Source organism: Oncorhynchus nerka, linkage group LG6 (assembly GCF_034236695.1).
Source record: "Oncorhynchus nerka isolate Pitt River linkage group LG6, Oner_Uvic_2.0, whole genome shotgun sequence".
In the NCBI taxonomy this organism is placed as follows: Eukaryota; Metazoa; Chordata; class Actinopteri; order Salmoniformes; family Salmonidae; genus Oncorhynchus; species Oncorhynchus nerka.
The window spans coordinates 18122295-18266473 of record NC_088401.1 but is presented as its reverse complement, the minus strand read 5'-3'; the positions used below and the strand labels follow the sequence as shown (position 1 = coordinate 18266473).

At 44.6% G+C, this 144179-nt stretch overlaps 8 protein-coding genes and 1 pseudogene across 13 annotated transcripts; 3 read left to right on the top strand and 6 right to left on the bottom strand.

The window, feature by feature from the left end:
• Positions 1-14421: 14421 nt before the first annotated feature.
• Positions 14422-22299, bottom strand: LOC115121011 (uncharacterized). 4 transcript variants are annotated; one of them, XM_029650005.2, is made up of 8 exons: positions 21177-22299; positions 20570-20656; positions 19324-19368; positions 19099-19244; positions 17650-17876; positions 17402-17573; positions 15965-16213; positions 14422-15884 (listed from the first exon to the last, which is right to left on the bottom strand). In XM_029650005.2, exons 2-8 carry the CDS (start codon positions 20640-20642, stop codon positions 14910-14912), a joined length of 1887 nt encoding a protein of 628 aa, XP_029505865.2. In that variant the 5' UTR covers positions 20643-20656; positions 21177-22299; the 3' UTR covers positions 14422-14909. The 4 variants fall into 4 exon arrangements, with proteins under 4 accessions (XP_029505865.2, XP_064875414.1, XP_029505868.2 ...); XM_065019342.1 differs by having other exon boundaries at positions 20570-22299; XM_029650008.2 differs by having other exon boundaries at positions 15965-16207; positions 20570-22299.
• Positions 22300-27472: 5173 nt separating this feature from the next.
• LOC115121012 (COP9 signalosome complex subunit 9-like) lies at positions 27473-30921 on the bottom strand. Its single transcript, XM_029650009.2, has 3 exons — positions 30738-30921; positions 29905-29977; positions 27473-27692 (listed from the first exon to the last, which is right to left on the bottom strand). The coding sequence occupies exons 1-3, from the start codon at positions 30798-30800 to the stop codon at positions 27655-27657; spliced, it is 174 nt and encodes a 57-aa protein (XP_029505869.1). The 5' UTR covers positions 30801-30921; the 3' UTR covers positions 27473-27654.
• A 399-nt stretch (positions 30922-31320) lies between these two features.
• LOC135572052 (otospiralin-like) lies at positions 31321-35106 on the bottom strand (annotated as a pseudogene).
• Positions 35107-35824: 718 nt separating this feature from the next.
• Positions 35825-38883, bottom strand: LOC115121013 (apolipoprotein D-like). Its single transcript, XM_029650010.2, has 5 exons — positions 38700-38883; positions 37754-37868; positions 37539-37660; positions 37275-37360; positions 35825-36435 (listed from the first exon to the last, which is right to left on the bottom strand). The coding sequence occupies exons 2-5, from the start codon at positions 37862-37864 to the stop codon at positions 36209-36211; spliced, it is 546 nt and encodes a 181-aa protein (XP_029505870.2). The 5' UTR covers positions 37865-37868; positions 38700-38883; the 3' UTR covers positions 35825-36208.
• Positions 38884-39602: 719 nt separating this feature from the next.
• On the bottom strand, positions 39603-42312 carry LOC135572098 (apolipoprotein D-like). The gene is made up of 4 exons (XM_065019121.1): positions 42161-42312; positions 41936-42057; positions 41672-41757; positions 39603-40650 (listed from the first exon to the last, which is right to left on the bottom strand). The coding sequence occupies exons 1-4, from the start codon at positions 42269-42271 to the stop codon at positions 40424-40426; spliced, it is 546 nt and encodes a 181-aa protein (XP_064875193.1). The 5' UTR covers positions 42272-42312; the 3' UTR covers positions 39603-40423.
• Positions 42313-46499: 4187 nt separating this feature from the next.
• Positions 46500-57852, top strand: LOC115121017 (uncharacterized). 2 transcript variants are annotated; one of them, XM_029650020.2, is made up of 14 exons: positions 46500-46631; positions 46865-47168; positions 48286-48340; positions 48433-48470; positions 48587-48659; positions 49851-50009; positions 50306-50423; positions 52719-52769; positions 52932-53009; positions 53140-53196; positions 53381-53440; positions 53568-53620; positions 53742-53847; positions 54191-55082. In XM_029650020.2, exons 1-14 carry the CDS (start codon positions 46599-46601, stop codon positions 54536-54538), a joined length of 1533 nt encoding a protein of 510 aa, XP_029505880.2. In that variant the 5' UTR covers positions 46500-46598; the 3' UTR covers positions 54539-55082. The 2 variants fall into 2 exon arrangements, with proteins under 2 accessions (XP_029505880.2, XP_064875413.1); XM_065019341.1 differs by lacking the exon at positions 54191-55082 and adding an exon at positions 57765-57852 and having other exon boundaries at positions 46501-46631.
• LOC115121018 (myoneurin-like) lies at positions 57792-66427 on the top strand. Its single transcript, XM_029650021.2, has 7 exons — positions 57792-58054; positions 58273-59195; positions 59278-59437; positions 62910-63088; positions 63178-63261; positions 64135-64236; positions 65701-66427. The coding sequence occupies exons 1-7, from the start codon at positions 57792-57794 to the stop codon at positions 65988-65990; spliced, it is 2001 nt and encodes a 666-aa protein (XP_029505881.2). The 3' UTR covers positions 65991-66427.
• Positions 66428-78174: 11747 nt separating this feature from the next.
• LOC115121009 (eukaryotic translation initiation factor 2 subunit 3-like) lies at positions 78175-86634 on the bottom strand. Its single transcript, XM_029650003.2, has 11 exons — positions 86530-86634; positions 85715-85778; positions 81262-81389; positions 80870-81086; positions 80583-80741; positions 80215-80349; positions 80029-80123; positions 79691-79835; positions 79425-79594; positions 78986-79158; positions 78175-78894 (listed from the first exon to the last, which is right to left on the bottom strand). Exons 1-11 carry the CDS (start codon positions 86605-86607, stop codon positions 78831-78833), a joined length of 1428 nt encoding a protein of 475 aa, XP_029505863.1. The 5' UTR covers positions 86608-86634; the 3' UTR covers positions 78175-78830.
• Positions 86635-88832: 2198 nt separating this feature from the next.
• On the top strand, positions 88833-129711 carry LOC115121016 (kelch-like protein 15). 2 transcript variants are annotated; one of them, XM_029650017.2, is made up of 9 exons: positions 88833-89068; positions 92507-92609; positions 93371-93509; positions 93602-93790; positions 96028-96252; positions 96386-96547; positions 105671-105880; positions 125944-126134; positions 126247-129711. In XM_029650017.2, the coding sequence occupies exons 2-9, from the start codon at positions 92590-92592 to the stop codon at positions 127085-127087; spliced, it is 1977 nt and encodes a 658-aa protein (XP_029505877.1). In that variant the 5' UTR covers positions 88833-89068; positions 92507-92589; the 3' UTR covers positions 127088-129711. The 2 variants fall into 2 exon arrangements, with proteins under 2 accessions (XP_029505877.1, XP_029505879.1); XM_029650019.2 differs by lacking the exon at positions 92507-92609.
• Positions 129712-144179: the final 14468 nt, after the last annotated feature.

The following is a 144179-nucleotide window of genomic DNA, read 5'->3' as shown; positions in this document are numbered from 1 at the left end:
CTGACAGTGTACCCAGAAAAGCACCCTCACACCTCCTCCTCCATGCTTTACGGTGGGACCACACATGCGGAGATCATCCGTTCACCTCCTCTGCGTCTGTGGAACCAAAAATCTCAAATTTGAACTCATCAGACCAAAGGACAAATTTCCACCGGTCTAATGTCCATTACTCGTGTTTCTTGGCCCAAGCAAGTCTCTTATTATTGGTCCTTTAGTAGTGGGTTCTTTGCAGCAATTTGGCCATGATTCACGCAGTCTCCTCTGAACAGTTGATGTTGAGATGTGTCTGTTACTTAAACTCTGTGAAGCATTTATTTGGGCTGCAAAGTCTGAGGCTGGTAACTCTAATGAACTTATCCTCTGCAGCAGAGGTAACTCTGGGTCTTCCTGTGGCGGTTCTCATGAGAGACAGTTTCATCATAGGGCTTTATGTTTTTTGCAACTGCACTTGAAAACTTTCAAAGGTCTTGAAATGTCCTACATTGACTGATCTTTAAGTAATGATGGACTGTCATTTCTCTTTGCTTATTTGAACTGTTCTTGCCATAATATGGACTTTTACTAAATAGGGCTATGTTCTGTATACCACCCTTACCTGTTCTGTATACCAACGCATTAAGAAGGAAAGACTTAACTTTTAACTCACACTCTCTCCCTCCCCATCCTCACACTCTCTCCCTCCCCATCCTCACACTCTCTCCCTCCCCATCCTCACACTCCCTCCCTCCCCATCCTCACACTCTCTCCCTCCCCATCCTCACACTCCCTCCCTCCCCATCCTCACACTCCCTCCCTCCCCATCCTCACACTCTCTCCCTGACCATCCTCACACTCCTCCTCCCCATCCTCACACTCTCCCTCCCTCCCCATCCTCACACTCTCTCCCTGACCATCCTCACACTCTCTCCCTCCCTCCCCATCCTCACACTCCCCTCCCTCCCCATCCTCACACTCTCTCCCTGACCATCCTCACACTCACTCCCTCCCCATCCTCACACTCTCCCTCCCTCCCCATCCTCACACTCTCTCCCTCCCCATCTTCACACTCCCTCCCTCCCTCCCCATCCTCACACTCACTCCCTCCTCCCCATCCTCACACTCACTCCCCTCCCCATCCTCACACTCTCCCTCCCTCCCCATCCTCACACTCTCTCCCTTCCCATCTTCACACTCTCTCCCTCCCCCCCATCTTCACACTCTCCCTCCCTCCCCATCTTCACACTCTCTCCCTCCCCATTTTCACACTCTCCCTCCCCATCCTCACACTCTCCCTCCCTCCCCATCCTCACACTCTCTTCCTCCCTCCCCATCTTCACACTCTCCCTCCCTCCCCATCCTCACACTCTCTCCCCTCCCCATCCTCACACTCTCTCCCTCCCCATCTTCACACTCTCCCTCCCTCCCCATCCTCACACTCTCCCTCCCTCCCCATCCTCACACTCTCCATCTTCAGACTCTCTCTCCCTCCCCATCTTCACACTCTCCCTCCCTCCCCATCTTCACACTCTCTCCCTCCCCATCTTCACACTCTTCCTCCCTCCCCATCCTCACACTCTCCCTCCCTCCCCATCTTCACACTCTCCCTCCCCATTTTCACACTCTCCCTCCCTCCCCATCCTCACACTCTCCCTCCTCCCCATCTTCACACTCTCTCCCTCCCCATCCTCCACACTCTCTCCCTCCCCATCCTCACACTCTCTCCCTCCCCATCTTCACACTCTCCCTCCCTCCCCATCTTCACACTCTCCCTCCCTCCCCATCCTCACACTCTCCCTCCCTCCCCATCCTCACACTCTCTCCCTCCCCATCCTCATACTCTCTCCCTCCCTCCCCATCCTCACACTCTCTCCCTGACCATCCTCACACTCTCTCCCTCCCTCCCAATCCTCACACTCTCCCTCCCTCCCCATCCTCACACTCTCTCCCTCCCCATCTTCACACTCTCCCTCCCTCCCCATCTTCACACTCTCCCTCCCTCCCCATCCTCACACTCTCCCTCCCTCCCATCCTCACTCTCTCCTCCCTCCCCATCCTCACACTCTCCCTCCTCCCCATCCTCACACTCTCTCCCTCCCCATCCTCATCCTCTCTCCCTCCCTCCCCATCCTCACACTCTCTCCCTCCCCATCCTCACACTCTCCCTCCCTCCCAATCCCTCACTCTCTCCCTCCCTCCCATCCTCACACTCTCTCCCTCACCATCTTCACACTCTCTCTCTCTCCTCCCCATCTTCACACTCTCCCTCCCTCCCCATCTTCACACTCTCTCCCTCCCCATCCTTCACACTCCCTCCCTCCCCCATCCTCACACTCCTCCCTCCTCCCCATCCTCACACTCTCCCTCCCTCCCCATCCTCACACTCTCCCTCCCTCCCCATCCTCACCTCTCTCCTCCCTCCCCATCCTCACACTCTCCCTCCTCCCCATCCTCACACTCTCTCCCTCCCTCCCCATCCTCCCACTCTCTCCCCTCCCCATCCTCACACTCTCCCTCCCTCCCCATCCTCACACTCTCTCCTCCCTCCCCATCCTCACTCACTCCCTCCCTCCCCATCCTCACACTCTCCCTCCCTCCCCATCCTCACACTCTCTCCCTCCCTCCCCATCCTCACACTCACTCCCTCCCCATCCTCACACTCTCCCTCCCTCCCCATCCTCACACTCTCTCCCTCCCCTCCCCATCCTCACACTCTCCCTCCCTCCCCATCCTCACACTCTCCCTCCCTCCCCATCCTCACACTCTCTCCCTCCCTCCCCATCCTCACACTCTCCCTCCCTCCCCATCTTCACACTCTCCCTCCCTCCCCATCCTCACATCTCTCTCCCTCCCCTCCCCATCCTCACACTCTCCCTCCCTCCCTCCCCATCCTCACACTCTCCCTCCCTCCCCCCATCCTCACACTCACTCCTCCCCATCCTCACACTCTCCCTCCCTCCCCATCCTCACACTCTCTCCCTCCCCTCCCCATCTTCACACTCTCCCTCCCTCCCCATCCTCACACTCTCTCCCTCCCCATCCTCACACTCTCTCCCTCCCCCCATCTTCACACTCTCCCTCCCTCCCCATCCTCACACTCTCCCTCCCTCCCCATCCTCACACTCCCCATCTTCACACTCTCTCTCCCTCCCCATCTTCACTCTCCCTCCCTCCCCATCTTCACACTCTCTCCCTCCCCATTTTCACACTCTCCCTCCCCATCCTCACACTCTCCCTCCCTCCCCATCCTCACACTCTCTTCCTCCCTCCCCATCTTCACACTCTCCCTCCCTCCCCATCCTCACACTCTCTCCCTCCCCATCCTCACACTCTCTCCCTCCCCATCTTCACACTCTCCCTCCCTCCCCATCCTCACACTCTCCCTCCCTCCCCATCCTCACACTCTCCATCTTCAGACTCTCTCTCCCTCCCCATCTTCACACTCTCCCTCCCTCCCCATCTTCACACTCTCTCCCTCCCCATCTTCACACTCTTCCTCCCTCCCCATCCTCACACTCTCCCTCCCTCCCCATCTTCACACTCTCCCTCCCCATTTCACACTCTCCCTCCCCATCCTCACTCCTCCCCTCCCCCATCTTCACACTCTCCCTCCCTCCCCATCCTCACACTCTCTCCCTCCCCATCCTCACACTCTCTCCCTCCCCATCCTTCTCACTCTCCCTCCCTCCCCATCCTCACACTCTCTCCCTCCCTCCCCATCCACTCTCCCTCCCTCCCCATCCTCCCTCTCCTCCCCCCATCCTCACACTCTCTCCCTCCCCATCTTCACACTCTCCCTCCTCCCCATCCTCACACTCTCCCTCCCTCCCCATCCTCACACTCTCTCCCTCTCCCCATCCCATCCTCACACTCTCTCCCTCCCTCCCAATCCTCACACTCTCCCTCCCTCCCCATCCTCACACTCTCTCCCTCCCCATCCTCACACTCTCCCTCCCTCCCCATCCTCACACTCTCCCTCCCTCCCCATCCTCACACTCTCTCCCTCCCATCCTCCCACTCTCTCCCTCCCTCCTCCCCATCCTCACACTCTCCTCCCTCCCCATCCTCACACTCTCTCCCTCCCCATCCTCACACTCACTCCCCTCCCCATCCTCACACTCTCCCTCCCTCCCCATCCCCACACTCTCTCCCTCCCCATCTTCACACTCTCCCTCCCCCCTCCCCATCCTCCACACTCCCTCCCTCCCCATCCTCACACTCTCTCCCCTCCCCATCCTCACACTCTCCCTCCCTCCCCATCCTCACACTCTCTCCCTCCCCATCTTCACACTCTCCCTCCCTCCCCATCTTCACACTCTCCCTCCCTCCCCATCCTCACACTCTCCCTCCCTCCCCATTTCCACTCTCCCTCCCTCCCCATCCTCACACTCTCCCTCCCTCCCCATCCTCACACTCTCCCTCCTCCCCATCCTCACACTCTCCCTCCCCTCCTCCCTCCCCATCCTCACACTCTCCCTCCCTCCCCATCCTCACACTCTCTCCCTCCCCATCTTCACACTCTCTCTCCCTCCCTCCCCATCCTCACCTCCTCTCCCTCCCTCCCCATCCTCACACTCTCTCCATCTTCTCACTCTCTCTCCCTCCCCATCCTCACACTCTCCCTCCCTCCCCATCTTCACACTCTCTCCCTCCCCATCTTCACACTCTCCCTCCCTCCCCATCCTCACTCCCCATCCTCCTCCCCATCTTCACACTCTCCTCCCTCCCCATTTTCACACTCTCCCTCCCCATCCTCACACTCTCCCCTCCCTCCCCATCTTCACACTCTCTCCCTCCCCATCCTCCTCACTCTCCTCCCTCCCCATCCTCACACTCTCTCCCTCCCCATCCCCCCTCTCTCTCCCTCCCTCCCATCCTTCACACTCTCCCTCCCCTCCCCATCCTCACACTCTCCCTCCCTCCCCATCCTCACACTCTCCCTCCCTCCCCATCTCACACTCTCTCCCTCCCCATCTTCACACTCTCCCCCCTCCCTCCCCATCCTCACACTCTCCCTCCCTCCCCTCCCCATCCATCCTCACACTCTCTCCCTCCCCATCTTCACACTCTCCCTCCCCCCATCCCCTCCCTCCCCATCCTCACACTCTCCCTCCCTCCCCATCCTCACACTCTCCTCCCTCCCCATCTTCACACTCTCCCTCCCCTCCCCATCCTTCACACTCTCTCCCTCCCTCCCATCCTCACACTCACTCCCTCCCCATCCTCACACTCTCCCTCCCTCCCCATCCTCACACTCTCTCCCTCCCCATCCTCACACTCTCCCCATCCTCCCTCCCCCCATCCTCACACTCTCCCTCCCTCCCCATCCTCACACTCTCTCCCTCCCTCCCCATCCTTCACTCTCCCTCCCTCCCCATCCTCACACTCTCTCCCTCCCCATCCTCACACTCTCCCTCCCTCCCCATCCTCACACTCTCTCCCTCCCCATCCTCACACTCTCTCCCTCCCTCCCCCCATCCTCACACTCTCCCTCCCTCCCCATCCTCACACTCTCTCCCTCCCCCCCATCCTCACACTCTCTCCTCCCCTCTCCCTCCCCATCCTCACACTCTCCTCCCTCCCCATCCTCCATCTCTCCTCCCTCATCCTCCCTCCCCCATCCTCACACTCTCTCCCTCCCCATCCTCACTCTCCCTCCCTCCCCCATCCTCACACTCTCCCTCCCTCCCCATCCCCTCCTCCTCCCCATCTCACTCTCTCCCTCCCCTCCTCCTCCATCCTCACACTCTCTCCCTCCCCATCCTCACACTCTCTCCCTCCCCTTCCTCATCCTCACACTCTCCCTCCCTCCCCATCCTCACTCTCTCCTCCCTCCCTCCCCATCCTCACACTCTCTCCCTCCCTCCCCATCCTCACTCTCTCCCTCCTCCCCATCCTCACACTCTCTCCCTCCCCATCCTCACTCTCTCCCTCCCTCCCCATCCTCACACTCTCCCTCCCTCCCCATCCTCCTCTCTCCCTCCCCATCCTCACACTCTCCCTCCCTCCCCATCACTCTCCCTCCCTCCCTCCCTCCCCATCCTCACTCTCCCTCCTCCCCCTCCCACTCCTCCCCTCCCCATCCTCACACTCTCCCTCCCTCCCCTCCCCATCCTCCCTCCCCATCCTCACTCTCTCCCTCCCTCCCCATCCTCACACTCTCCCTCCCTCCCCATCCTCACTCTCCCTCCCTCCCCATCTCCTCTCCCTCCCCATCCTCACTCTCTCTCCTCCCTCCCCATCCTCACATCCTCTCTCTCCTCCCCATCCTCCTCATCCCTCCCTCCTCACACTCTCCCTCCCCATCCTCACTCTCTCCCTCCCCCTCCTCCCTCCCTCCTCCCCATCCCTCACTCTCTCCCTCCCCATCCTCACACTCTCTCCCTCCCCATCTTCACACTCTCCCTCCCTCCCCATCCTCACACTCTCCCCCTCCCTCCCCATCTCTCCCTCCCTCCCCATCTTCACACTCTCCCTCCCTCCCCATCTTCACACTCTCCCTCCCTCCCCATCTTCACACTCTCTCCCTCCCTCCCCATCTTCACACTCTCCCTCCCTCCCCATCCTCACTCTCTCCCTCCCTCCCTCCCCATCATCCTCACACTCTCTCCCTCCCCATCCTCACACTCTCTCCCTCCCCATCCTCACACTCTCCCTCCCTCCCCATCTCACACTCTCTCCCTCCCCATCCTCACACTCTCTCCCTCCCTCCCCATCCTCACACTCTCCCTCCCTCCCCATCCTCACACTCTCCCTCCCTCCCCATCCCTCCCCCTCTCCCTCCCTCCCCATCCTCACACTCTCCCTCCCTCCCCATCCTCACACTCCTCTCTCCCTCCTCCCATCCTCCACTCTCTCCCTCCCTCCCCATCCTCCACTCTCTCCCTCCCCATCCTCCTCTCTCTCCCCTCCCCATCCTCACTCTCTCTCCCTCCCCATCCTCACTCTCTCTCCCCTCCCCATCCTCACACTCCCTCCTCCCCATCCTCACACTCTCCCTCCCTCCCCATCCTCACACTCTCTCCCTCCCTCCCCCACTCCCTCCCTCCCCATCTCACACTCTCCCTCCCTCTCTCCCTCCCTCCCCATCCTCACTCTCCCTCCCTCCCCATCCTCACACTCTCCCTCCCTCTCCTCCCTCCCCATCCTCACACCTCTCCCTCCCTCCCCATCCTCACACTCTCTCCCCTCCCCATCCTCCACTCACACTCTCCCCTCCCTCCCCATCCTCACACTCTCCCTCCCTCCCCATCTTCCCCATCCTCCTCCCCATCTCACTCTCCTCCCTCCCCATCCTCACTCCTCCCTCCCCATCCTCACACTCTCTCCCTCCCCATCCTCACACTCTCTCCCTCCCCATCCTCACACTCTCCCTCCCTCCCCATCCTCACACTCTCCCTCCCTCCCCATCCTCCCCACACTCTCTCCCTCCCCTCCCCATCCTCCCCACACTCTCCCTCCCTCCCCATCCTCACACCTCCCTCCCATCCCCTCCTCACACTCTCTCTCCCTCCCCATCTCCCTCCCCCATCCCCATCCTCACACTCTCCCTCCCTCCCCATCCTCACACTCTCTCCCTCCCCATCCTCCATCTCTCCCTCCTCCCCATCCTCACACTCTCTCCCCTCCCCATCCTCACTCTCCCTCCCTCCCCATCCTCCCTCCATCTCCTCCCCATCCTCACCCTCCTCCCTCCTCCCATCCTCCCCATCCTCCCCACACTCTCCCTCCCTCCCCATCCTCACACTCTCCCTCCCTCCCCATCCTCACACTCTCTCCCTCCCCATCCTCACACTCTCTCCTCCTCCCCATCTTCACTCTCTCCCTCCCTCCCCATCCTCATCTCTCCCTCCCTCCCCATCCCCATCTCTCCCTCCCTCCCCTCTTCTCTCCCTCCTCCACTCTCTCCTCCCCATCCTCACACTCTCCCTCCCTCCCTCCCCATCCTCACACTCTCTCCCTCCCTCCCCATCCTCCCACTCTCTCTCCTCCCATCTCCTCCTCCCTCCCTCCCCATCCTCACACTCTCTCCCTCCCCATCCTCACACTCTCTCCCTCCCCCCATCCTCACTCTCCCTCCCTCCCCATCTCTCCCTCCTCCCCATCCTCACCTCTCCTCCTCCCCATCCTCCCCATCCCTCCCTCCCTCCCCATCCTCACACTCTCCTCCTCCCCACTCTCTCCCTCCCTCCCCATCTTCACACTCTCCCTCCCTCCCCCACACTCTCCCTCCCTCCCCCATCCTCCACACTCTCCCTCCCTCCCCATCCTCACACTCTCTCCCTCCCTCCCTCCCCATCCTCACTCCCTCCCCATCCTCACACTCTCCCTCCCTCCCCATCCTCACACTCTCCCTCCCTCCCCATCCTCACACTCTCTCTCTCTCCTCCCCATCCCCCCTCCCCATCTCCCTCCCTCCCCCATCCTCACACTCTCCCTCCCTCCCCATCCTCACTCTCTCCCTCCCTCCCCATCCTCACACTCTCCCTCCCTCCCCATCCTCACACTCTCCCTCCCTCCCTCCCATCCTCACACTCTCCCTCCCTCCCCCATCCTCACACTCTCCCTCCCTCCCCATCCTCACCTCTCTCCCCTCCCTCCCCATCCTCACACTCTCCCTCCCTCCCCATCCTCACACTCTCCCTCCCTCCCCATCCTCACACTCCCTCCCCATCCTCCATCCTCCCTCCCCATCCTCACACTCTCTCCCTCCCTCCCATCCTCACACCCCTCTCCTCCCTCCCCATCCCCATCCTCCCCATCCTCTCACTCTCTCCCTCCCCTCCCCATCCTCACACTCTCTCCCTCCCCATCCTCCCCATCCTCCCTCCCCATCCTCACTCTCCCTCCCTCCCCATCCTCACACTCTCCCTCCCTCCCCCTCCTCTCCCTCCCTCCCCATCCTCACTCTCTCCCTCCCTCCCCATCCTCACACTCTCTCTCCCTCCCTCCCCATCCTCACACTCTCCTCCTCCCTCCTCTCCCCATCCCTCCCATTCCCTCCCTCTCCTCCCTCCCCATCCTCACACTCTCCCTCCCTCCCCATCCTCACTCTCCCTCCCTCCCCATCCTCACACTCTCCCTCCCTCCCCATCTTCACACTCTCTCTCTCCTCCCCATCTTCACACTCTCCCTCCCTCCCCATCTTCACACTCTCTCCCTCCCCATCCTCACTCTTCCTCCTCCCCATCCTCACACTCTCCCTCCCTCCCCATCTTCACACTCTCTCCCTCCCCATCTTCCACTCTCTCCTCCCCATCCTCACACTCTCCCTCCCTCCCCATCTTCACACTCTCTCCCTCCCCATCCTCACTCTCTCTCCCTCCCCATCTTCACTCTCTTCCTCCCTCCCCATCCTCACACTCTCCCTCCCTCCCCATCCTCACACTCTCTCCTCCCTCCCCATCTCACACTCTCCCTCCCTCCCAATCCTCACTCTCCCCTCCCCATCCTCACTCTCTCCCTCCCTCCCCATCCTCACTCTCCTCCCTCCCCATCCTCACACTCTCTCTCCCTCCCCTCCCACTCTCTCTCCCTCCCTCCCCATCCTCACACTCTCCCTCCCTCCCCCATCCTCACACCCTCTCCCTCCCTCCCCATCCTCACACTCTCTCCCTCCCCATCCTCATACTCTCTCCCTCCCTCCCCATCCTCATACTCTCTCCCTCCCTCCCCATCCTCACACTCTCTCCCTGCCCATCCTCACACTCTCTCCCTCCCTCCCAATCCTCACACTCTCCCTCCCTCCCCATCCTCACACTCTCTCCCTCCCCACACTCTCCCTCCCTCCCCATCTTCACACTCTCCCTCCCTCCCCATCCTCACACTCACTCCCTCCCCATCCTCACACTCTCCCTCCCTCCCCATCCTCACACTCTCTCCCTGCCCATTCTCACACTCTCTCCCTCCCTCCCAATCCTCACACTCTCTCCCTCCCCATCCTCACTCTCTCCCTCCCTCCCCATCCTCACACTCTCCCTCCCTCCCCATCCTCACACTCTCTCTCTCCCTCCCCATCCTCACACTCTCTCCCTCCCCATCCTCCACTCTCTCCCTCCCCTCCCCATCCTCACACTCTCTCCCTGCCCATTCTCACACTCTCTCCCTCCCTCCCCATCCTCACACTCTCTCCCTCCCTCCCAATCCTCACACTCTCTCCCTCCCTCCCCATCCTCACTCTCTCCCTCCCTCTCCCCATCCTCACACTCTCCCTCCCTCCCCATCCTCACTCCCCTCTCTCTCCCTCCCCATCCTCACTCTCTCCCTCCCTCCCTCCCCATCCTCACACTCTCCCTCCCTCCCCATCCTCACACCCTCTCCCTCCCTCCCCATCCTCACACTCTCTCCCTCCCTCCCCATCCTCACACTCTCCCTCCCTCCCCATCCTCACACTCTCCCTCCCCATCCTCACACTCTCTCCCTCCCTCCCCCATCCTCACACTCTCCCTCCCTCCCCATCCTCACACTCTCTCCCTCCCCATCCTCACACTCTCTCCCTCCCTCCCCATCCTCACACTCTCTCCCTCCCTCCCTCCCTCCCCATCCTCACACTCTCTCCCTCCCCATCCTCACTCTCTCCCTCCTCCCCATCCTCACACTCTCCCTCCCTCCCCATCCTCCCCACTCTCTCCCTCCCTCCCCATCCTCACACTCTCTCTCCCTCCCTCCCCATCCTCCACTCTCTCCCTCCCTCCCCATCCTCACACTCTCCCTCCCCATCCTCACACACTCCCTCCCTCCCCATCCTCACACTCTCCCTCCCTCCCCATCCTCACACTCTCCCTCCCTCCCCATCCTCACACTCTCCATCTTCACACTCTCTCTCCCTCCCCATCTTCACACTCTCCCTCCCTCCCCACCCTCACACTCTCTCCCTCCCCATCCTCACTCTCTCCCTCCCTCCCCATCCTCACACTCTCTCCCTCCCTCCCTCCCCATCCTCACACTCTCTCTCCCTCCCTCCCCATCCTCACACTCTCTCTCCCTCCCTCCCCATCCTCACACTCTCTCCCTCCCTCCCCATCCTCACACTCTCCCTCCCCATCCTCACACACTCCCTCCCTCCCCATCCTCACACTCTCCCTCCCTCCCCATCCTCACACTCTTCCTCCCTCCCCATCCTCACACTCTCCATCTTCACACTCTCTCTCCCTCCCCATCTTCACACTCTCCCTCCCTCCCCATCTTCACACTCTCTCCCTCCCCATCTTCACACTCTTCCTCCCTCCCCATCCTCACACTCTCCCTCCCTCCCCATCTTCACACTCTCTCCCTCCCCATTTTCACACTCTCCCTCCCCATCCTCACACTCTCCCTCCCTCCCCATCTTCACACTCTCTCCCTCCCCATCCTCACACTCTCTCCCTCCCCATCTTCACTCTCTTCCTCCCTCCCCATCCTCACACTCTCCCTCCCTCCCCATCCTCACACTCTCTCCCTCCCCATTCTCACACTCTCCCTCCCTCCCCATCCTCACACTCTCTCCCTCCCCATCCTCACTCTCTCCCTCCCTCCCCATCCTCACACTCTCTCCCTCCCATCCTCACACTCTCTCTCCCTCCCCATCCTCACACTCTCTCCCTCCCTCCCCATCCTCACACTCTCCCTCCCTCCCCATCCTCACACTCTCTCCCTCCCTCCCCATCCTCACCTCTCTCCCTCCCTCCCCATCCTCACATCCTCTCTCCTCCCTCCCTCCCCATCCTCACACTCTCTCCCTCCCCATCCTCACACTCTCTCCCTCCCCATCCTCACACTCTCTCCCCTCCCCCCTCCCCCCTCCCTCCCCATCCTCACACTCTCTCCCTCCCCATCCTCACTCTCTCCCTCCCTCCCCATCCTCACACTCTCCCTCCCTCCCCATCCTCACACTCTCTCCCTCCCTCCCCATCCTCACACTCTCTCCCTCCCTCCCCATCCTCACACTCTCCCTCCCTCCCCCATCCTCACACTCTCCCCTCCCCTCCCCTCTCCCTCCCTCCCCATCTCACACTCTCCCTCCCTCCCCATCCTCACACTCTCTCTCCCTCCCTCCCCATCCTCACACTCTCCCTCCCTCCCTCCCTCCCCATCCTCACACTCTCCCTCCCTCCCCATCCCATCTCTCTCCCTCCCCATCCTCACACCTCCCTCCCTCCCCATCCTCACACTCTCCCTCCCTCCCCATCCTCACACTCTCTCCCTCCCCTCCCCATCCTCACACTCTCCCTCTTCACTCTCTCTCCCTCCCCATCTTCACACTCTCCCTCCCTCCCCATCTTCACACTCTCCCTCCTCCCCATCTTCACACTCTTCCTCCCTCCCCATCCTCCTCCCTCCCCCCACTCTCTTCCCCACTCTCCTCCCTCCCCATTTTCACACTCCCTCCCCATCCTCACACTCCCTCCCCCCATCTCTCTCCTCCCTCCCCATCCTCACACTCTCTCCCTCCCTCCCCATCCTCACACTCTCCCTCCCTCCCCATCTTCACACTCTCCCTCCATCCCCATCCTCACACTCTCCCTCCCTCCCCATCCTCACACTCTCCCTCCCCATCCTCATCTCTCTCTCCCTCCCTCCCCATCCTCACACTCTCCCTCCTTCCCCATCTTCACACTCTCCCTCCCTCCCCATCCTCACACTCTCCCTCCCTCCCCATCTTCACCTCTCCCTCCCTCCCCATCCTCACACTCTCCCTCCCTCCCCATCCTCACACTCTCTCCCTCCCTCCCTCCCCATCCTCACACTCTCTCCCTCCCTCCCCATCCTCACTCTCTCCCTCTTATTTCTTTTGTCTGTCAGTGTTTCCAGCTGGACTCCAGCCCAAAGGGCCAGCGTGTGTTTATTATCATCTCAGTCTCGTTCTGTAATGATAAAGATCAATCTGCCGCACAAACACACACAGAGCTGTGTGAGTGTTTTCCCTCTGGTCTCACAGCTGTTGTTACTGTGTCTGAGTCCTCTTGGATTGAGAAAGTTGAGTTGATGTTTCAAACAGTGTTTTTTTTAAATCTCTCTGTGGGTTGAGGGAGAGTTGGGAGTGTTGGGGAGGAGAGATTTTCTCTCTGTTAATTTGCTCTGTACCCTTCTCCCCAACGTGTGCACTCGCTAACTCCAGTCAACATCAATTTAGGTATATGAAGTACCGTAATGTTTTATAAGTGTATAGGGGTCAGTAGATGATATTACCACTGTTGGCCTATTTAAAAAAATTAAAAAATGTTTTACCTTTATTTAACTAGGCAAGTGAGTTAAGAACAAATTCTTATTTTCAATGACGGCCTAGGAACAGTAGATAATATTACCACTGGTGACCTATAGGGGTCAGTAGATAATATTGCCACTGGTGACCTATAGGGGTCAGTAAATAATATTACCACTGGTGACCTATAGGGGTCAGTAAATAATATTACCACTGGTGACCTATAGGGGTCAGTAGATAATATTACCACTGGTGACCTATAGGGGTCAGTAGATAATATTACCACTGGTGACCTATAGGGGTCAGTAAATAATATTACCACTGGTGACCTATAGGGGTCAGTAAATAATAGTACCACTGGTGACCTATAGGTGTCAGTAAATAATAGTACCACTGGTGACCTATAGGTGTCAGTAAATAATAGTACCACTGGTGACCTATAGGTGTCAGTAAATAATAGTACCACTGGTGACCTATAGGTGTCAGTAAATAATATTACCACTGGTGACCTATAGGTGTCAGTAAATAATATTACCACTGGTGACCTATAGGTGTCAGTAAATAATATTACCACTGGTGACCTATAGGTGTCAGTAAATAATAGTACCACTGGTGACCTATAGGTGTCAGTAAATAATAGTACCACTGGTGACCTATAGGTGTCAGTAAATAATAGTACCACTGGTGACCTATAGGTGTCAGTAAATAATAGTACCACTGGTGACCTATAGGGGTCAGTAAATAATATTACCACTGGTGACCTATAGGTGTCAGTAAATAATAGTACCACTGGTGACCTATAGGGGTCAGTAGATAATATTACCACTGGTGACCTATAGGGGTCAGTAAATAATAGTACCACTGGTGACCTATAGGGGTCAGTAAATAATATTACCACTGGTGACCTATAGGGGTCAGTAAATAATATTACCACTGTTGGCCTATAGGGGTCAGTAGATAATATTACCACTGTTGGCCTATAGGGGTCAGTAGATAATATTACCACTGGTGACCTATAGGGGTCAGTAGATAATAGTACCACTGGTGACCTATAGGGGTCAGTATATAATATTACCACTGTTGGCCTATAGGGGTCAGTAGATAATATTACCACTGGTGACTTATAGGGGTCAGTAGATAATATTACCACTGGTGACCTATAGGGGTCAGTAGAGAATATTACCACTGGTGACCTATAGGGGTCAGTAGAGAATATTACCATCGATGGCCAATAGGTGTCAGGAACATGGACATAGAGTAAAATACACGTTTTTCAAAGCTTTTATTTAAAATATTCATAGGGGGGAAAAAAACTTTACATAATACATCATGAACAAAACAAACACAAAAAGCATGTGAGGTTTGTAGATACAGAAGCAAAGCGGAGCTGCGAGAATTTATTAAATAAGGAGAGGCTCAATCAATTGTCAATTATTGTCAATCAATTAATAAAAGCTAACAAACTGCCAGATAAAACATCTAGTGGAGAGAAACTCCTACTGCTAAGAGCACTGTACTGCGTGTGTGTGCGTGCCTGTTTGCGTCAGACTTCAATCAGTCTTTTATTATTATTTTGTATTAAATAGTGTAATCTGCTCCCATTTTAGATGGTGTTCGTTCTTATTGTTGTAGTGTTTATGGTATATGTAGTGTGTCTTTGTGTATGCAGTGTGTGTGTTTACTTATTTTTTGCTGTAGTCAGCAGCGTATGCTCTGTGGTCGTCCTGTTCAGGGTACTGGTCTCCGTATCCTCTCAGCATGTCTTGGAAGCTGGGCATTCCCCGCTGGGGTGAGGGGTAGGACCCGTACGACAGCCCCTGCGAGGGAGGGGGATAAGTCCCGTAGGTCTCCTCCTGGCCACTCTGGTATGGCTCTGGCTCTGACTCTGCCTCGCTGTCTCTCTCTGGCTCTCCCTGGCTGTAACTGTGGTCCTGGCTGGGCTCTGCCTCTGGCCCCCATGGTGTTCAGCCTGGGCGTTGGCGTATGGCAGCAGCTCCTCCTGGGTTTGGTAACGGCGCAGGCGGCAGTTGGTGTCATACTCTGGGTCACAGTCGGGGTCGGAAGGCTCCAGGACTCCGTTCCGTGATCCATCAGCGTTGAGATGTGGCTCGTAGGGCTCGGCGGGGTAGGCGGTGTTACGGTGGGCACCAGAACGCGGCTCTGTGCGGGTTATTGGGTAGCACTCCTGGTCATAGCCAATGTAGCATTCGTAGCCCTCCTTGGTCTTTCCTCGGGGGCCCAACGGGTGGCGATCGTCCTGGGGGGCTTCCTCATAGCGGGGAGGCGGGACGGGGGCCTGCCCCTGGGGGGAGGGGTGGGTACGTCTGTGCATGGAGGTTGCGGCTTCACGAAACATTGCAAAGGGATCGTTAGTATTAGCGTTAGCATTAGCTTGTTTGTACATGCTGTTTGGGTCGTTAGCTTGAGCGTTAGCAATAGCTTGGCGGTACATGGCATATGGGTCGCTAGCTGGAGCGCTGGGAGCATTGGCTTGGCGGTTAGCATTAGCATTAGCATAAGCATCCCTGTACATAGTGAATGGGTCACTGCTTTGCTCAGGGGCTGGGGCCGCGACGCGCATTGCGGCGGGATCGTCTTTGTGTTCCTCCTTGAACTTCTCCGGTGCCGTGGCAAACTTTGTGGCGGTGAGAGGGTTACAGCCGTCCTCAAACAGAGGGTTGCAGGAACCAGGACCCGCCGGGGCATAGGGGGCGGGGGCACGGGGTGCCTGGGGACGGAAGGACAGTCATGATCATGATAATAAAATGATAATAGCTCAAATAATAATAATAATGATGATGATCTTACCTGTAGTGATGCAGCGTAGGCGCAGCGAGGGTCTCTGGGGTCACAGTTGGGGTTACGGAGGAAGAGGCCGGAGGGGCCTTTCTGGACCAGCTGGGGTTTACAAGCGGGGTCTTTCGGGTCACAGCCCAGGTGGGCGTAGGAGGGCAGCGGCCCAGCGGAGGGCTTGTGGCCGAAAGCAGCTCTCAGGTGGAACTGGAGACACTCCACGTCCTCCGCTGAACAGATACGCAGCAGCTCCGACTTCTGCTCCTGGACGGGAATAAAAACAATCATGACTACGTTCATTTACAGCAGTACAGTAGTAGTAGTAGTAGTAATACTGTTTTAAAAATATATATATATTTAACCTTTATTTAACCAGGAAGGGCTCATTGAGATTTAAAATCTCTTTTTCAAGAGCGTCCTGGCCAAGATAGGCAGCACCATATCATTACAAAAATTACAGACAGACAACATGAAAAACTACAAGTAATCTAGTAAAAACCATTGAATTCACAAGAACATAACAAAATCAAAAACAGCAAATTAAAAACATTGACAGGTCAGGGAATCAGCCTCAAAATCCTTCATCAGTGATTTAAAAACACCAATCGGGACAAGTTCTTCCAGTTTAAAAGTATTTTGTAAGGCGTTCCAAGACGATGGCACAGAGTACATAAAAGCCCCTTTACCAAAATCAGTTCGGACATTTGGAACAGTTAGCAGGATAAAGTCCAGCGAACGAAGAGAGTACCCACCACATTTCTGAACAATAAAAATGCCCAAATAAAAAGGTAGTAAACCCCAAATGGCTTTGTAAATAAAAGTATACCAGTGACTGAGCCTACGAGTGACTAGAGAGGGCCAGCCAACTACTGTAGTAGCAGTACAGTAGTAGCAGTAATAGTGTAGTAATACTGTAGTAGCAGTACAAGTGTAGTAATACTGTAGTAGCAGTAGTAGTGTAGTAATACTGTAGTAGCAGTACAGTAGTAGCAGTACAGTAGTAGCAGTAGTAGTGTAGTAATACTGTATTAGCAGTACAGTAGTAGCAGTAATAGTGTAGTAATACTGTAGTAGCAGTACAGTAGTAGCAGTACAAGTGTAGTAATACTGTAGTAGCAGTACAGTAGTAGCAGTAATAGTGTAGTAATACTGTAGTAGCAGTAGTAGTGTAGTAATACTGTAGTAGCAGTAGTAGTGTAGTAATACTGTAGTAGCAGTACAGTAGTAGCAGTACAGTAGTAGCAGTACAGTAGTAGCAGTAGTAGTGTAGTAATACTGTAGTAGCAGTACAAGTGTAGTAATACTGTAGTAGCAGTACAGTAGTAGCAGTACAGTAGTAGCAGTAGTAGTGTAGTAATACTGTAGTAGCAGTACAGTAGTAGCAGTACAGTAGTAGCAGTAGTAGTGTAGTAATACTGTAGTAGCAGTACAGTAGTAGCAGTAATACTGTACCTTGGAGAGGAAGGACTGCATGGCAGGGGAGTAGTAGTAGTACCCAGAATGAGGGTCTTTAATGGCCACAGGGGAGCGTGCATACAGGGGGGCTGGGGCCTTGACCGGGGCGGGGGAAGGTGGGGGCTGGCTCTTGGCTCGTGCCAGAGCGGCATAGAGACAATACGGGTCCCTACACAGGAGATTAGATTAGAATCAATTCATGAGCATAAAATGATATAACACAGACATAAATGAACATGACTGACCTGTAGGGGTCACAGGCCTTGACAGGGGCGGGGACGGGCTTGGGAGGGGTCTTGGGTTCAGGTTTGGGCCGGTTGGTTGCAGAGGCCACACAGTTTGGGTCCTCTGAGTCGGCGCAGGCCTTGTAGATGTCCCCTAGGTGACCCAGGTAGGCCTTGTAGGAGCGACGGCCCTCAGCTCGGTTCTTATTCTGGAGGTAGGCCAGGTAGACCTTGTCCAGCTCCTGGACCTGGGGATAGAGAGAAATATGAGGTTAGAGGTATATGAGAATATAGGTATGAGGTTAGAGGTATACGAGGTTAGAGGTATATGAGAATAGAGGTATGAGGTTAGAGGTATATGAGGTTAGAGGTATATGAGGTTAGAGGTATATGAGGTTAGAGGTATATTTACATTTACATTTAAGTCATTTAGCAGACGCTCTTATCCAGAGCGACTTACAAATTGGTGCATTCACCTTATGACATCCAGTGGAACAGCCACTTTACAATATGAGGTTAGAGGTATATGAGGTTAGCGGTATGAGGTTAGAGGTATATGAGGTTAGAGGTATATGAGGTTAGAGGTATACGAGGTTAGAGGTATGAGGTCAGAGGTATATGAGAATAGAGGTATATGAGAATAAGGTTAGAGGTATACGAGGTTAGAGGTATGAGGTTAGAGGTATATGAGGTTAGAGGTATATGAGGTTAGAGGTATATGAGAATAGAGGTATATGAGAATAGAGGTATATGAGAATAGAGGTATATGAGGTTAGAGGTATATGAGGTTAGAGGTATATGAGGTTAGAGGTATTAAAGCAAAGGACTAGGTATATACGAGGTTCGTAAAGATGAAAGCAAAAGCTAGGAAATAAGCAAGAACATGGAGAGAGATACCTGCGGAGTTCCCCCAGGTTCCCATGTCATTCTCAAACACAATATCCCTTTTATTCTCTAAGCAGACGATAATCAACTCTGTTGGTGGGTGGTTAGTTAGTGTTGGTCTCTTGGGACCAGGTTCCCAAGAGGCCAACTCCTCAGAGTGTACTCACTGCCTCCGTGTTTCCATTGTCTTGGGACCAGGTTCCCAAGAGGCCAACATAGAGAACCCCCCCAACTCCTCAGAGTGTACTCACTGCCTCCGTGTTTCCATTGTCTTGGGACCAGGTTCCCAAGAGGCCAACATAGAGAACCCCCCCAACTCCTCAGAGTGTACTCACTGCCTCCGTGTTTCCATTGTCTTGGGACCAGGTTCCCAAGAGGCCAACATAGAGAACCCCCCATCTCCTCAGAGTGTACTCACTGCCTCCGTGTTTCCATTGTCTTGGGACCAGGTTCCCAAGAGGCCAACATAGAGAACCCCCCATCTCCTCAGAGTGTACTCACTGCCTCCGTGTTTCCATTGTCTTGGGACCAGGTTCCCAAGAGGCCAACATAGAGAACCCCCCCATCTCCTCAGAGTGTACTCACTGCCTCCGTGTTTCCATTGTCCGTGAAGTATTTGTACCAGCTCCAGAAGTCTGAGTGTTGCTTGTACCAGCTGATGTTTCTACGGTTACGGACAAGCCTCCTTGGTGACGCCATGGCAACCGCTGTCTCCTCAGTGGCATCCCCTACTGGAGACACATCAAGCATCAAACATGGTTGTGTATGTAAAGTGTGTTAAGTGTGTTTGTTAGGTAGTCCCATATTTACCATCTCCTTTGAGCATCTGAACCACCGGCCCTGCCGACAGGAATTCTGAGAAAACACACACACTGTCAGAGCCAGATGTTGCCAACGTCAGCTGCAGACGCCAAAAACGCTTGCGTACACTAATAGCACACTGTGTGGAGATGTGTGTGATTAAACACACACACAGGTTTACAGGGCAAGGGTAACTGGTAGTGCCTGGAGGGTCGGTGACTACGGCTCTTTGTAGATTTTATAGGTGAGCCTGTAACAGTGGACCCCTACTGGGCCAGCTACCTGTGTGTGTGTGTGTGTGTGTGTGTGTGTGTGTGTGTGTGTGTGTGTGTGTGTGTGTGTGTGTGTGTGTGATAGGAAACAGTACACAGCTCTGCATGCATGCTCTTTCATCTCCACAGGGAAGAGGTGTTAACAGTTTTCAGAGGGATGGAGGTAGAGAGAGAAGGGGGAAGAGAGAGGGAGAGAGATGATGGATGGATGGAGGGATGTGGGGGACGGAGAGAGATGAATGAATGGATGGATGGATGGATGGAGGTCTGTCTGGGTAAATGTTGCTGTGTATCCGCTGTATTATATTTAAGGAGCCAGTAAAAGACGGGAACATCTGGAAACAATCGTCTTTACAGGATGGGGAAGGGGAGGGGAGGGGAGGAGAGGGGAGGGGGGGGGGGGTGCAGGAGAGAGCGGGACTCTGATGCTGACAGGTAATAAGCTTTTACAAGAGTTGTAACGCTGAAAGAACGCACCCAACTTCCCTCCCTCCCTCTCCTCTTCCCCCTGTCTCCCTCCTTGTAAATACATGATGGTTAGTTAAGGTTAGAATTATGGGTCTATTTGAGAGACAGATTCTGTATAGAGCGCCCCTGAGGGGAACTGTCAGTCATGTCATCACATGACCAGAAACACCTGGGCTGGAGGCAGTTACATAAAGGACTTCATGTTATAATAACAGGTCATTATCAGACGCTGGTCTCTGAGTGGACAATGCACATTGTTGTTGTATCCCAGACCTGATTCAACTAGGGCTTGAGGATAGGTGAGGTCGACAATCAATTTGAACATTTAAGTTCCTACATTTTCCCCGTAGTGTTCCCCAGTGGGAACTGAACCCACAACCCTGGCATTGCAAACACCATTCTCTGACAACTGAGCCACACAGGACCCCATCCATCAGAAACCCCATCCATCACAAAGTCCTTCATCCATCCTGACCTTAACTATGTTTGATTGAGCGTACATGCATGTGACTCACCAGGCAGCAGTATGGTGGCTAGCAGAGCAACAGTGAGCACACCAGAGAACGATGCTCTCCTCCCACCAGCCATGGCCTCCACCTCTCCTATGGACAATTTCAGTTAAATACCTACCACTGTAAAAACAACTTACTGTCAAATAAAGTGCTGCCTTTTACCCAGTGTCCTGGTCGGACTAAATCAATCTTTAGATGTCTTGCTTGACACAAGAAAAAGAAACATTGTCTCCAGGCTATAGCCACCAGTGGGTCTAATTCCACCCGTCTAAACTGCAGCCTCAGAGGGTGTTCTGTCTGCAAGCCTGAGTGTCATCCGGGGGTTTAGGCTGCTCTGCTGGTTGACTCTCCTACACAGGCTAGAGGTGTTTCAGAGGCAGAGCACTTCAACTTTCTAACTTTGACCTTAAACTGGACTTAAACCTAACCTTGAACTGAACTTAATCCTGACCTAGAGTCTCTCTGGTCCCCATTTCTCTGTTGATCAGACCAATCTAATCTCATACTGAAGAGATTGACTCACCAACCTGACAGACATCAGGTCAGTTTTGATCAATATGTGAAATTTAAGGTGTTAACAAACAACGAAACCTTGAACCGGTTGTCTTACCTGTATTGTGTGTAGTTGATTTTCTGTTGGATCTTGAGGAGAGGCTGTATCAGACGAAGCCGCCTGGCCCGGTTCGGTTCAGAGGCTGGATGTTCAAGTGTGTGTGAGTCTCCTGGTGCACCCTGTCCCTCTGGCCCTACTGACAGACTGTGCCCCCACAAATGGTTCCATCTGGTTTTAAACGTACCCCTAATCATTAACACACACACACACCTTGCCGGGGGATCGGGGGGGGGGGGGGCACTGCTACCAGAGCTGCTATTGGTTGCTGTCAGCTCAGCCACCTGACCAATCAGACTACGTAATTACAGAGCGATAGACAGAGAGAGAGAGACAGAGAGACAGACAGAGAGAGACAGACAGACAGAGAGAGAGACAGAGAAAAAGAGAGAGCAACATGTAAAAACAGAGGAAATAATGAAGGGGGAAGGAGGACAAAGGTGCCACATAAGCACTTCCCAGAACCCAATTTTGTAGGAGGGAGGCCCAAAACCCTGCCTGTTAGCCACTGTTAGACAGCCCTGTTGGCACGCTGACAGCTGGTCTAACCATCAGGAATGATCATCATCTACAGTTTCCTCCTTAGTTCTACTGTTCAGACACATCTGCCCTGTGACAAAGGGTTTACACACGCACTTTGGGACTCACAAGTCACTCCAACTAAATCGCAGCCACGTAGTGATGGATGTCATTTATGCATTTGTCATTATTGTTTTGTATCCATGCGGTTCGTCCAAAAAAAAATCACATTTCAACATTTTATGTACATAAAACGATGGAAAAAGTTGCAGAAATATCACAGATAGCTCTACTCTCTGTTATCTGTCAATTTATCCGAACCCCATAGAAAAAAACATTTACATAAACAAAATCTCTGTGTGTTCAGCGCCTTTCTTAGTAGTGGTCAATATAGGTATAATAACATTTAACATTTACATTTAAGTCATTTAGCAGACGCTCTTATCCAGAGCGACTTACAAATTGGTGCATTCACCTTATGACATCCAGTGGAACAGTAGTGCATCTAAATCTTTTAAGGGGGAGGGGGGGTGAGAGGGATTACTTTATCCTATCCTAGGTATTCCTTAAAGAGGTGGGGTTTCAGGTGTCTCCGGAAGGTGGTGATTGACTCCGCTGTCCTGGCGTCGTGAGGGAGTTTGTTCCACCATTGGGGGGCCAGAGCAGCGAACAGTTTTGACTGGGCTGAGCGGGAACTGTACTTCCTCAGTGGTAGGGAGGCGAGCAGGCCAGAGGTGGATGAACGCAGTGCCCTTGTTTGGGTGTAGGGCCTGATCAGAGCCTGGAGGTACTGAGGTGCCGTTCCCCTCACAGCTCCGTAGGCAAGCACCATGGTCTTGTAGCGGATGCGAGCTTCAACTGGAAGCCAGTGGAGGGAGCGGAGGAGCGGGGTGACGTGAGAGAACTTGGGAAGGTTGAGCACCAGACGGGCTGCGGCGTTCTGGATGAGTTGTAGGGGTTTAGTGGCACAGGCAGGGAGCCCAGCCAACAGCGAGTTGCAGTAATCCAGACGGGAGATGACAAGTGCCTGGATTAGGACCTGCGCCGCTTCCTGTGTGAGGCAGGGTCGTACTCTGCGGATGTTGTAGAGCATGAACCTACAGGAACGGGCCACCGCCTTGATGTTAGTTGAGAACGACAGGGTGTTGTCCAGGATCACGCCAAGGTTCTTAGCGCTCTGGGAGGAGGACACAATGGAGTTGTCAACCGTGATGGCGAGATCATGGAACGGGCAGTCCTTCCCCGGGAGGAAGAGCAGCTCCGTCTTGCCGAGGTTCAGCTTGAGGTGGTGATCCGTCATCCACACTGATATGTCTGCCAGACATGCAGAGATGCGATTCGCCACCTGGTCATCAGAAGGGGGAAAGGAGAAGATTAATTGTGTGTCGTCTGCATAGCAATGATAGGAGAGACCATGTGAGGTTATGACAGAGCCAAGTGACTTGGTGTATAGCGAGAATAGGAGAGGGCCTAGAACAGAGCCCTGGGGGACACCAGTGGTGAGAGCACGTGGTGTGGAGACGGATTCTCGCCACGCCACCTGGTAGGAGCGACCTGTCAGGTAGGACGCAATCCAAGCGTGGGCCGCGCCGGAGATGCCCAACTCGGAGAGGGTGGAGAGGAGGATCTGATGGTTCACAGTATCGAAGGCAGCCGATAGGTCTAGAAGGATGAGAGCAGAGGAGAGAGAGTTAGCTCTCTCTAACGGTGTACCATATAAAAGGTCCTTACATCAGGGTCGTATTCATTAGGAACAAAACTGAAGCTAACAGGCTGAAATGGGGAGTGACGACCTGAACTTGTCCAATAAGAAATCATTTTCTGCTGCGAGACATTTTGTTACAGTGTGCAGTAATGAAAACAGCCCTGGTGCATTGCAAAATGTAAAAAATATTTTGCCACCTGTTGGACCTAAATTCCCATTTTCTTTATTTGTGATATATTCATTGTTTTGCGCCATTTATAATAATAGTATTATTGAATGTAAGTATAAATATTTCATAATGAATTATGGAGTATGGTTGATGAACTCCTGTTTTTGGTTTTTCTATCATGGTTATCATGGGTATTTAAAAGCATTGTGGAGCCTTTCCTAGGCACACCCCTTTTTTCCCATGTTCCCCTTCCCTTGAGCTATTTAGGCTTTCGTAGGTATGGGTCTACTAGGCCTCAGGTATGGCAGTAACTTACAGTTTCTTGACCACTACTCTACGTCAAGACTTAGAAAGCTGCTACTAGTCTACCTTTTGTCTACAGTTTAAATCTGATGGCTTTTGATCACCGATGGAATATAACCTATGAAATTACCTTTTGTTTGAAAAATCCCTGTTTGTTTTCCCATTATGGAAGCTTAGGATTCCCTGTTCTGTAGTTGCTTTGGAGGCGAGTCTCACTGCGGCATCACCCGTGGCCTCAAGGCAAATTTGGAATTGGATTACAAACTGGATTACTGGATTATACCACCCTCTACATCAGTGCTATTCAAACTTTTTCAGTGGGTATTTCTTCCCCAATAATTTCTCGTGACCCCATCCCACTACAAATCTAATGGCACAACCTTAAAATCAGTAAATATGTATTTTTACATCAACAAATAAATTCAGTGAATTTTCATCTATTATCAAAATGAAAATAAACAAATAAATACATTTACTCAATATTTTATTTTTCTAATTATCTTTCTCAAAAATGTTTGTTTATTGTCCCATACAATAATCTGTACTCTAAATGTTGTCCCCCCCCCCAAAAGAAAGTATATACAGTAGCAGTCAAAAGTTTCAGAACACCTACTCATTCAAGGGTTTCTCTTTATTTTTTCTTACATTGTAGAATAATAGTGAAGACAACAAAACTATATGGAACACACATGGAATCATGACGTAACTAAAAAAAGTGTGAAACAAATCAAAATATATTTAGATTTTAGATTCTTCAAATAGCCACCCTTTGCCTTCTGTGAATGTATTGTAATGTTTTTGAAATTGTATACACTGCGCTAATTTTGCTGGACCCCAGGAAGAGCAAAAGGGGATCCATAATAAATACAAATACAAACTAAAAACACATCATGTTTATGGTTAGTTTAGCGATCAGAGGCTGCGTTTAAAAAGGCAGCCCATTCTCATGTATTTTTTCCACTAAATGGTCTTTTGACCAATCACATCAGATCTCTTTCACATCAGAGCTTTTTCAGAGCTGATCTGATTGGTCAAAAATACCAATTAGTAAAAACAAAATAACAGAATTGTGCTGCCTGTCTAAATCTTTTATTTCTCTTTCTCTGTGTCCCTTTCTCTCTCACTTCGTCGGCCAACTAAGGTAACCACAAGTTGCTGCACAAGAGTGTCTGACTCTCACATCAAATTTAGACTGCAAGGATACCACATCCAAAACGCCATGCCACCCTGTGTTGATGCCATCGTGTAAGTCTCGAACACACACACACACACGTTGAACTCGGTGGTGTATGTTTTATGATTAACTACTCATGGTATGATTGTGGTAACGTACTGAAACTCAAGTCCTTTTGTTCACCTGACCTAGAATACCTCCCAAGATAATTATTTTCAGTTTTAGTCATAAAACACTGCTCAAAAAAATAAAGGGAACACTTAAACAACACAATGTAACTCCAAGTCAATCACACTTCTGTGAAATCAAACTGTCCACTTAGGAAGCAACACTGATTGACAATAAATTTCACATGCTGTTGTGCAAATGGAATAGACAACAGGTAGAAATTATAGGCAATTAGCAAGACACCCCCAATAGAGGAGTGGTTCTGCAGGTGTTGACCACAGACCACTTCTCAGTTCCTATGCTTCCTGGCTGGTGTTTTGGTCACTTTTGAATGCTGGCAGTGCTTTCACTCTAGTGGTAGCATAAGACGGAGTCTTCAACCCACACAAGTGGCTCAGGTAGTGCAGCTCATCCAGGATGGCACATCAATGCGAGCTGTGGCAAGGTTTGCTGTGTCTGTCAGCATAGTGTCTAGAGCATGGAGGCGCTACCAGGAGACAGGCCAGTACATCAGGAGACATGGAGGAGGCCGTAGGAGGGCAACAACCCAGCAGCAGGACCGCTACCTCCACCTTTGTGCAAGGAGGAGCACTGCCAGAGCCCTGCAAAATGACCTCCAGCAGGCCACAAATGTGCATGTGTCTGCTCAAACGGTCAGAAACAGACTCCATGAGGGTGGTATGAGGGCCCGACGTCCACAAGTGGGGGTTGTGCTTACAGCCCAACACCGTGCAGGACGTTTTTCATTTGCCAGAGAACACCAAGATTGGCAAATTCGCCACTGGCGCCCTGTGCTCTTCACAGATGAAAGCAGGTTCACACTGAGCACGTGACAGACGTGACAGTCTGGAGACGCTGTGGAGAACGTTCTGCTGCCTGCAACATCTTCCAGCATGACCGGTTTGGCAGTGGTTCAGTCATGGTGTGGGGTGGCATTTCTTTGGGGGGCCGCACAGCCCTCCATATGCTTGCCAGAGGTAGCCTGACTGCCATTAGGTACCGAGATGACATCCTCAGACCCCTTGTGAGATTATATGCTGGTGCGGTTGGCCCTGGGTTCCTCCTAATGCAAGACAATGCTAGACCTCATGTGGCTGGAGTGTGTCAGCAGTTCCTGCAAGAGGAAGGCATTGATGCTATGGACTGGCCCACCCGTTCCCCAGACCGGAAACCAATTGAGCACATCTGGGACATCATGTCTCGCTCCATCCACCAACGCCACGTTGCACCACAGACTGTCCAGGAGTTGGCGGATGCTTTAGTCCAGGTCTGGGAGATCCCTCAGGAGACCATCCGCCACCTCATCAGGAGCATGCCAAAGCGTTGTAGGGAGGTCATACAGGCACGTGGAGGCCACACACACTACTGAGCCTCATTGTGACTTGTTTTAAGGACATTACATCAAAGTTGGATCAGCCTGTAGTGTGGTTTTCCACTTTAATTTTGAGTGTGACTCCAAATACAGACCTCCATGGGTTGATACATTTGATTTCCATTGATAATTTTTGTGTGATTTTGTTGTCAGCACATTCAACTATGGTAAAGAAAAAAGTATTTAATAAGAATATTTCATTCATTCAGATCTAGGATGTGTTATTTTAGTGTTCCCTTTATTTTTTTGAGCAGTGTATAGTCCCTCTCAAGCCGATACCACGATGGCCATCAAGGAACTACACTGGACTTTGTACAAACCACATATCATGAGGCCGCATTTATTGTAGCTGGGCGACTCCCACAGTGCACGCTAACCAAGGTCGCCAGGTGCACGGTGTTTCCTCCAACACATTGGTGCGGCTGGCTTCCGGGTTGGATGCGCGCTGTGTTAAGAAGCAGTGCGGCTTGGTTGGGTTGTGTTTCAGAGGACGCATGGCTTTCGACCTTCGTCTCTCCTGAGCCCGTACGGGAGTTGTAGCGATGAGACAAGATAGTAATTACTAACAATTGGATACCACGAAATTGGGGAAAAGAAACGAGGCAACCCTACTGCAGTTCCCCCGCTACCCCGACTTTAAATACCACTGCTCCACATGATTTGTAGTGTTGCTGTACAATAGATATCTGTGTAGTGGTCATGTTAGCTGGGGATGTTGATATAAATATTATAGGTATGCGTGAGTATGTGATGTTATGGCGTATGTCATTATTTCTCCACTAACAGGTGTTTCTCAGCGCCTACAGACCTGCCGCAGCACATTGAAACACGACGGCAACACTGATCATTTCGCCAGTCTATGGAATGCATAGAATTCACCCACACCTGTTTTTTAGAAAAGGCTTTATTTAACAAACACAGTGGAAATGAGGGCGGATCTTCAAAAGCAATTCCAACATGGAAATGGTTCTGGTTTTACAGTTCTTACGATCTTAATGTCTCTCCCCCTCTCTCACACACACACACACACACACATAGGTAATCATGGGTATATAGGGTCTTCCTCATTCACTGCAGATCCTCATCATCAAACGGATCCTCAAAGTCTGAGACAGAGAGACAAGTAGACAGAGAGAAAGAACACAGTGAGTTTCTGATGTGAATGATTGACAGCTCTATCTGCTGAGTGACATGATACAGTATATGTATGCTGAAGTTTGAAAACATTCTAAAATAGTAGTCCAGTTTGTAGTCTGACTCATGACAGGTCATGCAGTAGTACTGTAGGTCAGTATTTAGTAGGTAATGCCTTAGGACTTTAGGTTCCCTAAGGATAGGAGAGGTTTGGTGTTAACAAATGTGCTGCTTTACAGGAGCTACAACCACTCAAAAGCCAAAAATCACTGACACCACAGAAACACATGGGAATGTGTTTTTCTGCTTGGTGAGCCTGAGTGCCTGTGTGATACGTGGTGTGTGTGAGTGCCTGTGTGATACGTGGTGTGTGTGAGTGCCTATGTGATACGTGGTGTGTGTGTGATACGTGGTGTGTGTGAGTGCCTGTGTGATACGTGGTGTGTGTGAGTGCCTGTGTGATACGTGGTGTGTGTGAGTGCCTGTGTGATACGTGGTGTGTGTGAGTGCCTATGTGATACGTGGTGTGTGTGCGATTCGTGGTGTGTGTGTGATACGTGGTGTGTTTGAGTGTGTTCAAAGCGGCAGGCTGGCTAGGTGTCCTGCTGGGTTTCAGTCTAACAGGAACCATAAAAACCTTTATCATCCTCCTCTCCTCCTTTTCCTTCTCCCCCTCTCTTCTCCTCCTTCCCCTGCTCCCCTTCTCTTCTCATCTCCTCCTGACATTACTCCTATCCGTTCCCTACTCTCCTCTTCTCTCTACTCCCCCTCTCGTCCTTTACATCTTCTTTAAAGGGATACTTTGTTTTTTGCAATGAGGCCCTTTATCTACGTCCCCAGAGTCAGATGAACTGGTGGATAGCATTGTCATATCTCTGTATCTAGTATGAAAGAAGTTATTGGTAGTTTCGCGAGCCAACGCTAACTAGCGTTAGGATGCTCATTGCCAAAAATCCTGAAGTATCCCTTTAACCATTCCTCCTGAAGTATCCCTTTAACCATTCCTCCTGCAGTATCCCTTTAACCATTCCTCCTGCAGTATCCCTTTAACCATTCCTCCTGCAGTATCCCTTTAACCATTCCTCCTGAAGTATCCCTTTAACCATTCCTCCTGCAGTATCCCTTTAACCATTCCTCCTGCAGTATCCCTTTAACCATTCCTCCTGACGTATCCCTTTAACCATTCCTCCTGCAGTATCCCTTTAACCATTCCTCCTGACGTATCCCTTTAACCATTCCTCCTGCAGTATCCCTTTAACCATTCCTCCTGCAGTATCCCTTTAACCATTCCTCCTGCAGTATCCCTTTAACCATTCCTCCTGCAGTATCCCTTTAACCATTCCTCCTGCAGTATCCCTTTAACCATTCCTCCTGCAGTATCCCTTTAACCATTCCTCCTGCAGTATCCCTTTAACCATTCCTCCTGCAGTATCCCTTTAACCATTCCTCCTGCAGTATCCCTTTAACCATTCCTCCTGACGTATCCCTTTAACCATTCCTCCTGCAGTATCCCTTTAACCATTCCTCCTGAAGTATCCCTTTAACCATTCCTCCTGCAGTATCCCTTTAACCATTCCTCCTGCAGTATCCCTTTAACCATTCCTCCTGCAGTATCCCTTTAACCATTCCTCCTGACGTATCCCTTTAACCATTCCTCCTGACGTATCCCTTTAACCATTCCTCCTGCAGTATCCCTTTAACCATTCCTTCTCTCTTATCCTCTCCTCTTTTTAATGATCACTTTCTAGGTCATGTGTTGCTGAGCCATAAACTGTTTGTCCCGTGGCTAACACTGCCAGATGGAAAACACATTAGCTACACTGTGTGGTGTGTTGTTAATTTAAGTTTACAGGGAAAAGACATGTTAGTTTCTGTGAGACGGCCCTGTTGGCAAAGCAAACACACACAGAGCACTTTCATAAGACCCCTCCCTAGCCCACAAGATGCTTCTCTACCCAGTCTAGCCCAGTGTTCCCCCCAACCTCTCCACCAGCACAGCTGATTCAACTGGTCAACTACTCATCAGCACTCGATTAGTTTAAATCACGTATTCTAGTATTGGAATAGAACAAATAAGTGAAATGGGATACTCAAGGATAGGTTTGAGAAACACTGCTCTAGTTTAGCCTCTAGCCCCACCTAGCCTCTACGGTGTGTGTGTGTGTGTGTGTCTGTCTGACTGACCGTTGAAGAAGTCTGAGTGCACTGCTTTCTCATTTGCTGCCAGGTCCATGAGCAGACCGCTGCTGCCCCCTGCCTGAAGAATCAGACACACCCACACACATGAACAATTTTAAAACAATGTATGCCATTTAAGCCAAGTAAGGAATACACATCAGCTAGAAATCAAAGACAGTTAAGTCTACAGACAAAAGACAGTTTAGTTTTTTTAAACGGTCTGTGCTATAGCCTAACACCCATGAACTATCGCCTAGGGTATATGTGCATTCCCGGTAATACACTCGTGTCCTCCGTGGACCGACTCGTACATAAAACATCCTTCATTCGTGGGAGAAGCTGAGGGCTAAAAAAAAACTAGTTAACGATAGAATTGATGCTTTTGAAGCCTGAATGTAGGATGTTTTATGTACGAGCCGGTCCACGGAGGACACGACTGTGTTACTGGGCATGCACATCTAGTTCTCTCGGCAGCACTCTGCCTTCTCCATACAGTTTTCATCCCCCAGCTTCGCCCACAACTGGCTCATGTGAACTACGATCCCAACGCTGTGCTCTAACGTTTAGAAACGTCAATAGTCATCACTTGCGATTCGGCTTTCGAAACACGCCCCTCATTTTTGTTATTGTTGATATGAAACATAAAGTCATTATGCTTCCTAAACCGTACCGCAAGCGATGTATGTTAATATTCAGACCGAGCGTCGCCGCTCTTAATTAACAGCAGCCGTTTTGTCTATCAGTCACCAACGTTAGCTGGTTAGGTGGCTAGGTTCGCGTGGAGTTACTGTAGCTAGGCTAGGTCGGCGATTCTCTCTTGTCCCCAGATGATTACTAACCTCGTCTAGATCCACAAAAGGCCCGGCGCCTTCAGGGAACATCTCGTCCACCGCTGGTTTCATGATAATTCCTGTTTTTGACTAGGTACCGTAATGAATATTAGCTAGCTGTCTAGCTAGATGTTCTCTGGCAACGTAAACAATAGAAACCGGACCCTTTTCCGTGTAACACCACTTCCTGCTTTGGTAACAGTATAATGCCCTGCAATCCTTGCAAGTATCCACATCAAATATGGTAAATTATGTCAATGAGATCCGATTTCTGGTCAAATTTGATTGATATTGCACATTACATTTATGTAACGTTTTATATTATAGCCGTTGGAATTCATGTTTTTTTCAGGTATGTGAGACGCGTTCATATATTTCATGAAGTTAAAATACATTTGCTTATATAGCCTCATATTTTAAAAATTAATTTCAATATACAATATTACATAACCTTATGGGGCCTCTTTCTCTCCCTCCATCCTCTCTCCTCATTCCCCCCCCCCCCTTCCTGACCCTCTCCCCACCCTCTCTCCTCCTCTCTATTCTCCCTCTATCGTACCCCCCCATCCGTCCGTCCGTCTCCTCTCTCTCCTCAGGGGTCGTGTCCCTCGTTGGTCTCATATCCCAGTGTGTCTCCCAAGTGTTGGTGAGCTTAGAATGCCCGGGCCATTTTGTTGATGTGCTTGTAGGCTCCAATGGACCTAAAGTACTCTACGTAGTGCCAGAAGTCTGAGGTGGTGTAGGGCCAGTAGGGGACTGCCGGAGGCTCATCGTATGGAACTACAAACACACAGACAGAAACAAATCACAACACTCACTGACTGACAACCCCAAGGAAGTCTACATAATATAAGAACCATGTAGATCCTATCAGTACATGTTACAGAAGGTCTGTGTGTATGTGCTGTAGAGGTCTGTGTGTATGTGCTGTAGAGGTCTGTGTGTGTGTGTGTCTATTTTACCTCCTTCAGGGGTGAATCCTCTAGCATCTGTAGGAGGGAGAGTGAGAGAGATGGGAGATGGAGTTTAGCATTCTGAAGCGTACCAAGTATTCCATACACAAAGACTCGATTGAGAGTCCGGAAAAATGACAGTCCTGGGATACCTGAAGAAACTTCCGTCGTCCTCAAATATTATTCCTCACTGGGTTTACACGAACACACAAACACACAGTGCTCTTTGTACACATGCAGCATTCAAAACAGACCTCGCCTTATGGATGCAGCAATCTGTCCTTACTGAATACAACAGTTAGTCATAGTTATCTGCCATCTGAGTCAGTTATCTTCAATACTGCATACTTATTATGACACTTTAACATGGATTGCACATACAGCACTATTTACTAAACAATTTGATGTAAAGTGCTTTACATCAACCCCGGCCTAAAGCCACGAAGAGCAAGCAGAAGGTAACATAACTGAGGGTAGGGGTTACAGGCAATATTCGCACTGAGCTAAAGGGTAGATCTGCCGCTTTCAAGGTGTGGGACTCTAACCCGGAAGCTTATAAGAAATCCTGCTTTGCCCTCCGACGAACCATCAAACAGGCAAAGCATCAATACAAGGCTAAGATTGAATCGTACTACACCAGCTCCGACGCTCGTCATATGTGGCAGGGCTCGCAAACTATTACAGACTACAAAAGGGAAGCACAGCCGTGAGCTGCCCGGTGACACGAGCCTACCAGACGAGCTAAATCACTTCTATGCTTGATTCGAGGCAAGCAACACTGAGGCATGCATGAGAGCATCAGCTGTTCTGGACGACTGTGTGATCACGCTCTCCGTAGCTGACGTGAGTAAGACCTTTAAACAGGTCAACATTCACAAGGCTGCGGGGCCAGATGGATTACCAGGACGTGTGCTCTGAGCATGTGCTGACCAACTGGCAGGTGTCTTTACTGACATTTTCAACATGTCCCTGATTGAGTCTGTAATACAAACATGTCCCTGATTGAGTCTGTAATACCAACATGTTTCAAGCAGACCACCATAGTCCCTGTGCCCAAGAACACGAAGGCAACCTGCCTAAAGGACTACAGACCCGCAGCATTCACGCCCTTAGCCATGTGCTTTGAAAGGCTGGTCATGGTTCACATCATCACCATTATCCCAGAAACCCTAGACCCACTCCAATGTGCATACTGCCCAAACAGATCTACAGATGATGCAATCTCTATTGCACTCCACACTGCCCTTTCCCACCATGACAAAGAAACACCTATGTGAGAATGCTATTCATTGACTACAGCTCAGCGTTCAACACCATAGCTCATCACGAGCTAAGAATCCTGAGACTAAACACCTTCCTCTGCAATTGGATCCTGGACTTCCTGATGGGCCACCCCCAGGTGGTGAGGGTAGGTAGCAACACATCTGCCACGCTGATCCTCAACACTGGAGCCCCCCAGGGGTGCGTGCTCAGTCCCCTCCTGTACTCCCTGTTCACCCACGACTGCATGGCCAGGCACGACTCCAACACCATCATTAAGTTTGCAGACGACACAACAGTGGTAGGCCTGATCACCGAAAACGACGAGACAGCCTATAGGGAGGAGGTCAGAGACCTGGCCGGTTGGTGCCAGAATAACAACCTATCCCTCAACGTAACCAAGACTAAGGAGATGATTGTGGACTACAGGAAAAGGAGGACCGAGCACTCCCACATTCTCATCGACGGGGCTGTAGTGGAGCAGGTTGAGAGCTTCAAGTTCCTTGGTGTCCACATTACCAACAAACTAGAATGGTCCAAACACACCAAGCCAGTCGTGAAGAGGGCACAACAAAGCCTATTCCCCCTCAGGAATGAAAGATGAAACCAAAATGTATCTTTTTGGCAACAATGCAAAACGTTATGTTTGGCGTAAAAGCAACACAGCTTATCACCCTGAACACACCATCCCACTGTCAAACATGGTGGTGGCAGCATCATGGTTTGGGCCTGCTTTTCTTCAGCAGGGACAGGGAAGATGGTTAAAATTGATGGGAAGATGGATGGAGCCAAATACAGGACCATTCTGGAAGAAAACCTGATGGAGTCTGCAAAAGACCTGAGACTGGGACGGAGATTTGTCTTCCAACAAGACAATGATCCAAAACATAAAGCAAAATCTACAATGGAATGGTTCAAAAATAAACATATCCAGGTGTTAGAATGGCCAAGTCAGAGTCCAGACCTGAATCCAATCGAGAATCTGTGGAAAGAACTGAAAACTGCTGTTCACAAATGCTCTCCATCCAACCTCACTGAGCTCGAGCTGTTTTGCAAGGAGGAATGGGAAAAAAATTCAGTCTCTCAATGTGCAAAACTGATAGAGACATACCCCAAGCGACTGTAATCGCAGCAAAAGGTGGCGCTACAAAGTATTCACTTAAGGGGGCTGAATAATTTTGCACGCCCAATTTTTCAGTTTTTGATTTGTTAAAAAAGTTTGAAATATCCAATAAATGTCGTTCCACTTCATGATTGTGTCCCACTTGTTGTTGATTCTTCACAAAAAAATACAGTTTTATATCTTTATGTTTGAAGCCTGAAATGTGGCAAAAGGTCGCAAAGTTCAAGGGGGCCGAATACTTTCGCAAGGCACTGTAACTATACATTCATGTACATACTACCTCAATTGGCCCGACCAACTAGTGCCCCCGCACATTGGCTAACTTGGCTATCTGCATTGTGTCCTGCAACACACCACCGACCAATCCCTCTTTTACGCTACTTCTACTCTGTTTATCATATATGCATAGTCACTTTAACCATATCTACATGTATATACTACCTCAATCAGCCTGACTAACCGGTGCCTGTATGTAGCCTCGCTACTGTTATAGCCTCGCTACTCTATACAGCCTGTCTTTTTACTGTTGTTTTTATTTCTTTACTTACCTATTGTCACCTATTACCTTTCTTGCACTGTTGGTTAGAGCCTGTAAGTAAGCATTTCACTGTAAAGTCTACTACACCTTTTGTGTTCGGTGCACGTGACAAATAAACTTTGATTTGATTTGCCAGAGGTGCTGTCTGTCTCGGGTTCAGAGGAGTCTAAAGCTCACGGAAGAAATGACGGAGCACGATCCTGTTGTAAGATCACGTGTGTGTCCCCAAGAAGCGTGCACACACACACACACACACACACACACACACATAACCCCCCTTGTCACAACCACACTTTATAGTGGCCACATCAGTACTTGCTGTTTGACTAAATGCTCAGGAGGGGGTAGCAGAGATTGTTTGTCCCAATTGCAATCTAAACACTTTTGCAGAAGAAAAGACAGTCATCAGTTTCACTTCAAAACAAAACTTTAATTACTAATATACAGACTACATGAAACCTATTCAGCTAAACCTGTTCCTCCAGTTCCCTTACCTGTGAACATCTTTCTATGATGAGGATACTGCGTGTGTGTGTTTGCCCCTATAGGAACCGTGCCCAACCATCAGTGAACTGACTCATGCTGTCAGCATTCTATTCATCCCACGAAGAAACCGTCACTATCGTTACATAGCTAGACATTTAATCATTCAAACTACCTTATAAACTAACAGATCTCCAACTACAGACCATAAAGTCTCTAAATATAAAATACATGTGATAGATAGTCTAAATGAGATGGTAGGTAGTGATATGTTGGATGATAAGATTATAAGACCAACTGTCAGTGTATATAAACTATTATAAAATGGGTGGTTTGAGCCCTAAATGCTGATTGGCTGACTGCCAAGGTATATGGTAAATAGCCCACCCATTTTCACCTACCTCATTCCCATACTGTTCTTATTTATTTACTTTTCTGCTCTTTTGCACACCAATATCTCTAGCTGTACATGACCATCTGATCATTTATCACTCCAGTGTTAATCTGCAAAATTGTAATTATTCGCCTATCTCCTCATGCCTTTTGCACACATTGTATATAGACTTTTTTTTCTACTGTGTTATTGACTTGTTAATTGTTTACTCCATGTGTAACTCTGTGTTGTCTGTTCACACTGCTATGCTTTATCTTGGCCAGGTCGCAGTTGCAAATGAGAACTTGTTCTCAACTAGCCTACCTGGTTAAATAAAGGTGAAATAAATAAAAATATCAGACCGTATACCACAGGTATGACAAAACATTTATTTTTTCTGCTCTAATTACGTTGGTAACCAGTTTATAATAGCAATAAGGCACCTCGGGGGTTTGTGGTACATGGCCAATATACCACGGCTAAGGGCTGTGTCCAGGCACTCCAGATGCGTCATGCAATATACCACACCCCCTCTGGCCTTATTGCTTAATTAGACACGAGAGGTGGACACTAGGTCTAGTATGTGATGGTCGTATTTCTGTCTGTATCTATAGAGGTAGGGCTCAAATGACATGTGGATAGAGCATTGGGAGTAGAGGGAGAAGTGTCTACGGCGTTAGGACTAGGGAAGTGGACACATAAATAACCCTACAACCCTACAACCCTAACCTCTGACCTCTAAACCTCCATCTAGTCGCAGCCCGTTTGGTCAGTAACACTCATCTTGAAGGTGTCAATGTTTTCTTTAGCCAGCAGCTGCCTGGCGTACTCTACTTCCTTTGCGGGCAAGAAGCGGGAACGTCCCAGGATCCAGGCGTAGTCGACATGGAAAATCCTCAACACGTCAGTACAGCTGTACACCACCGCTCCACTCACATAGTCTGTACTCAGCACCCAGTACGGACTGTAGGGAGTGACTGAGAGAGGGTTGGAGAGGGGGGAGGGAGAAGAGGTCGAGGGGGATAAATATTAAGACAGACTCAGAGTCACAGGGATGATGTCATTATCAGATTAACTGCCCTCTCTCACAGGCAATGAGTCAGAGCTGAGTAGAGTCTCCGTAGAGACTCGACATAGTCATGGTAATAGACTTATAGACAGTAGAGACTCGATATAGTCATGATAATAGACTTATAGACAGTAGAGACTCAGTAAATACTCAGTATAGTCATGGTAATAGACTTATAGACAGTAGAGACTCCGTAGAGACTCGATAGAGTCATGGTAATAAACTTGTAGACAGTAGCGACTCAGTAGACACTCAATATAGTCATGGTAATAGAGTTACAGACAGTAGAGACTCGATAAAGTCCTTGTAATAGACTCATAGACAGTAGAGACTCAGTAGAGTCATGGTAATATAGTTATAGACAGTAGAGACTCGACATAGTCATGGTCATAGAGTTATAGACAGTAGAGACTCGCCATAGTCATGCTAATATAGTTATAGACAGTAGAGACTCGATAGAGTCATGGTAATAAACGTATAGACAGTAGAGACTCAGTAGACACTCAATATAGTCATGGTAATAGACTTATAGACAGTAGAGACTCGATAGAGTCATGGTAATAGAGTTACATACAGTAGAGACTCGATAAAGTCATTGTAATAGACTTATAGACAGTAGAGACTCAGTAGAGTCATGGTAATATAGTTATAGACAGTAGAGACTCGACATAGTCATGGTAATATAGTAATAGACAGTAGAGACTCGATATAGTCATGGTAATAGAGTTATAGACAGTAGAGACTCACAGTAGGAGAAGCTGACTCCCAGTTTGGCTGGTTTTTTTGGGTCCTGGACCACTGCTGTCCCCTCCACAGTCCGCACCTTACCTTTACTGGAGGCAGAGATATACACTGTCACCACTTTTAGAAAAAACATATCTATGAGAAAACAGTACTAGCTTTCAGTTCAGGGAGGACAGTCAACTTCTAAATGTCTATGTATGAGGTAAAGTTTGACATAGTTGAGACACACTTAAACACTCACACATACACACACATATAAATACTGACTAGAACTGGGAGTTGAGGACTCTGATGGTGCCGTCTCCCCTCAGAGAGTAATCGGCCTGGATGCATTTTCCTCTCTCAAAGGATGCTGGAAGTTTCGCTATCTCATACCACGTGCCCAGGTACTGATAAGGGTAGGAGAGGGGTTGTTAAAAATGTACGCTTTAAATCACAAAAAAGCTCTGTGTATGTATGTGTTTGTGTGTGTGTGTGTTTACCTGCTGCAAGCTGAAGTTGGGCTGGACACTGGGTGTGGGGCATGGACCCCAATGGTATGTCTGGGCGGAGACCAGAGGGAGAAGGAGGAGGATCCAAAATATAGGAAACATTTTTCTTATGGGGGAAGAACGGTAAAGCCGTAAGGTATAGTACAGCTGTATGCCTATGAAGTACAGGTAACCTTAACAACAGGTTAGCGTGACTATCTGAAATGCTTTGCTTTACATTCCATCTGTTGTACCTTGACATGCCATCTGAGTGATTAAAGTCTGCAGACAGACTACATGACACCTGTACAGCTACACCTGTTCCTCCAGTTCCCTTCCTTGTGAACATGTTTCTACGATGGGAATACTGTGTGTGTGTGTGTGTTCTGTGAACTGTGTGAACTGTGACTAACCCTCAGAATACAAAACATACCAGCCTCAACGACCTTCATCCTACATTGAAAAACAACATCTCAAAGATGCCCGTGTGAATTAAATAGAAAGCTTTTCTCCTAAATCTATTAGATGGTTTATATAAAAATACAGGTCAAAACATAGTGTTATACTGTACACTTAATAATAATAATACATTCTATTAAACAGACGCCTTTCAGGACTACATAAACACCTACTTACTCCACTGTAAGCTAGACTAGTCATTATTTCAATATGGTTTGTTTACATTGACTTTTGTGACATTAACAAAGGAATTATGCCAAATGTCATCCCATGATGTCACACAGTCACTTTACATTCCTATGTTCCAAGCATGCATCATGTTTTAGATTAAGTTAAAAAACGAACAGTTATTTGAATATTCAACAGTTCACAATAAGTTCTTACCAGTATGCTATTAACTTTATCTCATGAATTTCTAGACACCCAAATATGTTACATAATATATTTCTAAACAATACTTTTTCACCACCTAGAGACCTATAAGAGAAATGGTTCTTACCTGTGCTCTTTTTACACACCTGAGGGAAAAATATTAGCTGCAGAAGTATGTATATTCAACAGAGTTTATTTCCTAAAGTTGCAGCGATGCTTAGGTCTTGGGATGACAGAGAGTGAGTGTGTGTCTGTGTGTCTGTCTGAGTCATCACTGAGAGGCAACCAGCACAAGGCAGGTGATTAGCGAAATTGTTGTCATGAGACGGTTTCCTCTTTGGGTGCATTCTGGAGAGAAAGGGCAGAGAGGGAGAGAAAGGGAAGAGAGAAAGAGAGAGAGAGTAGATGCCTGTCTTGTCATTTAACCGCTGATTCAGGCTTTCGTCTCCTCTTATCGTTCTGTTACTGGACAATCACAGTGACTTAGGCCCAATAGTCTTCAAATTAACAAATAAAATAAAACAAATTGAATATAACTTAATTATTTCATAAGATAATGTACGTGTAGTTACTAAGTATGTGTGTGTGTGTGCGTGTGTGCGTGCGTGTTTGGTTTTACTATCCTTGTGGGAACCACGGAAGAAATGACGGAGCACGATCCTGTTATAAGATCACGTGTCCCCCCCAAGAAGCGTGCACACACACACACACACACACACACACACACACACACACATAACCCCCCTTGTCACAACCACACTTTATAGTGGCCACATCAGCTCACGGAAGAAATGACAGAGCACGATCCTGTTATAAGATCACGTGTCCCCCCCAAGAAGCGTGCACACACACACACACACACACACACACACACACACACACACACACACATAACCCCCTTGTCACAACCACACTTTATAGTGGCCACATCAGTACTTGCTGTTTGACTAAATGCTCAGGAGGGGGTAGCAGAGATTGTTTGTCCCAATTGCAATCGAAACACTTTTGCAGAAGAAAAGACAGTCATCAGTTTCACTTCAAAACAAAACTTTAATTACTAATATACAGACTACATGAAACCTATTCAGCTAAACCTGTTCCTCCAGTTCCCTTAAACTGTGAACATCTTTCTATGATGAGGATACTGCGTGTGTGTGTTTGCCCCTATAGGAACCGTGCCCAACCCTCAGAGAACTGACTCATGCTGTCAGCATTCTATTTATCCCACGAAGAAACCGTCACTATCGTTACATAGATAGACATTTAATCATTCAAACTAACAGATCTCCAACTACAGACCATAAAGTCTCTAAATATAAAATACATGTGATAGATAGTCTAAATGAGATGGTAGGTAGTGATATGTTGGATGATAAGATTATAAGACCAACTGTCAGTGTATATAAACTATTATAAAATGGGTGGTTTGAGCCCTAAATGCTGATTGGCTGACTGCCAAGGTATATCAGACCGTATACCACGGGTATGACCTAACATTTATTTGTACTGCTCTAATTACGTTGGTAACCAGTTTATAATAGCAATAAGTCACCTCGGGGGTTTGTGGTACATGGCCAATATACGACGGCTAAGGGCTGTGTCCAGGCACTCCAGATGCGTCATGCAATATACCATACCCCCTCTGGCCTTATTGCTTAATTAGACACGAGAGGTGGACACTAGGTCTAGTATGTGATGGTCGTATTTCTGTCTGTATCTATAGAGGTAGGGCTCAAATGACATGTGGATAGAGCATTGGGAGTAGAGGTAGAAGTGTCTACGGCGTTAGGACTAGGGAAGTGGACACATAAATAACCCTACAACCCTAACCTCTGACCTCTAAACCTCCATCTAGTCGCAGCCCGTTTGGTCAGTAACACTCATCTTGAAGGTGTCAATGTTTTCTTTAGCCAGCAGCTGCCTGGCGTACTCTACTTCCTTTGCGGGCAAGAAGCGGGAACGTCCCAGGATCCAGGCGTAGTCGACATGGAAAATCCTCAACACGTCAGTACAGCTGTACACCACCGCTCCACTCACATAGTCTGTACTCAGCACCCAGTACGGACTGTAGGGAGTGACTGAGAGAGGGTTGGAGAGGGGGGAGGGAGAAGAGGTCGAGGGGGATAAATATTAAGACAGACTCAGAGTCACAGGGATGATGTCATTATCAGATTAACTGCCCTCTCTCACAGGCCATGAGTCAGAGCTGAATTCATCCAGGACACTAGAGTAACAAGACCTGTGCAACAGTAGACATTCAGTAGAGACTCAATAGTCATGGTAATATAGTTATAGAGAGTAGAGACTCAATAGTGTCCTGCTAACAGAGTTATAGACAGTAAGGACTCATGGTAATAGAGTTAAAGACAGTATAGACTCGATAGAATCGTGGTAATATAGTTATAGACCGTATGGACTCAGTAGATACTCGAAAGTCAGTATCTACTGGCAGTAGAGACTCAATAGAGTCACAGTAATAGAGTTATAGACAGTAGAGACTCCGTAGAGACTCGACATAGTCATGGTAATAGACTTATAGACAGTCGAGACTCGATAGAGTCATGGTAATAGAGTTGTAGACATTAGAGACTCGATATAGTCATGATAATAGACTTATAGACAGTAGAGACTCAGTAAATACTCAGTATAGTCATGGTAATAGACTTATAGACAGTAGAGACTCCGTAGAGTCATGGTAATAAACTTGTAGACAGTAGCGACTCAGTAGACACTCAATATAGTCATGGTAATAGACTCATAGACAGTAGAGACTCAGTAGAGTCATGGTAATATAGTTATAGACAGTAGAGACTCGACATAGTCATGGTAATAGAGTTATAGACAGTAGAGACTCGCCATAGTCATGCTAATATAGTTATAGACAGTAGAGACTCGATAGAGTCATGGTAATAAACTTATAGACAGTAGAGACTCAGTAGACACTCAATATAGTCATGGTAATAGACAGTAGAGACTCGATAGAGTCATGGCAATAGAGTTACAAACAGTAGAGACTCGATAAAGTCATTGTAATAGACTTATAGACAGTAGAGACTCAGTAGAGTCATGGTAATATAGTTATAGACAGTAGAGACTCACAGTAGGAGAAGCTGACTCCCAGTTTGGCTGGTTTTTTTGGGTCCTGGACCACTGCTGTCCCCTCCACAGTCCGCACCTTACCTTTACTGGAGGCAGAGATATACACTGTCACCACTTTTAGAAAAAACATGTCTATGAGAAAACAGTACTAGCTTTCAGTTCAGGGAGGACAGTCAACTTCTAAATGTCTATGTATGAGGTAAAGTTTGACATAGTTGAGACACACTTAAACACTCACACATTTACACGCATATAAATACTGACTAGAACTGGGAGTTGAGGACTCTGATGGTGCCGTCTCCCCTCAGAGTGTAATCGGCCTGGATGCATTTTCCTCTCTCAAAGGATGCTGGAAGTTTCGCTATCTCATACCACGTGCCCAGGTACTGATAAGGGTAGGAGAGGGGTTGTTAAAAATGTACGCTTTAAATCACAAAAAAGCTCTGTGTATGTATGTGTTTGTGTGTGTGTGTGTGTGTGTGTGTTTACCTGCTGCAAGCTGAAGTTGGGCTGGACACTGGGTGTGGGGCATGGACCCCAATGGTATGTCTGGGCGGAGACCAGAGGGAGAAGGAGGAGGATCCAAAATATAGGAAACATTTTTCTTATGGGGGAAGAACGGTAAAGCCGTAAGGTATAGTACAGCTGTATGCCTATGAAGTACAGGTAACCTTAACAACAGGTTAGCGTGACTATCTGAAATGCTTTGCTTTACATTCCATCTGTTGTACCTTGACATGCCATCTCAGTGATTAAAGTCTGCAGACAGACTACATGACACCTGTACAGCTACCACATGTTTCTATGATGGGAATACTGTGTGTGTGTGTGTGTGTGTGTGTGTTCTGTGAACTGTGTGAACTGTGACTAACCCTCAGAATACAAAACATACCAGCCTCAACGACCTTCATCCTACATTGAAAAACAACATCTCAAAGATGCCCGTGTGAATTAAATAGAAAGCTTTTCTCCTAAATCTATTAGATGGTTTATATAAAAATACAGGTCAAAACATAGTGCTATACTGTACACTTAATAATAATAATACATTCTATTAAACAGACGCCTTTCAGGACTACATAAACACCTACTTACTCCACTGTAAGCTAGACTAGTCTTTATTTCAATATGGTTTGTTTACATTGACTTTTGTGACATTAACAAAGGAATTATGCCAAATGTCATCCCATGATGTCACACAGTCACTTTACATTCCTATGTTCCAAGCATGCATCATGTTTTAGATTAAGTTAAAAAACGAACAGTTATTTGAATATTCAACAGTTCACAATAAGTTCTTACCAGTATGCTATTAACTTTATCTCATGAATTTCTAGACACCCAAATATGTTACATAATATATTTCTAAACAATACTTTTTCACCACCTAGAGACCTATAAGAGAAATGGTTCTTACCTGTGTTCTTTTTACACATCTGAGGGAAAAAATATTAGCTGCAGAAGTATGTATATTCAACAGAGTATATTTCCTAAAGTTGCAGCGATGCTTAGGTCTTGGGATGACAGAGAGTGAGTGTGTGTCTGTGTGTCTGTCTGAGTCATCACTGAGAGGCAACCAGCACAAGGCAGGTGATTAGCGAAATTGTTGTCATGAGACGGTTTCCCCTTTGGGTGCATTCTGGAGGGAAAGGGCAGAGAGGGAGAGAAAGGGAAGAGAGAAAGAGAGTAGATGCCTGTCTTGTCATTTAACCGCTGATTCAGGCTTTCGTCTCCTCTTATCGTTCTGTTACTGGAAAATCACAGTGAGTTAGGCCCCAATAGTCTTCAAATAAAATAAAACAAATTGAATATAACTTAATTATTTCATAAGATAATGTACTTGTAGTTACTAAGCGTGTGTGTGTGTGTGTGTGTGCGTGCGTGTGTGCGTGTTTGGTTTTACTATCCTTGTGGGAACCAGAAGTCCACAAGGATAGTAAAACAAGGAAAATTCAAGGTCCCCACAAGGAAAAATGCTATTAAAGGCCTAGGGGTTAGTCTACGGTTAGGGTGACAGTTAAGGTTCGAATTAGGGTTAGGTGTATGGTTAGGAGTTAGGTTTAGGGGTTTGGGGTAAAGGTTAGGATTAGGTTAAGTGTTAGGTTAGGGAAAATAGGATTTTGAATGGGAATCAAATGTTTGGTCTGAACTAGGATAGTAAAACAGACGTTTGTCTGTCTGTGTGTTTGTTCTAAGGCCACAGCCCGTCTGATCTGAGGTCGACACCAATGGCCTCCTGGACACGACTGATGACATCACTGGCAACAAGCGCGTGCAGGCAAGAATCGACATGGAACAGACCTAGGGGTGTTGGATTCCAAATAAGTCAATTCACATTCCAATTACAGCAGTCCATTCCAAGCAGTGGAGGCTGCTGAGTGGAGGACGGCTTATAATAATGGCAGGAATGGGGCAAATGGATGTATTTGATACGATTCTACCAATTCCGCTCCAGCCATTACCATGTGTGTAACGCCTGCTCCCACTCTTCCCCCCTGGTGCTCGAGGGCGCCAGGCTGCCCTGCATCACGCTGTTCCTGTCTCGTTACATGTCCGTTCCAAATGAAATGTCATCTCCCTGTTCCTGCTTCTCTTCTGCAGCATCGTACCTTACAATGTGCCCGCCCTCCCCAATTAAGGTGCCACCAATCCCCTGTGACTCATATTCCGTTAGGAATTCCCATAACAGTCTTAATAATCTGCGCCGGAGTAGACAAGATAGAAACTACTGTTGTCTGTACACAGAACCCAGTATAGATCACCTGGGAAACCTAGACACACACAGAGATAGGTGAGGGAGGGGCTAGGGCTAAAAGCTAGGGTTGGGGGCAGAGGGTCTAGGGGTGGTTGGGACTGGGTCCACATCTCACCTTTGAAGAAGCTGACAACCAACATGGCTGGTTGGGAGGTGTTTTTGCTTTGGCCACACCCTCAATATAGTTTGCAACCCATTGGCCCAGTGGGGAGAGGGGGAGGGGCCTAAATATAACAATAATAGAATTATAATAATGGATTTATTTTATATAGCGCCTTTCAATACAAGAAGAATCTCAAAGTTGTTTTAAAAATAAAAAACAAAACATAACGGGAAAATTGCTGATGCACAACCACATTTTTAAATGGCACCTTGTGTATTCTACTATTATAACGCTTAACATTAAGTTGAGAGAAAGAGACTACTGGTATAGCTAACCCCTTCTATATGTGGTTGAGACCACTGGTTGAGACCAATAATATATATATATATATATACACGCTAAATGACTAACAGAAGGTTCTGTATTGCAGACACCGAGCCTCCATATTGGGACTCCCCCACCATTGTAAAAAGTATTTAGGAAGCTATGGAAATGCATTTATTAATGTCTACATTCATTTTTGCCACATTTATTATATTACAGACACCTTAATGCATACTTTTAAATGATATTATGTGACCTAAAATATAACCCCCCAAAAAAATATATATAAACATTTGTTGATGACTAAAATTACTGTCTCCATTACAACAACAAAAATACTTAAATACATGTAATTTTGTCCTTGAAACATTTAATTGAAATACTGTAGAATTCCATTAATTTCTGTGGAGGACTGCTCCTTCTGGGAAGTGCCAATATGCCCAACAGGTGGGTGGGTGGGTGGCTTCTCAATACAATATAAAGCCACAGATAGAACAATGAAACAGATATTTCACTGGAAGTATAAATGTGAAGCATCCGGTTGGCGTTGCCACTAGTAGTGAGAGGAAGCCCACTGGCGAACAGTGGGAGAAGATGGAACGAGATGGATTTTGGCCATACCTACTGCACATTTTCTCATCGATTAAACATTTGATCTCAATACAGTTTTCTGCTCCCAAAACTAGAATATGTTATGAACGGAGTGGACTAAGTTTTGTAGACTTTACCATTTGCAAAAAAATCGCACTGTTCAGGAGTGCAAATGCGAATTGAGTTGTAAAACACGCGCACTTCACAGAGTAGACGTTTTTTAACGGAAATATTTTCATGTATACTAGAACGCGCCAATAGGATCTCGCTAGCGCGTGCTTGGCTCTATCCGCATCCTTACTTGTTCTGCCCACTATGACTAATTTGTTCCCATTGGAAACGACAAGCTGTCGTATGTCTTGGTTTAGTTATAAAAATCGTTGACCTAGCGTCAGCCATCCCAATTGACCTCCTAAAACAGAAAACATAGGGGTCAGTCCAGTGAGTGCATTGATAATGAAACCGATCACTGATTGGCTGAAGTTATAGTTGCTCGTGCGCACTGCTTTGGTGAGGGAGGTCATAAGAGAGTAGTTGGGTAGGTAAATGAAACTGCAATAATTAGCTAGCTAGATAGGTAAAACAAATAAATGTGTCAACAAATAATTTAATATGCCAATAATGTATTACGGCACTGTTGTTAGCTAGCTACTTGATTGAAAAATATCAATTAGCTAGCTATTACAGTAGCTAGTCAGTTTGCGATCCCGCTTTAGCTAAAGTTAGCTTGGTCGCTAACTAAGAAAGATAAGCAACAACATTGCTATAATAGGAGCTGAAAACTGATCACATTTTCCTGATGAAAAGGACGGACAGTTAGCTATCTACAGTAACTACTTAACTTAGTTTTTTTTAAATGATTGCTATTTTTTAGCTTAGTCTTTGGAGACGTGGTTGTTAGTGTGATGGCATGGGTGATGTTTATACTGTGACGTCATAAACGCCTACATGAACTGAACCTATTTATTTGGAATTGTTTTTCAAGCTCATGAATGATCTAGCTCTCTTAGTAGATAGCTACCGATCCGTGACTTGTCATTTGTAACAGCACACTGTTTGAACTGATTTGATTTGAAAAAAATAAATCGTCTGAAATAGTCTGAATCTCTCAAGGGGGACAGAGATTTCTAGCGGCATTGGGGCTTTGAGGGAGAATGCTGCGCAGGACCGTCTCCTTCCCCATTGAGGTAATATCTAGTTATAGCTAGAATTCGTTCATATTGTGTCAACACAAAAATAAAAAATTGTGTATTGCTTTGGCAACATTGGGTTATTTCAGTTTCATGTCAATAAAGCTCACCTGAATACTGTACTAGTAGTCTGCCATTTATCTTAACAGCCATTTATTTGTTAGCACGTTCAGAGATGTGTGTGTAGACGTAAAGCCCTTCAAGATTAAGTTGTTGTGGTTCTAATGTAGGCGGGGCGGCTGCAGCAGCTGGGTCTATTGGATTGTGCCTCCCACGGTGTGACATCATGCTCGGTGCTCGACCTCCAGTCTCTCCACCGAGGTCACCGGGGTTCACGACAATGGGAGGATGAGTGGCAGGGCCGGCACCAGGGGCCTGCCGAGGCTGGCCAATGGGAGGATGAGCGGCAGGGCCGGTACCAGGGGCCTGCCGAGGCTGGCCAATGGGAGGATGAGCGGCAGGGCCGGTACCGTGGTCCTGCCGAGGCTGGCCAATGGGAGGATGACGGTGGGTTAGTGGTCACACCTTCTAATGGTGAGTACCGACTCGTAGGACAATATATAATTTTGTCCAATTTGGATTATTTACCTTCTCAGCTCAGCTCAGAGAGTGGGAAGTGGGGTGAAACTGGGGTCTCAGCTCAGAGAGTGGGAAGTGGGGTGGAACTGGGGTCTCAGCTCAGAGAGTGGGAAGTGGGGTGGAACTGGGCTCTCGTTTGTGAGAGTGGGAAGTGGGGTGGAACTGGGGTCTCAGCTCAGAGAGTGGGAAGTGGTGTGAAACTGGGGTCTCAGCTCAGAGAGTGGGAAGTGGGGTGGAACTGGAGTCTCAGCTCAGAGAGTGGGAAGTGGGGTGAAACTGGGGTCTCAGCTCAGAGATTGGGAAGTGGGGTGGAACTGGAGTCTCAGCTCAGAGAGTGGGAAGTGGGGTGAAACTGGGGTCTCAGCTCAGAGAGTGGGAAGTGGGGTGGAACTGGGGTCTCGGTTGTGAGAGTGGGAAGTGGGGTGGAACTGGACTCTCGGTTGTGAGAGTGGGATGTGGGGTGGAACTGGGGTCTCGGTTGTGAGAGTGGGAAGTGGGGTGGAACTGGGGTCTCTGCTCAGAGAGTGGGAGTGAGCTCTTGGTTGTGGAGTGAAGTGGGTGGAACTGGGTCTCGGTTGTGAGAGTGAGAAGTGGGGTGGGAAGGGAATCTCAGCTCAGAGAGTGGAACTGGGCTCTCGGTTGTGAGAGTGGGAAGTGGGGTGGAACTGGGTCTCGGTTGTGAGAGTGAGAAGTGGGGTGGAACTGGAATCTCAGCTCAGAGAGTGGGAAGTGGGGTGGAACTGGGGTCTCAGCTCAGAGAGTGAGAAGTGGGGTGGAACTGGAATCTCAGCTCAGAGAGTGGGAAGTGGGGTGGAACTGGGGTCTCAGCTCAGAGAGTGAGAAGTGGGGTGGAACTGGAGTCTCAGCTCAGGGAGTGGGAAGTGGGGTGGAACTGGGGTCTCAGCTCAGAGAGTGGGAAGTGAGGTGGAACTGGGGTCTCAGCTCAGAGAGTGGGAAGTGAGGTGGAACTGGGCTCTTGAGGTGTCAACCATGCAGTAGTAGTCAGATTCATTGACAGATCAGGGAAGTATGTGTAACACATGGTCCCTCCTCTTTTCTGTCCCCTGTCTAGGTAGTACCAGGGGACCCAGATGGAGGGATTTGTATACCAGCTCAGACCAGCTAAGGTGAACATACACACAGTTATAGCCATAGCCTTCATCTATCTGCTCAAATCTGTGTGTCCACACATTTCGCTGCTCTGTGTGTGTGTGTTTAGGTCAGACTCAGTGGAAGATGATAGCTATGATTATGAAGGTGAGTTTTTCATTGGTTATTGGCTGCTCTTTACGACCAATTAAAAGGTGTGTGTGTGTTGGGGTGTGGGGCGGAGGGGTGTGGGTGTCTGTTTTGATGTTTTGTGTGTGTTTCAGAGGGGAAGCAGAATGATGAGTCGGTCAGGCTGTACGTGTCAGAGGAAGAGAGGATCCTCAACTCTGCAGACCTGTAAGGGCCTTACACCCAGACGACTCCTAGCAAATCAAATTGTATTTGTCACATGTGCCGAATACAACAAGTGTAGACTTTTCTGTGAAATCTTACTCACAAGCCCTTTCCCAACAATGCACAGTTAAAAAGAAAGAATAATTTGCTACGAGGTTGCAAAGGTGAGGTAATATGTACATGTAGGTAGGGGTAAACATGACTAGGCAATCAGGATATATAATAATCAAATCAAACTTTATTTTTCACATGTGCCAAATACAACAAGTGTAGACCTTACCATTAAATGCTTACTTACAAGCCCTTAACCAACAGTGCAGTTCAAGAAGAGTTTCAGATTTTTTAAACCAAATTAAAGTAAAAAAGTATAAAAAGTAACACAATAAAATAACAATAACGAGGCTATATACAGGGGGCACCGGTACCGAGTCAGTGTGCGGGGGTACAGGTTTGTTGAGGTAATTTGTACATGTAGGTAGGGGTGAAGTGACTATGCATAGATTTTTTTTTTTAATTAAAAGTTGAGATAATAAGCAGAGTAGCAGCAGCGTATGTGAAAGTGTGTCTGGCTTCAATATGTGTGCGTGTGAGAGTGTCAGTGTAGAATGGGTATAGTCCAATCAGTGTGCATAGAGACAGTACAAATGGGGGGGGTCAATGCAAATAGTCCGGGAAGCAATTTGATGAACTGTTCAGCAGTCTTATGGCTTGGGGAAAGAAGCTGTTATGGAGCCTTTTGGTCCCAGACTCGGCGCTCCGGTACCGCTTGCCGTGCGCTAGCAGAGAGAACAGTCTATGACTTGGGTGGTTAAAGTCTTTCACTATTTTTAGGGCCTTCCTCTGACACCGCCTGGTATAGAGGTCCTAGATGGCAGGGAGCTTGGCCCCAGGGATGTACTGGTCTGTACGCAATACCCTCTGTAACGCTTTGCGGTCAGATGCCAAGCAGTTGCAATACCAAGAGGTGATGCAGCCAGTCAAGATGCTTTCAATGGTGCAGCTGTAGAACCTTTTGAGGATCTGAGGCTTCACGGCCAATTTTTTCAGCCTCCTGAGGGCGAAGAGGCTTTGTCGTGCCCTCTTCAAAACTGTGTTGGTGTGTTTAGACCATGATAGGTCCTTCGTGATCTGGACATCAAGGCTGTTGTGATAGCAGTTTGTGTACTTACTACTTTCTAAATTGTGTGTTTGTAGGAGTTCAGAGGAGAGGCGTGATGTTCTAGCAGAGTTGGTGTATTCCCGAAGCAGACTGAAGCAATTGAACTCAGAGCTGCAGAGAACAGTAGAGGTAGCCGATGACAACAACACACTGCTACGCACCGAGAACACTGCCCTGCGCAACCAAGTCAAAGGGTAACCATATTAGCAACCACACACACTGCCCTGCACAACCAAGTCAAAGGGTAACCATATTAGCAACCACACACACTGCCCTGCACAACCAAGTCAAAGGGTAACCATATTAGCAACCACACACACTGCCCTGCACAACCAAGTCAAAGGGTAACCATATTAGCAACCACACACACTGCCCTGCACAACCAAGTCAAAGGGTAACCATATTAGCAACCACACACACTGCCCTGCACAACCAAGTCAAATGTAACCATCAATCAGTCAGGCTGTTCATCATTATTTGTGTTTATCAGGATGAAGCAGTCGATCCATGATGCAGAGCAGCTGATGGACGAGCTGGAGGAGATCCGGAGCCTATTGGTTGAGAAAGACGATGCTACGGGCAATCTGGAGGCCTACATCAAACAACTGGTGGTTAACCAGGAAGTGGTGTACAGCAATAGTAAACAATAAACCATCAGTGGAGGCTGCTGAGGGGAGGACGGCTCATAATAATGTATGAAACGGAGCAAATGGAATGGCATCAAACACATGGAAACCATATGTTTGATGTATTTGATACCATTCCACTGATTCCTCTCCAGCCATTACTACGAGCCCATCCTTCCCAATTAAGGTCCCACCAACCTCCTGTGGAAACTATATATATATATATATATATATATATATATATGTTAAAGGGGCGGCAGGTAGCCTAGTGGTTAGAGCGTTGGGCCAGTAACTGAAAGGTTGCTGGATCAAATCGCCGAGCTGACAAGGTAAATCTGTCATTCTGCCCCTAAGCAAGGCAGTTAACCCATTGTTCCCCGGGCACGGAAGATGTGGATTTCGATTAAGGCAAGCCCACCTCCTCTGATTGAGGGGTTGGGTTAAATGCGGAAGACACATTTCACAACTGACTAGGTCCCTATATATACAGTTGAAGTCGGAAGTTTACATACAACTTAGCCAAATACATTTAAACTGAGTTTTTCACAATTCCTGACATTTAATCTGAGTAAAAATTCCTTGTCTTAGGTCACTGAGGATCACTTTAATTTTAAGAATGTGAAATGTCAGAATAATAGTAGAGAGAATGATTTATTTCAGCTTGTATTAATTTTTTTACATTCCCAGTGGGTCAGAAGTTTACATACACAATTAGTATTTGGTAACATTGCCTTTAAATAGTTTAACTTGGGTCAAATGCTTTGGGTAGCCTTCCACAAGCTTCCCACAATAAGTTGGGTGAATTTTATCCCATTCCTCCTGACAGAGCAGGTGTAACTGAGTCAGGTTTGTAGGCCTCCTTGCTCGCACACGCTTTTTCAGTTCTGACCACACATTTTCTATAGGATTGAGGTCAGGGCTTTGTGATGGCCACTCCAATACCTTGCCTTTGTTGTCCATTTTGCCACAACTTTGGAAGTATTCTTGAGGTCATTGTCCATTTGGAAGACCCATTTGCGACCAAGCTTTAACTTCCTGACAGATGTCTTGAGATGTTGCTTCAATATACCCACATCATTTTCCTACCTCATGATGCCATCTATTTTGTGAAGTGCACCAGTCCATCCTGCAGCAAAGCACCCCCACAACATGATGCTGCCACCCCTGTGCTTCACGGTACCATGTTCTGAAGGTGTTCATGGCTTGCAAGCCTCCCCTTTTTCCTCCAAACATAACGATGGTCATTATGGCCAAACAGTTCTATTTTTGTTTCATCAGACCAGAGGACATTTCTCCAAAAAGTACGATCTTTGTCCCCATGTGTAGTTGCAAACCGTAGTCTAGCTTTTTAATGGCGGTTTTGGAGCAGTGGCTTCTTCCTTGCTGAGCGGCCTTTCAGGTTATGTCGATATAGGACTCATTTTACTGTGGATATAGATCTTTTTGTGCCGGTTTCCTCCAGCATCTTCACAAGGTCCTTTGCTGTTGTTCTGGGATTGATTTGCACTTTTCGACACCAAAGTACGTTCATCTCTAGGAGACAGAACGCGTCTCCTTCCTGAGCGGTATGACGGCTGCATGGTCCCTTGGTGTTTATACTTGCGTACTATTGTTTGTACAGATAAACGTGGTACCTTTAGGCGTTTGGAAATTGCTCCCAAGGATGAACCAGACTTGTGGAGGTCTACAATACTTTTTATGAGGTCTTGGCTGATTTCTTTTGATTTTCCCACGATGTCAAGCAAAGAGGCACTGAGTTTGAAGGTTGGCCTTGAAATACATCCGCAGGTACACCTCCAATTGACTCAAATTATGTCAATTAGCCTATCAGATGCTTCTAAAGCCATGACATCATTTTCTGGATTTTTCCAAGCTGTTTAAAGGCACAGTCAACTTAGTGTATGTAAACTTCTGACCCACTGGAATTGTGATACAATGAATTATAAGTGAAATAATCAGTCTGTAAACAATTGTTGGAAAAATTACTTGTGTCATGCACAAAGTAGATATCCTAACCGACCTGTCAAAACTATAGTTTGTTAACAAGAAATTTGTGGAGTGGTTGAAAAACAAGTTTTAATGACTCCAACCTAAGTGTATGTAAACTTCCGACTTCAACTGTATATATATGACAAATAAACCACCCAAGTGAACACATCTGATTTGACCAATCACCTCACCAACTGAGCTAATTGGTAAATGTGAAGTAACTTGGGAAGAAAGTATTGATAAAATTATGGTGAGAAATACAACGGTTTTCATCCCTCGTTCCGGCAGGAGAAAGAGAAGGAGATTTTGGAGGACCAGATCGAAACCATCGGCAGTGAGGTATGATGACCTAACTCTTGACCTTTGACCCTGTTAGAACAGACAAATTGAACGTTTCACTGGCCAGCCAATATGGAGGCATAATACACATTGTTGTCAAAACATAACAGAACTTTTCTATTCTATTCTCTCTCGTTCTGTCTGTCTGTTTCTCACCCCTAGATGTCCCGTATTATACCAGACAGAGCCACTGACAAGAAGAAGATCGTTAACCTCAGCCAGGCTCTACAAGCCTTACAGGTAACTCTCACACACACACACACACTCGGGTATCCTACCACCAGATCAGAGGGGGGTGATTTTGGTCCTGGGAGGCCGCAGGATTTTTCCCAGCCCTACTAGTAACTAGTAACGTGTGTGTGAGAAACAGCTTCGACTCGAGGAGAGCAGACTCGCTTTGGATCACAGGGATGAGGTCCTACGTAAGGTAGGCGAAACCTACGTATTGAAGATGATGTTTACATTTGAAATATGCCCTAAATACCCAATAAATGTACAAGTTTTTCTTTAGACATGCCACATGGATTGCCAGTTTCAAATGTGGTCCATTGCAGTCTATTACCTGGCTGGCCTTTGCTCAACATAACTTTGTGTGCACGTGTCTCCTTCAGAAGGACTTTGTAGTTGAGCAGCTGGGGCAGTCCCTTACAGAGTACTCCTCCATTGCACAGGTACATCACACACACACACACACACACACACAGACATTTTACATATGCCTGATACAGACCTCACACACACACATATTTAACTGATATACACTCGGGGCTTTATGTGTGTGTGTTTCTCTGTTCTCAGGATCTGAAGGAGAAGATGAAGGATCTGCAGAGCCAACTGGCAGAGGCCCTAATGTAACTACACACACATACATACACACACAATCGTATCATCCCTCACACACTCTCTAATTTTGTCACGTTTGTAATCGCTCATACCCTCTCTCTCTTTCCTCATGTCTTTCTCTGTCTGTAGTAATGGAGGAGAGGGGGGTTACATGGCGTTAGATGGAACTCTGTCTGCAGCCACTCAGCGCTCCATCTCTCTAGCAGAGGAACTGGGTCTACTGCCATGCATGATGGTGGGTCACATACACACACACACATGACTGATCATGGCTGAGTGTTTGTCTCCGCTGTGTGGTGATCAAGTAGTACTACAGGACAATGTGAGTTTAGGGTTAGGTAGGGATTAGCTGGGAGAGTGTTTTCGCGCCAGTGAATGAGGACAGGCTGACCATAAAGGCTGGAATGGAATTTATGGAACAGATTAAAACATGTGGTTTCCACATGTTTGATGTGTTTGATACCGTTCCATGAATTCCTTTCCAGTTTTACAATGAGCCCGTCCTACAGCTTTGCACACACACACACCCTTGGGGAGAGACGCTGTTGCTAAATGCGTGTGTTCACTTCCTACCCCAGGAGGACTCCTCTGATGAGGTGCAGAGGGAGGAGAAGATAGAGGAGGAGCAGAGAGTGGAGGAGAGGGTAGAAAGACAGGCGGATGAGAAGAAAGAGGAGGTGGTTAAGGAGGAGAAACAGATGCTAGAGGAGAAGAGTGGTGTGTGGTCAGATATGGTGAGAGGTGTCCGAGCAGCAGGAGGTTTCACCCTGGGTTTCCTGGTTCCTCTGGGTGTCCTGGTCTCCATGGTCCCCGGCTGCTACGACCACTGTACAGAACTCGGCTTCACCAACACTTTCTGGTCTACAGCCAGATTCCTCATACAGCCATACTGCAATGTGCACCACATAGGCCTCCCCCCGCTGTAATACACACCAGAGGGAGCTGGTGGGGGGAGCTATAGGAGGCTTATTGTAATGGCTGGAATGGAATTATTATCTACTTCTCAACCTATACGCATATCTACCTACATAACTACTAACATTCACACACACACACTTAAACATGAATACACACACACACAATAATACAACTCAAACCCTGATAATCAACTTTTCCAGGCTGCTATGCTGCTGTCAACTAGGTGAAAGGTGAAATAAAACTAAATAAACTGGAATACGGCATCATACATGGACAACTAGTTGTAATTTTAAATGGAAAAGGTAGAGAAGATTTTACAATGTGTATTTGTTTATTTGTTATGCACATTTTAAATGGACATTTTAAAGGTTGGACTCAATGTTGTTAATGTTTTGTTATTTTTTGTCTAATTTCTGTATAGTGTTCTGTACAGTACAGAAATTCACTGCCACGTCATGGTCTACTCTGTCATTTAATTATTTTATTCGTAACATTCTTGATTTCCCTGGTTTGAATTCCCAATATTATTTACATTTAAATAAAGAGACTTGTACAGTAAGGTCAAAGATTTTTGATAACTAACCCAAGATAGACTAGAGCCTGTCGTTTCCAATGGGAATAAATTAATCATAGTGGGTAGAACAAGCAAGGAGGCGGTCAGAGCTAAGCACGAGCTAGTGAGATTCTATTGGCGTGTTCTGGCATCTATTTGCATATGTCCGTTAGGGAACGCCTACTTTGAGGTGCAAGTGTACAATAACTCAAATTGCCCTTGCACTCCGAAACAAAGACATTTTTTAAACTTTGGTAAAGTATACAAAAGGCAGTTCAATCTGTTACAGATTGTAGTTTTGGAAACAGAGAACTGTATGGAGATCAAATGTTTCATTGATGAGACTCCATCTCCCACTGGGCTTCTTCTCATCACCATCTTTGGTAGTGAGTGGAAACGCAATCCGGATGCTTAATATTTATACATCTGGTGAAATATTTGGATCATTGTTCTATATGTGGTGGTAACGTGTTTGTCTTTCCATTTCATGTCAAAATCTTGATGTAACAAAGAAAGTGACGAGAATGTATTTAGAGCTCGGCACTTTATAATCTTAAAACCCGCAAATGATTTACCTCTGGTTCATTCAGGGGAAAGAATAGTTTTGGGATAAACGCAGAAAATAAGTTTATAGGTTAACACAGGCTTAGGAGATCTTATACGTTTTGTTCTATGATATCATTAAATTAAAATCACCTTCATGAATTAAGAAGCGTTTGTTTAAAATTACAAATATGCTTCAAAATTCACAAAAAGACGCCATTTAGTATGGTGCTGCAGCTAGCGACTGGAATGAGCTGTAATCAAGTTTTATCTCAATCTCTTCATTCAAAGGCTCAATCATGGACACTCTTACTGACAGCCGTGGCTGCTTTGTGTGATGTATTGTTGTCTCTACCTTCTTTCCCTTTGTGCTGTTTGTGCCCAATAACGTTTATACCATGTTTTGTACTGCTACCATGCTATGTTGTTGCTTTAGGTCTCTTTTGTGGTGATGTGTGTTTTGTCCTATATTTATTTTTAATCCCAGCCCCCCGTCCCCACAGGGGGCCTATTGCTAGGCCGTCACTGTAAATATTCATTTGTTTTAGTTAAATAAAGGTTAAATAAAATAAATAATATACTAGTTCTAGTTCCAAACTTCGCGAGATTAGTCGTGCCTTGACGTCATCATAAAATGGCTACTCAATCAAAGGGATTATAAGGTATTGTCATTTTACACACGTTTCTGTGCTTAATTTCTACATTTAATATGTTTCAATGTTATACGTATCCGTGTGATTACGCAACCGAATGCCCGGTTATTTTAAAACTTCCCCACGTAGTTTATCGCGTACTCGTCGCATTTCGAAATAAGAGCCCGTTGTTATTAACGTTAGCGCGCTCATCCTCGATAACCAAGTGGGCCTAACCTAGCTAAACGTCACATTAGGTAAATGGTTTCAAGCCCCGTAATGTCATTTGATATATTCATGGTAAAATAAAATGTAGCTGATTTGCGCAGATTCCTGTGGGTGCAGTAAGCCATTGTAGGATTCGTGATGAACTTTTATTTTCATAACGTTAACGTTACTCTGGGATCTACTGTGCTGCTACAAAGTACAATGAGATGAGTGTTTCCGTAATGTGTATTAATTTCAATCACTTAATTTTATCCCAACAGAACAACACCAGGTATTTTCAACCAAACAATAACGCTATTATAAAGGGTGAGTATGTGTATTTATGTAAATGTCGCTATAATACTGCTGGGGGAGAGACAAGTAAAGAACCAACAAGAACAATGGCAATAGCTAGATGAATAGAAAAAACAAATATTTTGGTAGAGAAAAGATGGACATGTACAAATGTTTTAAATATTCTTGATGAATGCTTGCCACCAATGTTCCTTATAGGACACATCACTGCACTCTAATCCTCTGTAAACTGGTCATCTCTGTATACCAGGCACAAGAACCAGTGGTTGATGCTTATTTATAAAACCCTCTTAAGCCCCCCCCCCCAAAGCACACACATCCCTGGGTCACTCGTCTATTCAGTTCGCTGCAGTTAGCGACTGGAAAGAGCTGCAACAAACACTCAAACTGGACAGTTTTATCTCAATCTCTTCATTCAAAGACTCAATCATGGACACTCTTACTGACAGTTGTGGCTGCGTTGTGTGATGTGTTGTTGTCTCTACCTTCTTACCCTTTGTGCTGTTGTCTGTGCCCAATAATGTTTGTACCATGTTTTGTGCTGCTACCATGTTGTGTTGCTGCTTTGCTATGTTGTTGTCTTAGGTCTCTCTTTATGTAGTGTTGTGTTGTCTCTTGTTTTGATGTGTGTTTTGTCCTATATTTTCATTGTATTTATTTTTAATCCCTGGTCCCTGTCCCCGCAGGAGGCATTTTGGTAGGCCGTATTTTAAATAAGAATTTGTTCTTAACCTACTTGCCTAGTTAAATAAACATTTTTAAAATGAAGTGAAACAGTAACATGGGACAAGGTTGTAAAAAGACTGGTAGTAATATATTCAATTAGCATAAAAGAGAAAGCTTTAAATACTGCCAGAGGTTGGCCCTGTCACAGCCTGCACTGTCAGTGAAAAATTACACACAACCTCCTATGACATAAAGTCTTATTAGTATAGGTAAAGCACTAATAGTTAAACAACCCCATTGAAATGAATTATCCTCCAGGCAGTTTGACCCTGGCGTGAAGCAGTGATGTCACAGCAGGCCCACAGCGAGCACCTGTTGGAGCAGCTGCGTTGGCAGCGGGAAAGCAACGTTCTGTGTGACATCACGGTCGTTGTGGGCGACACACTGTTCCGAGCGCACCGTAATGTCCTGGCGGCATTCAGCGGGTTCTTCTCGGCACTGCCTGACAGAGGTCACCGGGTCACGACCCTTAACCCTGAGTTTGTCAGTGAGCAGGCCCTGGACACCCTGCTGAAATACATCTATACTGGAGAACTACACACTGACAGGTCAGTACATAACTACACTGGTGTGTACAAGGGTAATTTAGCAATAGGTGTGGAAACACTATTCACCAAAGCAAAAGGTGTGTAAGCTCCCCTATTCACCAATTCCCCTGAATAATATGACTACACCACAATTTTAGTATCACAATAACTATGTATAATACATTATTGTTGTTCATCTGTTGTTATTGCTCTCGTTTATCTGTGGTTGACCATAACAGTGGGGAGTCTGAGGCCGTGCTGAGAGCAGCAGTGTTCCTGGGGATGAGGGAGGCGGAGCGTCTCCTGAAAGACAAAACAGACAGCCAACAGAAGACGAGGATAGAGTCAGCCCCACACACCCCTTCCGCTCCCTCACCCTCCTCCCCTCTCTTACCCCCCAGCCCAGAAGTAATCGAACCTCTGTCCTGCCTTTCTGGAGTGGGCTCTGTAGAGAAGGATGAGGAGAGGGAAGGAATGAGGGGGGAGGAGGAAGAGAGGGAAGATCCAGAGTACACCCCTCCCTCCCCAAGCCCCCCAACATCCCCCCGGAGAGGAGCCAGGAAGAGGAAGGGAAGAAAGCCCAAGGCCACACCTAGAAACCAGACCTCACCTGAAAACCAAACCTTGCCAAGTAACCAAACATCAGCTAGCCATGACGACATCCCAGATGACGCAAAAGTCACCCAGCCCCAGAGGGGTAGAGGCAGGGGTAGAGGCAGGGGGAGAGGCAGGGGGAGAGGCAGGGGAAGGGGAAGGGATCTGTCGTTAGAAGCATCAGACCCTCAGATCGTCGAGGAGAACCAGACAGACCTCAGCCCATCGTCACTGAAACTTGTCAAGAGGAATAGGATGAGTAGTGGAGAGAGGAGAGGAGGAAAGAGAGGGAGGGGCAGAGGAAGAGGGAAACTGAAGGAGAACAGATCGAGCGATGGAGAGGTGAATGAGCAAAATTATGATAAGGGAAAGGCTGGGTTGAAGAACCAACAGGTGAAAGTGAAAGAGAAGCCGGTGTGTGCGGAGTGTAACAATGAGTTCTCTGAGATCAGTAGTCTGAGGAGACACATGAGGATCCATAAAGGAGTGAAACCTTTCCAGTGTCTCTTCTGTTCCCGAGCCTTCACACAGGGAAACCAGCTCAAGATTCACCTCCGCATACACACAGGTGAGATACACACATACACATACACACAGGTGAGACACAAATACACACAGGTGGGACCCTAACTGTCTCTCTGCCTTTCTAGGAGAGAAGCCTTTTGCATGTTCTCAGTGTGACAAGGGTTTTACCCAGAAGTGTCAGTTGGTGGCTCACTGTAGAATGTACCATGGAGAAGAGAAGCCTTACACCTGTGAACAATGTGGGCTGCAGTTCACTACCTCATCTAACTACAAGATCCACAGCAGGTAGGAGGACTGTGTGGAAAGATGGCCTATTTGTGTTTATCTTTTTCCTTTTTCTTAACCTTTTATTTAACCAGGTAGGCCAGTTGAGAACAAGTTGTCATTTACAACTGCGACTTGGCCAAGATAAAGTAAAGCAGTCCGACACAAACACAGAGTTACATATGGGATAAACAAACGTACAGTCAATAACACAATAGAAAAATCTATATACAGTGTGTGCAAATGTAGTAAAATTAGGAAGGTAAGGCAATAAATAGGCCATTGTGGTGAAATAATTATAATTTAGCATTAACAGTGGAGTGATGGATGTGCAGAAGATGATGTGCAAATAGAGATACTGGGGTGCAAAGGAGAAAGGAAAAAAAATAACAATATGGAGATGAGGTAGTTGGGTGGGCTATTTACAGATGGGCTGTGTACAGGTGCAATGATTGGTAAGCTGTTCTGACAGCTGATGCTTAAAGTTAGTGAGGGAGATATAAGTCTCCAGCTTCAGTGTTTTTTGCAATTCATTCCAGTCATTGGCAGCAGAGAACTGGAAGGAAAGGCGGCCAAAGGAGGAGTATGCTTTGGGGATGAACAGTGAAATATACCTGCTCGAGCGCGAGCTACAGGTGGGTGTTGCTATGGTGACCAGTGAGCTGAGATAAGGCGGAGCTTTACCTAGAACATACTTTTATAGATGACCTGGAGCCAGTGGGTTTGGCGACGAATATGATGCGAGGGTCAGCTAACGAGAGCATATAGGTCGCAGTGGTGGGTAGTATATGGGGCTTTGGTGACAAAACAGATGGCACTGTGATGGACTACATCCAATTTACTGAGTAGAGTGTTGAAGGCTATTTTTTTAAATGATGCTAGACGGGCAGGCGGGTGCGGGCAGCGATCGGTTGAAGAGCATGCATTTAGTTTTACTTGCATTTAAGAGCAGTTGGAGGCCACGGAAGGAGTGTTGTATGGCATTGAAGCTCGTCAGGAGGTTTGCTAACACAGTGTCCAAAGAAGGACCAGAAGTATACAGAATGTAGAAGTCAACCGATTGTGATTTTTCAACACTGAAACTGATTATTGGAGGACCAAAAAAAGCTGATACCGATTAATCGGTATTTGTAATAATGACAATTACAACATTATGGCAGCCCAAACTGCTGCATATACCCTGACTCTGCTTGCACAGAACGCAAGAGAAGTGACACAATTTCCTTAGAAGAAATTCATGTTAGCAGGCAATATTAACTAACTAAATATACAGGTTTAAATAAATATACTTGCATATTGATTTTTAAGAAAGGCATTGATGTTTATGGTTCGGTACATTGGTGCAATGACAGTGCTTTTATGGCAAATGCTCTTTTAAAATCATCACCCGTTTGGAGAAGTAGGCTGTGATTCAATGATAAATTAACGGGCATCGCATTGATTATATGCAACGCAGGACAAGCTAAATAAACTAGTAATATCATCAACCATGTGTAGTTAACTAGTGATTATGTTAAGATTGATTGATTGTTTTTTATAAGATAAGTTTAATGCTAGCTAGCAACTTACCCTGGCTCCTTGCTGCACTCGCGTAACACATGGTCAGCCTACCACGCAGTCTCCTTGGGGAGTGCAATGTAATCGGCGTCCAAAAATGTTGATTACAGATTTGTTATGAAAACTTGAAATCACTCCTAATTAATCGGCCGACCTCCAACAGAATGGTGTCGTCTGCGTAGAAGCGGATCAGAGAATCACCAGCGGCAAGAGCGACATCATTGATGTATACAGAGAAAAGAGTCGGCCCGAGAATTGAACCCTGTGGCACCCCCATAGAGACTGCCAGAGGTCCGGACAACAGGCCCTCCGATTTGACGCACTGAACTCTATCTTAGAAGTAGTTGATGAACCAGACGAGGCAGTCATTTGAGAAACCAAGGCTGTTGAGTCTGCTGATAAGAATGCGGTGATTGACAGAGTCGAAAGCCTTGGCCAGGTCTTTGAATACAGCTGCACAGTATTGTCTTTTATTGATGGCGGTTATGATATCGTTTAGGACCTTGAGCGTGGCTGAGGTGCACCCATGACTAGCTCAGAAACCTGATTGCATAGCGGAGAATTGGGATTCGAAATGGTCTGTGATCTGTTTGTCAACTTGGCTTTCGAAGACTTTAGAAAGGCAGGGCAGGATGGATATAGGTCTGTAACAGTCTGGGTCTGGAGTCTCCCCCTTTTAAGAGGGGGATGACCGCGGCAGCTTTCCAGTCTTTAGGGATTCCAGACGATACGAACGAGAGGTTAAACAGGCAAGTATTTGGGGTTGCAACAATTGCGGCGGATAATTTTAGAAAGAGAGGGTCCAGATTGTCTAGCACAGCTGATTTGTAGGGGTCCAGATTTTGAAGCTCTTTCAGAACATCAGCTATCTGGATTTGGGTGAAGGAGAAGTGGGGGAGGCTTGGGCAAGTTGCTGTGGGGGGTGCAGGGCTGTTGGCCTGCGTAGGGGTAGCCAGGTGGAAAGCATGGCCAGCCGTAGAAAAATGCTCATTGAAAATTCTCTATTATCGTAGATTTATCGGCGGTGACAATCTTTCCTAGCCTCAGTGCAGTGGGCAGCTGGATGGGGGTGCTCTTATTCGCCATGGACTTTAGTGTCCCAGAACTTTTGGGAGTTTGTGCTACAGGATGCAAATTTCTGTTTTAAAAAGCTAGCTTTGCTTTCCTAACTGCCTGTGTATATTGGTTCCTAACTTCCCTGAAAAGTTGCATATCGTGGGGGCTATTCGATGCTAATGCAGTACGCCACAGGATGTTTTTGTGCTGGTCAAGGGCAGTCAAGTCTGGAGTGAACCAAGGGCTTTATCTGTTCTTAGTTCAAAATTTTTCATGCTTATTGAAGATGGTGAGGAAAGCACTTTTTAAAGAATAACCAGGCATCCTCTACTGACAGAATGAGATCAATATCCTTCCAGGATACCCGGGCCAGGTCGATTGTAAAGGCCTGCTCGCTGAAGTGTTTTAGGGAGCATTTGACAATGATGAGGGGTGGTCGTTTGACCGCAGACCCATTACGGACGCAGGCAGTGATCGCTGAGATCCTGGTTGAAGACAGCAGAGGTGTATTTAGAGGGCAGGTTGGTCAGGATGATATCTATGAGGGTGTCCCTGTTTACAGATTTAGGGTTGTACCTGGTAGGTTCCTTGATAATTTGTGTGAGATTGAGGGCATCTAGCTTAGATTGTAGGACGGCATAATATGTTCAGCATATTCCAGTTTAGGTCACCTAACAGTATGAACTCTGAAGATAAATGGGGGGCAATTAATTCACACATGGTGTCCAGTGTACAGCTGGGGGCTGAGGGGGGTCTATAACAAGCAGCAACACTGAGAGACTTATCTAACTGTGTGTGTGTATATAGGAAGCACAGTGGAGAGAAGCCGAGTGTGAGTTCATCTATCTAACTGTGTGTGTGTGTGTGTGTGTCCATATAGGAAGCACAGTGGAGAGAAGCCGTATGTGTGTGAACGGTGTGGGAAGGGTTTTGCCCAGGCCAGCACTCTGACCTATCACATTAGGGTCCACACAGGAGAGAAACCTTACCAATGTGACACCTGTGGGGTGGCCTTCTCCGTCTCTTCTTCTCTCATCACACACAAACGCAAACACACAGGTAACCCACTGAGGCAAGGAGAGTGTAAGTGTGTGAGCGAGCAGGGGTCCCTGTCTTCTCTGACCTGTGGTTGTCTGTGTGTTTTCCAGGTGAAGCGCCACACGAATGTCTGGTGTGTCAGAGGGCCTTCATTACCAAACGAGAACTCAACAAACACTCTCGCATCCACACCGGTGAGTCTACGTAACGCGCACACGTGAGAACCGACTTCATCCAAGGGAAAAGATCAAATCAAAATTTTTGGTCACGTGCACTGGATACAGGGTGTAAATGGCACAGTGAAATGCTTAGTTACAAGCTCTCCTCAACCGTGCAATACACATTTATAAAACAAATACAAGTTATAAAAAGTAGTAAAAGAAGAAAATAGTAATGTTTGCGATATATCACAGTAAGAGTATACAGTATAGACTATGGAATGTGCTAAAGTGGGGAGTGACATGGTTGAGCAGCTTAGGTAAATAAATAGTAACAGCAACGGAGTGAGTGAGTGACAAGCACGAAGTGTCCAGCTGTCAAATCCATCACTGTCTGTTAGTTATTAGTATATCTACTGTGTTCTAGAAGGGTTTCTGCCCTGGAGTGGAGAGAGTGAGGAGGAAACACAGGTTGGAGAGAGTGAGGAGGAAACACAGGTTGGAGAGAGTGAGGAGGAAACACAGGTTGGAGAGAGTGAGGAGGAAACACAGGTTGGAGAGAGTGAGGAGGAAACACAGGTTGGAGAGAGTGAGGAGGAAACACAGGTTGGAGAGAGTGAGGAGGAAACACAGGTTGGAGAGAGTGAGGAGGAAACACAGGTTGGAGAGAGTGAGGAGGAAACAGGTTGGAGAGATTGAGGAGGAAACACAGGTTGGAGAGAGTGAGGAGGAAACACAGGTTGGAGAGAGAGGGGTGTAGGTATTTAACAGGATGAAGAAGAAGAAGGCGGGATAGCTTATTTGGAGTTTATAGATATGGCCCTTTGCTTTTCATGACTATGTGACTTGACCAGGAAAGACTCCTGGCCCTAGTTGTAGAGAATGAGGGGATATGTGCGGTGTGTGTAGGTGGAGATCCAGCTGTTAAGCAGCGTGTAACATGTGAGCTGTGTGGAAACACCTACGCTGGCATGAGCAGCCTGAAGAAACACCAAGAGAGACAACACTTAGGTGAGATTCTGTCTGTCTGTGTCTTCTATCTTTTTTACCATCTACACTGCCTTGTAAAATTATTCTTTATTTTATTGTGTTACAAAGTGGGATTAAAAAATAAATACATTGTCCAAAATCTACACAATACTTTTGTTCAAAAAAATGTATCTAAAAATGTAATTGATAAAATATAGTATTCGCTTCTTGACTGAAGGAGCTGAATACGTACATGTTAGAAGCACATTTGGCAGCGAGAGATATTGCCTCAAATGTGAAGAAATCCAAGGGTTGTGAATACTTTTGCAAGGCACTATACAGTGCATTCGGAAAGTATTCAGACCTTTTCCACATGTTACGTTACAGCCTTATTCTAAAATTGAAGGACAACCATCTCTGCAGAACTCCACCAATCAGGCCTTAATGGTAGTGGCCAGAAGGAAGCCACTCTTCAGTAAAAGTCACATGACAGCCCACTTTGAGTTTGCCAAAAAGCACCTGAAGGACTCTCAGACTATGAGAAACAAGATGCTCTAGTCTGATGAAACAAAGATTGAACTCTTTCGCCTGAATGCCAAGCGTCACGTCTGGAGAAAACATGGCACCATCCCTACGGCATGGCGGTGGCAGCATCATGCTGTGTGGATGATTTTCAGCGGCAGGGAATGGGAGACTAGTCAGGATCGAGGGAAAGAGAGAGGTCCTTGATGAAAACCTGCTCCAGAGCGTTCAGGACCTCAGACTGGGGGCGACGGTTCACATTCCAACAGGAAAATTACCCTAAGCTCACAGCCAAGACAACACAGGAGTGGCTTTGGGACAAGTCTCTGAATGTCCTTGAGTGGCCCAGCCAGAGCCCGGACTTGAACCCGATTGATCATCTCTGGAGAGACCTGAAAATAGCTGTACAGCGACACTCCTCATCCAACCTGACAGCGCTTGAGAGGATCTGCAGAGAAGAATGGGAGAAACTCCCCAAATACAGGTATGCTAAGCTTGTAGCGTCATACCAAGAAGACTCAAGGCTGTAATCGCTGCAAAATGTCATTCAACAAAGTACTGAGTAAAGGGTGTGAATACTTATGTAAAATCATTTTTTTTTATGTACATTTTCAATAATACGTCATTATGGGGTGTTGTGTGTAGATTGGTGGGGGGGGGGTTAACAAAATGTAGAAAAGGTGGAGGTGTCTGAATACTTTCCAAATGCACTGTATCTATGTTATAAAGGTTTTGTATCATTTCAGCTAGTAGTTTTGAAAGGAGTGCTCACGAGCCAAAACAGGCCCCTGAAAATGGTTTACTATTGTGTACGTCATCCATTTTGTATGATATGTTACGTTCTGCAATTTGCATGATATGTTACGGATTCCAACGCGTACAATATGTTACAAGTTTGTAAGTGCTTAAGATCTCGTTCAATCTCTTTAACGTGTGTGTGTGTGTGTGTGTGTGTGTGTGTGTGTGTGTGTGTGTGTTCTCCAGTGGATGTTCCAGAAGGTGCTCTCCACCACAACATTCCTATTGATCACCAGGGAATGATCTCCCGCGATGCGCCCAGCCCTGTGCCTGAGGAACCAGACAACACAGACCCCGAGGAGCCAGACAACCTTGAGCCCGCGACACCTAACTTGAGCCCTAACCCTCTCTGTGTTCTAGTGGAGCAGCTGCATACATCTTCCCTCTCCTTCTCTTCCCCAGTCTCCCCCGCCGAAAATATAGAGCAGATCATCATCATTAGAACATTGGACAACGACCTCTGCCCTGACCCCTAACCCAGACCCTAACGTTACTCTTTCAGGCCTGGAGTCAGCCCGCCGATTCAACTGGATCACATATGATTCAGCTGTAGTCAGATATAGAACTGTGTCAATAGTGACGATGTTGATATGTCATGTAATTCTCTCCATCTCCGATCTAAAAGTATTTTATTTTTCTGGTGTGTTTTTAATTGCTGTATATAGTTAAGTGAGATAGTCACTGAGGACCTACCCCACAGAAGAGCCAGGCTCACCGTATGCTGGCTTGCATTTCTCTGATGGTTCTCTGTTCATTGTTCTGGTTTTAAACCCACGTCTCAGTAACATGGGGCTTATGTATAAGCTAGAGGTTATGTTGAGATAGGATGGATATTTATGAAAAGTCTACATTTTTTTCTTCTTCAAATAAATAGTTTTATTTTTTATTCTGAGGAATAAATATCTGAAATCTCTGGGCTTTCTCATCCTTTCCACAACATTTCAGTATCTTTATAGATGCACCACTAGGATGTAATTTCACCTTTGAACATTTTACATCATTGTGGATTAAAGAGAGGTAACGTTTTTAAATAGTGTTGATTTTTAAAAAACTATTTCAGAGAATTAATTCTAATGAATGTTGGCGCACGTTCTCCCCTTACATTTTGGTTTTCCCAGCGCATGTTTTGCCATAGGAACGTAAACATTTTATTCTCATCCTAGGCCTGGTTTTGTTATATTCGCAGCTAGCCTAGTTTCTCTTCTATGGGTATTACAGAAGTTTGTTTACTAATCTGTCTGCCAAGAAAAATAACTACCAGCCAATGGAACATTTTAGAATTCCTGCATGAGACTGAGGGGAAGACGGGGTAGGTTCGCAGTATCATGCACAGTTCATTTTCTACTTGTACTGGCGTTCACTTCCTTCACAAATGAGCTTAACCAACCCCAGCCTGTCTCTACATTCCGTAGGGACATCACACTCACTCTGTCCAGACCCCTCTGAGACAACGACTCAGTTACAGGTAGCTAGGTCATGTTTACTGTTGAGACAATACATAGCTTGCATTGGCTGCATTCTAACAAAAGTCTCAAGTGGGAACCTCTTCATCTGCTCTGAGAAGTGAGTGAATAGGATAGGTGAACGCATGGAAGCACAGGGATATCATGTTTTCACCTGTCTCGTTCTCTGATCATTGCAGGTAGAGGAAGTTGAGATATTGAGATGCACACGTGTGTTGTTGATTGACAGGTTTGGACTTGAGGTACAACTGCATCACGGACGAGGGGGAGAGACACCTCGCTGACCTCGAGGTACTGTTCACATATATTGGAGGTTGATGAACACAGGTGGGTGTGTATTACCCTGTGTGCTATTTGTGTCAGGAGAATGTGTGTCTGCGCTCTCTGGACCTGATGTGTGATGACATTCAGACAAGAGATGAATACATCACCAAGAGTTTGTATTTATACATTAATTATAAACACTGGAGTAGCTAAAGTGCCTTCAGAAAGTATTCATACCCCTTGATTTATGCCACATTTTCTTGTGTTACAGCCTGAATTCAAAATGGATTAAATAAATTCAAAAATCTCACCCATCTACACACAATGCCCCAAAGTGAAAACATGTTTTTAGAAATTGTTGTAAATTTATTGAAAATTAAATACAGAAAGATCTGATTTTCATAAAGCATTCACACCCCTGAGTCAATACTTTGTAGAGGCTGTGTAGAGGCAGTGATTAAAGCTATGAGTGTTTCTGGGTAAGTATCTAAGGGCTTTGCACACCTGGATCGTAACTGGAACAAAATATAAACGCAACATGCAACCATTTCTACGATTTCACTGAGTTATAGTTCATAGAAGGAAATTAGTCAATTAAAATACATTCATTAGGCCCTCATCAATGAATTTCACATGACTGGGCAGGGGCGAAGCCATGGGAGGGCATAGGCCCACCCAGTGGTGATGTTGGCATGTAAATCTTGTTGGGGCAAACAACAAAAAAAGATAAACGTCAATATAACACTATTTGACGAAATTAAATAAGCTTTTAATTTGACACATCAAATAACACAATTCTATTATAGAATGTTGTATGTGCTGAATTGGTACGTGCAAGCCAAGCACCACAACTACTAACGTGTGTTTACAATACCGCGTTGGTGAAAATAGACCAAATTATTAGGGTGAGGCACATGGGCTACTAACGGCTTACTACACAACATACACTTAGTATTACCTTCTTAGCTACAGTCTACATTTCTCCCTGGCATATTACTACACAACATACACTTAGTATTACCTTCTTAGCTACAGTCTACATATCTCCCTGGAATATTACACTTAGTATTACCTTCTTAGCTACAGTAAACACATCTCCCTGGAATATTACACTTAGTATTACTTTCTTAGCTACAGTAAACACATCTCCCTGGAATATTACACTTAGTATTACTTTCTTAGCTACAGTAAACACATCTCCCTGGCATATTACACTTAGTATTACTTTCTTAGCTACAGTAAACACATCTCCCTGGAATATTACACTTAGTATTACTTTCTTAGCTACAGTAAACACATCTCCCTGGAATATTACACTTAGTATTACTTTCTTAGCTACAGTAAACACATCTCCCTGGAATATTACACTTAGTATTACTTTCTTAGCTACAGTAAACACATCTCCCTGGCATATTACACTTAGTATTACTTTCTTAGCTACAGTAAACACATCTCCCTGGAATATTACACTTAGTATTACTTTCTAAGCTACAGTATACACATCTCCCTGGCATATTACACTTAGTATTACTTTCTTAGCTACAGTAAACACATCTCCCTGGAATATTACACTTAGTATTACTTTCTTAGCTACAGTAAACACATCTCCTTGGCATATTACATCATTTATGCAGCAGCATACAAGACATTTGTGGACTCATCTTGTGAAGGTGGTGCAGCGGTCCTATGTGGGCAAATTTTGCCATCAAACTTTGTCATCAAAGTCTGGCATTCTATGGATTTAGGGTGGTAAACTCAGGAAAAAAACACAGCCACTATTGAATAGCAGGCTAATGTTAGTGGTTTCTTATCCAATGAATAGCAGGCTAATGTTCGTGGTTTCTTATCCATTGAATAGCAGGCTAATGTTCGTGGTTTCTTATCCAATGAATAGCAGGCTAATGTTCGTGGTTTCTTATCTATTGAATAGCAGGCTAATGTTAGTGGTTTCTTATCCATTGAATAGCAGGCTAATGTTAGTGGTTTCTTATCTATTGAATAGCAGGCTAATGTTAGTTGTTTCTTATCTATTGAATAGCAGGCTAATGTTAGTGGTTTCTTATCCATTGAATAGCAGGCTAATGTTAGTGGTTTCTTATCCATTGAATAGCAGGCTAATGTTAGTGGTTTCTTATCTATTGAATAGCAGGCTAATGTTAGTGGTTTCTTATCCATTGAATAGCAGGCTAATGTTAGTGGTTTCTTTGCAACGCTTGCAGTAAGCCACCTATTCCTTCCAAAATTTTCGAGCTCTAACTTTAGAATTGCGGATGACGTACTGTCCCATGAGTGACAGAAAACTAAGACAATCATGACAGAAAAATGAGCCAATCAAGCGCAACACTGTATTTTCTGCTGGCTAGCCCCACCACCACATAAAGCACTGAGCTAGGCTGAAACACCTGCATTTAGGAGCTGCATTACTCAAGAAAGCAAAAAAGAGACCATGTTTGTATGCGGATTTATTAACTCAATGACATTTATTTTAATTTATTTTTACATTGTTTGCAAACTGATATGTGACACATATTAATGCCAAAATAACAAGCAAAACAGCCAACCCCATTATTATTTTTTACATAATAGTGTGGTGCTCAAAACGGGTGGGACTCTGCCCGGAAAGGCGAATGAATGACCACTGATCAGGGTGTTGTGGCAGAACATACCTACTGTGAAGCATGGGGGTGGAAACATCATGCTTTGGGGCTGTTTTTCGGCAAAGGGACCAGGACGACTGATCCGTGTAAAGGAAAGAATGAATGGGGCCATGTATCGTGAGATTTTGAGTAAAAACCTTCCATCAGCAAGGGCATTGAAGATGAAACGTGGCTGGGTCTTTCAGCATGACAATGATCCCAAACACACTGCCCGACCTTAAAGCATTTCAAGGTCCTGGAGTGGCCTAGCCAGTCTCAAGATCTCAACCCCATAGAAAATCTTTGGAGGGAGTTGAAAGTCTGTGTTGCCCAGCAACAGCCCCAAAACATCACTGCTCTAGAGGAGATCTGCATGGAGGAATGGGCCAAAATACCAGCAACAGTGTGTGAACCTTGTGAAGACTTACAGAAAACGTTTGACCTCTGTCATTGCCAACAAAGGGTCTATAACAAAGTATTGAGATAAACTTTTGTTATTGACCAAATACTTATTTTCCACCATGATTTGCAAATAAATTCATTAAAAATCCTACAAAGTGATTTTCTGGATATTTTTTTCTCATTTTGTCTGTCATAGTTGATGAAAATTATAGGCCTCGCTCATATTTTTAAGTGGGAGAACTTGCACAATTGGTGGCTGACTAAATACTTTTTTGCCCCACTGTATATGCAGGATAACCATCTACCTGCTCTGCCCAGATTGCTTCCTCTCCTGCGCCACCTGGTGGTTCTATAGTTGAATGACAACTCTCTGGTAGACCCTCCCTACCACGTCTGTCAGTTAGGCCTCAAGGCTGTAATGCTCTACCTAAAGGAGACTGGCCTCGAGCTCCGCAACGCCATACAGCTAATACACAAACACACTTACACGTCTTACATGCAAATAATGGAGTTTTGTCACTCCCCTCATATGATGAGTAGTACCCTTGCCCTAGACCAGAGGTTCCCAAACTTTTTCACTCACATCACGCGCCCCCCCCCCCCTGCGTGCACGTGCCACGTCTATTTCTGTGGGCACAAGCACTGTTCATGACACAAACTGTTCACACCCCTCTTATTGGTGGAGAGAATGTTGCGGTTTAAAGGTTATTTCCTGCAATTCTACACATTTTTTGAGGGGGGGAGGCCCCACACATCCCCTGCCGAACCTCACACCCCCCCGGTCGAACCTCGCGCCCCCCACAGTTTGGGAACCATTGCCCTAGACCTGAAGATCAGGCTGTAGCGTACTAACTATAACTAACACAATGTTGTGACGCACAGGAGTACAACGTTCGTCACACATATACATACTGTACATTCTGTTTCTCTGTGGTCGGATCCAGGCGTGATGGCGGGGGCTAAAGGTGCGGAGGGGCCTTGGAATGTTCAGAGAGCTTGAGGAGAACAGAAGAGCAAGGGACTGGAGGAGAGAGGGAGAAGAAACTTGCAGTGAAGGAGAAAAATGTACCCGCCAGCAAGACAGATAAACGAGAGGAGCATGTTGTTGTTTTTTCTCTACTTTCAGCCTGCAGACATATTACAGACACACATAAAGGAGCCAAACTTGTTATTCAAGTACCGGCACATCATGTATTCAAACAATCATCAGCATGTCAGAGTGAAGTCAAAGCCAACAGGTCAGATCAGTAGACTCACACTGTTAGTAGTTTGACAGATGGAATGTTCTTACTTTTTAATCAAAGTCATTTCCAGGGGGATCATGTGCAGAAGGTATAGTGAAGGTGCTTTAATATCACAAGATTATTGTGTGCCTGATCTAAAAATAAAATGTCAATAGCAAAGCCCTTAAATGTGTCGGACCATTATGTCAGCATTCAAGTTTTCAAGATATATATCTTTAAAAATACAGAAATACCGCCGGTATGATGCAAAACGCATCATAGGATGCAAAACGCATCATACCGGCTGTATTTTTGTATTTTGAAATATCTTGAAAACTTGATTACTGACATACAACATGCAAAACATTTTGGGACTATATCACAATGGACTAATGAAACAAATACCAAAATATAGCTTTTGGGTGGAGTTTTCCTTTAGCCTTGTACAACGGTGTGTGTGTCTTTGTGTTCTAACCCAGTTCCATTACATCAGTAGCAGTGAGGTCACAGTGAGCCAGACTCAGTCCTGCTGTCTGCTCGATTCCACAACTAGCTCTCACAGTCTCACATCGAAATTAGACGTTCATCCATGTTTCTCAAATTTCGAAGTGTTTAATTTTTAAGGTTAGGTTTAAATTCAGGCATTACCTCAGAACTCTTAATGTTAGGTATTCAAGTTTGGGATAAGGCTTAAATCTTTAAAACAACTATATCGATGCAACCTTTGGCACCAGAGGCAGATGCTTAAGGCCATCTGCCAACCGAAACCTACTTGCCCTTCCTGTTGCCCCTAGTGGCCAGTTTCCATGTCACCTCCTGACGTCTTCAGACATCGAATACTGACTTGAATCACGGGTGACCTGGCTGCTCCTCCCCAGCCTCTGGAAAAACACAACCCCATCCCATGTCACATACACTCTGCTGGGTCAGTATAAACACCTGGGACACGACACAAACACTTTTGCTTTTCATGTATTGTGTATTTTAATGTGTATAGACTCCTTTCCAGTACACGACACACTGACGTCACGCACAGATGCGCGCAACTCACGCACAGATGCGCGCCATCTGCGCCCATAGCCTAGATGTACGTTCTTATGACTTCTAAACAAAATAACTTTTTGGGGTTCTCATGCGCTTACAATGATGTTTTGATTATTGCTTGAACAGTCGCTAAGATTATATTTGGTTGTGATCTTTGAAAAATAACTATTTTGGATGCAGCACATGTTAGCTAGAATGATATGTCATTGACAGGCTGTAGCAAAAGATAGTCTGAGAGCCATTTTACTGGTTGAAGTTAGTGTTTAAAAAAAGAAGGTATAATGCAGTTGAGGCATCGGCCTCGTTGTGGCAATGTTTGTGAACACAGAAAGGGGTCTATATGGATGTGTAGTTTAATGCGTATACGTTATTTTGATGTGTATTGTTGTGCTAAACAGGGCTCATCTCGAAATATTACCTTGTTCTCAGCATCATCTCCCTGTCAAAATAAAGGTTAAAAAACAAAAAATATATTAAAAAAAAAATTATCACACATTAAGTCATCCTAAGATACACTACAACTCCAGGGAAATGGTTTTGACTATTAAGTACCCATTCTGCTTATCAAGGTTCTCACACTCTTCTCACCTGCTCTTATTCTCTCTTCCTGTCCTCTTCTCACCTGCTCTTATTCTCTCTTCCTGTCCTCTTCTCACCTGCTCTTATTCTCTCTTCCTGTCCTCTTCTCACCTGCTCTTATTCTCTCATCCTGTCCTCTTCTCACCTGCTCTTATTCTCTCATCCTGTCCCGTTCTCACCTGCTCTTATTCTCTCATCCTGTCCTCTTCTCACCTGCTCTTATTCTCTCATCCTGTCCCCTTCTCACCTGCTCTTATTCTCTCATCCTGTCGTCTTCTCACCTGCTCTTATTCTCTCATCCTGTCCTCTTCTCACCTGCTCTTATTCTCTCATCCTGTCCTCTTCTCACCTGCTCTTATTCTCTCATCCTGTCCCCTTCTCACCTACTCTTATTCTCTCATCCTGTCCTCTTCTCACCTGCTCTTATTCTCTCATCCTGTCCTCTTCTCACCTGCTCTTATTCTCTCATCCTGTCCCCTTCTCACCTGCTCTTATTCTCTCATCCTGTCATCTTCTCACCTGCTCTTATTCTCTCATCCTGTCCTCTTCTCACCTGCTCTTATTCTCTCATCCTGTTCTCTTCTCACCTGCTCTTATTCTCTCATCCTGTCCCCCTCTACCTGCTCTTATTCTCTCATCCTGTCCTCTTCTCACCTGCTCTTATTCTCTCATCCTGTCCTCTTCTCACCTGCTCTTATTCTCTCATCCTGTCCTCTTCATCACCTGCTCTTATTCTCTCATCCTGTCCTCTTCTCACCTGCTCTTATTCTCTCATCATGTCCCCCTCTACCTGCTCTTATTCTCTCATCCTGTCCCCCTCTACCTACTCTTATTCTCTCATCCTGTCGTCTTCTCACCTGCTCTTATTCTCTCATCCTGTCGTCTTCTCACCTGCTCTTATTCTCTCATCCTGTCGTCTTCTCACCTGCTCTTATTCTCTCATCCTGTCCTCTTCTCACCTGCTCTTATTCTCTCATCCTGTCCCCCTCTACCTGCTCTTATTCTCTCATCCTGTCCTCTTCTCACCTGCTCTTATTCTCTCATCCTGTTCTCTTCGCGGACAGACGTTGACTTCCTGTCAGAGGTTGTGCGTTCTGGACATCTGGCCAATCATAAACAGACATGATCAGGCATTTTATCAATCCCACATTGACGGTTTCCACTAGCTTCTATATCCAAAATCAAAATTGGCTACAAAAATATGCTTTTTGGTCTTAATTTAAGCTTCGGGTTAGGCATAAGTTTGCAGTGTGTTTAAGGTTAAGATTAGGGCTATGTTTAAAATCAAACTTACCCCTGTCCCTTACCCTCCTCCCCCCACCCAGCCCTGGAGAGCTACAGGGTGTGGAGGATTTTGTTCCAGCCGGGCTCTAGCAAACATACTATCCAGTCAAGCGAGCAATTGAGTCCAGGAGTGATGTATGGCTGTAACCACTGATTATTCAGATGTTCTAATCTCATTCAAAAATATTATTATAACTTAACCATCAGTAGGACATCATCAGTAGGCTAGGAGATCAATATCTGTCCCTGGATCAGTAGGACATCATCAGTAGGCTATGAGATCAATATCTGACCCTGGATCAGTAGGATATCATCAGTAGGCTAGGAGATCAATATCTGACCCTGCATCAGTAGGATATCATCAGTAGGCTAGGAGATCAATATCTGACCCTGGATCAGTAGAGCAAAAACACCATACCTGAGGATCCTTTAGTGCAGCTCAGCAGCTGCCTGTAGTAAGACGGGTACACAGACAGCACAGATCATACACACAGATACCATTATCAAATACACTTTCTGACTAGAAGAGGAGCAACAATTCTTTATCAATCTGTGTGCCGAATTTAACAGTGAAATCTTAAAAACGCAGTGGCGCTTCCCCAAAGAAACACAAGTTGCGGGCGTCTTGTCTCTTTTATCGTGACAAACAGAACTTTCTTTGGCATTTAAAGTTTACAATACATAACCTTCTTTTGAAACCCAGTTTATCCATGTACTCACCTAACCGCGGAACAGCGTCTGTGGCAGGTGTAGCCTATCTCAGTTTTAAGTAGCATAGAGGCTGTCCTGTTCAGATCTAGGATCAGCTTGCTCTCACCAAACGCTACCTTTAACCATTGTCTCCAAAAATCTCCAAACTGACCTTAGATTAGCATCTAGGTGTGACTTCTTCGGATATTCGCTCAGTGTGCCATCCATCCTGGAAGTGTACTATGGAACTGCTTTATTAAATAAGACAGCTAGCAACATAATAAAGGCAATACTCAAATATATTCTCTCATCTAGGTCAAAAGGTCAAACAGAGAGGGTTGAATAAGGCTGAGATGTTTGGATTGATCAATTAATATTTTATTAACATTCATATTACAACTTTATTATTATTATATTACTTATTACTCAAAGACTAGGCAATTAGACTACTCAAAGGTAACCTATGATGAATTTATGTAGCCTACATTTGTACATAAAGGCCACATTTACTTTAGGTAAATATTTCAATTTTTTATTGACCAAATGTATCTTTTTTTTCTTGTTTTTGTTTTTTTGTGCCATACATTAAACATTTCATTTTCATTCAATGCATCACACATGGTCCTGAACGTTCTAATGTACAATAAAGGTACATTCAAAAATATATCTCTGCATTAAAAGGCCAGAATCTATACTTGTGACCAGGAGAATTGATATATAATTTGAATGTGGTTCCAGAGACAAACGGTGCTGTACTTTTGCACAGAGGCCTACATTGGTAAGGAGGATGGAGACTACAACCATTAAAAGGTTCCAACATTTCACTTTGTCACACCTGTGTATCACAATGTTAACAATGAGTAGAAATAAATGGAATTACTAACATAATGCAAGTCATTACCTGTTTGGCTTTCGATTTGTAGTCTTTCAGCAAGACTGTTGAACTTCATATTCCTCAGGATCTCTAGTGAGATCCTCACAGCCCCCTCCAGTCCCTAGGCCTCCCTCATCATATCCACAGCCCCCTCCAGTCCACGGGCCTCCCTCATCATATCCACAGCCCCCTCCAGTCCATGGGCCTCCCTCATCATATCCACAGCCCCCTCCAGTCCACGGGCCTCCCTCATCATATCCACAGCCCCCTCCAGTCCCTAGGCCTCCCTCATCATATCCACAGCCCCTCCAGTCCCTAGGCCTCCCTCATCATATCCACAGCCCCCTCCAGTCCCTAGGCCTCCCTCATCATATCCACAGCCCCCTCCAGTCCCTAGGCCTCCCTCATCATATCCACAGCCCCCTCCAGTCCCTAGGCCTCCCTCATCATATCCACAGCCCCCTCCAGTCCCTAGGCCTCCCTCATCATATCCACAGCCCCCTCCAGTCCCTGGGCCTCCCTCATCATATCCACAGCCCCCTCCAGTCCACGGGCCTCCCTCATCATATCCACAGCCCCCTCCAGTCCCTAGGCCTCCCTCATCATATCCACAGCCCCCATATCCCAGTCCCTCCCTAGGCCTCCCTCATCATATCCACAGCCCCTCCAGTCCCAGGCCTCCCTCATCATATCCACAGCCCCCTCCAGCCTAGGCCCCTCATCATATCCACAGCCCCCTCCAGTCCCTAGGCCTCCCTCATCATATCCACAGCCCCCTCCAGTCCCTAGGCCTCCCTCATCATATCCACAGCCCCTCCAGTCCCTGGGCCTCCCTCATCATATCCACAGCCCCCTCCAGTCCCTAGGCCTCCCTCATCATATCCACAGCCCCCTCCAGTCCATGGGCCTCCCTCATCATATCCACAGCCCCCTCCAGTCCCTAGGCCTCCCTCATCATATCCACAGCCCCCTCCAGTCCCTGGGCCTCCCTCATCATATCCACAGCCCCTCCAGTCCCTAGGCCTCCCTCATCATATCCACAGCCCCCTCCAGTCCCTGGGCCTCCCTCATCATATCCACAGCCCCCTCCAGTCCCTAGGCCTCCCTCATCATATCCCAGCCCCCTCCCCATGGGCCTCCCTCATCATATCCACAGCCCCCTCCAGTCCCTGGGCCTCCCTCATCATATCCACAGCCCCTCCAGTCCATGGGCCTCCCTCATCATATCCACAGCCCCCTCCAGTCCCTGGGCCTCCCTCATCATATCCACAGCCCCTCCAGTCCCTGGGCCTCCTCATCATATCCACAGCCCCCTCCAGTCCCTGGGCCTCCCTCATCATATCCACAGCCCCCTCCAGTCCCTGGGCCTCCCTCATCATATCCACAGCCCCCTCCAGTCCCTGGGCCTCCCTCATCATATCCACAGCCCCCTCCAGTCCCTAGGCCTCCCTCATCATATCCACAGCCCCTCCAGTCCCTAGGCCTCCCTCATCATATCCACAGCCCCCTCCAGTCCCTAGGCCTCCCTCATCATATCCACAGCCCCCTCCAGTCCCTGGGCCTCCTCATCATATCCACAGCCCCCTCCAGTCCCTGGGCCTCCTCATCATATCCACAGCCCCCTCCAGTCCCTGGGCCTCCCTCATCATATCCACAGCCCCTCCAGTCCCTGGGCCTCCCTCATCATATCCACAGCCCCCTCCAGTCCCTAGGCCTCCCTCATCATATCCACAGCCCCCTCCAGTCCCTAGGCCTCCCTCATATCCACAGCCCCCTCCAGTCCATGGGCCTCTCCATTGTATACTCCCTCCCTGCATTCTCTAGCTGTGGGGACAAAAATCATCCAGCACACCTTTTTTTCAGGTACTATTGAAATCTCCTTACTGTTTTGTCCTCCTGCTCGGCAATTGTTAATCTAAGCTTTCCATTGGGTCAGACTGAGCTGAATTTCACCCTAAATTTAGTTAGCGGGGAAGTTTACAGGTAAATCATTAGTGTGTTTATACTGTAGCTGTATTTAGGCTTTACAGAAGCTGTGACTAATCCACAATAGGACAGGATCTTCAAAGATGGAAGCCATTTCACAACCCTTTTTATTCTTGCCACAAGACTGCTTCGATTGGACAGAAACATACCTAAATAGAACATTGAATAATAAAGGGGCCAATCACATTCTATATTAAAAAAACAAACTAACAGGCTTTTGTTCCAAATGTCCATTTTATTAGATTCTACTGAAAGCAGTTGACAGCAGAACACACAGCACTATGAAGCCTCTGTTCCTCTCCCGTCTGTGGCAGGGCTTATTCAGGAGGGAGCAACGCTTACTGTACAGTCAGATAGAAATATAGCAAGACAGGATTTTCCATCAAATGGAATGAATAGGGACTCGTGTCATCTCAGCTCTATCCATTACATTTCTATCTGTAGCATTGTGAGTGTTGCCCCCTGTTCAATCAGTCACAGTCCTGCTTTGGGAGACTCATCTTAAAACCACTGACCAGCTACCTTCCCTTAACCCTCCCTGGACGTATCTCAATACTCTACTGTGGCTTCCTCTCCTCGTCTATTCTCCTTCGTCTGCACTGATCTGAAAAAAAGACAGGTAAGCAGTAGATTTCTAATATGAGTAATCTGCTTCCACCTGCCCCAGTTGTTTATTTATCAGTGCAGATGAGAGAAGACAGGGTGATGAAGCCAGTTTAGACTATTGCGATGCAGCCTCCTCCCTTCCCCCTCCTGGGGCAGGTATTCCTCCTTTTCAACTTGAACAGGTGTTGGTGTATGAAAAAGAGTATGTTGGGCATGTCGTCTGGTTGAGAGGGTGTTGCCATGAAGACACTTCCGGTCTGGTTCCTCAGTCGTCGTCCACCGTGGGGGTGATGGTTACCCCCCTCCTGATCTGGCCCCAGCCAATCAGACTGCAGAGAGGGAAGAGAACCCATGAGACACACAAGTAAGGATAAACAGCCGAACACACAAAATCCAGTGAAAACCCCTCTTCCATCTTACCGCCAATGTTTCTCCACACGACGACTGAGCGCAATCTTCTCTCCGACCTCAGTGCAGACAGGGTTGGTCAGGACGATCTTGGCCAAATCAGCCTTCACTGCACTCACTCTGCCGCCCGTAGACAGACTGCCGATGTTCACCATCAACACCTCGTTCTTAGACAGCTTCTGGACCTGAGGGGAGGAACAAGACAAACACAGGAAAGACAGCTTGAGTAAAAACAGAAAAGACGCACTGCCTGCCAGCCGCCTCGCACTGCCTGCCAGCCGCCTCGCACTGCCTGCCAGCCGCCTCGCACTGCCTGCCAGCCGCCTCGCACTGTGTCTCAGTAATCAAAAGATGCTTCCTCCTCTAAATTTAATACAAAAATCAGTATAAAAAAATCCAGTCCATTTCCATCTACAGCAGTTCAACACCAAGCCCAGGGTGCAGTGCTGACCTTGGCAGCCTTCTTGTCTCCTTCAGTGCGGACTCCCAGAAGCCTCCTCAACAGGAAGTAGGAGATTTCCAGCTCTGTGAAGATCTCTGGTAGCGCTCCGACCGCTCCCAGCACCTGACCAACCATACGGTCAGCTCTGCACAGGGTCGGGTCAATCTTAGTGCCAACACCTGGATAGGAAAGAGAACACACACCTGAGTGTTTATACTCATATTAGAAACACACACCTGACCCACCATAGTCACAACACACACACAGGTTCATACCAATGAGTCCCCCGGGTGCCGCATATTGCAGGTCGTTGTGTTCAGCGAACAGAGAGACGATCTTGGAAAAGATGGGTTTACACATTAGCTTCCCCTCATGGTCCTTAGACACAATGCCTGGACGCACCTCCAACTCCTGTCCCACCTGGAAAGACAGATATAAAAGAGGGAGGGAAGTACAGAGGGAGAGAACGGAGAGGAGACAGGAGAGAGAAAAGAGGAGAGGATGAACGAATGGCAGAGGTTAATGAAAAGCAGAGCGCTTCATAAGAACTTTGCACACATTGAACCACTTGCCCATGATGCTTTGAGGCAAAGGGAAGAAGCAGGTGTCCTACCTTGAGCACGCCTTTTAGTATACTGCCTCCAGCCACACCTCCTTTCAGGTCATCTACCTCACAACCCGGCTTGTTGACGTCAAATGACCGGATCACTGAAACCCGTAAATGCACGCCACATCAACACATTATTATAAGCATAACAGAGACAGCTGGGTTCAAGTCATCACGTGTGTCTGTTCTTACCGATGAGTCTGGGTTCTGAGGTGAAGTCTCTGATGGGGACAGGGATCTTCTTGACAATGTATTCACACACCACCTCTATGTTGTACTTCAACTGTGCTGAGATAGGAATGATAGGTGCCCCCTCTGCCACAGTACCTACACAGACGAGGAGAGAGGTTACACACAGACGCACGAGGAGAGAGGTTACACACAGACGCACGAGGAGAGAGGTTACACACAGACGCACGAGGAGAGAGGTTACACACAGACGCACGAGGAGAGAGGTTACACACTTTTAAGAAGGCAGAGGGGTTAAACAAACAGACATACTTCCCTCAGACAAACACACACACAAAGCTTTACAAGAGTGAGCCATTCCAGCCACTGACCCTGTACGAAGGCTAGGATCTGTTCGTACTGCTCCTTGGCCTGGCTCTCCTTGACCAGATCAATCTTGTTCTGGAGGATCAGGATGTGTTTGAGCTTCATGATCTCTATGGCAGCCAGGTGCTCAGAGGTCTGGGGCTGGGGACACGACTCGTTACCCGCTGGAAGAGAGGGATGTGGGTTAAGTTACCGGGAGCTGATCAGGTGATGGGGATTGTGATTATTGTTCAATCAGTAATGTCAGGAGTAGGATTATTATACAGTATTGATCAGCAGAAGTGTGTCTTACCAATGAGCAGGAGGGCAGCGTCCATGACAGCTGCTCCGTTCAGCATGGTGGCCATCAGAATATCGTGACCGGGACAGTCCACGAAGGACACGTGTCTGACCAGTTTGAAGTTGCCCTTGGTTCCAGGGATGTCTGTAGGGAACTCATCAGGAGTACTGGAGCCACACGACCTGTAGCACTCTGGCCTGGGACAGCTGGGGTCATCCAGCTTATACACCTAGAGCAGGGAGGGGAACCACATCATCTATGCTTTTGGTACTGTACCATTTCCATTCACTCCTTCTACCCACGTCACGCCCCATCCTCGTGTGTTGCCAACAGTTACGGGTGCTCCTACGTTATGGGTACTCAACCTTCATGTATTGGACCTAAACAGTGCGTTGTTTACTTACCTTGGCGTTAGCGTAACCTAGCTTAATGGTGATGTTTCTCTCCAGCTCGTTCTTGAAGCGGACAGTGTGAACCCCTGAGATGGCCTTGACCACCGTAGACTTTCCGTGGGCCACATGACCAATGGTGCCTACAGGCCAGGAAAGAACAGAGGGTGTTACTGGAGGTGCTCAGGCAGTAGAGATGGGTGTTAGGAATCAACACTCACAGTATAACATTGTCAATAATTAGCCCTCGAATCCTTATTTTCCCAATGTCAAATTTGCACATTTAATCACAGGCTAAAATTGGGAGATCAGGTAAGGGGCAGACTATATATGGCTGAGGTCCTCATGTTCGACAAGACACCAGTTAGACAAAAACATCCTGTGGCGTAAGGCATTAGCATCGAACAGCCCCCCGCAATATGCAACTTTTCAGTGAAGTTAGGAACCAACACACACAGGCAGTTTGAAAAAGCTAGCCTTTGCTTTCCTAACAGAAATTTGCATCCTGTAGAACAAACTCAAAAGTTCTGCGACACTGTAAAGTCCATGGAGAATAAGAGCACCTCCTCCCAGCTGCCCACTGCACTGAGGCTAGGAAATACTGTCACCACCAATACATCTACGATCATTTCAAAAAGCATTTTTTCTACAGCTGGCCATGCTTTCCACCTGGCTACCCCGGCAAACAGCTCTGCAACCCCAACAGCAACTTATCCAAGCCTCCCCCACTTCTCCTTCACCCAAATCCAGATAGCTGATGTTTTGAAAGAGCTGCAAAATCTGGACCCCTACAAATCAGCTGGGCTAGACAATCTGGACCCTCTAAAATTATCCACCACAATTGTTGCAACCCCTATTACTAGCCTGTTCAACCTCTCGTTCGTATCGTCTGAGATCCCTAAAGACTGGAAAGCTGCCGCGGTCATCCCCCTCTTAAAAAGGGGGAGACTCCAGACCCAGACTGTTACAGACCTATATCCATCCTACCCTGCCTTTCTAAAGTCTTCGAAAGCCAAGTTAACAAACAGATCACCGACCATTTCGAATCCCACCGTACCTTCTCCGCTATGCAATCAGGTTTCAGAGCTGGTCATGGGTGCACCTCAGCCACGCTCAAGGTCGTAAACGATATCATTACCGCCATCAATAAAAGACAATACTGTGCAGCCGTATTCATCAACCTGGCCAGGGCTTTCGACTATCAATCACCGCATTCTTATCTCAAATGACTGCCTTGGTTTCTCAAATGACTGCCTCGCCTGGTTCACCAACTACTTCTCTGATAGAGTTCAGTGTGTCAAATCAGAGGGCCTGTTGTCTGGAGCTCCGGCAGTCTCTATGGGGGTGCCACAGGGTTCAATTCTCGGGCCGACTCTTTTCTCTGTATACATCAATGATGTCGTTCTTGCTGCTGGTGATTATCTGATCCAACTCTACCATTCTGTATACGTCTGGCCCTTATTTGGACACTGTTAACAAACCTCCAGACTAGAGGTCGACCGATTAATCAGGGCCGATTTCAAGGTTTCATAACAATCGGAAATCTGTATTTTTGGGCGCCGATTTTGCAAAAAAAAAAAAAATGTACACACCTTTATTTAACTAGGCAAGTCGGTTAAGAACACATTCTTATTTTCAACGATGGCCTAGGAACGAGGCAGAACGACAGATTTTTACCTTGTCAGCTCGGGGAACCAATCTTGCAACCTTACAGTTAACTAGTCCAGGTGAAATTGTGTCACTTCTCTTGCGTTCATTGCACGCAGAGTCAGGGTATATGCAACAGTTTGGGCAGCCTGGCTCGTTGCGAACTAATTTGCCAGAATTTTACGTAATTATGACATAACATTGAAGGTTGTGCAATGTAACAGGAATATTTAGACTCATGGATGCCACCCGTTAGATAAATACGGAACGGAATTTTTGAGGTGATAGGTCAGATTTGAAACTAAGGCTCGTATTTCTGTGTGTTTATTGTAGTTAAGTCTATGATTTGATATTTGATAGAGCAGTCTGACTGAGGGGCGGTAGGCAGCAGCAGGCTCGTAATAGTCAAAGGTATATGGTTGAGAGAGAAATAGTCGACGCGTTATAATTCCTGTAATAACTTGCGGCTGAACTTGAAAGGGGTTCCTTCGTTATTTTACAGATCATGTCTTCCATAGAGGATGTCTTGATCTACTTCAGATAAGGTCTGTGTTTCGTGCTTAAACCGCCTCAGCGTTTTGATACCGTGTAAATCTCACTAGGATAAGGTAACATTTGTCAACATATTTTCATAAATCCACTCTACAAAAAAAATGTTTGCTTATATTTAGCCAATATCGATCAGAGTTACCTTGTCCTATGGATATCTACACAGTTATAAAATTGGCAAGCTGGTGTAAGCCTACACGAAACACAGACCTTATTTTAAGTGAATCTAAAAATATCCTATGGAAAAAATGAATGAAGGAACCGCTTTTCAGATTTTGCTAGAAGGTGTCATGGGAATTATGACTCGCACTTTGGTAGTCAATTCTTACCATGTCCATTTGTAAAATAGTATTTCCTGCATATAGAAATTAGTTTTTGTTTTCAACATTCATCACAGGTAACTTAAACTATTTTTATTCAAACAGTTGAGAGTATTTGTCTCCCAAGCAGACTCTTCAGTATCATTGTCACTTCAGAGCTATGTGTGTGTTTTACAGATGGCAGAGAAAAGCAGAGCACCAGTGTGGGACTATTACATGGAATTGGCATTTATTTGTGATAAAGATGTAAGCATGGGGTCAGCAACGGCTAAATCAAAAAATACCACCAACCTGTGGAATCACCTTAAGAACACCCATCCAAAAGCCCATATGTATTATATTAAGTTAAAATAAAAGTGTTCATTGTTCATTTAGTATTGCTGCAATTGTCATTATTACAAAAATGTGTATACACACACACATCAAAAATAGGCAGATTAATCGGTATCGGCTTTTTTTGGTCCACCAATAAATCGGTATCGGCTTTTTTTGGGCCACCAATAAATCGGTATCGGCTTTGAAAAATCATAATCGGCCGACCTCTACTCTGGATGGTTCTGACTTAGAATATGTGGACAACTACAAATACCTAGGTGTCTGGTTAGACTGTAAACTCTCCTTCCAGACTCGCATTAAGCATATTCAATCCAAAATTAAATCTAGTATCGGCTTCAAATTTCGCAACAAAGCATCCTTCACTCATGCTGCAAAACATACCCTTGTAAAACTGACTATCCTACCGATCCTTGACTTCAGCGATGTCATTTACAAAATAGCCTCCAACACTACTCAGCAAATTGGTTGTAGTCTATCACAGAGCCATCTGTTTTGTAACCAAAGGCCCTCGCTTCATATTCGCCGTCAAACCCAATGGCTCCAGGTCATCTATAAGTCTTTGCTAGGTAAAGCCCCTCATTAGCTCAGCTCACTGGTCACCATAGCAGCACATGCTCCAGCAGGTATATTTCACTGGTCACACCCAAAGCCAACTCCTCCTTTGGCTGCCTTTCCTTCTAGTTCTCTGCTGCCAATGACTGGAACGAATTGCAAAAATCACTGAAGCTGGAGACTTATATCTGCCTCACTAACTTTAAGCATCAACTGTCAGAGCAGCTTACTGATCATTGCACATGTAAATAGCCCATCAAACAACCTTATCCTGTTTTTGTTTTTTTGTTCCTTTGCATCTCTACTTGCACAATTGACTGTATGTTTGTTTATCCCATGTGTAACTCTGTGTTTGTGATGCACTGCTTTGCTTTATCTTGGCCAGGTCGCAGTTGTAAATGAGAACTTGTTCTCAGCTGGCCTACCTGGTGAAATAAAAAAATATCACTGCTGCTATTAGTGTTGTCACCATACCAGTGTCGCAATACTAGAAAGTAAGGAAGCAAAGAATAACAAAACATGAAGCAGACTTCATTTCTTGAGGAAAACAATCCTAAAGTTGGTAAAAACAGCCTTGTTGTCACATGTTTATTTTCCAAGCTATAGCACACAATACTGTACAAAACACGACAATGCCCCATTTCCCCTCAGGAGACTGAAAATATTTGGCAGGAGTCTCTCGGATCCTCAAAAAGTTCTACAGCTGCAGCATCGAGAGCATCCATCACCACCTGGTATGGCCACTGCTTGGCATCCGACCGTAAGGCGCTACAGAGGGTAGTGCGTATGGCCCAGTACATCACTGGATTTTTATTTTATTGTGTTATTTTTTTACACTTTAGTTTATTTTGTAAATATTTTCTTAAAAGTGCATTGTTGGTTAAGAGCTTGTAAGTAAGCATTTCACGGTAAGATCTACTAGACCTGTTGCATTCGGCACATAACATTTAAATGACCATAGAGTGGAGTCTGCTTAGTGTTTACTTTTTTTGCCATGGAAATTCTGGTATCACGATACTGGTATCATGACAACACTAGCTGCAATAGGGGACTGGTTCACTCACCAATGTTGATGGTGGCCTGTCTGCTGATGATCTCTTGGGAGAGAGGGGTCAGGATGGACACATCCTGTTGAGAAAACACACACAGGTCAATGAATTAAAGGCATGGTACTTAATCTGGAGTGGGCTAAATAACAATGAGAGATGTAGCCATGAGAAATAAGGAATGGATGAATAATTTTGTGAGCTAAGACATTGTGAAGCAGACAGAGGACCGTTTGTATTATAACCTGAAAGGGTAATAAATTCTGCATTAGTAAACGGGACCTGGCAAAGGCTGCGAGTTTAGCCTACTTGACGACGTACTCTGTTGATGTGACCATCAGGTGCAGATGGTACAATGATAACATCCACAGCAATAAAAGATGGTACAATGATAACATCCACAGCAATAATATCGACAAATTTTACAGCTAAACATATTTGAATTCCCGCGTATCTTAGTTTTTTTTTTGTGTTGATTACAAAGATGTGCTGCTGCGACATTTCCTGTGCAGTCAGGGAAGATGATGTACAGAACAGCTGTTATAATTCAACAGGCAAATGCACATAAACAACGACAAATAGACCTGTAGAAAGCTAATGTTTCTGTATTTGAAAGAGGAAACTGCCTTTACTCATTAGGCGGGGCTGAAAATGGACAATCCCCACGCTGACAACCAAGCTAACGTTAGGTAGTTACTGTTAGCATTTGCCGGTAGAACAGCCACTTTCCCGGTGCCCGCAACAACATAATGATTCACATTTTTTTCTGATGACTTTTGGGGAACCAAACCATCACTATCCTTATCATCACTGCTGAAAAGATAAACACTCACCAGCGAATTTAAATCTTGTTTGGAAAGATGAGGCTGACCCAGCGTTATTCCAGACTCGTCACCCGCCATCTTGAACATAAAAGGAATTTCAGTATGCTGTGGAGATTGCCTGAATTATTTACACTGAATTATACGCAGTAAGAGTTTCTTATTATATGATCAATAGTAAAACTTTGCAGTTATCAACAATCAGCTGTTTTATCATGTGTCCTCTTGAATTTTACTATAGATATGTATTATTTCGTTTTTCTTTGATGAATGAATAAAAAGAAAAGGGTCCTACAAGGGATGATGCAATATTCTAATTCACACCAAATTCAATGTCCCTCTTTACACAATATCCACTGTTGCGGTTGACAGCTACTGTGAATAACCGTATACAATTCATTCCGTTTCTTCATTGTGCTTTTGCTTGATTTATTCCTCCATCACAAAATAAAATATAAAGAAATTCAGATACCTGGGTCCGTCCTTTCTTGACGACGTCATTCATAATGTGTCCATTTGTAGTTTTTTCATAGGGTCCGCCCTGGTACAATTATAAATTCTCTCGCTCGCTTTGCCAATCCATAGTTTCTCATTCTCTGTATCCCTTCAATCCTTCACCTGCATATAGGGAAAAGGCTAAATATTTTTAACATCTTCATCCCCCCTAGGCCATTTTGTTTTGCTCTAGCTGTCAATGGGGCTGTACTTATGAGTATGTGATTTTTTTTCTTTTTTCTCACCTTTATTTAACCAGGTAGGCCAGTTGAGAACAAGTTCTCATTTACAACTGCGACCTGGCCAAGATAAAGCAAAGCAGTTCTGCACAAACAACGATATTCTAAATCAGAACCGTGCAGAGTAGTGATGCTAGACGGGCGGGCGGGTGCGGGCGGCGATTGGCTGAAGAGCATGCATTTAATTTTACTAGCGTTTAAGAGCAGTTGGAGGCCACGGAAGGGGTGTTATATAAAAGGTAGATAGATATGTCCCTTTTCACACTATCATGCTGATCTGAACTATACTGGCTAGGTTTATTTTGTATTTTTACATTTTCCTTTCCACCATATATCTATAACAAACTAATATACAGTATATCCTTGTTTCCATAACCTGTGATTGATGCATATGTATGACCAGACCAGAACAGTAGGTTACAGCTCTGCTCATTAGTGTACAGTTTTCAATGTTGTTCCCCACCTGTAAATGTATCTGGGGACAGATTCATAAACACTGCCCTATTGGAGACAAGAATGTCTACCATGCAGTGATTCAATTGCCTTTATTGTTATTTTAATGACCTGACTAGATCATAAGGGAACAAATGTCCAGACAGAGGATTGAGTTTACGGTTTATTAACCCAACTTCACACAGGCTACTGTTCGACCGTAGCCCACGCCAAATAAATGAAGGATACCCTATAAAACAACCGTGACCTTCTCTTGTGAAGGCCAGACGTAAGGGAGAGAACAATGACTAAACCCCCCCCACACCACTCTGCCAACCATCAGGATGCCCGGCATCAGAACATTCCAGGCATTCCTGTGATTGGCAGATAGCGACCCCGCGAACACTGGGTACTGGTAAGTACAACACAACCAACTAATAGTCTAACACATAACACACAGCTGTCTGTGTGGGTCGCTACATTATTATGGAAGATGGGGTGTGAGCATGCTACTTGCTATTGCCTCTGCCAAGAGGCCTCTGAACCTAGATCAATGACTGCACTCTTTCCAAGTTTCATGTTTTTTAAATCTCATGTGCACACGTACAGTGAAATGCCTTTCTTGCAAGCTCTAAACCCAACAATGCAGTTCTCAATAATTATGTAATACAAAAAATAACAAGGTAGAACAAAAACACAAGAAATAAGAAAAATACAAGAAAGTAAGTAAGCATACTCTATACAGGGTCAGTCAGTTCTAGTACCATATTTACAATGTGCAGGGATACAGTGAGTGTTTGTGTGTGTGTGTGTTGGAGTGTCACTGTGTGTGAGTGTGTAAGGACATGTGAGTGTGCATAGAAAGAAATACAAATAAAATACAAGGGTCAACACAAAAAGAGAGCGAGAGAGTGAGAGAGAGAATAGTTCATTACAAGGTCAGTATGAGGAAGAGAGGCCTTAATTATTCTGTACTGCAGCTCTATAATCGCTCCTCAATTATTCTGCACTGCAGGTCTATAATCCCAGGTTGGCTCAGTATAGTACACCTGCTTGGTGATTTTGATTGACAGGCTCACTTCAATGCACAACGACGCCACTACAGTTCCGTTCGAATGGGCTATACCTCAGGAAATTACGTCAGTGCAGAGAATAATATGGCGTCTGCAATGGCTATGGACTTCATGGACAAACAGTATTTTGATATCCAGTTAAAAGAACGAAAAATTGAAGCCGCAGGGGGATTCTAAATGGACGATAAGGAATCTTCGGCGATGCTTTTTTATTGTCCTTTTTCTTGATCTCGGCTATACACCCGCAGCCCATGTCAGAAGGAGCCAGGTCTGTCTGGTCGAAGAGGGGTTGTGGGGACTCGCAGCGCCGAGGTAAGAGACATTTTAGTCTGCTAAACTAGCTGGGTAATTACACGGGATGTCGTGAGCTACCAGTCACTGTTATTCGTGACCGTTATATTTGAAGAGTTTAGATTGCAATTCAGTGTGTATTGCCGTTAGCAAGTTGGATAGCTACATTGACTATCAATTTGACACTCCTGTCATGGCCTTGCGTGGAAAATAATCAAGCTGTGATTCCCTCGACTGCGCGAGCTCACTGGTTAAACTCAGAGTTTACAAAATAAATGACTGGTTTAGCTAACGTTAGTTTGCTAGCCAACACGATTAGATCAAAGATTACATGGTGAGTCTATAGACGTGTTTTGAGTCAATTAAATGCACTAGCTAAATTACAATCATGATTTAATTCATATAATTTTTTAAATTTCTAGCTAGGTTTGAAGAACATAAGTTTTTCTCTCTCTCTCTGTCTCTCTCTCTCTGTGTGTCTGTCTTTAGATCAGGGCAAACATAAACAAAGGAAATGTGAGCGTCCCCTCAGCATGCTGTCAGCTAAACTCGAGACTGGCCTCGAGGCCCCCAAAAGGTACCATCTCCATGACAACCATAACATCCATTCCAGGGGAAAACGAATGTCCCCTTTCATTAAAGCCACGGAAGTTCCGACTGCGATACTGCATGCATTGTTAGCAAAAAACAGGAACCCTCAATTTTAGTGAATGGAAAAATGACAATCATCTTGTAAAAAAAAAAAGTTTAGAAGATAATCATGGTACCAATAATTGCTTCTAATACATGTTCTGAAACAGATTTAAAAAAAAATCGCACTCAGAAAAAGTTAAAGATAATTGAGTTGCTAATAGTAGGCCATCATTTTGTTCTTTTGTTTGAATTTGTTCTTATTAACTGACTTGCCTAGTTAAATAAAAAAAACAGTACCCCTGTCGGCCCTCAACTGGAGTTTCTCAATGAGAGGGGCAGTACTGAGCTAGCCTGCAACGTCACTTCCTGGAGTAGCTCAAACTGCGAATGTTAAGTCTCCACGAGACACCGTCTTAGCGCATTGAAGCCACATTAAATCAGTTATCAAAGACAGTACAGTATGAAGATAGGCAGAAACTGCTTCTCCAATAAAAATCCCTGATCACACGTGTAGGCGACGTCATGGTGACGTTGGCTAGCTAAGCTCATGCATAGAAACAGTCGTTCGCTCTGAACTACGCATGTGCAGGGCGTCAAATCAAAGCCACTCCTTCCATAAAAAGTTGTTTTTGACAAAAAATGAAAACGGTTGGAGTAATACCTAAGACGTTGGCTCGAATCTAGGTTGTGCCTTTAGATTTTGGAAAAGTGAACTAAGGAATAATTTTTCACTTCTCTCATTGACTTCTCAAACCCCGGCCTGGTCTGTTTCGCAAGCGTTCCCGGAAGTCTCCCAATGTTGCAGCTCTGGGTTTAGAAACTCTGTGGTGCTATTGAGTCTTCATGTAGGATTGAATGGTGTCATGTGATCGATGACTTTAGGTGGTGGGCTGAAAAACGAGGGAGGAGCTGATTATTTGTGTATATGTTCCTCATACAAAGTATATTTTCACACTGTCTGCTCAGGCAAATTTGCCAAACTGCTAAGCTTAGAACAAATCAGAACTCCCGTACATACCCCTCATGATGAAGGCAGCCAATGGCCTGCTTCTATCTAGGATGTAAATGCAGCCTACACATATCGCATACCTTGCAATACAATCTTCTCTAAAAACAGCTGGGCAAAATGTATACAATGTGCGCTGCAATAAGATAACCAGGGTTTAATTATTTTATTTACACATATATATATATATATATATGCCCAATTTCAATGTTCTCTCATTGCTTCATCCGAAACATGACCCGCCAAACCGTGCTTCTTAACACCCGCCCACTTAACCCAGAAGCCAGCCGCACCAATATATCGGAGGAAACACCGTTCAACTGACGAGAGGTCAGCCTGCAGGCACCCGGTCTGCCACAAGGGGTCGCTAGAGCGCGATGAGCAAAGTAAATCCACTCCAGCCAAACCCTCCCCTAACCCGGATGACGCTGGGCCAATGAGACTCCTGATCATGGCCGGTTGTGATATAGCCAGGGATCGAACCCGGGTCTGTATTGACGCCTCTAGCAATGCGATGCAGTGCCTTAGACCGCTGTGCCACTCGGGAGCCCCTAGGTTTAGTTTTCTAAACAAGATGAGTTCTCAAATTTCACCATCTGCCCAATACCATGGTGGGCATGCATAATGTTGGATGCATTGGAATATAAAGTATGGAGGAGAATGATAAATGGTCTGCAGGATTATATAAAAAGCATCTGGAAAATGAATGTTTGAGTTTTAAATACTAAATGTTCAGTGAATGTGAATAAATGTTGGTGGTTTAAATGATTAGCTTAACTTTCCTACTGATCTTCTAAAAGTTGATGATGGTAAATACATGCCAATCCATTATTCTACTGCTAATTATGACTGAATGAGGAATGTTTCCCATAATGTACACTACCATTCAAAAGATTGGGGTCACTTAGAAATGTCCTTGTTTTTGAAAGACAAGCACATTATTTTTGTCCATTAAAATAACATGAAATTGTTCATAAATACAGCGTAGACATTGTTAATGTTGTAAATGACTATTGCAGCTGGAAACGGAATATCTACATAGGCGTACAGAGGACCATTATCAGCAACCATCATTCCTCTGGTCCAATGGCACGTTGTGTTAGCTAATGGAAGTTTATAATTTTAAAATGCTAATTGATCAATAGAAAACCCTTTTATCAATTATGTAAGCACAGCTGAAGACTGTTGTCCTGATTTAAAGAAGCAATAAAACTGGCCTTTAGACTAGTTGAGTATCTGAAGCATCAGCATTTGTGGGTTCGATTACAGGCTCAAAATGGCCAGAAACAAAAGTCTTTCTTCTGAGAAATGAAGGCTATTCCATGCGAGAAATTGCCAAGAAACTGAAGTTCTCTCTACAACGCTGTGTACTACTCCCTTCACAGAATGGCGCAAACTGGGCAGAATAGAAAGACGAGTGGGAGGCCCCGGTGCACAACTTAGCAAAAGGACAAGTACATTAGAGTGTTTAGTTTGAGAAACAGACGCCAAACAAGTCCTCAACTGGTAGCTTCATTAAATAGTACCCGCAAAACACCAGTCTCAACGTCAACAGTGAAGAGTCAGGGATGCTGGCCTTCTAGCAGCCTTTTTATCTGGCCAGGAGGAAAGAATGGAAGAAATATAATTTGAGTATAGGAATGGGGTCCTTGGAGTCTCAGCACGCGTTCTCCTCTTTCAGGAAAAAGTTATATTCACACATCTGACCAAACATTCTCAGTAGCTTTAGGTCTAGGCCACGGCTTGGTTTGAATAATCTTTTGTATTGATTTTCAACATACAGTTTTGATGAACAATTTAATTTTGGGTTTGTCGTCCAGGTGATTCAGAGAAGGGCGTTGTTAGTTTCTCCCCGGACACAAGGGCCACTGTCCTCTGATTGGCTCGGAATACCCCCTCTGACATGCCCGTGGCCAATCAGAGGTGAGTGTGCAGTGTGTGTGTGTGTGTGTGTGTGGGAGTGAATAGTGTGTTTGTGCATGCATTTGTATCTGATTGTTTGTGGATGGGTTTGCTGCTAGTGTGTGACGCTTCGAACACACCGACAGAGTCATTGCATTTTGGTACACCAGAATTACATTAATTTCCAATGAAACACTGCATTTGCCTTGCAGCATTGTGTTGCAGAGGCAGTTGCAGTGCGTTCAGTGTGGTGCATACTATCCAACGTATGCATCAAACTCTATGCGTAGACGGCTTGACAGAAATGGTAGCAGAAGGTGAATGTTGAAATGTTGTTGCACACATATCCCGATGTTGCGTACTATTTAGCTCAAAGACACTGTCGGGGTGTTTGAAGCGTAAGCGCGCGCGCGTGTGTGTGTGTGCGTGCGTGCGTGCGTGCGTGCGTGTGTGTGTGTGTGTACGCACGCAGCACCCATTTCTGTGTGGGTGTGTATTTCAGTGCCTGTGTGTGCGAGAGCTGAACTGCTGAGGTGTGAATGTTGAATGTTCTTGACGTCATTCCAGAGACTGTCTTACACACGTGTTAGAGAGAAACACAGCATTGTGTTTGGTCTGTAGTGTGACGGATCCCTTTTGAGTGACATGGTGACATGGTTTTCTACTCTTTCATCGGTCTGTGGTTGAACGGTAAAGCATTAGTACTGTCATACTACCAGTGTGTTATTGATCCCTCTCCTTACTGGAGAAAAGTGTTATTAAGCTCATCCCTCCTCCTCCAGGTGTGTGATGTCGGGGGGGGAGGTGGAGGTGTACCTGTCCCAGGTTCATGATGGAAGCGTGTCCTCAGGGTTCCGGGCGCTGTACGAGGAGAGGCTCCTATTGGACGTCACGCTGCTGATAGAGGAACACCACTTCCATGTTACACACACACACACACACACACACACACACACACACACACACACACACAGTTTCACTAACATGTAATTTAATGTTATCCCCTCCTCCAGGCACACAAGGCCCTGCTGGCGACCCAGAGTGACTACTTCCGTGTCATGTTCACAGCAGACATGAGAGAGAGAGATCAGGACAAGATCCACATGAAGGGGTTAACGGCTGCCGGCTTCGGCCACGTCCTGAGGTTCATGTACTACGGTTCACTGGAGCTCAGCATGGTCACTGTGCAGGAGATACTACAGGTAACACACAGACCTTTAACCCTCTGAGCCAGGGGTATTCAACCTGGGGACTGGGGCCCCCTAGGTGTCCGTGGAGGTACTGTAGGGGGTACGCAAAAATATATTTTTAAAGTGATTTTATTCCCCCACTGTTTTTATGAATATCGCAAACAACAAGAGAATAAATACATTATGAATTATGTACAGACAGTAGAAAATATAAGAATATCTTCTAATGACATCAACTTTATTTCTCAACTCCTAATATTGAGATTATTACTCATTGGAGCTAATTACACTCACTGGAGTATGTGACATTGAAAAAGAACCTGCTAGTAAGTCGCGGCAACTTCTTGGACCTATATTTTTTCCAGCACATGGCTAACCTTTGTTTAACCAGTTAAACAGCTGCTATTAGAGAAAATGTGTCTGTTTGAAGGTTGTTTACTGATTTGGACATCTAAATTGGACGATTTTTTAAGGTTGTCATACAATTTAGGGTGGGGTTGCCAGAATTTCTTGCAAAACAAATAGGGTTCCCAGAAAATCAGCCAGACAAAATGGTGTCCCCGCTGAAAACGTTACTTGCGCCGAATACAACAGGTGTAGACAGTGAAATGCTTACTTATGAGCGCTTTCCCAACATTCCAGTGTTTAAAAGTAAGAAACATTTGCCAAATAAAAAAGGAAATGCTAACACAACATAACAATAATGAGGCTATATACAAAGAGTACCGGTACCGAGTCAATGTGCAGGGAGGGATACGTGGTAGTTTAGGTAATACAGTATGTACATGCAAGTGGGGTAAAAGTGACTAGGTAATCAGGATAGACAATAAAGAGTAGCAGCAGCGTATGTGAAGAGTGTGTGTGAGGGCCCATGTCAAATATTTTTGGCCTCCTGAGGGGGAAGAGGCATTGGGGTGCCTTCTTCACGACTGTGTTGGTGTGTTTGGACCGTGATAGTTCCTTAGTGATGTGGACACAGGAAGTTGAAGCTCTCGATCCGCTCCACTACAGCCCCATCGACTTGTCTTGCTGACGTTGAGGGAGAGGTTGTTGTCCTGGCACCATAATGCCAGGTCTCTGACCACCTTCCTAAAGGCTGTCTCATTGTCATCTGTGATCAGGCCTACCATCGTTGCATCGTCGACAAACTTAATGATTGTGTTGGAGTCGTGCACGGCCATGCAGTCGTGGGTGAACAGGGAGTACAGGATGGGAGTAAGCACGCAGCACTGAGGAGTCCCTGTGTTGAGGATAAGCGTGTGTTGTTGCCTACCCTCACCACCTGGGAGTGGCCCGTCAGAAAGTAAACAGGTATAATGTTTAGGTCCAGTGTAGAACGCATTTTACGCCGGGCGTAGAGTTACGACCAGTGGTGTAAAGTACTTAAGTAAAAATACTTTCAAGTACTACTTAAATAGTTTTTGGGATATCTTTACTTTAATATTTATAATTTTGACAACTTTTACTTTATTACAGTCCTAAAGAAAATAATGTCCTTTTACTCCATACGTTTTCCCTGACACTCCAAAGTATATTTTGAATACTTAACAGGACAGCAAAATGGTCTAATTCACACACTTATCAGGAGAACATCCCTGGTCATCCCTACTGCCTCTGATCTGGCAGACTCACTAATCACACATGCTTCATTTGTAAATGATGTCTGAGTGTTGGAGTGTGCCCCTGGCTCTCCATAAAAAACTTGTAAATGATGCCGTTTGTGCTTAATATAAGAATTTGAAATTATTTATACTTTTACTTTTGATACTTAAAAGGTATTTGGTTTTAAATATACTTAACTTTTACTCAAGTAGTCTTTTACTGGATGACTTTAACTTGAGTCAGGTATCTTTACTCAAGTATGAAAATTGGGTACTTTTTCCACCAATGCTTATGACCAACTGGTGCAACTGGCCCCAGCTGACTAAGATCTGTCACTGTCTCCTCACCCTCTAGGCTGCCATGTACGCCCAGCTGACTAAGATCTGTCACTGTCTCCTCACCCTCTAGGCTGCCATGTACGTCCAGCTGACTAAGATCTGTCACTGTCTCCTCACCCTCTAGGCTGCCATGTACGTCCAGCTGACTAAGATCTGTCACTGTCTCCTCACCCTCTAGGCTGCCATGTCACTGTCTCCTCACCCTCTAGGCTGACTAAGCTGACTAAGATCTGTCACTGTCTCCTCACCCTCTAGGCTGCCATGTACGTCTAGCTGACTAAGATCTGTCACTGTCTCCTGACCCTCTAGGCTGCCATGTACGTCCAGCTGACGGAGGTGGTAGAGTTCTGCTGTTCCTTCCTGCTGTCTAAGATCTGTCTGGAGAACTGTGCCGAGGTGATGAGACTTCTGGAGGACTTCAGCGTGGGGGTGGAGGGCGTGCAGGAGCAGCTCGACAACTTCCTGCTGGAGAACTTTGTTCCTCTGATGAGCAAACCTGACTTCTTGCTCTACCTCAGCCTGGAGAGACTGCAGGTGTGGTGGACGAACTGACTTGCACCCCCTAGTTAACTCTGTGTGTGTGTGTGTGTGTGTGTGTGTGTGTACCTGAACAGTGATGCTTTGAACTCTTTAAAACAGGTGATATATTATTGTGTGTGTGTGTCAGGCGTACCTGGACAGTGATGCCCTGAGTCGGTTCCCAGAGATAGAGCTGTATGAGTCTGTCCAGGCCTGGCTCCGACACGACCGCCGCCGCTGGAGACACACAGACACTGTCGTCCAGTCTCTACGCTTCTGCCTCATGACCGCCGCTAACGTCTTCGAGAAGGTAGGACGCACACAAATAGTGTTACACTACACCGGTACTACGGTAGTATCACGGTACTGATGCTTATGATACCAACATTTTAGAGTACCGTAGTAATGTTTCATATGATACTACCAAGTTTTTCAGCCCTACCGATCTAAAGAACCTGCTGGCGCCTGTTATAATATGTTTATAAAGTCAGTTGAATTGAAGCAACATTGACTAGTCTCTGGTATAAACAGGTCCAATGATATCCACTTCACTTTCATGTGTATATCACGTGTGGCAGCTGTAAATGAACCAACCCCATCCCCTCCCAGCCCTCACTCACCTGCTTCTCTCCGTCCGCTCTTCACATCCCCTACCAGCCCTCACTCACCTGCTTCTCTCCGTCCGCTCTTCACATCCCCTACCAGCCCTCACTCACCTGCTTCTCTCCGTCCGCTCTTCACATCCCCTACCTGCCCTCACTCACCTGCTTCTCTCCGTCCGCTCTTCACATCCCCTACCTGCCCTCACTCACCTGCTTCTCTCCGTCCGCTCTTCACATCCCCTACCTGCCCTCACTCACCTGCTTCTCTCCATCCGCTCTTCACATCCCCTACCAGCCCTCACTCACCTGCTTCTCTCCGTCCGCTCTTCACATCCCCTACCTGCCCTCACTCACCTGCTTCTCTCCGTCCGCTCTTCACATCCCCTACCAGCCCTCACTCACCTGCTTCTCTCCGTCTGCTCTTCACATCTCCTACCAGCCCTCTCACCTGCTTCTCTCCGTCCGCTCTTCACATCCCCTACCTGCCCTCACTCACCTGCTTCTCTCCGTCCGCTCTTCACATCCCCTACCTGCCCTCACTCACCTGCTTCTCTCCGTCCGCTCTTCACATCCCCTACCTGCCCTCACTCACCTGCTTCTCTCCGTCCGCTCTTCACATCCCCTACCTGCCCTCACTCATCTGCTTCTCTCCGTCCGCTCTTCACATCCCCTACCAGCCCTCACTCACCTGCTTCTCTCCGTCTGCTCTTCACATCCCCTACCAGCCCTCACTCACCTGCTTCTCTCCGTCCGCTCTTCACATCCCCTACCTGCCCTCACTCACCTGCTTCTCTCCGTCCGCTCTTCACATCCCCTACCTGCCCTCACTCACCTGCTTCTCTCCGTCCGCTCTTCACATCCCCTACCTGCCCTCACTCACCTGCTTCTCTCCGTCCGGCATCTCACATCCCCTACCTGCCCTCACTCACCTGCTTCTCTCCGTCCGCTCTTCACATCCCCTACCTGCCCTCACTCACCTGCTTCTCTCCGTCCGGCATCTCACATCCCCTACCTGCCCTCACTCACCTGCTTCTCTCTGTCCGGCATCTCACATCCCCTACCTGCCCTCACTCACCTGCTTCTCTCCGTCCGCTCTTCAAGCTCATCTATTCCGCCGTCAGTTTTGAAAAATATAATTTAGCCGTGATGGCGAGCGGAGATGCAGACCCAGACTCTGAGTCTTCTGTTGTACATTTGTTATTTTGGAGCAGCGTGCAAAGCGAGCAGTGTTGACACATTGTATAATTGAATTGCCTGTTCTAACCAAGAGCACAGACCAGTCTGAATAGATTTTGAAAGCTCACTGTGATTCAGCCTCTGCGTGTCAGAGAGGGGAAATGGTGCACTGCTTTGCTGTACAGCAAAGAAAACATATGACCCATGTTACAGGAGATGCCTTTCTTTCTTTGAATTCAGAATTCACACACATTTTATATAATTTCACAAATGTTACAGGCCATTTTAAACTAATCTGGGTTGACTAATTATTGGTTTGATAACAAACAACTGGTAACTTGACAGTAGGTTTAGGCACATCTGACACAGGAAGAAAGGAAAGGGGTTTGCTACTCATGAGTTGTGCTTCAAAAGGTAGGATTCATATTGTCCTAATGAAAGCTTGAACTATATCAAATCTATTTATTTCTGGTGCTCCTTCAATTCTGTTTGGTGCCAAATGTTTAAAAAGTTGGGAGCAGTGTGTGTTTGTGGGAGGGAGAGACAGAGAGGGGTGTGTGTTTATGAGAGAGAGACGGAGACGGAGAGGGGGGGTTGAGAGAGGGAGACGGAGAGAGGGGTGTGTGTTTATGAGAGAGAGGGAGACGGAGAGGGGAGGGGGTTGAGAGGGAGACGGAGAGAGGGGTGTGTGTTTATGAGAGAGAGGGAGACGGAGAGGGGGGTTGAGAGAGGGAGACTGAGAGAGGGGTGTGTGTATGAGGGAGACAGAGAGGGGTGTGTGTTTATGAGCGAGGGAGACGGGAGAGTTGGAGAGGGGGAGTTGAGAGACGGGGGACGAGGGAGAGAGAGGGGTGTGTGCGAAATGAGACTGGAGACAGAGAGGGAGGGAGGTGTTTATGAGACTGAGATGGAGACAGAGAGAGGGTGGTGTGTGTTTATGAGCGTTTAGAGGGAGACTGAGAGGGGGTGTTTATGAGGGAGACTGAGGGGGGTGGAGACTGAGGGGGGGTGTTTATGAGGAGACTGAGAGGGGGTGTTTATGAGAGAGAGGGGAGACTGAGAGGGGTGTTTATGAGGGAGACTGAGAGGGGGTGTTTATGAGAGAGAGGGAGACTGGAGAGAGGGAGGGGGGTGTTTATGAGGGAGACTGAGAGGGGGTGTTTATGAGCGAGAGGGAGACTGAGAGGGGGTGTTTATGAGGGAGACTGAGAGGGGTGTTTATGAGGGAGACTGAGAGGGGAGACTGAGAGGGAGGGGGTGTTTATGAGAGAGAGGGAGACTGAGAGGGTGTGTGTTTATGAGCGAGAGGGAGACTGAGAGGGGGGGTGTTTATGAGAGAGGTGGAGAGAGTGTGTGAGGAAGGGAGGGAGAGTGTGTGAGGAAGGGAGGGAGAGTGTGTGAGGAAGGGAGGGAGAGTGTGTGTCTTAGCTAAAGAGTAAAGAAGGTTTCATTTCCCCTTACTGACACAATTGTATTTACATTTTTAAATGTTGGTCATTTAGCAGAAGCTCTTATCCAGAGTGCCCTACAGTTAGTGCCTTCATCTTAAGATAGCTAGGAGGGACAACCACATATCACAGTCATAGAAAGTAAAATGTTCCTCAATAACGCAGCTGTCAGTGGAGTAAGAGCTAGAGGGGGGGGCGTGATCAAGTGTATTTTTGCAATTTGTTATCATGTTTGAAGAGGTAGTCTTTCAGATGTTTTTGGAAGATGGGCAGAGACTCTGCTGTCCTAACTTCAGGGGGAAGCTGGTTCCACCATTGGGGTGCCAGGAGAGAGAAGAACTTGGACTGGGCTGAGCAGGAGCTGCCCTCCCGTAGGGGTGGGAGGGCCAAGAGACCAGAGGTGACAGAACGGAGTACTCGGGTTGGGGTGTAGGGTTTGAGCATAGCCTGATGGGGGGGGCAGGTTCCGTAGGTAAGCACCATGGTCTTGTTGTGGATGCGAGCTTCAACTGGAAGCCAGTGGAGTGTGTGGAGGAGCAGGCTGACATGAGAGAACTTGCGTTCTGGATAAGTTGCAGGGGTTTGATGGCACAAGCGGGGAGCCCAGCCTACACATAGTTGCAGTAGTCCAGACAGGAGATGACAAGTGCCTGGATTAGGACCTGCACCGCTTCCTGTGTGAGGTAGGGTCGTACTCTACAGATGTTGTAGAGCATAAACCTGCAGGAGCGAGTCACTGCTTTGATGTTTGCACAGAACGACAGGGTGTTGTCCTGGGTCATGCCAAGTTTCATTGCACTCTGGGAGGGGGACACTGGAGTTGTCAACCATGATGGAGAGGTCTTTGAGCGGGCAAACCTTCCCCGGGAGGAAGAGCAGTTCTGTCTTGAGGTGGTGGGCCGACAGCCAAGCTGAGATATCTGCCAGGCACGCAGAGATGCATGTTGCCACCTGGGTGTCAGAAGGCGGGGGAAGTAGTTGAGTGTCATCCGCATAGCAATGATAGACCATGTAAGGATATGACGGAGCCTAGTAGAGGTCGACCGAGTAATCGGAATGTCCGATTTAATTAGGGCCGATTTCAAGTTTTCATAACAATCGGAAATCGGTATTTTTGGGCGGCGATTTTTGCCTTTAAATTATTATTTTTTTTAATACCTTTATTTAACTAGGTAAGTCAGTTAAGAACACATTCTTATTTTCAATGACTCCCTAGGAACGGTGGGTTAACTGCCTTGTTCAGGGGCAGAACGACAGATTTTCACCTTATCAGCTCGGGGGATCCAATCTTGCAACCTTACAGTTAACTAGTCCAACGCTCTAACCACCTGATTTCATTGCACTCCACGAGGAACCTGCCTGTTACGCGAATGCAATAAGCCAAGGTAAGTTGCTAGCTAGCATTAAACTTATCTTATAAAAAAAACAATCAATCAATCATAATCACTAGCTAACTACACATGGTTGATGATATTACTAGTTTATCTAGCGTGTCCTGTGTTGCATATAATCGATGCAACGCTGGGGGATGATTTAACAAAAGCGCATTTGCAAAAAAAGCACAATCGTTGGACGACTGTACCTAACCATAAACACCAATGCCTTTCTTAAAATCAATACACAGAAGTATATATTTTTAAACCTGCATATTTAGCTAAAAGAAATCCAGGTTAGCAGGCTATATTAACCAGGTGAAATTGTCACTTCTCTTGCGTTCATTGCACGCAGAGTCAGGGTATATGCAACAGTTTGGGCAGCCTGGCTCATTGCGTAATAATTTGCCAGAATTTTACGTAATTATGACATAACATTGAAGGTTGTGCAATGTAACAAGAATATTTAGACTTAGGGATGCCACCCGTTAGATAAAATACCGAACGCTTCCGTATTTCACTGAAATAATAAATGTTTTGTTTTTTCGGAATTATAGTTTCCGGATTCGACCATATTAATGACCTAAGGCTTGTATTTCTGTGTGTTATGTTATAATTAACTCTATGATTTGATAGAGCAGTCTGACAGAGCGATGGTAGGCAGCAGCAGGCTCGTAAGCATTCATTCAAACAGCACTTTAGTGCGTTTTGCCAGCAGCTCTTCGCAAGCACAGCGCTGTTTATGACTTCAAGCCTATCAGCCTAATGGCTGGTGTAACCGATGTGAAATGGCTAGCTAGTTAGCGGGGTGCGCGCTAATAGCGTTTCAAATGTCACACGCTCTGAGACTTGGAGTAGCTGTTCCCCTTGCTCTGCATGGGCCGCGGCTTTTGTGGAGCGATGGGTAACGCTGCTTTGAGTGTGGCTGTTGTCGATGTGTTCCTGGTTCGAGCCCAGGTAGGGGCGAGGAGAGGGACGGAAGCTATACTGTTACACTGGCAATACTATAGTGCCTATAAAGAACATCCAATAGTCAAAGGTATATGAAATACAAATGGTATAGAGAGAAATAGTTCTATAAATACTATATTAACTACAACCTAAAACCTCTTACCTTGGAATATTGAAGTCTCATGTTAAAAGGAACCACCAACTTTCATATGTTCTCATGTTCTGAGCAAGGAACTCAAACATTTTTACATGGCACATATTGCACTTTTACTTCTCCAACACTTTGATTTTGCATTATTTAAACCAAATTGAACATGTTTCATTATTTATTTGAGGCTAAATAGATTTTTATTGATGTATTATATTAAGTTAAAATAAGTGTTCATTCAGTATTGTTGTAATTGTCATTACAAATAAATACATTTAAAAATCGTCCGATTAATCGGTATCGTTTTTTTGGGGGGTCCTCCAATAATCAGTATCGGCGTTGAAAAATCATAATCGGTCGACCTCTAGAGCCTAGTGACTTGGTGTATAGAGAGAAAAGGAGAGGACCTAGAACCGAGCCCTGGGGGACACCAGTAATGAGAGTACGTGGTGCAGACACAGATCCTCTCCACGTCACCTGGGTGGAGCGGCCTGCCAGGTAGGATGCAATCCAAGAGTGTGCAGAGCCTGAGACGCCCAGCCCTGAGGGTGGAGAGGAGGATCGGATGGTTCACGGTGTTGAAGGCAGCAGATAGATCTAGGAGGATGAGAACAGAGGCGAGAGAGTCAGCTTTGGCGGAGTGGAGCGTCTCCGTGACACAGAGGGCAGTCTTTGTTGAGTAACCCGTTAAACTTCACGAAGATCGTTCTGAGAGACATGCAGATCATTATGCATATATATCACAGGAGGTTGGTGGCACCTTCACTGGGGAGGACGGGCTCGTGGTAATGGCTGGAGTGGAATGGTATCAAACACATGGCTTATATGTGTTTGATACAATTCCATTTGTGACGTTCCAGCCATTATTATGATCCATCCTCCCTTCACCACTGATGTATACTCCTTCCTCCCATTCCTCCAAATCACAGGTAAATATGAGCAAATCAGTCAATCTATACAGTATTATACACTGAACCGTGTGAAGTTAAATTGAATGTGTTGTATTGAGTAGGGGTGTGAATTTCAGTGACAGGTTTAGACAACAGGAACAAGCGTCCGGGGGACGGGACGAACAGCATGATGGGTCAGTGATTTTCTTCCACCGTGGTATCACGATACTTGGCCTGCCATTGTATCACTGGTAAAATGTTGGTATCGTGGCAAGCCCACACACACATGTGTATATATATATATATATATATATTACACACACACACACACACGTCCCTTTTTCAGGACCCTGTCTTTCAAAGATCATTCGTAAAATCCAAATAACTTCACAGATGTTCATTGTAAAGGTTTTTAACACTGTTTCCCGTGCTTGTTCAATGAACCATAAACAATTAATGAACATGCACCTGTGGAACGGTCATTAAGACACTAATAGCTTACAGACGGTAGGCAATTACGGTCACAGTTATGAAAACTTAGGACACTAAAGAGGCCTTTCTACTGACTATGAAAAACACCAAAAGAAAGATGCCCAGGTTCCCTGCTCATCTGCATGAACGCGCCTTAGGCATGCTGCAAGGAGGCATGAGGACTGCAGATGTGGCCAGGGCAATAACTTGCAATGTCCATACTGTGAGACGCCTAAGACAGCGCTACAGGGAGACAGGACGGACAGCTGATCGTCCTCGCAGTGGCAGACCATGTGTAACAACACCTGCACAGGATCCGTACATCCGAACATCACACCTGGCTGGCTTCCTATTTCGCAACAAAGCATCCTTCACTCATGCTGCCAAACATACCCTTGTAAAATTGACCATCCTACCAATCCTCGACTTTGGCGATGTCATTTACAAAATAGCCTCCAATACCCTACTCAACAAATTGGATGCAGTCTATCACAGTGCAATCCGTTTTGTCACCAAAGCCCCATATACTACCCACCATTGCGACCTGTACGCTCTCGTTGGCTGGCCCTCGCTTCATACTCGTCGCCAAACCCGCTGGCTCCATGTCATCTACAAGACCCTGCTAGGTAAAGTCCCCCCTTATCTCAGCTCGCTGGTCACCATAGCATCTCCCACCTGTAGCACACGCTCCAGCAGGTATATCTCTCTAGTCACCCCCAAAACCAATTCTTTCTTTGGCCGCCTCTCCTTCCAGTTCTCTGCTGCCAATGACTGGAACGAACTACAAAAATCTCTTAAATTGGAAACACTTATCTCCCTCACTAGCTTTAAGCACCAACTGTCAGAGCATCTTACAGATGACTGCACCTGTACATAGCCCACCTATAATTTAGCCCAAACAACTACCTCTTTCCCAACTGTATTTAATTTTATTTATTTTGCTCCTTTGCACCCCATTATTTTTATTTCTACTTTGCACATTCTTCCATTGCAAAACTACCATTCCAGTGTTTTACTTGCTATATTGTATTTACTTTGCCACCATGGCCTTTTTTGCCTTTACCTCCCTTCTCACCTAATTTGCTCACATTGTATATAGACTTGTTTTTTTTACTGTATTATTGACTGTATGTTTGTTTTACTCCATGTGTAACTCTGTGTCGTTGTATGTGTCGAACTGCTTTGCTTTATCTTGGCCAGGTCGCAATTGTAAATGAGAACTTGTTCTCAACTTGCTTACCTGGTTAAATAAAGGTGAAATAAAACAAATAAAAAAACCTGCGGGACAGATACAGGATGGCAACAACAACTTCCCGAGTTGTTACTCCAGGAACGCACAATCCCTCCATCAGTGCTCAGACTGTCCGTAATGGGCTGAGAGGCTGGACTGCTGAGAGAGGCTGGACTGAGGGCTTGTAGGCCTGTTGTAAGTTAGGTCCTCGCCAGACATCACCGGCAACAACATCGCCTATGGGCCCGTCGCTGGACCAGACAGGACTGGCAAAAAGTGCTCTTCACTGACAAGTTGCGTTTTTGTCTCACCATTGGTGATGGTCGGATTTGCGTTTATCGTCGAAGGAATGAGCGTTACACCGAGGCCTGGACTCTGGCGCGGGATCGATTTGGAGGTGGAGGGTCCGTCATGGTCTGGGGCGGTGTGTCACAGCATCATCGGACTGCTTGCAATGACAACAAGCTCAATCGTTACAGGGAAGACATCCTCCTCCCTCATGTGGTACCCTTCCTGCAGGCTCATCCTGACATGACCCTCCAGCATACAATGCCACCAGCCATGCTGCTCGTTCTGTGTGAGATTTCCTGCAAGACAGGAATGTCAGTGTTCTGCCATGGCCAGCGAAGAGCCCGGATCTCAATCCCATTGAGCACGTCTGGGACATGTTGGATCGGGGGTTGAGGGCCATTCCTCCCCAGAAATGTCCGAGAACTTGCAGGTGCCTTGGTGGAAGAGTGGGGTAACATCTCACAGCAAGAACTGGCAAATCTGGTGCAGTCCATGAGGAGGAGATGCACTGCAGTACTTAATGCAGCTGGTGGCCACACCAGATACTGAATGTTTCTTTTGATTTTGACCCCCCTCCCTTTGTTCAGGGACACATTATTCCAGTTCTGTTAGTCACATGTCTGTGGAACTTGTTCAGTTTGTCTCAGTTGTTGAATCTTGTTATGTTCATACAAATATTTACACATGTTAAAGTTTGCAGAAAATAAACGCAGTTGACAGTGAGAGGACGTTTCTTTTTTTGCTGAGTTATATATATCACACACACACACACACACACTGATACTGTTGCAAGATGAAGCATTCTGCCTTCCTTTATGACATCACCTCTGACTAATTCGTCCTCTCCCTCAGGTGAAGACGTCAGAGTTCTATCGTTACTCTCGACAGCTGCGTCAGGAGGTGGACCAGGCTCTCAGCTACTTCCACGACGTCAACGAGCAGCCACTGGTCGAGACGCGGTCCAACCGCATCCGCTCGGTCCGACCACAGACTGCCGTGTTCAGGGGAATGATCGGACACAGCATGGTCAACAGCAAGATCCTACTGCTGCACAAACCCAAGGTACGTTCCTACTGCCACACAGACCCAAGGTACGTTCCTACTGCCGCACAGACCCAAGGTACGTTCCTACTGCCGCACAGACCCAAGGTACGTTCCTACTGCCGCACAGACCCAAGGTACCATCCTACTGCCGCACAGACCCAAGGTACCATCCTACTGCCGCACAGACCCAAGGTACCATCCTACTGCCGCACAGACCCAAGGTGCGTTCCTACTGCCGCACAGACCCAAGGTGCGTTCCTACTGCCGCACAGACCCAAGGTGCGTTCCTACTGCCGCACAGACCCAAGGTGCGTTCCTACTGCCGCACAGACCCACGGTGCGTTCCTACTGCCGCACAGACCCACGGTGCGTTCCTACTGCCGCACAGACCCACGGTGCGTTCCTACTGCCGCACAGACCCACGGTGCGTTCCTACTGCCGCACAGACCCACGGGTGCGTTCCTACTGCCGCACAGACCCACGGTGCGTTCCTACTGCCGCACAGACCCACGGTGCGTTCCTACTGCCGCACAGACCCACGGTGCGCTCCTACTGCCGCACAGACCCACGGTGCGCTCCTACTGCCGCACAGACCCACGGTGCGCTCCTACTGCCGCACAGACCCACGGTGCGTTCCTACTGCCGCACAGACCCACGGTGCGTTCCTACTGCCGCACAGACCCACGGTGCGTTCCTACTGCCGCACAGACCCACGGTGCGTTCCTACTGCCGCACAGACCCACGGTGCGTTCCTACTGCCGCACAGACCCACGGTGCGTTCCTACTGCCGCACAGACCCACGGTGCGTTCCTACTGCCGCACAGACCCACGGTGCGTTCCTACTGCCGCACAGACCCACGGTGCGTTCCTACTGCCGCACAGACCCACGGTGCGTTCCTACTGCCGCACAGACCCACGGTGCGTTCCTACTGCCGCACAGACCCACGGTGCGTTCCTACTGCCGCACAGACCCAAGGTGCGTTCCTACTGCCGCACAGACCCAAGGTACCATCCTACTGCCGCACAGACCCAAGGTACCATCCTACTGCCGCACAGACCCAAGGTACCATCCTACTGCCGCACAGACCCAAGGTACCATCCTACTGCCGCACAGACCCAAGGTACCATCCTACTGCCGCACAGACCCAAGGTGCGTTCCTACTGCCGCACAGACCCAAGGTGCGTTCCTACTGCCGCACAGACCCAAGGTGCGTTCCTACTGCCGCACAGACCCAAGGTGCGTTCCTACTGCCGCACAGACCCAAGGTGCGTTCCTACTGCCTCACAGACCCACGGTGCGTTCCTACTGCCTCACAGACCCACGGTGCGTTCCTACTGCCGCACAGACCCACGGTGCGTTCCTACTGCCGCACAGACCCAAGGTGCGATCCTACTGCCGCACAGACCCAAGGTGCGTTCCTACTGCCGCACAGACCCAAGGTGCGTTCCTACTGCCGCACAGACCCACGGTGCGTTCCTACTGCCGCACAGACCCACGGTGCGTTCCTACTGCCGCACAGACCCACGGTGCGTTCCTACTGCCGCACAGACCCACGGTGCGTTCCTACTGCCGCACAGACCCACGGTGCGTTCCTACTGCCGCACAGACCCACGGTGCGTTCCTACTGCCGCACAGACCCACGGTGCGTTCCTACTGCCGCACAGACCCACGGTGCGTTCCTACTGCCGCACAGACCCACGGTGCGTTCCTACTGCCGCACAGACCCACGGTGCGTTCCTACTGCCGCACAGACCCACGGTGCGCTCCTACTGCCGCACAGACCCACGGTGCGCTCCTACTGCCGCACAGACCCACGGTGCGCTCCTACTGCCGCACAGACCCACGGTGCGCTCCTACTGCCGCACAGACCCACGGTGCGCTCCTACTGCCGCACAGACCCACGGTGCGCTCCTACTGCCGCACAGACCCACGGTGCGCTCCTACTGCCCCACAGACCCACGGTGCGCTCCTACTGCCCCACAGACCCACGGTGCGCTCCTACTGCCCCACAGACCCACGGTGCGCTCCTACTGCCCCACAGACCCACGGTGCGCTCCTACTGCCCCACAGACCCACGGTGCGCTCCTACTGCCCCACAGACCCACGGTGCGCTCCTACTGCCCCACAGACCCACGGTGCGCTCCTACTGCCCCACAGACCCCAGGTGCGCTCCTACTGCCCCACAGACCCCAGGTGCGCTCCTACTGCCCCACAGACCCCAGGTGCGCTCCTACTGCCCCACAGACCCCAGGTGCGCTCCTACTGCCCCACAGACCCCAGGTGCGCTCCTACTGCCCCACAGACCCCAGGTGCGCTCCTACTGCCCCACAGACCCAAGGTGCGCTCCTACTGCCGCACAGAGACAAGGATACAGCCGTAGGGTTCTGTGTTGGTACCAGAGGAGTACCAAGGCTCCTACTGAAGAGCTAGCTACTGGGTGTTGAGACTTGTTATAGCCATGCTCTAATATGTCAGGTTTAATGTCTATAATGTAACATTACACACTCATTATACACATTATACACGTCTCTATCATGTCTGTGTGTCTATAATGTGTGTCTGTCTATAATGTATCTAGATCTATAATGTGTCAGTGTTTTAATGTTTCTATAATATCTACAATATCTAATGTGCCTACAATATCTGTCTATGATTTGTATAATATGTATATAGCTGTGTTAAATAAATATTTAACCAGGTAAGTTGACTGAGAACACATTCTCATTTACAGCAACGACCTGGGGAATAGTTACAGGAGATGAATGAGCCAATTGTAAGCTGGGGATGATTAGGTGACCATGATGGTATGAAGGCCAGATTGGTAATTTAGCCAGGACACCAGGGTTAACACCCCTACTCTTACAATAAGTGCCATGGGATCTTTAGTGACCACAGAAAGTCAAGACACCCGTTTAACGTTCCCATCCGAAAGACAGTGTCACTGCCCTGGGGCATTGGGATCTTTTTTTTTAGACCAGAGGAAAAGGTGCCTCCTCCTGGCCCTCCAACACCACTTCCTGCAGCATCTGGTCTCCCATCCAGGACCAATCCTGCTTAGCTTCAAATCAAATCAAATCAAATTTTATTTGTCACATACACATGGTTAGCAGATGTTAATGCGAGTGTAGCGAAATGCTTGTGCTTCTAGTTCCGACAATGCAGTGATAACCAACAAGTAATCTAACTAACAATTCCAAAACTACTGTCTTATACACAGTGTAAGGGGATAAGGAATATGTACATAAGGATATATGAATGAGTGATGGTACAGAGCAGCATACAGTAGATGGTATCGAGTACAGTATATACATATGAGATGAGTATGTAGACAAAGTAAACAAAGTGGCATAGTTAAAGTGGCTAGTGACATAAGAATGCAGTCGATGATCTAGAGTACAGTATATACATATGCATATGAGATGAATAATGTAGGGTAAGTAACATTATATAAGGTAGCATTGTTTAAAGTAGCTAGTGATATATTTACATCATTTCCCATCAATTCCCATTATTAAAGTGGCTGGAGTTGGGTCAGTGTCAATGACAGTGTGTTGGCAGCAGCCACTCAATGTTAGTGATTGCTGTTTAACATGCTGATGGCCTTGAGATAGAAGCTGTTTTTCAGTCTCTCGGTCCCAGCTTTGATGCACCTGTACTGACCTCGCCTTCTGGATGATAGCGGGGTGAACAGGCAGTGGTTCGGGTGGTTGATGTCCTTGATGATCTTTATGGCCTTCCTGTAACATCGGGTGGTGTGTAGGTGTCCTGGAGGGCAGGTAGTTTGCCCCCGGTGATGCGTTGTGCAGACCTCACTACCCTCTGGAGAGCCTTACGGTTGAGGGCGGAGCAGTTGCCGTACCAGGCGGTGATACAGCCCGCCAGGATGCTCTCGATTGTGCATCTGTAGAAGTTTGTGAGTGCTTTTGGTGACAAGCCGAATTTCTTCAGCCTCCTGAGGTTGAAGAGGCGCTGCTGCGCCTTCTTCACGACGCTGTCAGTGTGAGTGGACCAATTCAGTTTGTCTGTGATGTGTATGCCGAGGAACTTAAAACTTGCTACCCTCTCCACTACTGATCCATCGATGTGGATAGGGGGGTGTTCCCTCTGCTGTTTCCTGAAGTCCACAATCATCTCCTTAGTTTTGTTGACGTTGAGTGTGAGGTTATTTTCCTGACACCACACTCCGAGGGCCCTCACCTCCTCCCTGTAGGCCGTCTCGTCGTTGTTGGTAATCAAGCCTACCACTGTTGTGTCGTCCGCAAACTTGATGATTGAGTTGGAGGCGTGCTTGGCCACGCAGTCGTGGGTGAACAGGGAGTACAGGAGAGGGCTCAGAACGCACCCTTGTGGGGCCCCCGTGTTGAGGATCAGCGGGAGGAGATGTTGTTGCCTACCCTCACCACCTGTGGGCGGCCCGTCAGGAAGTCCAGTACCCAGTTGCACAGGGCGGGGTCGAGACCCAGGGTCTCGAGCTTGATGACGAGCTTGGAGGGTACTATGGTATTGAATGCCGAGCTGTAGTCGATGAACAGCATTCTCACATAGGTATTCCTCTTGTCCAGGTGGGTTAGGGCAGTGTGCAGTGTGGTTGAGATTGCATCGTCTGTGGACCTATTTGGGCGGTAAGCAAATTGGAGTGGGTCTAGGGTGTCAGGTAGGGTGGAGGTGATATGGTCCTTGACTAGTCTCTCAAAGCACTTCATGATGACGGAAGTGAGTGCTACGGGGCGGTAGTCGTTTAGCTCAGTTACCTTAGCTTTCTTGGGAACAGGAACAATGGTGGCCCTCTTGAAGCATGTGGGAACAGCAGACTGGTATAGGGATTGATTGAATATGTCCGTAAACACACCGGCCAGCTGGTCTGCGCATGCTCTGAGGGCGCGGCTGGGGATGCCGTCTGGGCCTGCAGCCTTGCGAGGGTTAACACGTTTAAATGTCTTACTCACCTCGGCTGCAGTGAAGGAGAGACCGCATGTTTTCGTTGCAGGCCGTGTCAGTGGCACTGTATTGTCCTCAAAGCGGGCAAAAAAGTGATTTAGTCTGCCTGGGAGCAAGACATCCTGGTCCGTGACTGGGCTGGGTTTCTTCTTGTAGTCCGTGATTGACTGTAGACCCTGCCACATGCCTCTTGTGTCTGAGCCATTGAATTGAGATTCCACTTTGTCTCTGTACTGACGCTTAGCTTGTTTAATAGCCTTGCGGAGGGAATAGCTGCATTGTTTATATTCGGACATATTACCAGACACCTTGCCCTGATTAAAAGCAGTGGTTCGCGCTGTGCTTCAGAAGCAAACCAGCAGTGGGATGCAGGGTGGTAATACCCATACTAACATACTGTATACTACATATTTAATGAATACATACTATTTCATTTTAGTTTACTGTAAACAAACCGTGTCTTTTCAGTTGAGTTTACTAGCTCTTCGCCTGTCTACTGGAAGTTGATGCTGTTGCTATGCAACTTCTTTCTAGCTTGTTAGCATGTCTAACAAATTACTAGATGGACATCTTACAACTTCATTAACAATGTCCATTGATAACGCACAACGATTACACTACTTAGCTAAGATAAGAATGACGTGAATAATAAAGTCAATAAATGCTAGAAAGCATATAGTTAATTTATATCCAAGTTTGGTGTATTAGTAGCCAACTAACGAGGTAGCTAGCTAACGTACCGGTACATACAAGTAACTGCTGTAATGATATGTGGTCCGAAAAGGCTAGCATAGCTAACAAATTGTCATCCAGCATAACGTAACATATTTGAAAAGTCCTTACTTTCTTACATTGCTCAATTCTTAACAATTGTCATTAGTTAAAGCAATGAAATTGTATTCGCTCTCGTCGTACTTCTGCTGTATATTTTCAGACATTTTCTTCAAATCTGAATGTTGTGAAGCCTTTCCCATTCTCTGAAGAATTGAATTATGGGCCCTAAAAGCACGGAAATAGTGTCCACAGTTTTGTATACTGCATATTTTGGCGAATGTAGTACGACATCCGGGAACTTTTGGCATACTGACTATATCCATACTATGACCAATAAGCATACTGACTATATCCATACTATGACCAATAAGCATACTAACTATATCCATACTATGACCAATAAGCATACTAACTATATCCATACTATGACCAATAAGCATACTGACTATATCCATACTATGACCAATAAGCATACTAACTATATCCATACTATGACCAATAAGCATACTAACTATATCCATACTATGACCAATAAGCATACTAACTATATCCATACTATGACCAATAAACATACTGACTATATCCATACTATGACCAATAAGCATACTAACTATATCCATACTATGACCAATAAGCATACTAACTATATCCATACTATGACCAATAAGCATACTGACTATATCCATACTATGACCAATAAGCATACTAACTATATCCATACTATGACCAATAAGCATACTAACTATATCCATACTATGACCAATAAACATACTGACTATATCCATACTATGACCAATAAGCATACTAACTATATCCATACTATGACCAATAAGCATACTGACTATATCCATACTATGACCAATAAGCATACTAACTATATCCATACTATGACCAATAAGCATACTAACTATGACCAATAAGCATACTAACTATATCCATACTATGACCAATAAGCATACTAACTATATCCATACTATAACCAATAAGCATACTGACTATATCCATACTATGACCAATAAGCATACTGACTATATCCATACTATGACCAGTAAGCATACTGACTATATCCATACTATGACCAATAAGCATACTAACTATATCCATACTATGACCAATAAGCATACTGACTATATCCATACTATGACCAATAAGCATACTGACTATATCCATACTATGACCAATAAGCATACTGACTATATCCATACTATGACCAATAAGCATACTGACTATATCCATACTATGACCAATAAGCATACTAACTATATCCATACTATGACCAATAAGCATACTGACTATATCCATACTATGACCAATAAGCATACTGACTATATCCATACTATGACCAATAAGCATACTGACTATATCCATACTATGACCAATAAGCATACTGACTATATCCATACTATGACCAATAAACATACCATATCCATACTATGACCAATAAGCATACTGACTATATCCAATACTATGACCAATAAACCTACCATATCCATACTATGACCAATAAGCATACTGACTATATCCATACTATGACCAATAAACATACCATATCCATACTATGACCAATAAGCATACTGACTATATCCATACTATGACCAATAAACCTACCATATCCATACTATGACCAATAAGCATACTGACTATATCCATACTATGACCAATAAACATACCATATCCATACTATGACCAATAAGCATACTAACTATATCCATACTATGACCAGTAAGCATACTAACTATATCCATACTATGACCAATAAACATAATGACTATATCCATACTATGACCAATAAGCATACTAACTATATCCATACTATGACCAATAAGCATACTAACTATATCCATACTATGACCAATAAGCATACTAACTATATCCATACTATGACCAATAAGCATACTGACTATATCCATACTATGACCAATAAGCATACTAACTATATCCATACTATGACCAATAAGCATACTAACTATATCCATACTATGACCAATAAGCATACTAACTATGACCAATAAGCATACTAACTATGACCAATAAGCATACTAACTATATCCATACTATGACCAATAAGCATACTGACTATATCCATACTATGACCAATAAGCATACTGACTATATCCATACTATGACCAATAAGCATACTGACTATATCCATACTATGACCAATAAGCATACTAACTATATCCATACTATGACCAATAAGCATACTAACTATATCCATACTATGACCAATAAGCATACTAACTATATCCATACTATGACCAATAAGCATACTGACTATATCCATACTATGACCAATAAGCATACTGACTATATCCATACTATGACCAATAAGCATACTGACTATATCCATACTATGACCAATAAGCATACTGACTATATCCATACTATGACCAATAAGCATACTAACTATATCCATACTATGACCAATAAGCATACTAACTATGACCAATAAGCATACTAACTATGACCAATAAGCATACTAACTATATCCATACTATGACCAATAAGCATACTGACTATATCCATACTATGACCAATAAGCATACTGACTATATCCATACTATGACCAATAAGCATACTGACTATATCCATACTATGACCAATAAGCATACTAACTATATCCATACTATGACCAATAAGCATACTAACTATATCCATACTATGACCAATAAGCATACTAACTATATCCATACTATGACCAATAAGCATACTGACTATATCCATACTATGACCAATAAGCATACTGACTATATCCATACTATGACCAATAAGCATACTGACTATATCCATACTATGACCAATAAGCATACTGACTATATCCATACTATGACCAATAAGCATACTAACTATATCCATACTATGACCAATAAGCATACTAACTATGACCAATAAGCATACTAACTATATCCATACTATGACCAATAAGCATACTAACTATGACCAATAAGCATACTAACTATATCCATACTATGACCAATAAGCATACTAACTATATCCATACTATGACCAATAAGCATACTGACTATATCCATACTATGACCAATAAGCATACTGACTATATCCATACTATGACCAGTAAGCATACTGACTATATCCATACTATGACCAATAAGCATACTGACTATATCCATACTATGACCAATAAGCATACTGACTATATCCATACTATGACCAATAAGCATACTGACTATATCCATACTATGACCAATAAGCATACCATATCCATACTATGACCAATAAGCATACTGACTATATCCATACTATGACCAATAAACATACCATATCCATACTATGACCAATAAGCATACTGACTATATCCATAGTATGACCAATAAACATACTGACTATATCCATACTATGACCAATAAGCATACTGACTATATCCATACTATGACCAATAAGCATACTGACTATATCCATACTATGACCAATAAGCATGCTGACTATATCCATACTATGACCAATAAACATACCATATCCATACTATGACCAATAAGCATACTGACTATATCCATACTATGACCAATAAACCTACCATATCCATACTATGACCAATAAGCATACTGACTATATCCATACTATGACCAATAAACATACCATATCCATACTATGACCAATAAGCATACTAACTATATCCATACTATGACCAATAAGCATACTGACTATATCCATACTATGACCAATAAGCATACTGACTATATCCATACTATGACCAATAAACATACCATATCCATACTATGACCAATAAGCATACTGACTATATCCATACTATGACCAATAAGCATACTGACTATATCCATACTATGACCAATAAGCATACTGACTATATCCATACTATGACCAATAAGCATACTAACTATATCCATACTAACTATATCCATACTAACTATATCCATACTAACTATATCCATACTGACTATATCAATACTAACTATATCCATACTAACTATATCCATACTAACTATATCCATACTAACTCTATCCATACTGACTATATCCATACTAACTATATCCATACTGACTATATCCATACTAACTATATCCATACTAACTATATCCATACTAACTATATCCATACTATGACCAATAAGCATACTGACTATATCCATACTATGACCAATAAGCATACTGACTATATCCATACTATGACCAATAAGCATACTGACTATATCCATACTATGACCAATAAGCATACTGACTATATCCATACTATGACCAATAAGCATACTGACTATATCCATACTATGACCAATAAGCATACTGACTATATCCATACTATGACCAATAAGCATACTGATTATATCCATACTATGACCAATAAGCATACTGACTATATCCATACTATGACCAATAAGCATACTAACTATATCCATACTAACTATATCCATACTAACTATATCCATACTAACTATATCCATACTAACTATATCCATACTAACTATATCCATACTGACTATATCCATACTATGACCAATAAGCATACTGACTATATCCATACTATGACCAATAAGCATACTAACTATATCCATACTAACTATATCCATACTAACTATATCCATACTGACTATATCCATACTAACTATATCCATACTAACTATATCCATACTAACTATATCCATACTATGACCAATAAGCATACTAACTATATCCATACTAACTATATCAATACTAACTATATCCATACTATGACCAATAAGCATACTAACTATATCCATACTAACTATATCAATACTAACTATATCCATACTAACTATATCCATACTAACTATATCCATACTAACTATATCCATACTAACTATATCCATACTAACTATATCCATACTGACTATATCCATACTGACTATATCCATACTGACTATATCCATACTGACTATATCCATACTGACTATATCCATACTATGACCAATAAGCATACTAACTATATCCATACTGACTATATCCATACTGACTATATCCATACTGACTATATCCATACTGACTATATCCATACTAACTATATCCACACTAACTATATCCATACTAACTATATCCATACTGACTATATCCATACTGACTATATCCATATTATGACCAATAAGCATACTAACTATATCCATACTAACTATATCCATACTAACTATATCCATACTGACTATATCCATACTAACTATATCAATACTAACTATATCCATACTGACTATATCCATACTAACTATATCCATACTGACTATATCCATACTGACTATATCAATACTGACTATATCCCTACTAACTATATCAATACTAACTATATCAATACTAACTATATCCATACTGACTATATCCATACTGACTATATCCATACTGACTATATCCATACTGACTATATCCATACTGACTATATCCATACTGACTATATCCATACTAACTATATCCATACTGACTATATCCATACTGACTATATCCATAATGACTATATCCATACTGACTATATCCATACTAACTATATCCATACTAACTATATCCATACTAACTATATCCATACTAACTATATCCATACTATGACCAATAAGCATACTAACTATATCCATACTGACTATATCCATACTGACTATATCCATACTGACTATATCCATACTGACTATATCCATACTAACTATATCCATACTAACTATATCCATACTGACTATATCCATACTGACTATATCAATACTGACTATATCCCTACTAACTATATCAATACTAACTATATCCATACTGACTATATCCATACTGACTATATCCATACTGACTATATCCATACTGACTATATCCATACTGACTATATCCATACTGACTATATCCATACTGACTATATCCATACTGACTATATCCATACTGACTATATCCATACTGACTATATCCATACTAACTATATCCATACTAACTATATCCATACTAACTATATCCATACTAACTATATCCATACTAACTATATCCATACTAACTATATCCATACTATGACCAATAAGCATACTAACTATATCCATACTAACTATATCCATACTGACTATATCCATACTGACTATATCCATACTGACTATATCCATACTGACTATATCCATACTGACTATATCCATACTATGACCAATAAGCATACTAACTATATCCATACTAACTATATCCATACTAACTATATCCATACTGACTATATCCATACTGACTATATCCATACTGACTATATCCATACTGACTATATCCATACTGACTATATCCATACTGACTATATCCATACTGACTATATCCATACTAACTATATCCATACTGACTATATCCATACTGACTATATCCATACTGACTATATCCATACTGACTATATCCATACTATGACCAATAAGCATACTAACTATATCCATACTAACTATATCCATACTAACTATATCCATACTGACTATATCCATACTGACTATATCCATACTAACTATATCCATACTGACTATATCCATACTGACTATATCCATACTGACTATATCCATACTGACTATATCCATACTATGACCAATAAGCATACTAACTATATCCATACTAACTATATCCATACTAACTATATCCATACTGACTATATCCATACTGACTATATCCATACTGACTATATCCATACTGACTATATCCATACTGACTATATCCATACTGACTATATCCATACTGACTATATCCATACTAACTATATCCATACTAACTATATCCATACTAACTATATCCATACTGACTATATCCATACTGACTATATCCATACTAACTATATCCATACTGACTATATCCATACTGACTATATCCATACTGACTATATCCATACTGACTATATCCATACTGACTATATCCATACTAACTATATCCATACTAACTATATCCATACTAACTATATCCATACTAACTATATCCATACTAACTATATCCATACTAACTATATCCATACTATGACCAATAAGCATACTAACTATATCCATACTAACTATATCCATACTGACTATATCCATACTGACTATATCCATACTGACTATATCCATACTGACTATATCCATACTGACTATATCCATACTATGACCAATAAGCATACTAACTATATCCATACTAACTATATCCATACTAACTATATCCATACTGACTATATCCATACTGACTATATCCATACTGACTATATCCATACTGACTATATCCATACTGACTATATCCATACTGACTATATCCATACTGACTATATCCATACTGACTATATCCATACTGACTATATCCATACTGACTATATCCATACTGACTATATCCATACTGACTATATCCATACTATGACCAATAAGCATACTAACTATATCCATACTAACTATATCCATACTAACTATATCCATACTGACTATATCCATACTGACTATATCCATACTGACTATATCCATACTGACTATATCCATACTGACTATATCCATACTGACTATATCCATACTAACTATATCCATACTAACTATATCCATACTGACTATATCCATACTGACTATATCCATACTGACTATATCCATACTGACTATATCCATACTGACTATATCCATACTAACTATATCAATACTAACTATATCCATACTATGACCAATAAGCATACTAACTATATCCATACTATGACCAATAAGCATACTAACTATATCCATACTAACTATATCAATACTAACTATATCCATACTAACTATATCCATACTAACTATATCCATACTAACTATATCAATACTAACTATATCCATACTAACTATATCCATACTAACTATATCCATACTAACTATATCCATACTAACTATATCCATACTAACTATATCCATACTAACTATATCCATACTAACTATATCAATACTAACTATATCCATACTAACTATATCCATACTAACTATATCCATACTAACTATATCAATACTAACTATATCAATACTAACTATATCAATACTAACTATATCCATACTGACTATATCCATACTAACTATATCAATACTAACTATATCCCTACTAACTATATCAATACTAACTATATCCATACTGACTATATCCATACTGACTATATCCATACTGACTATATCCATACTGACTATATCCATACTGACTATATCCATACTGACTATATCCATACTAACTATATCCATACTAACTATATCCATACTGACTATATCCATACTGACTATATCCATACTGACTATATCCATACTGACTATATCCATACTGACTATATCCATACTAACTATATCCATACTAACTATATCCATACTATGACCAATAAGCATACTAACTATATCCATACTAACTATATCCATACTAACTATATCCATACTAACTATATCCATACTAACTATATCCATACTATGACCAATAAGCATACTAACTATATCCATACTAACTATATCCATACTGACTATATCCATACTGACTATATCCATACTGACTATATCCATACTGACTATATCCATACTGACTATATCCATACTATGACCAATAAGCATACTAACTATATCCATACTAACTATATCCATACTGACTATATCCATACTGACTATATCCATACTGACTATATCCATACTGACTATATCCATACTGACTATATCCATACTAACTATATCAATACTAACTATATCCATACTAACTATATCCATACTATGACCAATAAGCATACTAACTATATCCATACTATGACCAATAACATAACTATATCCATACTAACTATATCAATACTAACTATATCCATACTAACTATATCCATACTAACTATATCCATACTAACTATATCAATACTAACTATATCCATACTAACTATATCCATACTAACTATATCCATACTAACTATATCCATACTAACTATATCAATACTAACTATATCCATACTAACTATATCCATACTAACTATATCAATACTAACTATATCCATACTAACTATATCCATACTAACTATATCCATACTAACTATATCCATACTAACTATATCAATACTAACTATATCAATACTAACTATATCACATACTAACTATATCCATACTGACTATATCCATACTAACTATATCAATACTAACTATATCCCTACTAACTATATCAATACTAACTATATCAATACTAACTATATCCATACTGACTATATCCATACTGACTATATCCATACTGACTATATCCATACTGACTATATCCATACTGACTATATCCATACTGACTATATCCATACTAACTATATCCATACTAACTATATCCATACTAACTATATCCATACTGACTATATCCATACTGACTATATCCATACTGACTATATCCATACTGACTATATCCATACTGACTATATCCATACTAACTATATCCATACTATGACCAATAAGCATACTAACTATATCCATACTAACTATATCCATACTAACTATATCCATACTAACTATATCCATACTAACTATATCCATACTATGACCAATAAGCATACTAACTATATCCATACTAACTATATCCATACTGACTATATCCATACTGACTATATCCATACTGACTATATCCATACTGACTATATCCATACTGACTATATCCATACTATGACCAATAAGCATACTAACTATATCCATACTAACTATATCCATACTAACTATATCCATACTGACTATATCCATACTGACTATATCCATACTGACTATATCCATACTGACTATATCCATACTGACTATATCCATACTAACTATATCCATACTAACTATATCCATACTGACTATATCCATACTGACTATATCCATACTGACTATATCCATACTGACTATATCCATACTGACTATATCCATACTGACTATATCCATACTGACTATATCCATACTGACTATATCCATACTGACTATATCAATACTAACTATATCCATACTAACTATATCCATACTATGACCAATAAGCATACTAACTATATCCATACTATGACCAATAAGCATACTAACTATATCCATACTAACTATATCAATACTAACTATATCCATACTAACTATATCCATACTAACTATATCCATACTAACTATATCCATACTAACTATATCCATACTAACTATATCCATACTAACTATATCCATACTAACTATATCAATACTAACTATATCCATACTAACTATATCCATACTAACTATATCAATACTAACTATATCCATACTAACTATATCCATACTAACTATATCCATACTAACTATATCCATACTAACTATATCCATACTAACTATATCAATACTAACTATATCCATACTAACTATATCCATACTGACTATATCCATACTGACTATATCCATACTGACTATATCCATACTGACTATATCCATACTTATATCCATACTGACTATATCCATACTGACTATATCCATACTAACTATATCCATACTGACTATATCCATACTGACTATATCCATACTATGACCAATAAGCATACTAACTATATCCATACTAACTATATCCATACTAACTATATCCATACTGACTATATCCATACTGACTATATCCATACTAACTATATCCATACTGACTATATCCATACTGACTATATCCATACTAACTATATCCATACTAACTATATCCATACTAACTATATCCATACTAACTATATCCATACTGACTATATCCATACTGACTATATCCATACTAACTATATCCATACTAACTATATCCATACTAACTATATCCATACTGACTATATCCATACTGACTATATCCATACTGACTATATCCATACTGACTATATCCATACTAACTATATCCATACTAACTATATCCATACTAACTATATCCATACTAACTATATCCATACTAACTATATCCATACTATGACCAATAAGCATACTAACTATATCCATACTAACTATATCCATACTAACTATATCCATACTAACTATATCCATACTATGACCAATAAGCATACTAACTATATCCATACTAACTATATCAATACTAACTATATCCATACTATGACCAATAAGCATACTAACTATATCCATACTGACTATATCCATACTGACTATATCCATACTGACTATATCCATACTGACTATATCCATACTGACTATATCCATACTAACTATATCCATACTAACTATATCCATACTAACTATATCCATACTATGACCAATAAGCATACTAACTATATCCATACTAACTATATCAATACTAACTATATCCATACTAACTATATCCATACTAACTATATCCATACTAACTATATCCATACTATGACCAATAAGCATACTAACTATATCCATACTGACTATATCCATACTGACTATATCCATACTGACTATATCCATACTGACTATATCCATACTGACTATATCCATACTGACTATATCCATACTAACTATATCAATACTAACTATATCCATACTAACTATATCCATACTGACTATATCCATACTGACTATATCCATACTATGACCAATAAGCATACTGACTATATCCATACTGACTATATCCATACTGACTATATCCATACTGACTATATCCATACTGACTATATCCATACTGACTATATCCATACTAACTATATCCATACTGACTATATCAATACTAACTATATCCATACTGACTATATCAATACTAACTATATCAATACTAACTATATCCATACTGACTATATCCATACTGACTATATCCATACTGACTATATCCATACTGACTATATCCATACTGACTATATCCATACTGACTATATCCATACTGACTATATCCATACTGACTATATCCATACTGACTATATCCATACTGACTATATCCATACTGACTATATCAATACTGACTATATCCATACTGACTATATCCATACTAACTATATCCATACTAACTATATCCATACTAACTATATCCATACTATGACCAATAAGCATACTAACTATATCCATACTAACTATATCCATACTAACTATATCCATACTAACTATATCCATACTAACTATATCAATACTAACTATATCCATACTAACTATATCCATACTATGACTATATCCATACTAACTATATCCATACTATGACCAATAAGCATACTAACTATATCCATACTAACTATATCCATACTAACTATATCCATACTAACTATATCCATACTAACTATATCCATACTAACTATATCCATACTGACTATATCCATACTGACTATATCCATACTGACTATATCCATACTGACTATATCCATACTATGACCAATAAGCATACTAACTATATCCATACTAACTATATCCATACGGACTATATCCATACGGACTATATCCATACTGACTATATCCATACTGACTATATCCATACTGACTATATCCATACTGACTATATCCATACTGACTATATCCATACTGACTATATCAATACTAACTATATCAATACTAACTATATCCATACTAACTATATCCATACTGACTATATCCATACTATGACCAATAAGCATACTAACTATATCCATACTGACTATATCCATACTGACTATATCCATACTGACTATATCCATACTGACTATATCCATACTGACTATATCCATACTAACTATATCCATACTGACTATATCCATACTAACTATATCCATACTAACTATATCCATACTGACTATATCCATACTGACTATATCCATACTAACTATATCCATACTGACTATATCCATACTAACTATATCCATACTAACTATATCCATACTATGACCAATAAGCATACTAACTATATCCATACTAACTATATCAATACTAACTATATCCATACTATGACCAATAAGCATACTAACTATATCCATACTGACTATATCCATACTGACTATATCCATACTGACTATATCCATACTGACTATATCCATACTGACTATATCAATACTAACTATATCCATACTAACTATATCCATACTATGACCAATAAGCATACTAACTATATCCATACTAACTATATCAATACTAACTATATCATACTAACTATATCCATACTAACTATATCCATACTAACTATATCCATACTAACTATATCAATACTAACTATATCCATACTAACTATATCCATACTATGACCAATAAGCATACTAACTATATCCATACTAACTATATCCATACTAACTATATCAATACTAACTATATCCATACTAACTATATCCATACTAACTATATCCATACTGACTATATCCATACTGACTATATCCATACTGACTATATCCATACTGACTATATCCATACGGACTATATCCATACTGACTATATCCATACTGACTATATCCATACTGACTATATCCATACTAACTATATCCATACTAACTATATCCATACTAACTATATCCATACTAACTATATCCATACTGACTATATCCATACTGACTATATCCATACTATGACCAATAAGCATACTGACTATATCCATACTGACTATATCCATACTGACTATATCCATACTGACTATATCCATACTGACTATATCCATACTGACTATATCCATACTAACTATATCCATACTGACTATATCCATACTGACTATATCCATACTGACTATATCCATACTAACTATATCCATACTAACTATATCCATACTATGACCAATAAGCATACTAACTATATCCATACTAACTATATCAATACTAACTATATCCATACTATGACCAATAAGCATACTAACTATATCCATACTGACTATATCCATACTGACTATATCCATACTGACTATATCCATACTGACTATATCCATACTGACTATATCAATACTAACTATATCCATACTAACTATATCCATACTATGACCAATAAGCATACTAACTATATCCATACTAACTATATCAATACTAACTATATCCATACTAACTATATCCATACTAACTATATCCATACTAACTATATCAATACTAACTATATCAATACTAACTATATCCATACTAACTATATCCATACTGACTATATCCATACTAACTATATCCATACTGACTATATCCATACTGACTATATCCATACTAACTATATCCATACTAACTATATCCATACTAACTATATCCATACTAACTATATCCATACTAACTATATCAATACTAACTATATCCATACTAACTATATCCATACTATGACCAATAAGCATACTAACTATATCCATACTATGACCAATAAGCATACTAACTATATCCATACTAACTATATCCATACTAACTATATCCATACTAACTATATCCATACTGACTATATCCATACTGACTATATCCATACTGACTATATCCATACTAATTTTACGTCACTAATAGTGCGGTTAGTATGAGTATTCGAAAACGGCTTATGTCTATAATGTGTCTAATTGCTATAATGTGTATAATATGTCGATAATATGTTGATAATGTGCCTAATGTCTGTCTAATGTATATATGTCAGTTTATAATGTGTCTATAATGTATATTTGTAATGTGTGTATGACCTGTCCGTAGGTGTGGTGGGAGTTGGAAGGTCCCCAGGTTCCTCTCCGACCAGACTGCTTGGCCATCGTCAACAACTTTGCCTTCCTGCTGGGGGGGGAGGAGCTAGGGCCTGATGGGGAGTTCCACGCCTCCTCTAAAGTCTACCGCTACGACCCCCGCCAGAACTCCTGGCTACGCATGGCCGACATGTCTGTGCCCAGGTCTGTACTTGTCACTTCCCAGGTGTGACATGGTTTCATGTTTCTACAAGATCTATTAGGTGTAAAGAAAAGGGGAGGAAAAACATTTAATTTTTTGTGTCTTCACTTCAAGGTCAGAGTTTGCAGTGGGGGTCATCGGTAAGTTCATCTACGCGGTGGCTGGGCGGACGCGGGATGAGACATTTTACTCCACGGAACGCTATGACATCACGGCGGACCGCTGGGAGTTTGTGGACCCGTACCCGGTCAACAAGTACGGTCACGAGGGCACGGTCCTAAACGGTAAACTCTACATCACCGGAGGAATCACCTCCTCATCCACCTCCAAACAGGTGTGTGTGTTCGACCCGGGGCGGGATGAGGAGGGAGGGGTGTGTCTTTTCGACCCGGGGAGGGACGCGGGGGCAGGGGTGTGTGTGTTCGACCCTGGACGGGATGCAGGGGGAGGGTTGTGTGTAGCAGGCTCTGCAGAAACAACGGACACACACAGGACACGTTCAGCCCGCACCCCCCTCCTCCCCAACACACACACCAGCTGCTGGGAGAACAAGTCGAAGATGAACTACGCTCGCTGCTTCCATAAGATGATCTCCCATAACGGGAAGCTGTACGTGTTCGGGGGGGTGTGTGTGATCCTCCGGGCGTCATTCGAGTCGCAGGGCTGCCCATCCACAGAGGTCTACGACCCTGAGACAGACGAGTGGACCATCCTGGCGTCGATGCCCATCGGGCGCAGTGGGCATGGCGTCGCGGTGCTGGACAGACAGATCATGGTACTGGGGGGCCTCTGCTATAACGGACATTACTCTGACTCCATCCTGACCTTTGACCCCGATGACAACAAGTGGAAGGAGGACGAGTATCCCAGGATGCCTTGCAAACTGGATGGGCTGCAGGTCTGCACTCTGCACTTCCCAGAGTACGTCCTGGAGCACGTCCGGCGCTGCAGCTGAGGTCTGGTTCAGTTCAGACACACCCCTTTAAGGTTTGGGGATGCCCCCATTTTAAGACCAACTCCTCCAACAGGCCCCAGGCGTGGAGGTGGAGGATTGGTGTTTACAGGTGTGACACTAACACTCTCTAACACAGAAGCTTTTCAACTAGACACAGACTGAACTAAACATGCCATAGTAATCTGTCCACACGGGCAGAAAATTGAGCTTTGCTAGTGATCAGTGGTGGTGGGCAACTCAAGCTGATCTGTTTCAAAATAAGCTTTTCAGAAAAAGGGAAAAATTGAGAAGATTTTTCATGATTCAGCTGGTTTATTTTGGACTGAGGTCAGTTTCATATTGTTATTATGATTCCGTTTCAGCCTATAGTCCTGCAAGCCCTGTCTGACTGAACTAATAATGTATAAACCCTGGATGACTGACAGTAGGGCGCTGTATTGAAGCCATTTTGGGTGGGAAGCTATAGAAATAAATGTTTCAATGTCTACATGTTTTTTACTGGTATATTATAATATATGTTAATTATGTGAACTAAAAATACAATAAAAAGTTTGATAAAAACATATTCCTTACAGTAAGTACTTTATAGAGTACTAATGTTACTGTCCCCACTACTACAAGGAAATACTTAAATACATTTTGTAAATTTTATTGGCTAATTGATAGCATCAGCAATCCAGGGTTTATTCACGTCATTGGTCTGAACTATGTCTGTCTGTCTCAACCATGCTGTGTCATGTTCATGTGATGTCATGTAGTCTCTCTGTAACCCTTTCTCTGATGCCGCTTTCAAGACAACTGGGAACTCGGAAATCTCCTACCTCTGACTTCAAGACGTGCGTTCAAGACAACTGGGAAATCGGGGGGGAGCGACCTCCGACTGGGGAAAAATAGTTTTGAACGGTCCTCTAACTCGGAATTCGAAAGTTGGAAACTCTGGGATCATCTTAAAGCTCTTACTTTCCGATCTGAAGGTCACTGACGTCATGTTTTGACCTTCCCAGTTCTCTTGAAAGCATCATTAGTCTGTGGAGCTGGTGTGTGTGTGTGTGTGTGTGAGATACATGAATGAGCAAAATAAAATAAAATATGCACTCATCATACTATTGGGATTGTAAAAAAGATGATCATGGTGATGATTTAGCGTTGTCATGACTACACTGCAATAACACTGTCCTGCTGACAGAGAGCCATGTAACAGTTCAGAGGTCAGGGATGACTGCAGTGTGAAGGTCCCCGTCTCTCTGGCAGTACTGTATGTAAGATTTCACTTTATTTATTGACGTTAACCATCTGCTCTGAGTGTTGCTGTGGCAGACGACTGGAGGTTGTGTTAGATGGTAGGAGTTGGCCACAGAAATGAACCAGAAACAACTTTTGATTCAAAAAACTAAATAAGTTGATACAGAAAAGGAGTTAATATTAAAGATCAATTTGAAATAGGCTCAAAACTCCCAGTAACACATTAACTATTTTTGCTTGATCATATTTTGAGTTTCAAAGGTGATCTGGCTAACTTATGGATCCTACTTTGTAAAGCCCTACCCTGGCTTAGTCCTGTCTCTGTCTGTCTGACGGAGCCAGCTGCAGCATATGAACCTGCTCATCTCTCTCGTTCTTCTTTTAATGAACAACAATGAAAAGGGCTAAAGCACGTTCTTCTGCAGTTCTGTCTGTCAGCCATTTTTTGTATGTGTGTTTATGGAGATCCATCCACCACCAGCTAACTCTGTGTGATTTTGGTCGGGATGTTGGGTTGATGTGATTTGCCTTTCAATAGAGCATAGTCTTTATGATACTTTGAGAGATTGTGTCACTCTTTCTGATCCCACATCTCCCTCTTCTTTCCCTCCCTCCTTTCCTCTACCCAGCGTCCTCTTGCCTGCACTCACGGCTCTATTCAATCAAACCTGCAGTGCAGTATTTATGCAGTAGCATACAAACATGCCTTTTCCCCCAGTCAAAAAGTCACCGAGCGGTTTGTGGTACTGTATGAATACCAGGCAGACCCCCCCCTCACAGGCAGTGGCTCCATTTGACAGAATAAGATGTGTGTGCAGTAGTGTATAAACAGGGACTGTTAACATCACTAAGGCAGCTTAGATGTAATAAGGTATTCTGTCATGTCCCATCTGTGTCTTTGTCTATTTTTTACATGTAAAAATGACTATCGATATCATGAACACTTAGGCCCAGTTGGTTTTCCAGACGGTAAACCTACTTCTGGACTAAAAAGCAATGCGCAATAGAGAATCTCCACTGAAAGTGTGTGTTTTTTTTAGTCCAGGAATAGTATGCGTCTGGCAAACGGGCCAATATTATGCCAAACTTCAGTCTTTAAACAGTGGTTTCCCTCTGCTGGTCAACATGTGTATTAGTCCTGCTGGTTTTATTTGGGACAGGGCTTGTCTGTCTGTCATAGCTCAGCATTTATAATCAGCCCTCAGTCTCAGTAGGATGAAATTATAGAATATTGTGGATTAAAAACACCCTGTACAATGACTATTTCTAAAATATAAAATAAATCAGAAAAACAATGTATTTACTATAATCTGAGTAGACACTGCTATTTCAAACACTTTGTAATTTATATCCAGAAATAAATGTTCATACTGTTAAGCTTTTCTGCTTTACTTGAGTGTTTTATTGAGTGTGTTGGCAGTGGTGTAAAGTACTAAATATACTTTAAAGTACAACTAGGTCGTTTTGGGGGGTATCTGTACTTTTACTATTTATATTTTTTATGACGTTTACTTCACTACATTCCTAAAGATAATACATGGTCATCCCTTTTGCCTCTGATCTGGCTGACTCACTAAATGCATGCAACTTTTGCAAATGATGTTGGAGTGTGCCCCTATCTATCCGTACATTTTAAAAACAAGAAAATGGTGCCATCTGCTTTGCGTAATACAAGAAATATGAAATGATTGATACTTAAGTATATTTACAACCTTATACTTTTACTCAAGTAGTATTTTACTGGGTGACTTTCCCTTTTACTTTAATATTTTTCTATTAAGGTATCTAATCATTTTACTCAAGTATGAGAAATGGGTACTTTTTCCTTCACTGATGCTGAAAAGTGTGTGCTCATCTGTGATGCTCACTATAGTTTGCTACCACCAGAAGTCGCTGTTGATGATCATCGTTCTACAATTGCGGATCTGGTGTTTTTATCCCTGTTCGACTTGCCGTACAAAAGCAGTCACCAGGAAGAGAAATATCAAACGTTGGGAAACTGGTAATGGTTAAACATTTCTCTTGTATGATACATCCAGGTTATCTTAGAATAGTACAGATGTCATATTGTACTCTGCCATTAGCTACAACAGTAAAATACTGTTTAAAATAGGGATGCACAATATATCGGTGTACATATTGGAATCGGCCGATATTAGCTAAAAATGCCAACATCGGAATTGGCCGATGTCTAGTTTAACGCTGACGTGTTTACTTGTATAACATTGGTACATGATGTAATGACGCCACATGAATGTTGCGCTACACAGCATTCCTAACTTAGCCCACAATGTTGGCTGTTTATTTATTTTATTTTGTAAAAAAAATTCACCTTTATTTAACCAGGTAGACAAGTTGAGAACAAGTTATAATTTACAACTGCGACCTGGCCAAGATCAAGCAAAGCAGTGCGACACCAACAACAGAGTTACACATGGTATAAACAAATATACAGTCAATAATACAATAGAGAAAGTCTATATATACAGTGTGTGCAAATGAGGTAGGATAAGGGAGGTAAGGCAAATAGGCCGTAGTGGCGAAATAATTACAATACAGCAATTAAACATGAGTGATAGATGTGCAGAAGATGAGTGCGTAAGTAGAGATACTGGGGTGCAAAGGAGCAAAATAAATAACAGTATGGGGATGAGGTAGTTGGATGGGCTACGTACAGGTGCAGTGATCTGTGAGCTGCTCTGACAGCTGGTGCTTAAAATTAGTGAGGCGGATATGAGACTCTAGCTTCAGTGATTTTTGCAGTTCGTTCCAGTCATTGGCAGCAGAGAACTAGAAGGAAGGCAGCCAAAGGAGGAATTGGCTTTGGGGATGACCAGTGAAATATATCTGCTGGAGCGTGTGCTACGGATGGGTGCTGCTATGGTGACCAGTGAGCTGAGATAAGGCGGGGCTTTACCTAGCAAAGACTTATAGATGATCTGGAGCCAAATATTTTATTTTTATTTGACCTTTTATTTAACTAGGCAAGTCAGTTAAGAACAAATTCTTATTTTCAATGTCGGCCTAGGAACAGGGGCCGAACGACAGCTTGGTGATTTGAACTTGCAACCTTTCGGTTACTAGTCCAACGCTCTAACCACTAGGCTACCCTGCCGCCCCAATATGAATATGAAGCAAGGGCCAGCCAACGACAGTGTACAGGTCGCAGTGGTGGGTAGTATATGGGGCTTTGGTGACAAAACGGATGGCACTGTGATAGACTGCATCCAATTTGCTGAGTAGAGTGATGGAGGCTATTTTGTAAATTACATTGCCGAAATCAAGGATCGGTAGGATAGTCAGTGTTTGGAGGAAAAAGGGGGATGCTTGCAAGCTGAAGAACACCATCCCAACCGTGAAGCACGGGGGTGGCAGCATCATGTTGTGGGGGTGCTTTGCTGCAGGAGGGACTGGTGCGCTTCACAAAATAGATCACATCATGAGGGAGGAAAATGATCTGGATATATTAAGGCAACATCTCAAGACATCAGTCAGGAAGCTTGGTCGCAAATGGGTCTTCCAAATGGGCAATGACCCCAAGCATACTTCCAAAGTTGTGGCAAAATGGCTTAAGGACAACAAAGTCAAGGTATTGGAATGGCCATCACAAAGCCCTGACCTCAATCCCATATAACATTTGTGGGCAGAACTGAAAAAGCGTGTGCGAGCAAGGAGGCCTACAAACCTGACTCAGTTCCACCAGCTCTGTCAGGAGGAATGGGATCAAATTCACCAAACTTATTGTGGGAAGCTTGTGGAAGGCTTCCCAAAACGTTTGACCCAAGTTAAACAATTTAAAGACAATGCTACCAAATACTAATTGAGTGTATGTAAACTTCTGACCCACTGGGAATGTGATGAAAGAAATAAAAGCTTAAATAAATCACTCTACTATTATTCTGACATTTCACATTCTTAAAATAAAGTGGTGATCCTAACTGACCAGACAGGGAACTTTTACTAATTGTGAAAAATTGAGTTTAAATGTATTTGGCTAAGGTGTATGTAAACTTCTGACTTCAACTGTAACTGAGCTGCGGCTCTGGAGTAACATAGAGGGATGGGAGCTGCAACACGCACACATATTTCAATCGAGTAGCCTACAGCAACTTTGTCCTGTTAGTAATTTTATCTGCAAAGTGCCTGCACCCACCCAAACAGCTCTTATTAGCAGATAAGATTGGACACACATGTTATCTGTCCCTTCATTTAACTGCAAAATAATTGTTCCTGGAAAGGAGACCAGACAGCCATACTAGCTAACTCTTAAATACGGAGACTCAGGCTACAGCAACTTTGTCATGTAAGTAATTTTATCTGCAAAGTGCCTTGTGGGAGCCTGCACCCACCCAAACAGCTCTTAATAGTAGATAAGATTTGACAAGCATGTCAACACTTTTTGACGACCATACAGTGCCTTGCAAAAGTATTCATCCCCCTTGGTGTTTTTCCTATTTTGTTGCATTACAACCTGTAATTTGAATGGATTTTATTTGGATTTCATGTAATGGACATACACAAAATAGTCCAAATTGGTGAAGTGAAAAAAAAAAACTTGGTTAAAAAATAAAAAAAATATTTAAAAAACAAAAATGTGGTGTGTGCATATGTATTGACCCCCTTTGCATATGTATTGACCCCCTTTGCATATGTATTGACCCCCTTTGCTATGAAGCCTCTAAATAAGATCTGGTGCAAACAATTACCTTTAGAAGTCACATAATTAGTTAAATAAAGTCCACCTGTGTGCAATCTAAGTGTTACATGATCTGTCACATGATCTCAGTATATATACACCTGTTCTGAAAGCCCCAGAGTCTGCAACACCACTACGCAAGGGGCACCACCAAGCAAGTGGCACCATGAAGATCAAGGAGCTCTCCAAACAGGTTGTGGAGAAGTACAGATCAAGGTTGGGTTTTAAAATATCAGAAACTTTGAACATCCCACCGATCACCATTAAATCCATTATTAAGAAATTGAAAGAATATGGCACCACAACAAACCTGCAAAGAGAGGGTCGTCCACCAAAACTCGAGGACCAGGCAAGGAGGGCATTATTCAGAGAGGCAACAAAGAGACCAAAGATAACCCTGAAGGAGCTGTAAAGCTCCACGGCGGAGATTGGAGTATCTGTCCATAGGACCACTTTAAGCCGTACACTCCACAGAACTGGGCTTTATGGAAGAGTGGCCAGAAAAAAGCCCTTGTTTAAAATAAATAAATAAATAAATAAGCAAACACATTTGGTGTTCGCCAAAAGGCATGTGGGAGACTCCCCAAACATATGGAAGAAGGTACTCTGGTTAGATGAGAATAAAATTGAGCTTTTTGGCCAACAAGGAAAACACTATGTCTGGCACAAACCCAACACCTCTCATTACCCTGAGAATACCATACCATATTTTTCCTCGGCAGGGACTGGGAAACAGGTCAGAATTGAAGGAATGATGGATGGCGCTAAATACATTGAAATTCTTGAGGGAAACCCATTTCATTCTTCCAGAGATTTGAGACTGGGACGAAGGTTCACCTTCCAGCAGGACAATGACCCTAAACATTCTGCTAAAACAACACTTGAGTGGTTTAAGGGGAAACATTTAAATGTATTGGAATAGCCTAGTCAAAGCCCAGACCTCAATCCAATTGAGAATCTGTGGTATGACTTAAAGATTGCTATATACCAGCGGAACCCATTCAACTTGAAGGAGCTGGAGCAGTTTTGCCTTGAAGTATGGGAAAAAAATCCCAGTGGCTAGATGTGCCATGCCCTAAGAAACTTCAGCTGTAATTACTGCAAAAGGTGGCTCTACAAAGTATTGACTTCGGAAGGGGTGAATAGTTATGTACCCTCAAGTTTTCTGTTTTTTTGGGTCTTATTTCTTGTTTGTTTCACAATAAAACATATCTTGCATCTTCAAAGTGGTAGGCATGTTGTGTAAATAAAATGATACAAACCCCAAAAAAATTCATTTTAATTACAGGTTGTAAGGCAACAAAATAGGAAAAATGCCTTGAGGGGTGAATACTTTCGCAAGCCACTGCATGAAGAATATTTCAAGGACAGTTTATTTCCATATTCCTAACTTTTTGTCAAAAATTATGCAGAAAAGCTCATCCATGCTTTTGTCACTTCTAGATTAGACTACTACAATGCTCTACCTTCTGGCTACCCGGATAAAGCACTAAATACACTTTGGTTAGTGCTAAACACGGCTGCTAAAATCTTGACTAGAACCCAAAAATTTGATCATATTACTCCAGAGTTAGACTCCCTACACTGGCTTCCTGTTATGGCTAGGGCTGATGTCAAGGTTTTACTGCTAACCTGCAAAACATTACATGGGCTTGCTCCTACCCATCGCTCCAATTTCTGTCCTGCCGTACATACCTACACGTACGTCTCCTTACACGCAGGTCTCCTTATTGTCCCTATAATTTCTAAGCAAACAACTGGAACCAGGGCTTTCTCCTATAGAGCTACATTTTTATGGAATGATCTGCGTATCCATGTGAGAGACGCAGACTCGGTCACAACCTTTAAGGCTTTATTGAACTCATCTCTTCAGTAAGTCCTATGATTGAGTGTAGTCTGGCCCAGTGTGACGGTGAACAGAAAGGCACTGGAGCGACGAAAAGCCCTTGCTGTCTCTGCCTGGCCGGTTCTCCTCTCTCCACTTTGATTCTCTGCCTCTGACCCTGTTACGGGGGCTGAGTACCTGGCTTACTAGTGCTCTTCCATGCCATCCCTAGGAGGAGTGAGTCACTGATGCAATCTTCCTGTCTGGCTTGGTGCCCCCTCTGGTTCGTGCCGTGGGGGAGATCTTCCTGGGCTATACTCAGCCTTGTATCAGGGTAGTAAGTTGGTGGTTTGCAGATATCGCTCTAGTGGTAGGGGGCTATGCTTTGTCAAAGTGGGTGGGGTTATATCCTGGCCCTGTCCGGGGGTATCGTCGGATGGGGCTACAGTGTCTCCAGACTCCTCCTGTCTCAACCTCCAGTATCTATGCTGCAATAGTTTGTGTCGAGGGGGCTAGGGTCAGTCTGTTATATCTGGCGTAATACTCCTGTCTTATCATGTGTCCTGTGTGAATTGAAGTACGCTCCCTCTAATTCTCTCCCTTCCCTCCCGGAGGACCTGAGCCCTTTGACTATGCCTCAGGACTACCTGGCCCGATGACTCCTTGCTGTCCCGAGTCCACCTGGTCGTGCTGCTGCTCCAGTTAAAACTGTTCTGCCTACGGCTATGGAACCCTGACCTTTTCACCAGACGTGCTACCCTGCACTGTTTTTGACTCTCTCTCTCTACCGCACCTGCTGTCTCAACCTCTGAATGCTCGGCTATGAAAAGCCAACTGACATTTACTCCTGAGGTGCTGACCTGTTGCACCCTCTACAACCACTGTGATGATTTTTATTTGACCCTGCCGGTATCTATGAACGTTTGAACATCTTGGCCATGTACTGCTTTAATATCCACCCGGCACAGCCAGAAGAGGACTGGCCACCCCTCAGAGCCTGGATCCTCTCTAGGTTTCTTCCTAGGTCCCAGGCTTTCTAGGGAGTTTTTCCAAGCCACCGTGCTTCTACATCTGCATTGCTTGCTGTTTGGGGTTTTAGGTTGGGTTTTTGTATAGCCCTTTGACATTGGCTGATGTAAAAGGGCTTTATAAATACATTTGATTGATCTGTCCCTTCATATAACTGCCAAATAATTGTTCCTGGACAGGAGACAGGACAGCTATACTACTACCTCTTCAATACTGAGACTCAGAGCTGCAGGTTTATTCTTCACCACGCTTGTGGCCAGGAGCAGTGCTCGTCATCAGACCCAGGACCCGACACAGCGGCAGATTGCGGCACCTGGCATTGGTTAGACATCATGATGCAGGATCATTACTTTATGGTAAATGGGTATGGCAAGAGTCAGGACATTCATTTGTTTTTTTATTAGGGATCTCCATTAGCTACTGCGAAAGCAGCAGTTACTCTTCCTGGGGTCCAAACACATTAAAGCACCTACATTACATACAAAACAAAAGATAACAATATATTATATAACATTATTAAACCACTACACATCTACAATACAAAATGTTTAATACCACCATACAACAATATCACAATGTGTGCGTATGCATGTGTCTGTACCTTTGTGTGTCTCTTCACAGTCCCCATTATTCCATAAGGTGTATTTTTACCTTTTTAAAAAAATCTGATTCTACTTCTTTCATCAGTTACCTGATGTGGAATAGAGTTCCATGTAGTCATGGCTCTATGTAGTACTGTGCACCTCCTATAGTCTGTTCTGGACTTGGGGACTGTGACGAGACCTCTGGTGGCATGTCTTGTGGGGTATGCATGTTATCCAAGCTGTGTGCAAGTATTTTAAACAGACAGCTCGGTACATTCAGCTTGTCAACACCTCTTACAAAAACAAGTAACGAGGAAGTCAATCTCTCTTCCACATTGAACCAGGAGAGATTGACATGCATGTCATTAATGTTAGCTCTCCATGTACTTCCAAGAGTCAGCTGTGCTGCCCTGTTCTGAGCCAACTGCAATTTTCCCAAGTCCTTCTTTGTGGCATCTGACCACAGTAGTCCAGCTGCGACAAAACTAGGGCCTGTAGGACCTGCCTTGTTGATAGTGTTGTTAAGAAGGCAGAGTCGTGCTTTATAATGGACAGACTTCTCCCCATTTTAGCTACTGTTGTATCAATATGTTTTGACCATGACAGTTTACAATCCAGGGTTACTCCAAGCTGTTTAGTCACCTCAACTTGCTCAATTTCCACATTATTCATAACCAGATGTAGTTGAGGTTTAGGGAATTGTGATTTGTCCCAAATACAATGCTTTTAGTTTTTTAAAAATATTTAGGACTAACATTCCTTGCTACCCATTCTGAAACTAACTTCAGCTCTTTAAGTGTTGCAGTCATTTCAGTTGCTGTACTAGCTGACGTGTATAGTGTTGAGTCATCCGCGTACATAGACACACGGGCTTTACTCAAAATCAGTTGCATGTTGTTAGTAAAGATTGAAAAAAAGGTAAGGGGCCTAAACAGCTACCCTGGGGAATTCGTGATTCTACCTGGATTATGTTGGAGAGGCTTCTATTAAAGAACACCCTTTGTGTTCTATTGGGCAAGTAACTCTTTATCCACATTATAGCAGGGGGTGTAAAGCCATAACACATATGTTTTTCCAGCAGCAGACTATGATCGATAATGTCAAAAGCTGCACTGAAGTCTAACAAGACAGCCCCCACAATAATGTTATCATCAATTTCTCTCAGCCAATCTCAGTAATTTGTGTAAGTGCTGTGCTTGTTGAGAGTCCTTCCCTATAAGCGTGCTGAAAGTCTGTCAATTTGTTTACTGTGAAATAGCATTGTATCTGGTCAAACACAATTTTTTCCACAAGTTCACTAAGGGTTGGTAACAGGCTGATTGGTCGGCTATTTGGAATAGGAGTGGCAATATCGTCCGCTATTATCCTCAGTAATTTTCCATCTAAATTGTCAGACCCCGGTGGCTTGTCATTGTTGATAGACAAAAACGCACCTCTTCCACACTAACTTTAAGGAATTTAAAAGTACAATTCTTGCTTTTCATAATTTGGTCAGATATACTTGGATGTGTAGTGTCAGCGTTTGTTGCTGGCATGTCATCCCTAAGTTTGCTTATCTTGCCAATGAAAAAGTAATTAAAGTAGTTGGCAATATCAGTGGGTTTTGTGATGAATGAGCCATCTGATTCAATGAATGATGGAGCCGAGTTTGCCTTTTTTCCCAAAATGTAATTTAAGGTGCTCCAAAACAGTAATTTTTACAGTAATTTTCTTAATGGGTGCTTATTAGTAACTGGAATAAGCCATTTCATAAATGTATCAAGTTGCTCTTCATTACACACCACAGACCAGCAAATATTCTTTACATCAACAACATATGAATCACTACAACACCTCTTGTATGACCTCTTATACACTACATCAGGCCCAGCCTTTGTAACTTTGGTTTTCCTAGATATGGCTACTATATTATGATCACTACATCCTATGGATTTAGATAGAGCTTTAAAGCAAATTTCTGCAGCATTAGTAAAGATGTGATCAATACATGTTGATTTCATTCCTGTGCTTTTTTTAAATACCCTGGTAGGTTGACTGACAACCTGAATCAGGTTGAAGGCACTGGTTACAGTTTGAATTTTTTTCTTGAGTGGGCAGCTTGATGAGAGCCAGTCAATATTTAAATCACCCAGAAATGATGCTTCTCTGTTGATATCACATACATTATCAAGCATTTCACACATATTATCCAGATACTGTTGAAGCGTTGTGACATATGCAATACGAGTGATGGTGTAATAAACTACGTAAAAAATTAATGAATGCTTTAAATTATTATGTGACGTATTATCCAGATACTGACTGTTAGCACTTGGTGGTCTATAGCTGCTTCCCACAAGAATGGGCTTAAGGTGAGGCAGATGAACCTGTAGCCATATTACTTCAACAGTATTTAACATAACATTGTCTCTAAGCTTTACAGGAATGTGGTTCGGGAAATATAGACCGTAACACCTCCTCTGTTGGCATTTCTGTCTTTTCGCTACATGCAGGTAGCCTAGTGGTTAGAGCGTTGGGCCAGTAACGAAAGGTTGCAAGATCGAATCCCCGAGCTGACAAGGTAAAAATCTGTCGTTCTGCCCCTGAACAAGGCAGTTAACACACTGCCTAGGCCATTCCTAGGCCGTCATTGTAAATAATAATTTGTTCTTAACTGATTTGCCTAGTTAAATAAAGGTAAAAAATAAATAAATAATAACCAAGTACTGCTACCACTATCAAAGGTATTATCTAAGTGAGTTTGAGAGATACTCAGAATATGAATGTCATCTGTTACAAGCTAGTTTTTGACTTCATGGACCTTGTTTCTCAGGCTGCATATATTATTATGGGCTATTTTTAGCTCTTTTCTGGGTTGTTTGTTTTTAATGCTTTACTGGGAAGCTTATCAGAAGTAGACTTGCTCATGTTATTTACAAGTATTGAAAGTAAGTTACACTAACGTTAGCTTACATAACAAGGGCAAAGTTTAGCACAAAACAAAGAATAACGCTAACATTAGCTACAAGTATTTTTTTTAAATAATGTGACACCTGTTTTGTCCAGTAATGTTAATGCCATGGCCATATTTATGAATTAAAATGTTTTGTGAGAAAAAAAAAATTATCCTCAAATTCAGACCATAAAACGTCTTCTCTTTTAGCTAGTCATAAATATGGCTAGATAGCTAATGTTAAATGTCAAAGATATTTATTAGGGATGCATGATATATTGGTGAACATATCGGAATCAGACGATAATAGCTAAAAATGCCAACATCGGTATTGGCAGATGTGCAAAACCTATGTCAAACCTGACGTGCATACCTATATAACATGACGTAATGACGCCACGTAAAATGTTGCACTGCACGTGCAACACAGCATCCCTAACCTAGCCCACGTGTGTTGTGTGGTTCGAACAGTCAACAAGTCGAGCAGTCATTTAAAAGAGTATGAATATTTCAGCGAGACAACTCAAGGGCGAAATTCATTAAAGCCAAGATAATGGAATTCATTGCCCTTGACAATCAACCGTTCTCTGTCGTGGGTGATGTTGTCTTTTCCCCCAACTGGTCGAGCACTGTTTCATTACATTGGTGTCAGAAGAGATCGGACCTTGCATCCACGACAGTGCGTGGGCTTGGCCTGTGAGCGTGTTCCTGTAAAACATAGAGTCGCAAGCTAGCGCGAGGACGCACTCTTTGAAAGGAAGGAGTAGTGTAATGACCCTGGGTTTATAAGTGTGGATATCGACACTGCCACTCGAGCATTCTTTTGCGGCAGTCGATAGTGCGCTGGACTTTGGACCAGAAGGTCGAGGGTTTGAGATATGTTCCATTACAATACTATGGAACACCGTTTGAGTCTTTGCACATCAAAAAGGATACAGTAGCACAGTCAAAGCTGTACAAAAAAAGTCTGCAAACAAGCAAACACCGGCCACAAACGATGTATTTACAATACCGCTTTGGTAATAAAGTATAATTAGTTTGACTTCTGGGGTACCTAGCTAGCACCAATACAACCAGACTGAAAACAATGACCAGTAGAAGCTGCAGTCATTTTCATTATTCTTATCAATGATTTAGGAATCCTTGTGAGTAAGTATTAGCTTGGTTGCCACTTGTTGTTTGCCTATTTAAATTTTCAGGTCATGAAAATAAATAGCTAGCCAGCTACTTAACTCTGTTCCCCAAAGCTAGCTTCATCTAGCTAGTGACGCTCGACCGGATCGGGTTATGTGTTGTGAAGTGTAGTATATCATAACATATATTATTTACTCATAGCCTAGCAGAGTGGCCTGGAACCATATAACTAAAACACATCCCATGACTGAGACTTAGGGGGGCGATTACTCAAACATACTTCTGCATTAACCCAGACACATTCTGTCCAGGTCAAAAGCACATTCTAACCACAAACCAACTGTAAAGCACCAAACACAATGGTCGAACTGAAGTTATCACATAAATCCCCACCAAGGCAGGGAAACTCCCTAGCCTAAAGCACCAACGCTTAGTCCCAGTTCCCCCTATCGCCCCCTAACTCATGGCCTCTTGACACATATCTTGACACACACATTGACACGCACGTACAGTATAGCGCACGAACACACACACCCCACACTCATTTCAACTGACATCCCTGGACACACAAACCCCTTCTTGGACCACAGTCAGTTCCAGTTCCCCTTTCTCAACCCCTTGACACACACAGACACACAGACATCTCAACGCACACACACCCCACACTCAAGTCAACTGAGCTGGGGCCAGGATCAGACAACTTCAAGAAGCACCAATGGGGCACTGGCAAAGGGTCGGACAGGACCTGCCTCCAACTTCCACCAACCAGTCGGATGACAGAACTACAAGAATCAACATACGTCATTCTGTGTTTAAATACCTTTGCACACTCTGTTTAGGGATCCTTTTTCAGCTGACTCCTTCTGAGCCAAATGAGAGGATCCGTGCACGCTTTGTATCAGATATCTTTACCTTTAATAAACCTGCCTTGAATCATACCATATCCACCTGGTCCAGCGTCTCAACTTGGTCTCTCTCCTCTAGTAACAGTACGTCAATCAAACATGGTAGCAGAGGATGGTTGATATAAACACCTAAATTCGGTCCAAAAGAGGTTGATGAGAGGAGAGGCGAGTTGGAGGCACAATCCAGAGGGACGGGTGACCTGCAAAGGAGCCGGGATTCATCTCACCTCAGGAACCTGATCTAAAAAAGTCGACTAAACAAAGGTAAGCAAGAGCCTGTTAAATCAAAATTCTGCATATTGTACTATAGACATAACCAAATTTAAGATCAGTGACTGAGAGTGAGTATGAATTTCTGTTAAATTTACTTGTGTTAAAAATAAGGCAGTTGTGTAAAGATATCTAAGACAATGTTATTTTATACCCATTAGAGGGGTTCAGAGTATATAGAGAGGCCCACGAGAGAAGGGTACAGTGTTGTGATAGACCCACGAGAGAAGGGTACAGTGTTGTGATAGACCCACGAGAGAAGGGTTCAGAGTTGTGATAAACCCACAGAGAAGGGTTGAGTGTCAAGTCTGGATCAGTGTCTGAAGCTAGTTGAGTGCAAGTTGTTGGCAACCTCGGGCATCCCTCGTTGAGTGACGGAATTAAACTGAGCTTGACCATTCGGGATTCAAGATAGCAAATCTGGGACTAGTTGATAACTATTTTTCTGCTAAGGTGGCGCCAGTAAATAAGTCTAACCTTGAATTAGGGGCATGGAATTAAATCCATGCTCTCCAAATTAATGTGTCTTGTATAACCATATTGTAACTGTCGGATTCAAGATAGCAAATCTGGGACTAGTGGATAACTATTTTTCTGCTAAGGTGGCGCCAGTAAATAAGTCTATAACTGTTGGATTCAAGATAGCAAATCTGGGACTAGTGGATAACTATTTTTCTGCTAAGGTGGCGCCAGTAAATAAGTCTATAACTGTTTGACTCAAGATAGCAAATCTGGGACTAGTGGATAACTATTTTTCTGCTAAGGTGGCGCCAGTAAATAAGTCTATAACTGTTGGATTCAAGATAGCAAATCTGGGACTAGTGGATAACTATTTTTCTGCTAAGGTGGCGCCAGTAAATAAGTCTATAACTGTTTGACTCAAGATAGCAAATCTGTAACTAGTTGATAACTATTTTTCTACTAGGTGGCACCAGTAAATAGGTCTAACCTTGTGTTAGGGGCATGAAAATAGATTCATGCTCTCCAAATTATTGTGACTGTGACGTGTGTAACCATATTGTAACAGCTTGGCCGTTTAACGGGGCTCACGGTTGTTGACCATTACTATTTTGTTGACCATTACTATTTTTTGGACCATTACTATTTTGTATTTGGTGGACCAGTACTATTTTATTGACCATTACTATTTTGTTGACCGTTACTATTTTATTGGCCATTACTATTCTGTATCGTGTGGACCATTACTATTTTGTTTACCGTTACTATTTTATTGGCCATTACTATTCTGTATTTTGTGGACCATTACTATTTTGTTTACCGTTACTATTTTATTGGCCATTACTATTCTGAACTTGGTGGACCATTACTATTTTGTTTACCGTTACTAATTCTACAGTAAGGCTTTGTTGAGAGATATCACCGCTGTTTACCCGTGATATTTTTGTAACCTTTACTATTTCTACAGTATGATTTAGCTGATGTGTTGGATTGTCATTGTTGCTGACCGTTACTATTTCTCCAGTATGATTTCGTTGCTGTGTTGAAGTGTCATTATTGCTGGCTATTCCTATTTCTGCAGTGTAATTGGGTTGAGGTGCTGAAGTGACCGCCGGGTCGAAAGTTTGACCAGTTGGCAGCCGCTGAGCTGAGTGGCTGCTTGGTTTTCTCTCTGTGCTGTTGGTATCTCCTCAAGGGTTGAAATTAATTTCATCATTACGATAGAAGCGCTGAGTTTCATTGAAATACTTTATTACTATAGAAGTTAATTAATTTCATCATTACGATAGAAGCGCTGAGTTTCATTGAAATACTTTATTAATATAGAAGTTAATTAATTTGGTCATTACTATAGAAGCGCTGAGTTTCATTGAAATACTGTGGGTTGGAATTATTCTGATAATTACTGTGGAAGCGCTGGGTTCCATTTAAATATTGCTCCAAAAGGAGACGTTTGAAATACTTTCGGGGAGCATTTAATTAATTGAATAAGTGACGATAATAGTTTTTCCTATCTAAGTCCTAGAATTATTCTGATAATTATTCTGGGAGCGCCTGAATTTACTAATATATTGTTCTAAAAGAGTATTGCCGAATAATCCGGTTAAAATAGCGGTCTAATTCATTGTACATTCGGCAATAAAATTCTTTGTGTACGAGGGTGGGACACAAGAGATAAGTCTGTGTCTGGCGCCGTGAATACATCGCTGGTCTTGACCAGCGACGAGCTAAGTGCACCAAGATAGTTAAGGACCCAGACGCAGTTAAACGATAAAATGGCCACAACCACTGTCCCAAAATTTTAATTTAATGAATATTTAGATCAAAGGAGGCAGGATAGAGCAGGTGGAAAGGATCAGTACAAGTCCATAAAGAAAGTTTGGGAGGGAGTTAAATTGAAGTGGACACAAGCAGGTTACCTAAGTGGAAGTGCTCCGTCAAAAGGGCACCTCTCCACCATGGAGAAGGAACTAGGGGAGGCAGTGAAGGAAGGGATTGCAAGTGAAGAGGAAAGGA

Excerpts from the sequence above, each read along its gene's own strand:
- LOC115121018 (XM_029650021.2), top strand. The coding sequence starts at position 57,792 with ATGTCACAGCAGGCCCACAGCGAGCACCTGTTGGAGCAGCTGCGTTGG. Across the intron at positions 58,055-58,272 it reads GGAGAACTACACACTGACAG|TGGGGAGTCTGAGGCCGTGC; the intron begins GTCAGTACATAA and ends TGACCATAACAG. Across the intron at positions 63,262-64,134 it reads ACACTCTCGCATCCACACCG|GTGGAGATCCAGCTGTTAAG; the intron begins GTGAGTCTACGT and ends CGGTGTGTGTAG.
- LOC115121017 (XM_029650020.2), top strand. The coding sequence starts at position 46,599 with ATGCTGCGCAGGACCGTCTCCTTCCCCATTGAG. Across the intron at positions 53,197-53,380 it reads GGGATGAGGTCCTACGTAAG|AAGGACTTTGTAGTTGAGCA; the intron begins GTAGGCGAAACC and ends TGTCTCCTTCAG. Across the intron at positions 53,441-53,567 it reads AGTACTCCTCCATTGCACAG|GATCTGAAGGAGAAGATGAA; the intron begins GTACATCACACA and ends CTCTGTTCTCAG.
- LOC135572098 (XM_065019121.1), bottom strand. The coding sequence starts at position 42,271 with ATGTTTCCTATATTTTGGATCCTCCTCCTTCTCCCTCTGGTCTCCGCC. Across the intron at positions 42,058-42,160 it reads CCAACTTCAGCTTGCAGCAG|TACCTGGGCACGTGGTATGA; the intron begins GTAAACACACAC and ends TACCCTTATCAG. Across the intron at positions 41,758-41,935 it reads GTCCTCAACTCCCAGTTCTA|TAAAGGTAAGGTGCGGACTG; the intron begins GTCAGTATTTAT and ends CTCTGCCTCCAG.
- LOC115121009 (XM_029650003.2), bottom strand. The coding sequence starts at position 86,607 with ATGTTCAAGATGGCGGGTGACGAGTCTGGAATAACGCTGGGTCAGCCT. Across the intron at positions 81,087-81,261 it reads TAGGTTACGCTAACGCCAAG|GTGTATAAGCTGGATGACCC; the intron begins GTAAGTAAACAA and ends TCCCTGCTCTAG. Across the intron at positions 79,595-79,690 it reads GGCACCCGGGGGACTCATTG|GTGTTGGCACTAAGATTGAC; the intron begins GTATGAACCTGT and ends TTTCCTATCCAG.
- LOC115121016 (XM_029650017.2), top strand. The coding sequence starts at position 92,590 with ATGCCCGTGGCCAATCAGAG. Across the intron at positions 93,791-96,027 it reads CTGTGCAGGAGATACTACAG|GCTGCCATGTACGTCCAGCT; the intron begins GTAACACACAGA and ends CTGACCCTCTAG. Across the intron at positions 96,548-105,670 it reads CCGCTAACGTCTTCGAGAAG|GTGAAGACGTCAGAGTTCTA; the intron begins GTAGGACGCACA and ends CCTCTCCCTCAG.
- LOC115121012 (XM_029650009.2), bottom strand. The coding sequence starts at position 30,800 with ATGAAACCAGCGGTGGACGAGATGTTCCCTGAAGGCGCCGGGCCTTTT. Across the intron at positions 29,978-30,737 it reads CTTTTGTGGATCTAGACGAG|GCAGGGGGCAGCAGCGGTCT; the intron begins GTTAGTAATCAT and ends CTGATTCTTCAG. Across the intron at positions 27,693-29,904 it reads GCACTCAGACTTCTTCAACG|ACTTTGAGGATCCGTTTGAT; the intron begins GTCAGTCAGACA and ends TCTCTGTCTCAG.
- LOC115121011 (XM_065019342.1), bottom strand. The coding sequence starts at position 20,642 with ATGGCTGGTGGGAGGAGAGCATCGTTCTCTGGTGTGCTCACTGTTGCT. Across the intron at positions 19,369-20,569 it reads AGCCACCATACTGCTGCCTG|AATTCCTGTCGGCAGGGCCG; the intron begins GTGAGTCACATG and ends GTGTTTTCTCAG. Across the intron at positions 16,214-17,401 it reads TGCAGTCCTTCCTCTCCAAG|GAGCAGAAGTCGGAGCTGCT; the intron begins GTACAGTATTAC and ends ATTCCCGTCCAG.
- LOC115121013 (XM_029650010.2), bottom strand. The coding sequence starts at position 37,864 with ATGTTTCCTATATTTTGGATCCTCCTCCTTCTCCCTCTGGTCTCCGCC. Across the intron at positions 37,661-37,753 it reads CCAACTTCAGCTTGCAGCAG|TACCTGGGCACGTGGTATGA; the intron begins GTAAACACACAC and ends TACCCTTATCAG. Across the intron at positions 37,361-37,538 it reads GTCCTCAACTCCCAGTTCTA|TAAAGGTAAGGTGCGGACTG; the intron begins GTCAGTATTTAT and ends CTCTGCCTCCAG.